Below are 144,179 nucleotides of genomic sequence, written 5' to 3' on the forward strand. Positions count from 1 at the left end.
AGAGCAGGTGGAAATGGCTTACAATGGCTGCAGTGAAGAGGGGTTATACATCAAGAACAACAAGTGCTTCAAATGAGAAAGGAAACATGGGGAAAAGCCAAAATCGTGCTGTTGTTCCCTGCAAACATCTAATGGTCACACCTTCCATAGAAAATACAGTACACAGATTAGCAGATAATGAAAAGAAAGCACCACGTGCTACACCTGCAAGTGCAATAAATAGGTAAGTTCTACAGTAACTACCTTTCTGTTAAGGCTATGTATTGTTCCTATACTTTGTTAGTATTACTTCTTCAGAGTTTGTGAAATATTGAACGTAATCAGTTAGTGGCTGCATCCAACATATTTAAGCCAGTAAAGCTAGCATAACTTTATATGTTTATACTATTCCTAAAATAGCTTCAAATTACCATGCCAAAAAAAAGGATATACCTTAACGCATTTGAAAAAAATTATCTTTTTTATTTTCTAAAAAAGCAACTCCAAACAACAAAAGGGAATAAGTTGGGTGACTGCTATGCTATAAAGTTAAAGAACCCCACACACTGTACCTTTTTTTTTACCCACCTCCAGTCTGAGACAATTCTGACATTTTTCTCATATATGTAAAATATGCATTTTTTTTTTGCTAGAAAAAGACTTAGAACCTCCAAACATTATGTTTTTAAGCACAGGCCCTGGGGAATAAAATGGTTGCTGTTGCAATTTTTTATGTCACACAAAATTTGTGCAGCGATTTACCAAATGCAAATTTTCAGGAAAAAAATATAGTAATACCTTGGATTGCGAGCATAATTCGTTCGAAAAACATGCTTGAAATCCAAAGTTCTCGTATATCAAAGAGAATTTCCTCATAAGAAATAATGGAAACTCAGATAATTCGTTCCATAACCATTTTTTTATATAAAGAAATATTATGGCAATACAAAATACAGAACAGTATGAAGTATATGGCGTATACAGGACATGGCCGGAGGTCCGGGGGCAATATGAGCAGTAGAAAGGTCCCAGTTTTAAAAAAAGTGGAATAACACTCACAATGTTAAAAACAATATCCTGCAATAAGGAGTCTGGTGCTCATCCATGTAAAGCCGCTGGTGTATACAGTAAAGCCGCTGGTGTATACATTACTGTATGTGCCTAGAGGTCCAGGGGCGCTGGTGGCTCCCAGCACTTCCTGGAAAACTCAGAGACACTCGGGAAGTGTTGACACCTCCTGGTGCTCTGAATCCGCTTTACGCCCGCCCCACCCAGCTGGGAGTGTCTCCAAGTTCTCCAGGAAGCGCTGGAAGCCACCAGCGCCCCCCCCCCCCCCCGACCTCTGGCCACATACAGTACTGTATACACCAGCAGCTTTACTGTATATATCAGAGGCTTTACATAGATGAGCACCTGACTCCTTAATGCAGGATATACATTGAGTGTAATTCCACTTTTTTTTTACATTAACCACTTACCGCAAAGTGACGTAGATCTACGTCGGCAGACTTTGCGGTGTTATACCAGGATGATGCCTCTGGCTAGAGGCACCATCCCGGTACCGTGGTTTACAGCTTTTTTCGGCTTTCCCTCAGTAATGACCGATGCGGCTCAGGAGCCGCTCGATCGTTACCCGGGTGAGAGGGAGGGGATGTCCCCCCCTCCCGCCGCCTTCCTTGACTTTGAACGTGGCTCCCGTCCCAGCGGGAGACCCGAGCACCCAGCCGGCGCGTCCGCCGGCTGGATGGAGTCCCGAACAAAGCTGGAAACGGCTTCGATCGGGTCTCCGATGAAGTAACCCGGAGGCGGCGTCCATGACATCACTTCCGGGTTACTCTGCTGCAAATGGCGGCAGATTTAAAAAACGGCTGTATGCAAAAATGCCGTTTTCGGCGTTTTGCATACATGAAAGTGTAGTGGAGGGGTCTAGGGTCAATCTCTCCATAAAGAGTACTTGTCACTGCATATTGGTGTCACAAGGGATGTTTACATTCCTTGTGACAGAAATAAAAGTGATCAGATTTTTTTTTTTAAAAACCTGTAATAAAGTTAAAAAAAAATAAAATAAATAGGAAAAAAAAAATGTAGCCGCCCCCGTCACCGTTTGCTCGCGCACGAAAAAAAACGTATACGGAAGTCGAGCCGCGAATGAAATCGCTGTTCAAACCACACATGTGAGGTATCGCCGCGATCGCCAGAGAGTGAGCAATAATTTAAAAAAAAAAGAGCTACACTCTAACTCTAAACTGGTAACCGTTAAAAAAATTGAAAGCGTCGCCTATTGAGATCTCTATTGACCGTAGTTTGTTGCCATCCCACGGGTGTGCGCAATTTTAAACCGTAACATGTTGGGTATTAATGTACTCGGCGTGACATCATCTTTCACAATATACAAAAGAAATGGGCTAACTTTACTGTTTAGTATTTTTTTTTTTAAAGCGTCGCCTATTGAGATCTCTATTGACCGTAGTTTGTTGCCATTCCACGGGTGTGCGCAATTTTAAACCGTAACATAGTACATAGTACATAGTACATAGTTGGTGAGGTTGAATAAAGACAAAAGTCCATCCAGTTCAACCTGTGTAGATGTGTGTGGCTGTAATCATCTTGCATACCCCTGAATGTTCTGATCCTTGAGATGTACGTCTAAGAGTCTTTTGAAAGCCACCATACTACCCGCAGAAACCACCTCATGTGGTAGAGAATTCCACAATCTTGTAGCCCTAACAGTAAAGAACCCCCCACGTTGCCTGAGGTTAAAACGCTTCTCCTCTAATCGCATTGTATGCCCCCGAGTTCTCATGCAATCCCTTCGACTGAACAGCTTTTTTTCTAAGCCTAGATCCCCATTTAGATATTTAAAAATTGCTATCATGTCCCCCCTCAGGCGTCTCTTCTCCAGGGAGAATAAATCAAGCGATTGCAGACGCTCCTCATAATCAAGGTCCTCCAATCCCCTAATTAGTTTAGTTGCCCTTCTCTGGACTCTCTCCAGCTCCAACACATCCCTTCTGAGGACTGGTGACCAGAACTGGACCGAATACTCCAGATGAGGTCGGACCAGAGTTTTATAAAGTGGAAGGATTATAGTCTTATCTCTGGAATACATCCCTTTCTTTATGCATGCTAATATTCTGCTAGCCTTGGCAGCTGCCGCTTGACATTGCATGCTGTTGCCTAGTCTATCATCAACCAAGACTCCCAGATCCTTCTCCATTTTTGATTCTCCCAAGGGTTCCCCTCCTAACGTGTATTGTGCTTTTATGTTTCTAGTCCCCAAGTGTAAAACCTTACATTTCTCTACGTTAAACCTCATTTGCCATGTCTTTGCCCACTCCGTTATTTTGTCCAGGTCATTCTGTAGGATATCTGCTTCATGCTGTGCTGTTATTGCCCTGCCTAATTTTGTGTCATCTGCAAAAACTGATATTGAACTACTGATCCCGTCCTCAATGCTGTTTATGAATAAATTGAACAAGGTTGGTCCTAGGACTGAGCCTTGGGGGACCCCGCTTACTACCTCAGACCAGTCTGAGTATGCGCTGTTTATTACCACCCTTTGGACACGCCCTTTTAGCCAGTTCCGTATCCAAGAACAAACCCTGCTGTCGATACCTGCAGACCTTAATTTATAAATTAAGCGCTTATGGGGAACTGTATCAAACGCCTTAGCAAAATCTAGGTACACCACATCCACTGGTCTGCCCCTATCTAGCCCACAGCTCACCTCCTCGTAGAATGTTAAGAGATTGGTTTGACAAGAACGCCCATTTGTAAACCCGTGCTGGTTACTACTGATGATGCTGTTGTCCTTAGCAAACTCTACGATATAGTCCCTTATCATCCATGTTGGGTATTAATGTACTCGGCGTGACATCATCTTTCACAATATACAAAATATATGGGCTAACTTTACTGTTTAGTATTTTTTAAATGCAGTGAAATGTGATTTTTCAAAATTTTTGCAAAAAAAATTGCATTTTAAAGACCGCTGCTAGTCTTTGCTAAAAAAAAATATATATAATGTTTGGGGGTTCTAAGTAGTTTTCTAGGAAAAAATACTGATTTTAACTTGTAAACAAAAAGTGTCCGAAATAGGACTGGGGCTTAAGTGGTTAAAACTGTGAAACTGTGATCCTTCTACTGCTTGTCTTGCAAGACAGCGCTCGCATATCAAGTTACAATTTAGAAATAAAATGTTGCTCGTCTTGCAAAATGCTTGTATACCACGTTACTTGCAAACCAAGATATTACTGTACACTTAAATGAATTTTAGTACATACAAACACAATATAATACCATTTTTAGTCAAATATAAAAGATACACTGAGAAAATAGATACCTGACATGTCACATTTTAAAACTGGCACAAGATCAGCTTGATCAGCTGCTTTACAAGTCGGTAATGGCTTGTAAACAAACAAACTGAAATCGGAAGGGACAAAATCCTTGTCGCTTCCTGTTTCTGACAACACAGAAGAGAGGAAGAAACTTCCATTCCCTCTACTTTTCACAACGCAGTCGAGAGGACAGGTCCGAACAGTCCCAGGCTCCCTGGTGGGATGGGAGAGGCTGGGAAAGGGGGGACAGGGACCATCTTCCGCTGCCTGTAAAAGTGATAAGGTGGCTATAGCCATTCAGGTCACTTTTACCTTGTAGGGAATTGCTGCCTCTCAAAAATATGTGGGTCATGGCTGCAGCTGTAACCATGACCCAGATATCTCAGCTCCCCATCTAAGGATCTATGGTACAGCCTAAGAAAAGAGGATACCCAACTATTCGGAGTCCAGGATGAAGGTGCCATCATCCAAGTAGAGAACAAAAAAGCAAAAAAAACCCTAATTGTGTGGGACTATGTTAAAAAGTTTAATTTATTTCAATCGTATAAAAATACACATGTAGCACTACTCCCTTGGGAGCTGCTGGTTACGGGTTCCCCTGGGTTACATGTAGTAACAACATGACAGTTTGACATTTTGCCCAAGTGTTTTAGCTCAGTCAAGAAACAGTGCGGTAGCTTTGGTTTTTGTGTTTTTATTTGGAACTTGGATAGGAGAAGGGAATGAGTGGGATACCTCAACTTTATACACTATACACAATAGGCTGGGATGGCTTAAAAATGCTAAGTAACGCTGAGTAACGCTAGTCACGGCTAGGCCGCTGCTTCACTTTGCCCCAAGCTGTGAAGTATATTCGAAAGAGCTTTCTGAGATAAACTGTATCATGAGGTAAACTGGACTGTACTGCAGAACAACTTCAGGGCCCTTCCTGGCACCCCCTTTGTTCCTATTCTTCAGGGTCAACTACTCTGCACCCTCTTTACTGATACACTCTTTGTGTGAGCTAGCTCCTTGATCCCCTGACTTCTCTGGAGTGGTCCCCTCTCCTAGACAGACCCTTAGGCAAATCTCCTAGTACTCACGATACTGTTTTTCCAAAGATGATTCTGCCAGCAGCTCCACTTGTCAGCACTCTGGATCCTCTGCAGCTCAGCTCCACACCCGGTTCACTAGGCCGACCACCTGAACCACCATCCTCACACCTGCAGGAGGAGAGACAGGCGTCCACCTCCTCCTGGGACTTTGCTCCTGCCAAAAGACACCCTGTCACATGCTCCCCCAGAATTTATAGCCAATCCCAGGATGCATTGCAACAATGTCTACCCACTGAGACAGCCATAAACCCTGGTGTGCTAGTGGTTAGGTTTCCTCCATTGTCCAACAAGCTCCCCTTTTGGATACAGTGGGGAGACTCCCTTAGACCCAATAAATCACACCTGGAAACATGTGACAGGCTAAACTAACAGATCAGTCTCTCCTGATAAGCAGAAAAGAGCCACCAAATGCGTTTTCCTAGAACCTACCTAGAAGGTTGCTACACACATTTCATAATTTCATAGAAACAAGTGATAAACAATTGGACATATATAGATGTATACAATAAAAGTAAAGATGTCTGCTGTGTCAGCGGTGTGCGGGCACCACTGCGGGGCTTCGTTTTAAGGTAAGTATTTCATAATGAGCTAGTATGCTAAGAATACTAGCTCATTATGCCTTTGTCTTACAGGGTTTTTTATTAACTGGGTTTACAACCTCTTTAAGATTTCCCTTCACTGGAACTAAGCAGCCAAGCCCAACCCTAAAAACAACCCCACACCATAATCCCCCCCTCCATGAAATTATTTTTGACCAGTGCACAAATCATGACATTAATGAGTGAGTTTGGGGTGGAGGAACTTGACTGGCTTGCACAGAGTCCTGACCTCAACCTGACAGAACACCTTTGGGATGAATTTGAGTGGACACTGCGAGCCAGGCCTGCTCGTCCACATCAGTGCCTGACCTCAAAAATACGCTTCTGGAAGAATGATCATCCCAGCTCCGGACAATCACAAACTATGCATACTAGCTCATTATGCCTTTGTCCTACACGTTTTTTTTTTTAACTGGGTTTACAGCCTCTTTAAGAGTTCCTTCACTGGAACTAAGCGGCCAAGCCCAACCCCTGAAAAACAAACCCACACCATATTCTCCCCTCCATCACATGATTTGGACCAGTGCACAAAGCAAGGTCCATAAAGACATTGATGAGCGAGTTTGGGGTGGAGGAACTTGACTGCTCTGTACTGACCTCAATCTGATAGAACACCTTTGGGATGAATTTGAGTGGAGACTGTGAGCCAGGCCTTCTCATCCACATCAGTGCCTGACCTCACAAATGCGCTTGTGAAAGAATGGTCAAACATTCTCATAGACACACTCCTAAACCTTGTGGACAGCCTTCCCAGAAGAGTTGAAGCTGTTATAGCTGCAAAGAGTGGGCCAACTCAATATTGAACCCTACGGACTAAGACTGGGATGCCATTAAAGTTCATGTGCGCGTGTGTAAAGGCAGGCGTCCCAATACTTTTGACAATATAATGTATATTCCTTTAGTTTATATCCCAGATATCAACAGTCATCAGAACAGGAAGAAAAAAAAATCTCCAGAACATGGACCCAAACAGCAGTATCACCCTAAAAAACAAGCAAAAAATTGGGGGAGCAAACCCTGAACATGTATATCTAAAGCCGGTGCAGCTATGGACCAAGCAACATGTATATTAAAAAAGAATAGCGCAACCATGCAAAAGAAATGACTATTAAATATGGAGACAATCCATAAATAAAGATGGGGATTTAGTCCCACCATATGGCCATATCGTGCTCAAGCCCACCACTGCGTCAAAGTACCCCATTATCAGTGGGTCCTACACTATCCATAAAAAAGGGGTGAATCCAGCCTCTCCAACCCTTGGAGACAACACTCCTTGCTGGGATAGATGTGCTAATGCACTACAAAGGACTCCTCCTATATCTACTTGATAGTGGACTCTGATAGAGTACAGGTGTGTGTGGGGGGTGGGAAGGGTTGCTCAACCTCAGAAATCTGGTCAGACCGAATACATAATAAACAAGCAAAAAATTGGGGGAGCAAACCCTGAACATGTATATCTAAAGCCGGTGCAGCTATGGACCAAGCAACATGTATATTAAAAAAGAATAGCGCAACCATGCAAAAGAAATGACTATTAAATATGGAGACAATCCATAAATAAAGATGGGGATTTAGTCCCACCATATGGCCATATCGTGTTTTTTTTCCATAAAAAAGGGGTGAATCCAGCCTCTCCAACCCTTGGAGACAACACTCCTTGCTGGGATCTATCCCAGCAAGGAGTGTTGTCTCCAAGGGTAAGAGAGGCTGGATTCACCCCTTTTTTATGGATAGTGTAGGACCCACTGATAATGGGGTACTTTGACGCAGTGGTGGGCTTGAGCACGATATGGCCATATGGTGGGACTAAATCCCCATCTTTATTTATGGATTGTCTCCATATTTAATAGCAGTATCACCCTGACCCCTTTCTTGCTCTATTAAAAATAGAAAAACATTTTAGCTAGACTTATTTTCCAATCGAGTTTGTATTCTAGTGAAGATAGATTGTGGGAAATTCCTAATCATAAATCTGTATGGGTCTGCAACCTTGCATAAACAATAATCTGCACAATACAACTACCTTTCCGTCTCTCTGTGTGAGGCAGTAATAAGCTTGTAGTAGGTGGACTGGTATTCCCACAACACTTAACCACTTAAGCCCCGGAGGATTTGGCTGCTAAAAGACCAGGGGGTATTTTGCGATTAGGCACTGCGTGACTTTAACAGACAATTGCGCGGTCGTGCGACGCTGTACCTAAACGAATTTGACGTCCTTTTTTTCCCACAAACAGAGCTTTCTTTTGGTGGTATTTGATCACCTGTGCGATTTTTTGATCATGCGCTATAAACAAAAAAAGAGCGTCAATTTTGCAAAAATAACAATATTTTTCAAATTTTTTTATATGAAATTCCCCCCCAAAAAATGTAAAAATCAAAATTTTTTAACATTTTCGGCCAATTTGTTTTATGCTACATATGTTTGGTAAAAAAAAAATCGCAAAAAGCGTATTTTTATTGGTTTGCGCAAAAGTTATCGCGTTTACTAACAAAGGGAAAGATTTTTGTCATTTTTGTTGTTTTTTTTTAACGCGTAATGGCGGCGATCTGCGATTTTTTTTGCGGCGGACAGATCGGATCCTTGACTAACATTTTTGACACTTTTGGGGTTACCAGTGACATTTCTACAGTAATCAGTGCTATACATATGCACTGTTACAGTAAAAATACACTGGTAGTGAAGGGGTTAACTTTATTTGAGAGGGAGGGGCTGTGTGTGTCCCTAGGGGCGTGATTCTTACTGTGATTGGCTGTGGCTTGAAGTGTAGGAACAGTGATCAAGGGTCCTACATTGTAGAACCGTGTGATCAGTGTTTCTACACCGGGGAGAATGACAGGTGGCTTGTTTACATAAGCCGTCTGACTTTCTCCCTCTTTCCCACTGGGTCCGCCGGTCACACGCGCGGGGGGTTCAGTGACCGTGCGGGAGCTCCCCAGAGCCTCACAGGCTAGCGACGTAGACCTACGTCGCTCTGCCTGTGAGGGGCTGACTGCCGCAGTAAATATACTGTGAGCAGACGGCAAGCGGTTAATAATGTTTACTGCAGAATGCTATGCCTATTCAGGGCACTGCATCTAGATAGCTCACCCACCTAGAAAGGAATATTCAACTTCCCCATGCTCCCACATCACTTGCAGAGCTTACCTAGGTGGGTGATGTCCCTGCCACACCCATGTGACAGTATTCAGGGGATTGACGACACAGGCCAGAATGCCATCACATGGCATCATAAGCAGTATTTATTCATCTTTCCCACACTCATCTGCCATCCTGACCTTGATATACCCCCTAAAAATACCAATATGTACACACATGGGACATCTGGCCAATCAGAAGACCCCAGCACTGCCATATGGGTGTAGCTTGGTGAGCCCTGTGCAATTTTGACTTTCAACACAGTTCTTTAAATGTCCTGACTTCTCCAGACTCATAAAATCTGAAACTTGCTTGTCTTGTTTCCAAGTCGCTATAAACTCAACAAGAGGTTTACTGGTAATACCGCACTAGTGTAGGGAGAGTGCTTAGGGACTAGTCCACAAAACTCAAGAAGAAACAAATAACTGGCAGATGTCTCCATTTCAAACATTCTGTACCGTCCTGAAAAGGAACCCGTGGGAGGTGACAATTATGTTGCAGAGGGTCTGTGGTCACCTGAAGTCTGACATGTCCTGGCTTATCGTATACCTTCTGTAACATACTGCCTCCCAGCTTCTGAGTGTGCAGTATGTAATATTAGGCAGTTGACAACAATTGCCCCAGGCACTCCAAATGAAGCCTAGTACACACTAGTCGTTTTTTTTCGTTCAACCTAGAGGGCTGAACGAAAAAAAAAAAAAACTGAAGAGCTCAGAAGGAGCCGCTGTACTAACTATCTGATGTTAGTACAGCTATCTCCCCTGCTGAGCTATTGTGTTCTGACAGGGGGCGGCCCTCCAGTCAGAACACACCGGTCGGCTCTCTCAGCCATTGGCTGAGAGCACTGATCGGATTCCGATCGGCAGATCGGCTGAATGGCTGGCTTCTGTCGGACTGGCTGCCATACATACGGGTAAAAGTAGGCAGTTGCTATTGAACTTGCAGATGCCGCCCGACATTCAGCCTATGTGTATGGCCCTTAATGTGTTACACTTGAACAATCAAAAGTTTCAAAAGTTGAAGATCTAATACCTTCCCGAGCTAATGCTGCACAGATATAATCAGTAAAGGTAAACAATCTGATTCCTACAATATGGGATCTTTTTAGCTTTGGTCCACCTACCACCTGGAATTATTGGGTGGAATTACACAATATTGCATAATAAATGAAGGACACAATTAGGGAAAATGTAAAATGATTCCAAAACCAAGATGACACTTTAGGCCTTAGGGGGAGGCTGCAGGTTTCTAAGACAGCAGAATTATGGTCTGCCTATTAAAGCCTCGTACACACGCAACGATTGTTGGCCGACCGATCGGCCGTCTTTTGTCCAGTGTTGTTGTGTTGGTTGAAATGTGCTCTAGACTGCACACAAATTTTCTCGGCCAACAACAACCAACTTCAGAAGTGATGTCATGTGCTGGTTTACTTTCCGTGTGCTTTTTCTTCTCTGAGCATGCCCAGTCTTGCTCATCAGATTTTTGTCTGCCGAAATCTGTACTGACTGATGGAAAATCGGCCGTTCTGTTGACGGCCAACAAAAATTTTTAAGCATGCACACCAGATTTTGTTCGGCCGAAAAGTCGCAGTTGGTTGTCGGAAGCATCATACTAAGAAGCCGACAATCGGCCGATCGGATGTTGGCCGAAAAATTCACGGCCAACAATCAATGCGTGTGTACGAGGCATAAGCTACTGAAAAGTCAGATTTCAATATTCTACCTGTTAAATATTGCACTGTGGCTCTTCTGTTCAAATAAAATGACTCTCACTTTGGCAAATTTCTATTGAAATAAAAGAGTTTGAGGTGCTTAGTCTACTCAAAATCAATATTTATATTTTTGTATATTACAGAGTTAAATCACCTAAAATGTTTTATATCTCTTTGGAACTCTATTGGTAAGATCTCTCTGCTTGAATTCCTGTTTCTGCACACCTGCTGTAGTCATTATGAGAGTTTACCATTCTCTGGGTCGGTGTATCTATTTGATATTGTGGAGATTGCAACACCAAGGTGCTTTAACAGGCAGAGGTAGGTGGAAACACTCAAAACTCCCAGATCAACAGAAGAAAAAAAGAACAGATTTGAAAATGATGGCAGGTGAATCTCACTGTTGGAGTATCCAAAACCTATAAGAAACCAAGTGCTGACATGGGTTACTATGATGGAAGGTAATGCATCATTTTACTGTGATATTTATAGTCTGAAGAATATTTAGATGGGATAAAGAAAAAAGGAGTACCACAAAACAGGATCACAAATAATGCATGAACAGAAGGGAGTAGCAAGTGTTCCAGTTATGATGGAAAATAGGTCGGCATAGATTTAGGTTGGAAAATCTCTGCAACCATCACCACACATTTTTGATACATTTGACTAGTCTATATTGTTTATTCTTCAACACATTTACTACCTGGCCATGGCAGATAAAGCTAAAAATCTGTTGCATCTCATTACAAAAAGTCAGAGTGTTTGGTCCAAATTATCTTGCCCTCTATTATAAAACTGATTCAAGACAAAACATGTTATATCATTTTCTTTATTCCCTCTGTTAATAGACCAAATCACCTTATTTTCATCTCTGTCTACAATTAATTATTAATATGACGTTTAAAGTCCAGTTGAAATATCACAGCTTTTATTACCTCCGATAATGATGTCATGCTTGTGGATCTTCTGCACACGATGCCTAGCAGAGACAAATGATCAGGAAGCATAGCAACAAACATGACACCCCTGAGCTGAGTTTTCATGTTTCTGTGCTAGCAGGCTGAGAGAAGTTCCTGAGGGTACTTCAATAGTGCATGTAGGTCCAATTACTCTTGGATGTGTAAGGGCACCCTGTCTTGCCCAACTGTTACAAAGTCATTGGTTGTGTCAGTTTTTACCATATGTAAGGTTCTATTAGCACTTGGATGTAAACATTCCTAATGAATGTTGATAATTGGCCTCCTAATGGGTAGGAATTGCTAACAGTCCCCTGTTGCCAGCATGGACACTCGACTCCCCCCAATCTTTCTCAGTCCCTCTTCTCTTGCTCTCAACTATATGGCATCTCCCCACTGCTCTACTCTTGTGTTCTTATTTGTTTTTATCAGAAATCTACTCTTTTGCTTTTTATTTCCCCTTCCTTTTTTTCTGATACTTAGGAAGGCTTGAAGATCTACAATATCATATCCCTACTAACCCCAATTTTTCCTCTGCAATGTCCCATGGAGTCATACCCAGTTTTGCTTCTAATGTACTGGCCAAAGTGGCCTTGTACATCAATTGTCTTACTGCCTTTGTTATCCTCGTGACCATTATTTTCCTACTGTACACTTGTACAATCTGCCCTAACACTACTCTTTAATAATGCCCCAAAAAAAATATTTTCCTATTAAAAAAAACTTGCTAATGAAAATCATCAGGAGTTTGATGGAAACCTTTATAGTAATAAAACCCAGCCACTAAGACTACTGAGGCATATCAATTTAGGTGAAATGTTATTCTATATATTTTACAGGTATGAGTTATACCTCTTTTATGGGTTCTACTCTGTATTACATGTTTTTGTCAGTATTGTGGTTAATATAAATAAAATATACTACTTTTATAGCATTAAGACCCCATTTATACCTGCGAACCACGCTAATGTGTGTTTTTTGGGTGTCAGCATAGGGTAGTCCATTCACCCGATTGGGCTGCCCTACATGTGCCAAAGAAGCTTCCGCATGCTGTGAGCTATACGCGTTTTGTCTCAAAACAAAACGCCTGTTTCCTAGCCGTGTTAAAGGTGCCATTAACAATTCATGGCATCTCAAGGGCGACGTGCATTTTTTATATGTTCCTGGAATGTGTAGGTGTGAATGTGGTCTGAGTAATTAATGTTAAATACTGTATTTCATGCATGTTTTTTTTGCACTCGTTACAGGTGCAGATCAGGAGTATTAGCCCTTGAAAGCAATAATTGCCCTCCATGGTTGTTATACAGGAGAGAACAAAAAATGATACCTTCTTCTGCAACCAACAGTGGTGTCTTCACTGCTCCTCAAGGCCCTGTAACTTATCTACAACTCTGCAGACCCATTGTGCCTCGAGTACGAACAGTCCATTCTGAATACAGGACATATAACCCCTATCTTTATAAGCCTAAACTGGGTGAGGAAACAACTAGTCCAAAGGAAGATGCTGCAATGGTGGTTTATGGGGTTCCATTTGGGAAGTCAGTTCCAAGCGAGAAAAGCCTCCAACGGGGTACAGAAAGAGTACACCTTCATGTTTATCTGCCACGTGAACAGCAATCGGGCAGGGAGAGCACAAGGTTGCAGTCTGATGAAGAGGAAGCTTTTTCAAAACTCAATAATCTGAGCCTTCAAGAAGGCAAAAATTCAGAAGTGCTATGAAGATAGTAAAATAAAAAAAAATAGTCCTGTGCAAGTTCAGTTTTTAGTGGAGGGTTGTTTCTCTAGATTGGTGTTCTTTAACATTATTAAATTATATTCCTCTTAATCTGAGTTATTGTTTGCAAAGTATCCTATGCTGTTGGTTAGCTCACTTCAAGTACCCCTTGATGTGAGTCCATCGAATGCCTCTACCCTGTTAGTTGTCTATAATAGCTTTCAAAACACACCCTTATAATTATTAAATAGAAAAAAAAAAATATTAGCCAGATCGTCTTTAAATATGATCTAATAAAATATAAATATGATCTAAAATTTGCAATGCTTTTAAGCTGTTAAACTAAAATTACCCACTGTACCTTCAGAATGAACATTTGGGTACACATTCTGCTGGGTGAGAACCTCTGAATTAGGTATTATGAAACCTTAAAATGTTTAGCACTGGTACCTTGATAAAAAGCTCTGTCATGGTGTCTTTTTGTTTTTTATTAATAATTACTTATAATGCTGTCTGGGCTGCCAAACTGCCAGTTTAAGCCTAGGTTTCTACCCCTCAGCTCAACCCATCAGTCTCCTCTCTCATCACTGATCTACTAACAGACATATCAGCCTGGATGTCTCATCACTTCCTCAAACTGAATCTATCTAAAACCGAGCTCATAATATTTCCTCAATGGAACAACTATCAGTCCTTTCACACGTGCCAGGGTGCTAGGGGTGACCCTGGACTCTGCACTGTCCTTTCAGGCTCACATCCAATACCTGTCCAAATCATGCCACCTTAACCTCCGATACATCGCTAGAATATGGCTCTTTTTAACCAATGACACCACCAAGCTTTTAATTCACGCCCTGGTTATCTCTCGCCTCGACTATTGCAACTCCCTCCTCATTGGATTACCCTTACATAGATTATCCCCCTTCAATCCATAATGAATGCTGCTGCAAGACTTATCCACCTTACCAACCGTTCAGTGTCCTCCACCCCTCTCTGCCAATCCCTTCACTGGCTTCCACTCACCCAACGAATAAAATTAAAAGCGCTAACAATAGTTCACAAAGCCATCCACAACTCTGCCCCCAGCTACATCACTAACCTGATCTCAAAATATCAACCAAGCCGCTCTCTTCAGTTCTCCCAAGACCTCCTGCTCTCTAGCTCCCTTGTCACCTCTTCCCATGCGCACCTCCAGGATTTCTCCAGAGCTTCTACCATTCTTTGGAATTCTCTAACCCAATCTGTCCGACTGTCCCCTAATCTATCCATCTTTAGACGATCCCTGAAAACCCTTCTCTTTAAAGAAGCCTACCTGGCTACTAACTAATAACACTGTTTCACTTGCTCCATCAGCCCACCCCCCACAGCTATTGCCTTTTGTATCAATTGACCCTCCCTTTTAGATTGTAAGCCCTAACGAGCAGGGCCCTCTGATTCCTTTTGTTCCAAATTGTATTGTAACTGTAATGTCTGCCTTCATTTTGTTAAGCGCTGCGCAAACTGTTGGCGCTATATAAATCCTGTATAATAATAATAGGTTCACACTGATGTGGTGCATTTTGAATCCGTTTTGCGGTGCGATTTGAAGGAGCAGAAGCAGTGTGAGTTGATGCCGTTCAGATGCCATTCTGATGCATTTTTCATATGATTTTGAAAAAGCTGAAATATCTGTTCTCTCTCTCTCTTTTTCTCTCTCACACTGATGTGTTCTCTGCAACGCATCAGTGTGAACCAGGGCTAATGAGAGGCTTGCTCAAAAATCTTCTGCAATTCAAACTGCTCAGAGTGTCTGATGTTAACATCCTCCACTGTGCTCCACTGTTATTACAGGACCCAGGAGCTAGCAGAAGAAACCACAGCATAGAGCAGGGAGCCAGGCATCAAACACCCAAAGGTGTGCTGGATGCTAAAACCTTTCAACAGAAAAACTTTTCAACACAGCAGAAATTGGTGGTGCAGTTAGCAAGACAGGTTGCTTGCTGTGCAGAATTGATTAGAAAAACAAGAAAGTAGCTTTAATATTTACTTCCTGCTATGTTTGGATAAATTGCCAGAAAATTGCATTTACTTGGTTAGTTATTTGTAAATTGCTATCATCTCCAAATGAAATGCAACTTAAAAAAATAAATTATGCAAAAACCCTGCTGTATGATAGTGGTTTGTTTTTTATCTTCTTATGATGGAAGTTTATGACAAAATGATATAAAACATTCATTTTCGAGACAGTGTTTGAACAGTCTTGCCAGCTATTCTATGCTGTGCAGTGTCCTTCCATCAGGTTTATACCTCTCTGCACCTACAAGGTCCTTTGGGGTGGGGGGTGCAGAGCACGCTCATCTTCTCCCCTTTCCTGATCTGCCGGGCTGCATGCTTGAATAAGGGTTTGGTATGGATTTTGGGGGGGACCCCACGCCTTTTTTTTTTTTGCGTGAGGGTCCCCTCAAAATCCATACCAGACCCGAAGGGCCTGGTTTGGAACCTGGGGGGGGGGGACCCCCGCGCCGTTTTTTTCCCATTTTGGCATGGAGTTCCCCCTCAAGATCCTCAGAGCACAAATCGACTATGATGCGACTTCTATTCAAATCAATGGGCTTAAAGCTGTATCAAAGATGGCTTATAGGCAACCATTGATTTTGAATAGAGGCAGAAAATAGCTGTTAAAAGCTAACTTGGCTAAACGTGCATTAACGCCCATGGAAAAAGCTACTAAAAGCATGTTTTTACAGCTGCTTTTTCCTGGCGTTGGCAGCGGCTCTGCAGCTCATGCATGAGGCCTAATGGTTCATACAGACTAAAGCAGAGAAAAACAGAAATTTTAATAATTTCTTTCCAAAAGCTTCTTTGAAAAGTGCCTTTGCCAAAGATGGGAATCCCTCGCTTACAAAATCACGCACTCTGGATTTTTGGCAACCAGAGATTCTACACAGTATGCACTACCAGGATAAAAAAACCAAATCTATGCACAAATAAGCTATGTTACCTCTAATTCCAAGCTAATATTGACTTTCAGGGTTGTTCACAACATAATGCGCATCAAGAAGTGCTATATAGCATGCGTTACAGCAACACGTGATAACACACTGTAGATGTGTTGCAGTGCATTGCAATGCAAACTTTATTTGCGCCCCACATATCTACAGTGTTCTACAACACTTGTGTGCAACATTTGTAAATGATAAATTAGCACATAGTGTGTAGACAAAGAAAACTTCAATGCCACAACCCTGGTTACACGGACCACAAAGATTTAATACTGTCACTGCCACTGTCCTGTCATTTAGGAGTTGTCTTTTCCCCCATGCCCTGACCCATAAGCAGAGTGAGGAGCGGGAGGCTGTTTAGTTCTGAGTGGCGAGCAGGAGCTGACTTTTCCCCCCAAACCTTGGCCGCCATCAAAATCAGAGCGAGGAGTGATAGGCTGTTCAGTTCTGAGCGGTGGGACACTGATGTGGGGGGCTGTGATTTAAAGGGGGGCAGAGGACACCTGGGGGGGAGGGGGTGATGTGAAGAGGGGGCAGAGGACACCCTGAGGAGGGTGATGTGAAGTGGGTCAGAGGACACTGATGTGGGCGCTGTGATGTGAAGGTGGGGTAGAGGATACTGACGTGGGGGCTGTGATCTGAAAAGGGGCAGAGGACACCCGGGGGGGGGGTGATGTGAAGGGGGGCATAGGACACTGATGTGGGTGGTGTGATGTGAAGGAGGGGCAGAGGACACTGATGTGGGGGCTGTGACGTGAAGACAAGGCAGAGAACACCACTGTGTGTGTGTGTGTGGAGGTGACATGACGGGGGGCTGAGGACACTGCTGTGAAGTGGAAACTATGATATACAGGGGGGCAGAGGATCTGATGTAAGAATTGTTATTTAAGAGGAGGGGACTGTGAAGTGGAGGTTCTGAGTCATTACATGAATGTGACTTGGACCTTGGTTGGCAAAAAATGTTACTGATTGGACCTCTGTGAATTTTAATTTATTACCCCTGCTTTACAGGTTCCTGACAAAAAAGATTATAAAAGCATATTTTTTTATCTGCAAAAATCGTGCATTTATTTTTATTTTTTGTAAAGGTGAACTTATCCTTTAAAAAATGTATGCTATTGACTTGGGCTCGGGTGTGTTTGAGTTCCCACGTGCCCGATCCCACCAGGAAGCCAACACAGCACTCCTCTAATCACAGGCACTGAGACATTGAATATAGTGTAGTGAATATTGCTGAATAACTGCGTGTGACTAAGGAGTAACTGTGTGCTGAGAAATTAGAGTCAGGAAGCCAGTTAAAAGTTAATCAGACAGAGTTAAATCCCCAATCCCCATTTGGGTGGGTATGATGCCTGGGGGGTGTGGAGATGCTACTCGGTGTACATCTTGTGGCATGTATGCATTCCTCGATCATGCGATCGAGAGGTAATACAGTTGCACACAATGTAAGCACATTGCTTCCCTGGAAGCTCAGGTCCTGAATCTAGGGAAAGCAACTGGCAACACTGAGAAGAATCTCCATACTTAAGGAGAGCTGGGAACGTAGCCGGCAGGCGGGTGGAGATACAAGTGTGCAAGCACCAGAGCAGAGTAGTTGGGAGACAGTTAGGAAGGGTAGAGGGGAAAGAGTCAAGGAGGCCGGTCCTGAGCTGGAACATCCCAATAAATATGCCCTGTTGCATGAGATTGTGGAAACAAGTCAGGGACCAGCATGGCTGGAGCAGAGCGACGCCCCTAACTGCCCAGGGCAAAACTCCTCCAGTGAGGACTGGAGCGAGGGTAAGGAAAGACAGGTTCTGGTGGTAGGGGACTCAATTATTAGAAGGACCGAAAGGGCAACCTGTCAAAAAGACTGTGAGTCCTGAACTGTTTGTTGTTTACCGGGCGCTCAGGTTCGGCACATCATGGATCTGGTAGACAGATTATTGGGTAGGGCTGGGGAGGACCTGGCTGTCATGGTACACATGGGTGCCAATGACAAAGTTAGAGGAAGGTGGAGAGTCCTAAAAAAACGATTTCAGGGACTTAGGAGCTAAATTGAGGAGTAGGACCTCCAAGGTAGTATTCTCAGAAATACTACCTGTACCTCGAGCCACACCAGAGAGGCAGCGGGAGATGGGGGAAGTTAACAAGTGGCTGAGGAGCTGGTGTAGTAAGGAGGGTTTCCTGTTCCTGGAGAACTGGACCAACTTCACTGTCGGCTACCGGCTCTTTAGTAGGGATGGACTGCACCTAAATGGGGAAGGTGCAGCCGTATTGGGAGAGGAGATGGCCAAAAAGTTAGAGGGGCTTTTAAACTGGGTTATGGCGGAAGGGTCAAGATGTAGAATTAGCCAGCAGGAAGCAAGGTTCAGCGGACATTATTGGGGGCATTAGCGGTAGGGTGACCAGAAATCCAAAACCCAAGGTAGGTAGGCTGAAAGAACGAAAATGCAGCCTCATAACATCTAACGAGGATACAGTATGCAACCGGACAAAATTACGAGGTTTGTATACCAATGCTAGAAGTCTGGCCAACAAGATGGGAGAACTGGAGCTGTTAATGTATGAAGAGGATTTTGATTTTGTGGGAATCTCAGAGACTTGGTTTGACAGCTCTCATGATTGGCTGGCAAACATTCAGAGATAGTCCCTTTAGCGTAAAGATAGAGAGGGTAAAAAAGGAGGAGGGGTGTGCCTTTATATCAAGATCAATCTGCAAGTGAATATGAGAGACAATATCACTAATGGAGCTAGGGAGAAGGTGGAATCCCTATGGGTAGAGCTTCAAAGGGGAGGTACTATGGGGATAGTAATATTGGGTGTTTGCTATAGGCCCCCTAACCAGAGGGAGGAGGGGGAGGCGGACCTCCTATCACAGCTTGGAATGGCAGCAAGGATGGGAAATGTTGTTATAATGGGGGACTTCATTTATCTGGATATAAACTGGGCAGAAGGAACCCCGCATTCTTCCAAGGCTCGCCATTTCCTAAATGTTTTGCAGGACAATTTCAAGGGTCAGATGGTGAACGCACAAACAAGAAACAATGCGTTACTAGACCTACTGATTATGAATAATACAGACCTGATTGCGGATGTAGGAATACGGGGAAACTTAGGAAACAGTGAACATAGGTCAATTAGTTTCAGTATAAATCATAGAAATAGGAAACACAAGGGTAATACAAGGACACTGAATTTTAAAAGAGCCAATTTCCCTAAACTGTGCTCTATGCTAGACTCTATTAAATGGGATAAAATCCTAGGAACAAAGAACACAGAGGAAAAATGGGAGTCCTTTAAGAACATACTAAATAAGGGTATTGGCCAGTGCATTCCAATGGGGAATACATTTAAAAGAGCTAAAATAAACCCTGGGTGGATAAACTCCAATGTAAAAATGCATTTAAAAACTAAGAAAATGCCTTCAAAAAAATCATAGCTGAGGGGTAATTGGCAGCATTCCAAAATGACAAAAAATGCAATAAGAAATGTAAGAGAGAAATTAGGGCGGCTAAAATAGAACACGAAAAGCACATAGCGGAAGAGAGTAAAAAAAAAAAAAAACCCAAGAAATTCTTTAAGTATATATAAATACTAAGAAAGTGAGACCAGAACACATTGGCCCCATAATGGACGATGAATCTGGCTACAAAGGACAGAGAGAAGGCGAAGGCGCTAAAAAAATTATTCGCCTCAGTCTTCACAAAGGAATTAGGGGGCTACATTAACCCAGCTTGTTATGTTAAAGTTAATAACATGTCACAGGAAGCACCCTCATGGTTAACAGAAGACAGACTCAGAACTAAACTTGAAAAAGTTAACATAAATAAGTCACCGGGACCAGATGGCTTACACCCGAGGGTCCTTAAAGAACTCAGCCAGGTAATAGCCAGACCATTGTTCCTAATTTTAATGGATAGTCTACTGACAGGAATGGTACCAGCTGATTGGAAAAAAAGCCAACGTGGTACCAATATTTAAAAAAGGGCAGAGATACAGTATAACCCAGGGAACCACAGGCTGGTTAGCCTAACATCAATAGTCTGTAAAATATTGGAGGGGATGATAAGGGATTATATACAAGTCTTTAGTAATGAAAACTGTATCATTAGTAGGAATCAGCATGGATTTAGGAAAAATCGCTTTTGCCAGACCAATCTATTAACCTTCTATGATGAAGTGAGCTGCCATGTAGATAAAGGAAGGCCTGTGAATGTGGTGTATCTGGATTTTGCAAAGGCATTTGATACAGTTCCCCACAAATGCTTACTTTACAAAGTAAGGTACGTAGGTATGGACCATAGAGTGATTACATGGATTAAAAGCTGGCTGCAGGGGCGAGTCCAAAGGGTAGTGATAAATGGGGAGTAATCGGAATGGTCTGGTGTGGAAAGTGGGGTTCCCCAAGGATCTGTCCTGGTAACACTCCTATTTAATTTATTCATAAACGACCTAGAGGATGGGATAAACAGCTCAATCTCCTTATTTGCAGACAAAACTAAATTAGGCAGGGCAATAACTTCTACGCAGGATATGGTAATCTTACAAGAAGACCTGAACAAAATAATGGGAAGTGCATCTACATGGCAAATGAGGTTTAATGTTGAAAAATGTAAGGTAATGCATTTGGGTGCCAGAAATACGAATGCAAGTTACTCACTAGGAGGACAGCCTTTGGGGAAATCTAAGATAAAAAAGGACCTGGGGGACTCCTAGTAGACGACAAGCTCAGCAATGGCATGCGATGTCAGGCTGCTGCAAGCAAAGCCATTAGAATATTGGCATGGATTAAAAAGGGGATTCACGCAAGAGATAAAACGATAATTCCCCCACTCTACAAGACTCTGGTCCAGCCACATCTGGAGTATGCTGTCCAGTTCTGGGCACCAGTCCTCAGGAAGGATGTGCTAGAACGGGAGAGAGTCCAGAGAAGGGCAACTAAAATAATAAAGGGACTGGAGGATGTCAGCTATGGGGAAAGACTACAAGCATTGAACTTATTCTCTCTGCAGAAGAGACGCTTGAGAGGGGATATGATATCAATGTACAAATACTGTTCTGGTGACCCTAGCATAGGGAACAAACTATTCAGTGCAAGGGAATACAAAAGGACTCGTGGGCATTCGCTAAAATTAGAAGAGAAGCGGTTTACCCTTAAAGGGTTCTATAGCGGTAAGGATGTGGAACTCTCTTCCCCAAGCAGTGGTGTCAGCAGGGAGCATCGATAGTTTAAAAAAACTATTAGATGGGCACCTTAACGACCACAACATACAGGGGTATTCAAGGTACTATTGACATAAACACTTATCACACACACTCATCAAAGGGTGAAATGGATGGACTGGTGTCTTTTTTCAGCCTCACTATGTAACATTCCCCGATCTGTACAGCTGCGGATTGGGAAATGTCTCAGTGCCTATGATTAGCCTAGCGGAGTGCAGTGTTGGCTTCCTGGAGGGATCGGGCACATGGGAACTCGAACACGCCCGAGCCCATCTCTACTTATCAGTGTATTACATTCTTGTTTTATTGGGTTTAATGCCTCTTTAAGTGCCGGTTCACACTAGTATGACTTGGTCAGCCTGACAAGTCGTGCACCGTCGCGGTCCATTGTGTGGTACAGGACCGGTTCTAATAGGAGCGACACAAGTCGCTCTGACTTAGAAAAAGGGTCCTGTACTACTTCGGGGCGACCTGGAGCGACTTGCATAGACATTCATTTTATGAAGTCCGTGCAAGTCGTGCCAAAGTCGTGGTGCACGCGACTTCACAGGTCGCCCCCTAAGTCGGATCGCCATAGTGTGAACCGACAGTAAATTAAAAGACTCCATCTGAGGAGAATAAGGAAACAGAAAAGAATGGTCACATATGTTTCTTTTTGAACTTTATACAATATATCAGTTTTGATGGTGAGGTGACAATAGCTGGCTATGACATGATATCACATTGGTGTTAGTGATGGGAAGTTCGACTCTTTGAAGTGAATCGGTTCATTTTGAGTCACTCACTGAAATGAACCGATTCATTGAATCGAATCTTTGGTTCACTTGCTGAGTCTACTGACAAGCAAGTGAACTTAAGCTCCGACTCAACTCTATTCAAATGAGCTGAATCAGAAGAGTGACTCATAGTTTGGCAACTCTCTGGGGATGTTTTCTTTGATTTAACTCCTTCTTGGCTCCTCAGAGCTGTCTCAAGCCTACGGTATGTGTCAGACACAATACACTTTGTCAGATCTGCCAGCATTATCACGTTCAGGACTTCAGGTGACAGCTGTATACATGAAAAGCAGGTTTCTGTGCATGTGAACTGCATTCTAAAGGGACAACATCACAGTTAACATTGCCAGCTATCAGATTTGTCCAGTTTTTACAGCGCATGCACAGGAATAACGATCAGATTTTACTAGTGTGTGGGTACTTCGGCCACAGTAATAAAATCTGATCGTTATTCCTGTGCATGCGCTGTAAAAACTGGAAAAATCTGATAGCTGGCAATGTTAACTGTGATGTTGTCCCTTTAGAATGCAGTTCACATGCACAGAAACCTGCTTTTCATGTATACAGCTGTATGTGCTGGTGATGAACGGTTCTTTAGTGTACTGTGTGCTAACAGAGACCGACTCGTGTTTAGATTCTTTTGACTCACTAAAGCCCCGTACACACGTACCGATTGTCGGCCGTAAATATTCGGCCGACGACCGATTGTAGGCTTGTTAGTATGATGCTTCCGACAGCCGACAGCGCACTTTCGGCCGAAAATAATCTGTCGTGTAGGCATTAAAATTTTTGTTGGCCAACACCAGAACGGCCGATTGTTCGCCAGTCAGTACAGAATTCGGCCGACAATCAGCAGATTTGCAAGACTGGGAATGCTCAGAAAAGAAAAAACACAAGGAAAGTTAACCATCACATGACATCACTTCTGCAGTCGGCTGTTGTTGGCCGACAAAATTCGTGTGCAGTCTTTTGCAGTTTTCAACAGACACGACAGCCCTGGACAAAAGACGGCCGATCGTTCGGCCGACGATCGGTACGTGTGTACGAGGCTTAACTGGTGTACTGAACTACTCAGTGAAATGATTCGACTCTTCCCTCTGAACGGTTCAATACAAGCTTGTTTCTGGCCAGTTATTCAGTGTCAGTGCTGATTGGTTAGAGGGAGGAGCTGAGCTCCTCACTCTACGATCATATTACCATCAGCCCAGAGCAGCTCTCCTTCACTGAATACTGAACTGTTTCATACCGAGTCGTTCAGGAAGAAGAACCTAATCATCCAGTTCACTGAAAAGAATCGATTCAAAAGAACGATTCGTTCATGAACTGGACATCACTATTTCATACCGAGTCGTTCAGGAAGAAGAACCGAGTCATCCAGTTCACTGAAAAGAATCGATTCAAAAGAACGATTCGTTCATCAACTGGACGTCACTAATTGGTGTGAAGTATGTGTGTGGATAGAAGTTGGGTGGAGTGAGAGGAATCCCCATGTCTCCTCCTCCTCCTCTCTGTATGATGTATTGCCTGTTGAAGTCCAGCAGCCTATGTGTTGTGTGAGAGAGAAAGAGAGGGGGCAGCCATGGCTGTTGTGTACACTGGAATAAGAGTTCTCCTGGGCTTCTTCTTTGCCTTCAGCGGACTGATTAAACTGACGGACCAGATCTCAGGCGAGGTCTACCAGCACATGGTAAGTAGTGCCCGGGGTGTGTGGCGGGAACGGGCGTAGCGCACCTGTATGGGAGGCTGTTGTGGTAATAGACCTCTGTGCTGTGTGTATGGATGGCTGTAATGAACGGGGGATGAAAACCAGGCCTGCACTGCTGCTTCATGTGTGCCCCCCTTCCCAGGTCCCCCCTCATACAGCATTACTTTAGGCTGGGCTGTGGTGTCCCTCAGGAGACACTACTTCACCATTGGCGTTCAAATGTCTTCCCCTCCGGTTATTGAGGAAAGGCGGGGAGGCTGTCATACAAGGCAGAGCCCATTGTACAAAACACTATGTGGGCGTCTGCTGCTGCTGCTGCTCAACTTCTGCACACCCTGACCCTTCCTCTTGTTTCCTTATAGAATGTACTTCCCTTTCTTTCTATTTGGAAAGGGTTAGAACTGCCTATGTCCCTCTTAGGGCTTTTATTTGTATCGCCCACAGGGGCTGTCTGGAGGACAGCCTGTTTTAATCCTGTGAATGCTGCAAACACAGTTGCAGGATATCCCTGTTCATTTGAATGGGTTGCACTGGCGAAAGTACTGCACGTGAGAGGGGTATAATGTGCAAACCGTCGTACTGCACGTGAGAGGGGGATAAAGTGCAAACCATCGTACTGCACGTGAGAGGGGTATAATGTGCAAACCGTGGGTGCTATATAAATTCTGTATAATAATGCTGGCCCTATACAAGTCATTTTTTTGACATTCAACCAGTAGGTTGAATGAAAGAGAATAGCTCAGTTTCCCTATCTACACCTGGTTCACACATCAGTGGTTTGAAAGAAGTGCGATTCAGTGGTTCGGGTTGACCTGCGATTCAGCAATGTGGTTTCCAGGGCCGCCTTTAACACAGGGCAAAAGGGGCAGCTGCCCTGGGCCTAATCATTGTTGTGGGTCACAAAGCAGCTGCCCCTTGAGCCTGCACTGCCTGCAAAATAGTTAAGTGGATTTGGGATGGCTCAAGAAAATATTTGCCCAGGGTCCAATCGGTATTAAAGACGGCCCTGGTTTTGAGTTTAAGCCTAGGTGCACACTGAGGCTGGTTTGAAATTGTGAGTTCAGCTAAACTCGCACGATTTCACAGACTTCTGTGCGGGTTCCTGCACAGGGGTCAATAGAATCGCATCCCCCCCCCCCCCCAAATCGCCAAAAGTAGTACAGAAACTACTTTTGGGAATCAGTGCGGTGCTGCTAAGTAGGCATTGCACCGATTCAGACGGTGCCATTGCCGACAATTGGCTCTGATTTGACATGTCAAATCAGACCAATGTGAACATGGGCTCAAAGCTCTCTAATCTCTGTGGTATATCGGATTGCACCACGCCAAACTCGCACAGGACCCTTTTCTCAAATCGCAGTGCGAATCACCCGTGTATATATATATATGAATGCCCTCAATAGTAATACGTTCTTTTTCACTTGCCATGCAAATTCGCACTGTGAAATTGCATCACAAAATTGCACAAGTGTGAACTGGGACTCAGTGTGGATGAGGGAATCCTCCCGCTGAGCTATTGTATTCTGACACTAGGGAGGCTTCCACGCCATCAGAATACTCTGATCAGTGTTGCAGGATATAGCCTGCAGTGCTGATCAGGCAAGGAAAATCTGTACAGAAGTCAATGGGTGGATCGACCTTTTACAACATTACTGCCCATACATAGATCGAAATTTGTCCGCTCCCTGCTGAACTGTCCTAATTTCGATCCATGTTTGCCCAGCTTTATTCTTGCTCTGCTTCACGGTAGGAATGGGCTCGGGCGCGTTCGGGATCCCACCTGCCCGATAGGTTTGCCATCTCATCCCTTTAAAACCAAACACATTTTAAAGCGGAGTTCCACCCAAAAGTGGAAGTTCTGCTTTAAGGACTCCTCACCCCCTTACATGGCACATTTGGCATGTCATTTTTTTTCAGTGGCGGCCTGGGGGGGTACCTAGTTTTGACAGGTACCCAGTTCCCACTTCCGCTCGGAAGTTCTCCTCTCGCCCTCTCTCCCTGCAAACGTCTGGGACATGTCACAGGTCCCGGAAAATTTCCTGGCCATTGAGGAGACGCTGCGTGACTCGCGCATGCGCACTGCGCAACTGGCTGTGATTTTGTAAGCTGTCACAGTCAGGTGCCCACACTTGTGATGCCGGAGAGAACCAGGGGCTTCGGGCGGCCGCATCGCTGGACTGTGGGACAGGTAAGTGTGTGTTTATTAAAGTCAGCAGCTACCCAGGGTCTGGAACACCGATTTAATGACACATTCTGTGGCTGATTAAGGTAGTAATTAAACTCACTTAGTGCCCTATCTGCATTAAATTAGCCTCAGAACCTGTGTAATTATATGTGTCCTGGTTTAAAGGGGTAAGATGGCAACCCTACTGCCCGATCCCACCAGGAAGCCGTCACTGCACACGGCTAATCACAGGCAGAGACATTTCCCAGTCCGCAGCTGCACAAACTTTGAAATGTCTTGCTGCCTGTGATTAGCATTGTGAGTTTCCTGGCAGGATCGGGCAGTTGGGATCCCGAACACACCCGAGCCCATCTCTACTTCACGGCCATGCGAGCAACCCCTTCCAGCTGCTGTGTTCAGTTAAAATAGAAGTAAGCCCTTTTTTGACACTTTTTGTCAGGCAGTGGCGAATATACAAACGTGGCAGTGCAATAAAAAAAAGTCCAAAGTTCCAGCAGTGCCCAACTTCGTTATCTGTTTTGACCTTGCAAACTTTGCCCAGTTTCAGAAGAGATTGTAACAGTATATTACCGCATAACTTTTTTTTTTTTCTTGCGTTCATGACCATGAGCTTCTAATACTAGTGTATGGATGGAAATGATGGAATATATATGATTCTTTTTTTTTTTTTGTCCCACCAGGCAGCATTCTCTGCACTACCTGACCTGTAGAAACATTAGGGAAACGGAGGAAGTCACTCCAAAGTGGAGAACATTCCTTTAAAGCGTTTGTTACCCTAAAAAAAGAGATCCTGTTCCCTTAACCACTTCAATACAGGGCAGTTATGGCACTTTTCCTCTGCAAGTACCGGCTCGGCCCTGCTTGGCCCGATTTGCTTTTCCACTGCTGGTACCGCATGGTACGGTGTTGGAACGGTTCGGTACGGTACGGTATAGGTTTGCTTTTCCACTAAAGTAGTACTAAAGTTAAGTGGGTGGGATAACAACGGGGTGGGTGGGATTCTCTGACCAATCAGGGGCTAGAAGTGACTGCATGCAAAGGATTGTGGGATATGGTACCAGTTATGGTACCTGTTGGAACCACAATTGAGTAGGTACTGTTTTTTCAGAGCCGTACCGTACCGTACCGTTCGGTTCCATGCAGTGGAAAAGCGCCGCCATACCGTACCGACACTATACCATGCGGTACCAGCAGTGGTAAAGCACAAAAGCGTGCTGAACCGTTCGGTTCCATGCAGTGGAAAAGCGCCATTACACCTCCTTCCTGCCCAGGCCAATTTCCAGCTTTTAGCGCTGTCGCATTTTGAATGACAATTGCGCGGTCATGCAACACTGTACCTAAACCAAATTTATATAATTTTGTTTCCCACAAATAGAGCTTTCTTTTAGTGGTATTTGATCACTGCAAGGTTTTTTCTTTTGCTACACAAATAAAAAAAAAAAGACCAAAAAGTTTGTTATAAAATTTTGTAAATAGATTAGTTTTTTTTCCTGCACTAATGAGGCCGCACTGATAGGATGGCACTAATATGCACCACTGATGGGCAATGATAGGCAGCACTGATAGGGGGCAATGGTGGGTGGCACTAATAGATGGCAATGGTGGACAGCAGTGATGGGGAGGGCACTGGCAGGCTCCCTGAGCTCTGATTGCCATCCCTGGTGGCCATGGGTGGGCATCCCTGGTGGCTCTAATGGCAACCCCCCCAAAGGTCTGCACTGGTAATCAATGCTCTGATTACCAGCACAGCAGACCCCCCCCCCCCCATCAGGAGAGCCGCAGATCGGCTCTCCTCTACTCGTGCCTGTCAGGCACGAACTGAGGAAAGCTGATCAACAGTTCTTCCTATTTACTATGTGACCAGCTGTGATTGGACACAGCTGATCACATGGTAAAGAGCCTGCATCAGTAGGCTGTTTTCCAAGATCAGATATGTCAGTGACACACCGCAGCACCGATCGCCGCTCTGCACACCCCCCCCCCCCCCCCGGCTCTAAAAAATGGTACCAGGTTGATGCCTGCAGCTACAGGCATCATCCCGGTACAACCACTTCAGCAAGCATTAGTACAGGTATGTTGGTTTTCGGGAAGTGGTTAAAGAGTAACTCCACTTTTGTTGAGAGAAAAAAAAAAATCCCCTCTGGGTGATCTCTGTACATGGCAGGGATTTAAAAAAAAAACTTTTTGCAGATTCCTACCTTTTTGTTGTTCTGAAGAAATTGCTGTGAATCTGTATGGGTGTGATTTTATAATTATCAATAATCTGCTGCACCTGCAGGTCTCTGAGGAAAGTGGCAGGGTTTGCATCACTTTAGATGTGATTTCCCTTTGAGAGTATCTCATCAAAAATGACTGACATTTTTGTTGCAGGGCATGCCAAAAATCTAATTTGAATCTTAGTGGAGAGTTCTGGAAAATTAGTAAGCCAATCACTCCAGCAGAAAATGACGTTTATGTGGGGTGTGGTCAGTACACCAACTATGTACAGAACAGCTCCAGGTAGCCATATTGCATTGCTTTTTACAGAAAATTACAGAGCTGCAGATTGAAAAGGAAAGGTAATTTTTAATAACATTCAATTACAATATGACTTGTTTTGCAATTGTTTATGCTACATTGTTTTTTTTTTTTTTTTTATTTGCTGATATTTTTTCCAATGAAAGTGGAGTTACCCTTTTAATATACACGCACACATACTAGGATCAATTTGAAAAGCAGCCAGTTAACTTGCCAGAATTCTCTCAGAAAGTGACTGCAACAAGTGTCCTCAACAGATGATTTCCCATTTAATCCTGTTCTAGTGACAGCTCAAAATGTTAGTATGACCCCTCATTTTTAGTGCCAGTGACAATGGTTGCTAGGACAAATACAGAGCAAATCTCCCCAGCAGTAAACACAGACCGCAATAAAACTTCACAAGGTGGTCCTCCTTTCTCTGTGGATATTGTATTTTAAATTTCTACTGACTGTAGGTACTCATGCTTACTTGCTGGTTCTTTTGCCCTCAAGACCTCCTGGCTGTTGATTTCTGGTGACCCCGCTTCCACCCCTCACTCCATTCTCTCCCTTACCTTCAGTCTTACATCCCTTTCCCTTCCCCTCCACCCATCCCTTCAATCCTAGAACCACACCATACCGTAAACTGTAGCTAAAATACCAACCACTTTCGTTTCACTGCAAACCACCATGACCTAACCATTCCTGAACCAGTTAATGGCTTCTGTCTAATTTTTCACACCTCACACCAGCCAAACCAGAGCCCCATCTCGATCCAGCAATGTGCATGAGAGCAGCGCCTCTCCTAGGTCTCTCTTTCCTCGTTGGTTCACACAGCAGCGGGAGCCATTGTCAGTCACAGCCAGCGAGCCAATGATGCGAGAGCAGGGGGACAGGGACAGAGCCGAGCCACTCGTATGTGAATGGACACACAGTGCACAGCTCGGGAGCCCTCATAGCAAAAGGCTTGCTATAGGGGCACTTAACAGCTGGGAATAGCCAGGACTGCCAGCAGGGGATCAAGGCTGCTTCATACAAAACCATTGCACAGAGCAGGTAAGTTATTTAAAAAAAATAAAATTGCTTTTAGAAATACTTTAAAGGATAAGTTCACCTTCCGTAACATGTTACACCCATATTCAGGGTGTAACATGTAACCTATTATGAACGCGATGGTCCCTGACCCCCTGCTCTTGACAGTTAGCAGAGATCTTCTTTCCCCCACTAGCTGTCACAATTAAAAAAAACAAACAAAACACCGGAACCACCTAACCAGAGCCAATGTGCACTGTATTTGTATAGCTATATACTATGAGATGCTTGCCATGTATTCCTTTACAGTTTCTATGACTGGCTTAAAATGGAATGCACATATCAAACACATAAAAAAACACATCTAGATGGAATTTTGATGCATGTCAATTGAAGTCTGTGGACCACAAAATTGCACTGCATCGCACCAAAGTAGCTCAGGACCCGTCCCCAAAATTGCATTAATTTGAACGAGCACCATTGGAAGAAATGTTATTTCCATTGTCATGCGATTCAGTGTGGCCCGAGTCACATTTCTTGACTCTACTATGGGTACTAATTATATATAGGCATACGTAAGGTTAGAGATTTTTTTTTTTTGGTGGGTAATGGTAAGAATTATACTGCAAAAGCAGGGGTGTCCAACGTTTTGACCTTTCTGAGCCACATTGTAAGAAGAGGAATTGTCTTGGGCCACATATAAAATGCACTTACCAGAAGAATATCTGATGAGCAGAAAGTCAGGCAGATCACAAAGTAACAATCACTGATATAATGTACCTATCTTAGTAATAAAACTTCATTTTTTTTTATTAGAATAGTAAAGGAGGGCAATCTAAAACTAGTGCGAGATTTGACATTGTTTTTGATAAACAAACACATCAATATCTGGTATTATGGATGTAGAGGCCATTCTCAATGAATTTCCAAACTGCTCATCAGAGGTTTTGGTTCTAATTCTGCCCTTTGTATGCTTCAACTTGGGAAATAGTTCACAAAAATAGGTACTGCCGAAAACTGATGCCATGAACAAGGCGTGATTGGTAAGAGTAGGATATTTTTCTTTTAGTAAATGGACACTTTCAAATTTTTTTTCGGCCACATGTTTGCCAAGTGTAAACACATTTTTACAAAAAAAAACCGCTAACTCTAACCCTAACATTTAACCCTAGCCCTTAATCCTAACCATAACATGCGACTTTGGACATGGAAAGGTTCCTGCACTACTTTTATGCTTTTATACTTTTAATGTGACTTGAGTGCCAGAGACTTTAAAGTCGCACTCTATGAACATCACTGTCAAACTTTCCTACTAGCTTAAACAACCCCGAAAAACACATACAATGCTTCAAAAACACATGACTTGCCTTATTCTTTGACACTTAAGGTTATTTTTCTGGTTGCAATTATTTCAGCTTTTTTAGTTTTAAAATTGGCTGCTCTTGCCTGTAAGAAAGCATTCCTGGTGCTGCGGTAAACATTTTACAGCCTTCAGCATCCTTTTTACCTAAGATGATCTCTTTGTTCCATCTTGACCATAGCATTGTATTAATCTTCTTCCTGTGTCCTAAGGCTGGGTATACACGGCCTGACTATCAGCTAGTATCGGCTGGTTCAACCAAAACCAGCCGACATTTGGTCAGTGTGTACAGCAGTCTGTCTGACTGAAGCCAGTCTAACAACCAGCTTTTGTTGGAGGAATATGCTGAAAAACCAGAATCTGATCAACTTTGGTGGCCAATGGTGAGCGTGATCAGTGTGTTATGGTCCTCCAATCAGAATACAATAGCACAACAGGGGATAACGTTGTGTGTTAGTACCGCAATTTCTCAATTCATTTTTATTTTATTTTTTGTTCAGCCCACTGGACCAGGCTTAAGCACAAGATGCCAGGGGACAAGGCTTTTCATACCTTGGATGTGGCTCATGCACTCAAGATTTACCTGAAGTCAGTTGCTGCATAATCTTTATTTTTATTTAATACCAAAGGGTACAGAAAAAAGAAAAACATGGAACCCAAACAAAACAAGAGCTAAGGCAGCACAGTAAGAGCCGGTTCACACTGGGGCGACTTGCCTGCCAGGACCCATTCTAATAGGAGCGACACAAGTCACTCCGACTTAGAAAAAGGGTCCTGAGCTACTTTGGGGCGACCTGCATTGACTTCAATGATATGAAGTCCGTGCATGCCGCTCCGAGGTCGCGGTGCGAGCTGCGCACCGCGACTTCACAGGTCGCCCGGCAAAGTCGGGTCGCGCCTGTGTGAACCGGCTCTGAGGGTTGTGGAAAAAGTACACACCCAAAGACTCACAACAGTGCAATCATTTCTGAGACATAACAAACATATAGCAAATGGGGTCTTCAGGTGACACCAATTGTATACAGCGCAAGGGGGATCCAGGCGGTACCCCTAAGGGAACCGCCAACCCAGTTACAATTTAGCCCACCGATAATAGATTAACAGCCCATAGAACAGGACAAGAGAAAGGAAGATAAACAAATGAAATAAGAAAGATAAGGGTGGGAGGAAATGAGGAGTAAAGAAAGAAAAAGAGAGGGAAAAAAAAAAGAAATAGAAAAGAGGAAGCATAAGAATGAACAAGTAATCAAAACATTCAGCACCGTGTCCTAGATTAGCTCTGCCAGTGATATATAGTTGCTGCAATTTGTCAGCCTGGTTCCTTTTTTGTTCTTCCTGAAGGCTAAAGGCTAGGTTCACGTCTATTCGACTGTGGTTTTGCGTTTTTAAACATACAATTTTGCTAGTGGTTTTCATGCATTTTGTGTGTGTTTTTTTTTTTTTTCTCCTCCTTAAACTGTGAATAGCTGGTTGTTCCGGAGTGGGTGGCCACCATGTCCTTAACGGATGAGTCATCAGCTGTCAATGGGTTCCCTGCTGATAGCTGAATGTACAAAAAAAAATATATATATATAATTCAGGCAAAGAAAAAATAAGAAAAAAAAACTGTAGGGTCCCCCCCAAAATCCATACCAGACCCTTATCCGAGCATGCAACCCGGTGGCCCAGGGAAGGGGGGGGGGGAGAGTACTTTGTGGCAGGGGGGCTCTGGGCCTCTTCCCCACAACCCTGGCTGGTTGTTGTGGGGGTCTGCGGGCAGGGGGTTTATCAGAATCTGGAAGCAAGATTACCCCCCAGATCCCAGCCTCCTCCCCCCCCTTAAGAATGTACAGTATGTCACAAAAATGAGTACACCCCTCACATTTTTGTAAATATTTTATTATATCTTTTCATGTGACAACACTGAAGAAATGACACTTTGCTACAATGTAGTGAGTGTACAGCTTGTATAACAGTGTATATTGGCTCTCCCCTCAAAATAACTCAACACGGCTATTAAAGCGGAGTTCCGGCCACAAAATCGACATAATCGATTTTGGGCCATCCGCTTGCTCTTGGTCACCTGAAAAAGAAATGGATAGTTACGATTTTTTTTTTTGTTTACTGTTTACTTGTTATGAAGAAAAATATATTCCCCTTTCTTCCACTTCCTCCCTCTGCGGCCGCCACTTCCTCTTTGCATTGATTCCTGGGAGCTGAACGTCATCGCTCCCAGGAATCAATGCGCCTGCACCGGCCCCGCTCGTCACTTCCGGTGCGGCGCCTCATTCCCTGCTAAACAGCTTCTGGGCATGCCCAGAAGCTGTGGAGGGATGACGCCGGAAGTGACGAGCGGGGCCGGTGCAGGCGCATTCTGGGAGAAGAGGACGCGCTGGCTTCAGCTGCCCACGTCCGAGATGGCAGCGCTGGAGAAGAAATTTTCAAGGTAGGTGCGACCCGGGACAGTACAGAGGCTATCTATTGTGGAATGTACTAGCCCTGACTGTCCCGGGGGTATTTTAGCTAAATTTCACCCCCGTGGCCAGAACTCCGCTTTTAAAGTCTAAACCGCTGGCAACAAAAGTGAGCACACCCTAAGTGAAAATGTCCAAATTGGGCTCACATGTAAAGATATAATAAAATATTTTCAAAAATGTGAGGGGTGTGTACTCACTTTTGTGACATGTACTGTGACAATTTTTTTACTGTGCTGAGTAAATAAAAAAAATTCTGAGCGCAGTGCTCCCCTACCTTTTTATCGCCGCGGACCAGTCAACGTTTGATAATTTTTCTGTGGCCCGCTGGGGGGGGGGGGGACGCAGAGTGCCCACAGCATTGCCCCCAATCAATGCAGAGATGCCAGCGTTCCCCCCCCTGTGAGACCAGTGCACTTACCTGACGGCAGCTTCTCTTCAGTCCCGACTCCCTGCGTCTCCTCCCGTCCATGCACTTACCTCACGGTCACGGCAGCTTCTCTTCAGTTCAGTCCCCGGCTTCCCGAGTCTCCTCAGTCCTACCGGCGCCTCCTCCTCGGCCAATGGCATGGGGTTGGCCTTTCGGCCAATCAGGAAGCGGGAGGACCCGCTCCTTGATTGGCCAGGAGGAGGATCCGTGTGACAATAGCAAATTTTCATTTGCTATTGCCACACAATGGGCGTGCTCTCGGGGCGCATGCTCTGTTCCCTGGTCGCCACGTCTGCGGCTGCGCGATGTGAATCTGTGCTTGCGCGGGACCTTCAATGACACTGCGCACCTTTTAAAGGGAACATTGCACCCAGGTAAATCCAGCATCAATCATGATGAATGCTGCTGTCCCATTAAAAAAAAAAAAATAAAAAGGTCTGACAGTTTTTAAATAACTGCATCAGTTAGCTTATTTCTCAAGCCTACAGTCTAAAAGGAAAAATTGCACCATTCTTGGTGACGGCTCCTTCTACCAATGTTGTTGCTTCCTGGCCTAAATGGAAGAAGTTTGGAACCTCCAGGACTCTTCCTAGAGTGGGGGTCGCCCAGCCAAACTGAGCGATCAGGGGAGAAGGGCCTTAGTCAGGGAAGTAACCAAGAACCCGATGGTCACTCTGACAGAGCTCCAGCATTTCTCTGTGGAGAGAGAAGAACCTTGCAGAAGAACCATCTCTGCAGCACTCCCATCAATCAGGCCGGTATGGTAGAGTGGCCAGACTGAAGCCACTCCTCAGTAAAAGGCACATGACAGCTCGTCTGGAGGAATCTCAGACCATGAGAAACAAAATTCTCTGGTCTGATTAAACAAAGATTGAACTCCTTGGCCTGCATGGCAAGCGTCATGTCTAGAGAATACCAGGCACCTCTCATCACCTGGCCAATACCATCCCTACAGTGAAGCATGGTGGTAGCAGCATCATGCTGTGGAGGAAACTGGAAGACTAGTCAGGATCGAGGGAAAAGAATATTGCAGGAATGTATGGAGACAGCCTTAATCAAAACCTAAATAAATAAAAGTTCAATATAGAAATGAAACAGAGGAGTTTCTAAAGAACTCTTAGTAGCGCAATAAAAGGATAATAAACCTAATGTGAAAAAAGTGTGTAAGAAGTGCTTCAAATGTCCATTGATAAATGATATATCAACACAGTCTCTAATTAGCCACAAGCTGTGAGGGATCCTTCAAAGGTGCTGATAATGGGACCACCTTAGGGTAACACCACCACCAGTGCTGGGATATGGCCAGAAAACTCACTCACCAGAACTCAATGCCTGACCACTCTCATGGACTAGGCAAAGGCAGCAAAGGTTTAAATGAGGATAAGGTCAACTCTCTCCTGGCAATCCCGATACTTGTACGGATACCTCCTCTCATTGGCAATATATGGATAAAGAGATAGAAAGCACTCCCATAGCGTGATACCGTTTATAAAATTTTATTGAAAGAAAACCATAACCATCACACTCACATTCACGTTGATCAAAATAGGCAGAAAGCTGATGGTTCCAGAGTCTGGTGCGTTGTGACCGCTATCCGAAAGCTCCTTCACCCTCAGTATGCAATAGTCTAGTGGACGCCGTATAGCCACGCCCCGACGCGGCGTTTCGTCATTTCCGACTTCCTCACGGGGGCATGGCCATACGGCACGGCAGTCCTATTAAATAGGGAGCTCCGTCACCCGCCCACTTCCGGAAGGACCGGAAGGTGCGCGCGTACCGGAAATAGTCATCGGCTCGTATCCTTCTACACACCGAGAACTGTCAGCAGAGGCAGACCATAAGCGTCCATACTCTCCAATCTATAAAAAAACGGTATCGGTCACATAACATGTACCGATCGCTTCCAACCATATTGAACCTTAATATGGGTATTAATACATAAAACAAAATGCAATATAAAACGTTTTATCTGGGTACTCAATCCCCATGATAAACCATTTCGCAATACACACTATATTTAAAACTGTTAATAACTTTACCAGCAAACAATGTTGCCAGCAAGAAATGAACTCACCCGACCTAATCCCAGTGTGTAGGAGGTCGAGCCAGTATACAAACCCCAGTTCACATCATAATGAAATGTGTCGCTATGGCATATAAATGTGTAGATTAGAGATGTATAGAACTGTTCGCCGGCGAACAGTTCCCGGCGAACTTAGCATGTTCGCGTTCGCCGCTGCCGGCGAACATATGCGATGTTCGGTCCGCCCCCCATAAGACATCATTGAGGCAAACTTTGACCCTGAACTTTACAGTCAGCAGACACATTTCCAGCCAATCAGCGTACCTCCCTCCCACACCCTCCCACCTCCTATAAATAAGCAAGGGCAGCATCCATCTTAGATCATTCTGAAGCAGTGTGTGTAGTGAGAATAGGGAGAGAGCTGCTGCTGCTGCTGCTGCTGCTGTTAAGCTAGGGACAGTTAGTCAGTGTTCCTGGTCTTGCAGTGTTCTTGGTCCACTACTGCTGTAATATCAGCACCCCAAAAAGCCCTTCTAAGGGCTGGTATTTGTGGTTTTTTTTTTTTTATATATATATATATATATATATATATATATACCTAGCGTCCCCAAAAGCCCTTTTAAGGGCTGGTAATTGAGTTGTTTCTTCATATATATATATATCTATATCTATCTAGTGTCCCCAAAAGCCCTTTTAAGGGCTGGTAATTGAGGATTTTTTTATTTTTATATATATACATATATATATATATATATATAGTGTCCCCAAAAGCCCTTTCAAGGGCTGGTAAGGTAATAGATTTTTTTCTTTATATATATATATATATATATATATATATATATATATATATATATCTATTGTACACTGCAGTTGCCTGCCCGCTGTGTGTGAGAGGCCACAGACCTACCACAGACTGTACTGTGTGCACACCACACTCATTTCGGGTGGCACAGGCACAGTACCTGGCATTTTAAAAAATATTTTTTTTTTCTCTGTCATAATTGCAGTGAGTGCTGTGTCAGGTCCACAGAGTGCACTGTACCCACTGCAGTGCACTGCCCACCACTGATATATATACGTTGGCACAGCATCTTGTTGCAATAAATTGAAAAAAAAAATATTTTTTATTATTGCAGTTGCCTGGGCTGCCAGTGACTGTCAGGTCCACAGAGTGTACTGTGCCCACTGCAGTGCCACTGTGTGCCCACCCACCACTGATATATAAGGTGGCACAGCAGCTTGCAAAGTAAAAAAAAAATATATATTTTTTTAAATTGCAGTTGCCTGGGTGCCAGTGACTGCTGTCAGGTCCACAGAGAGTGTACTGTGCCACTGCCCACCCACCACTGATATATAAGGTGGCACAGCAGCTTGCAAAGTAAAAAAAATATATATATTTTTTTAAATTGCAGTTGCCTGGGTGCCAGTGACTGCTGTCAGGTCCACAGAGAGTGTACTGTGCCACTGCCCACCCACCCACCACTGATATATAAGGTGGCACAGCAGCTTGCAAAGTAAAAAATATATATATATTTTTTTAAATTGCAGTTGCCTGGGTGCCAGTGACTGCTGTCAGGTCCACAGAGAGTGTACTGTGCCACTGCCCACCCACCACTGATATATAAGGTGGCACAGCAGCTTGCAAAGTAAAAAAATATATATATATTTTTTAAATTGCAGTTGTCTGGGTGCCAGTGACTGCTGTCAGGTCCACAGAGAGTGTACTGTGCCACTGCCCACCCACCACTGATATATAAGGTGGCACAGCAGCTTGCAAAGTAAAAAAAAATATATATATTTTTTAAATTGCAGTTGCCTGGGTGCCAGTGACTGCTGTCAGGTCCACAGAGAGTGTACTGTGCCACTGCCCACCCACCACTGATATATAAGGTGGCACAGCAGCTTGCACTCATAGTACAACAGTAACAACACATTAAAAAAAAAATGACAGGCAGAGGCAGGCCACCCCGCAAGGGCCGTCGTGGTCGTGGTGCTGTGATTTCCTTAGGCTCTAGAATAATGCCCAGTGTTCAGAGGCCACCACAGCCCCTGAACTCAAAAAATTCTGAGGCCATAGTTGACTGGCTTACACAGGACACCCAATCGTCTACAGCTTCCGCTCGGAACCTTAATGCACCATCCTCCTCCAGCTCAGCTTCGGGCACCTCTCAATTTACCACTCGCCAGCCCGCCGGCACCGCCACCAACACTAGCACCACAGCCGCTTCACTTGATCCGTCAGAGGAGTTATTTTCACATCAGTTTGAAGAAATAAGTGATGCGCAACTATTAGTGCCAGAGGATGTAGATAACGGGGATATGTCTCAGTCAGGCAGCATTATACACATGGACGTACATTGTGATGATGATGATGTTGTACCTGCTGCTGCTGCCTTTGCTGAGTTGTCAAGTGAAGCGGCTGATGATGACGATGTGTCTGTGGATGTCACCTGGGTGCCTGCTCGAAGAGCAGAAGAAGAGGGGGAAAGTTCAGATGGGGAGACAGAGAGGAGGAGGAGACAAATTGGAAGCAGGGGGAGGAGGTCATCGCAAGGAGCTAGTGGCGCAGTCAGACAGCATGTAGATTCGGCACCCGGGGTCAGCCAGACAGCACGCCAATCAACGCAAGCTGTTGCCACCACCAGAATGCCGTCCTTGCAAAGCTCAGCAGTGTGGCATTTTTTTTGTGTCTGCCTCTGATATCAGCGATGCCATTTGTAACCTGTGCCAAAAGAAACTGAGTCGTGGGAAGTCCAACACCCACCTAGGTACAACTGCTTTGCGAAGGCACATGATCTCACATCACAAACGCCTATGGGATCAACACATGAGTAAAAGCAGCACACAAACTGAAAGCCACCATCCTCCTCCTGGTCCAGCATCTTCAGCCACGTCAACCACTGCTGTCCTCCATGCCCCCTATCAACAACCCGCCCCTCCGCCTCTCACCTTCAGCAGTTCCTGCTCGTCACCTGCCCACAGTCAGGTGTCTGTGAAGGAAATGTTTGAGCGCAAAAAGCCAATCTCGCAGAGTCACCCCCTTGCCCGGCGTCTGACAGCTGGCTTGTCGGAACTCTTAGCCCGCCAGCTTTTACCATACAAGCTGGTGGAGTCTGAGGCCTTCAAAAAATTTGTCGCTATTGGGACACCGCAGTGGAAGGTACCCGGCCGAAATTATTTTTCACAAAAGGCAATCCCCAACCTGTACTCTATTGTGGAAAAAGAAATCATGTCACGTCTGGCACACAGTGTTGGGGCAAGGGTCCATCTGACCACTGATAGCTGGTCTGCAAAGCACGGTCAGGGCAGGTATATAACGTACACTGCGCATTGGGTAAACCTGCTGGCGGCTGCCAAGCATGGAATGCGTGGCTCTGCTGCAGAGGAGTTGGTGACACCGCCACGACTTGCAGGCAGGCCTGCTGCCACCTCCTCTACTCCTCCTACTCCATCCTCTATGCTAACCTCCTCGGCTGAGTCCTCTTCTGCTGTTGCGTCTTGCTCCACACCAACTGCACCCCCCCAGCTCCCCAGGGGCTATTCCACATGCCGGATACGACAGTGTCACGCTGTCTTGGGGTTGACTTGCCTGAAAGCAGAGAGTCACACCGGACCAGCACTACTGTCCGCCCTGAATGCACAGGTGGATCAGTGGCTGACCCCGCACCAACTGGAGATCGGCAAAGTGGTGTGTGACAACGGGAGCAATTTGTTGGCGGCATTGAATTTGGGCAAGTTGACACATGTGCCGTGCATGGCACATGTGTTGAATCTGATTGTGCAACGTTTTGTGCAGAAGTACCCAGGCTTACAGGACGTCCTCAAGCAGGCCAGGAAGGTGTGTGGCCATTTCAGGCGTTCCTACACGGCCATGGCGCACTTTGCAGATATTCAGCGGCGAAACAACATGCCAGTGAGGCGCTTGATTTGCGACAGCCCGACACGTTGGAATTCAACACTGCTAATGTTCGACCGCCTGCTCCAACAAGAAAAAGCGGTCAACGAGTATTTGTATGACCGGGGTGCTAGGACAGCCTCTGCGGAGCTGTGTATTTTTTTGCCACGCTACTGGACGCTCATGCGCAATGCCTGTAGGCTCATGCGTCCTTTTGAGGAGGTGACAAACCTAGTGAGTCGCACTGAAGGCACCATCAGCGACATCATCCCATATGTTTTTTTCCTGGAGCGTGCCCTGCGAAGAGTGCTGGATCAGGCCGTAGATGAGCGTGAAGAGGAAGAGGAAGAGTTGTGGTCACCATCACCACCACCAGAAACAGCCTTACCATCGATTGCTGGACCTGCGGCAACACTGGAAGAGGAGTGTGAGGAAGAGGAGTCAGAGGAGGAATGTGGCTTTGAGGAGGAGGAACACCAACCACAGCAGGCATCCCAGGGTGCTCGTTGTCACCTATCTGGTACCCGTGGTGTTGTACGTGGCTGGGGGGAAGAACACACCTTCAATGACATCAGTGAGGACGAGGAATTGGACATGAGTAGCTCGGCATCCAACCTTGTCCAAATGGGGTCTTTCATGCTGTCATGCCTGTTGAGAGACCCTCGTATAAAAAGGCTGAAGGAGAACGACCTGTACTGGGTGGCCACGCTACTAGACCCCCGGTATAAGCAGAAAGTCTGTGACATGTTACCCAATTACCGGCAGTCGCAAAGGATGCAGCAGCTACAAAATAAGTTAAAAACTATGCTCTACACAGCGTATAAGGGTGATGTCACAGCACAACGGGAATCCAACAGGGGAAGAGGTGAAAGTAATCCTCCTCCTACCACCACAACCACGCCGGCAAGGACAGGACGCTTTACAGACGTCTTGTTGATGGAGGACATGCGGAGCTTTTTTAGTCCTATGCATCGCCACAGCCCTTCGGGGTCCACCCTCAGAGAACGACTCGACCGACAGGTAGCAGACTACCTTGCCTTAACTGCAGATATCGACACTCTGAGGAGCGATGAACCCCTTGACTACTGGGTGTGCAGGCTTGACCTGTGGCCTGAGCTATCCCAGTTTGCCATTGAACTTCTGGCCTGCCCCGCTTCAAGTGTGCTGTCAGAAAGGACCTTCAGCGCAGCAGGAGGTATTGTCACTGAGAAGAGAAGTCGCCTAGGTCAAAAAAGTCTTGATTACCTCACGTTTATTAAGATGAATGAGGCATGGATCCCGAAGGGACTGACAGTGGGGGATGCATTTGACTAAAAAAGGCCTGGTGATGACTGATATGCCTTGGCCTAAAAATGGTCCACACGCTGCTGTATATAATCATTCTCTGCATGCCGGATGACTTACGTGACGTCTCCGCCACCAACTACGGTTCAAGCAGCAATGTTTTAGTGCACTTTCTGCCTTAAAACCTCAATTTTTCAGGCCGCTGCTACAGCAGCGGCTGCAACAATACCTGCTTTTTCATGCATGTGTACATGCCTAATTTTTCTGGCCTCTGGTGCTACACTGTGGCTGCAAAAAAACAAAAAACAAAAAAAAAGGCACATACATGTGTCAATTCCCCTTCGTGATCGTTACCTTGTCGTGGTGAAGGGGCTTGCGTATCACAATGAAGCGATCACCTCTAGGATTGTGTTGGCACACCCCAGATGATAAGGTCGTTGCTTCATTGTGTACAGACCAAAAGCGATCCGCAGGATAATTTTTCATAAAAAAAAAACATTCATTTTCTTTCATTCTTTCTGCGGAGCTGGGTATTTTTTGGCCGCGTTACTGAATGCTCATGAACAATGGCTGTAGGCTCATGCGTCCTTTTGCGGAGATGACAACCCTGGTGGTCAGTCGAACCCAAGGCAACATCATCGACCTCATCCCATATGCGTTTTTTCTGGAGCGTGCCCTGCGAAGAGTACTGGATCAGGCTGTAGATGAGCATGAAGAGGAAGAGTTGTGGTCCTCATCACCACCAGAAGCAGCCTTGTCGTTGTCAATTGCTGGACCTGTGGCAACGCAGAGAGAGGAGTCTGAAGAAGAGAAGTCAGAGGAGGAAGGTGGCTTTGAGGAGGTGGAATACCAGCCACAGCAGGCGTCCCAGGGGGCTTGTTCTCACCTTTCGGGGACCCTTGGTGTTGTATGTGGCTGGGTGGAGGAAGAGACCTTCAATGATGTCAGTGAGGACAAGGAACGGGACATGGCTAGCTTGGTATCCAACCTTGTGCAAATTGGGAGTTTGCGGTTGTGCAAATGGACTGACTGACTGTTAAACGGGGAGTTTGGTCTGTCAGAGTTTGGTCTGTCACTGTGAAGCGGGCAACGGGCGTAACCCTTACACTACTTGACCGATAAAACATCATACCTGATCGTATTCACACACTGGATGTTTTAGTGCTGGTTTACACTGCCGCTACCACTAAAGTAGCGTCGCTTCCAGTGCGACTTTGGCGCGACTTAGCGCGACTTTGGCGCGACCTCATCGCGAGGTGACTTTTTATTTGGCCAATCACAATATCATGTTTTGTTACCGTCACCTAATTTCCTTTTCCTGTTTTTTGTTTTACATATTTCCCCATGTGTGCAGTGTTGTCTGTGTCATAGCTCAACTGATAGGCATGTTTGCCTTGGCATATCATATTTCAGCTTGCCAGAAAGAAAAAAAGACAGCTGGAAAGACACTGCATTAGTTTTCTACTAAAAATCATAAGAAAAATGCTGTTTTTTTTGGGTTGTGGACATACTACAGAGCTGAAACTTGACAGGTACACTTTTTAGACCCCCCAGACACTAAATACAAAAAATGACATGCCTGCCTAAAAAAATGCCCGATAAATGCCTGCAAGAGAAAAAGACAGCCGCAGAGAAGCCGTATTCCTGAAAATATAAGAAAAATGCTGTTTTTTAGGGGTTCTGGACATGCTACAGATCTGAAACTTGACAGGTACACTTTTGTGACCCCCCAGACACTAAATACAAAAAATGACATGCCTGCCTAAAAAAATGCCCGATAAATGCCTGCAAGAGAAAAAGACAGCCGCAGAGAAGCCGTATTCCTGAAAATATAAGAAAAATGCTGTTTTTTAGGGGTTCTGGACATGCTACAGATCTGAAACTTGACAGGTACACTTTTGTGACCCCCCAGACACTAAATACAAAAAATGACATGCCTGCCTAAAAAAATGCCCGATAAATGCCTGCAAGAGAAAAAGACAGCCGCAGAGAAGCCGTATTCCTGAAAATATAAGAAAAATGCTGTTTTTTAGGGGTTCTGGACATGCTACAGAGCTGAAACTTGACAGGTACACTTTTGTGACCCCCCAGACACTAAATACAAAAAATGACATGCCTGCCTAAAAAAATGCCCGATAAATGCCTGCAAGAGAAAAAGCCAGCCGCAGAGAAGCCGTATTCCTGAAAATATAAGAAAAATGCTGTTTTTTAGGGGTTCTGGACATGCTACAGAGCTGAAACTTGACAGGTACACTTTTGTGACCCCCCAGACACTAAATACAAAAAATGACATGCCTGCCTAAAAAAATGCCCGATAAATGCCTGCAAGAGAAAAAGCCAGCCGCAGAGAAGGCGTATTCCTGAAAATATAAGAAAAATGCTGTTTTTTAGGGGTTCTGGACATGCTACAGAGCTGAAACTTGACAGGTACACTTTTGTGACCCCCCAGACACTAAATACAAAAAATGACATGCCTGCCTATAAAAATGCCCGATAAATGCCTGCAAGAGAAAAAGCCAGCCGCAGAGAAGCCGTATTCCTGAAAATATAAGAAAAATGCTGTTTTTTAGGGGTTCTGGACATGCTACAGAGCTGAAACTTGACAGGTACACTTTTGTGACCCCCCAGACACTAAATACAAAAAATGACATGCCTGCCTAAAAAAATGCCCGATAAATGCCTGCAAGAGAAAAAGCCAGCCGCAGAGAAGCCGTATTCCTGAAAATATAAGAAAAATGCTGTTTTTTAGGGGTTCTGGACATGCTACAGAGCTGAAACTTGACAGGTACACTTTTGTGACCCCCCAGACACTAAATACAAAAAATGACATGCCTGCCTAAAAAAATGCCCGATAAATGCCTGCAAGAGAAAAAGCCAGCCGCAGAGAAGCCATATTCCTGAAAATATAAGAAAAATGCTGTTTTTTAGGGGTTCTGGACATGCTACAGAGCTGAAACTTCACAGGTACACTTTTTAGACCCCCCAGATGCTAAATCCAAAGAAATTTTTTATTTTTATTTTTTTTTAATTTTTCCAATAATTGGCTCTCTATCAAAAAATTATAATTTTTAAGAACTTTTTTTTGCGTGATCCCTCTCCGGCATGCCACAGTCCAGGTGTTAGTCCCCTTGAAACAACTTTTCCATCACTATTGTGGCCAGAAAGAGTCCCTGTGTGTTTTAAAATTCGCCTGCCTATTGAAGTCTATGGCGGTTCGCCCGGTTCGCCGGTTCGCGAACATTCGCCGATGTTCGCGTTCGCCGTTCGCGAACCGCGAATTTTAGGTTCGCGACATCACTAGTGTAGATAGGGACAAAATTGTATAGATCAGGACAAAATAGTAGGAATCAAATTGAAAATAACAAATATGCATATAAAAATAATAATGATACACCAATATATGCCTACTTCAAATAAATATAAAGATGTGCCTTAAGTAAAATAATAAAATACAATACTAAAACCCACTAAAAACCAATGGGTACCTGGAGCCCAGACGCATATATATAAATCTATTAAAAAATCAACACATATATGTCTTGTTGTGCGTTTTGGTATAAAATATGACTATTTTTAATTTATTACTAAAAGGCGATGTCTGAACTATCAATAGACATATGACGCAGTGCCTCCAGCCGATTACGGCAAATAATTTAATATCTAAAAAAAAAAACCCAATTAATTTTGTTCAGACACTCATAGTATACCATGCAATTTTCCCAAGTTCTTTTTTTTATATCAGTTAATTTCTTTTTAAAAGCATATACCAATCTTAGTGAAACAGTCTACAGTAGGGAATATATATATAAGAATATTTATTCGCAAGACATATTTTCACCATAAATGATCATACTTGAGTGACACAAAGAGATAACCTTACATAAAATACCAACTTAAAACGATAAATGCAATGTGATATTTAGCTAAACGATGAAAGTAAAATAAAGCAAGATTATGTTTTTCCCAGGTGTAGTATGAACCATAAATTAATATTCTATATAATCAGACCACAATAGTCTGCGAATCACATGGCCGAAAGTCATTCCACTGCAGATGAAGTGAGAATAAGCCATGCAAAACGGAAGACGTAAAATCGCAAATAATGCGCTTAATCTGATATTAAAAATGTTATAAAAACAAAAATCATCTCTTTAGAGAAAAATCTACATATGGTTTATACGGCTGGGATTGTACTTTCGTTACCCTTTAAATACGAAAAGTAAAACATTTAAGGAAGTACATAAACAATATTGAATAATAATCAAATAACAGCAAGGCATAATTACCATATTTAAAATGGCCGCTTAGCTTAGAATAGTAGTTACCAGGTTCCTTTAAGATGGCTGCATTTCCAAGATGGTGGCCAATTAGGGAGGAGCTTCTTTTGGCGTCCCTCAAAGGTTCAGATACAGGGTGGACCAAGATGGCGTCTGTGTAGATGAGTCTATGCATGGCTGTTAGTAGTGTGTATGTTGTAAGTGTGATGTGTCTTGTGTCTTGTGTGTGTTTGTTGTGTTGTCTCCTCTATTACATCTCTGATTCCTTTTTATTTTGTGTTGAACAAAAGGGCAGTAAAAATTATCATAAGCCAAACCCAGTGGGATGAACATTATTCCTATTGGTTGGAACATCTTATTCATTAACTGGTGATGTCATAGGGTGACACCTCTTGGTTAACCAGTATATTAAAATTAATTAAAGATTTCTCCATTTAAGACTATTATAAAAAACATAAATGTAATCATGCTCTCATCTATGACGTCCATTTAATCCACCAGGTATCTGAATAAAGATTAATCTGGATACCACCATTCTCATATTTAATATCTCTTATGTAATATATATATATTGGATTTTACTCTTTAACCCAAGACTTCAATTAGTAGCAGTAAGAATTATATCGAAAAATATACGGTTATATATATATTGATACACAACAGCTTGTATATGTAACTTGTCCTATACATGGTTACTTCTGATCAGAATATTATCCATTTAGGCATTATTATGTTAACAACAGTACATTCATGATATGGGGACTGGATTATAAAATATGGGCGAAATTTCTGACCCTTTGACACTACTATATGATAGAATATAATGTACTTCTCAGTAGGAGGTTGTCATAACATCATAGTTCCATAACACCTTTTGTATATGATGGGGCAAAGATATCAATTTATGATTTTCTGAAATTAATTTTGAGATTTGCAGTTCTCATCAATCTAAGTGACAATGTTTATGTGACTCCGTGTAGATTTCAACAACTTTATCCCCCTGTTTGTGTTTAGGTAAATAAATGACAGATTCTAGTCTTTGTCCAAACAGTTTTGTTTGTCTTCTCAGGGTGGAAACAATAGTTTACTTGCATGGTAGATGGTTGAACACAGGTGTTATCCTGAAATTGAGTTTCGCCCATTGTGTGAGTCATGGCCTGAACATAAAGTTTTACGACCTCTCTGGTTTTTCGTGTTTCAAGACCAGGGGAAGGATGTCTTATGTAAACCTTTTCCCCCAAAGGCCGATCCACCTGTGATAAGCGATTTATTTATCTGTCTTTCTGAGTATTGTATTTAAAAGTTTGTCAAACACATTTTCCTTTCGGGGCAGATGACACAGCTTCTCATCTCAAAGTTCAGGCAAACAAAACCATGTCAAACAATGGACGCAATGTGTGTTTCAAACTGAAAGAGTTTTGACTCAATATGTAGCAAGGTCAATGGAGGCCTCAAAGTTCACAATTCTTGACCTGTAATAATAAAAATGTATTTCTATTTCGCACTGAAAGTTTAACAAATCCCCCCTCTTGGAAAAATTGTGAAAATTGCCGTAGCCGTTTGAAACATTTTTCCAAGGCAGAACTTTTGAAGAAATAGGGCTTAAATCGGACTTTGACAGCTTTGTAGATAGGTATGGAATAGTTGAATGGGGTGTAGACACCTGCAAGTAGGTGTAGTGACTTCAGTAAACAAGCATGGTGACTCCGAGTGAGGTGTGGATCCAAGGGTTATCATCTGTTGGCCAGTGGAATGTGGATTTCTCCGGGCACTTTTGCCTTTGGCTGTCTTGACGGGTTCGTCTTGGTAGACTGGCCATCAGGGGTTTCCCGGGGTCCTTCACACTGTACCCCCCTTTTGGGTGTCTCAGACACATCAGACTCTCGGTTTCCTGCTTACTTCCTGGATCTCTTAGTCCTATAAAGGAAAATGGATTCCATGAGAAAATGATACACACAGTTTTCAGCCATAACTTTTAGTTGGAATTTCAATGTGAGGTTGGTATCCTGAGCTTCCTCAGAGTCCTCCTTTTATTCCATCGTGTGATCAGCCTTTTATCTGACCACCATGGACGGTGAGACTATATATGCAACCTTTCCCAGGGGAGACTGACTTCTGGGGCTCATTAACATGGGGACGTATTCATCACCATGGATACCACACATTGAACAATTGAACAGTGATATACTATTTTGTTAGAATTTACCTTCTACTTGGGAGGAAAAAAAAATATAATATCCCCCCTTTGGGGCATCAATGCAATTCATGGTAGGCAACAAAACTACCTGACATTGAGGATTCTTCTTGGTTACCGTAATACCACCTTTAACCTCTTGACTTCATTACGTCATTAGGGTTTGATCCTCCTTGTATCACCGCCATTGGCGATTTTTCGAAATGTGCCCGCTTTGAGCGACCTGTTTGAGTCAGAGGGATGAAGTGACCACTGAAAAATAGGAGAGTAGTTATTATCTAACAACCAAGATCCCCCTGGCAGGGATTTTCAGGATCCTCAATACTGTGACCTGGGGATAAAATGGTGTTAGAACCTCTGTCTCCTATGCATCCATTCAGTGTGTCCCTCTGATCCCTTGCTATTTGGGCATTTAAGGATTTTGTGGCCTTTGGCTGGCCACAAGATTTGTTCCTAAAGAGGAATTATTTTAGTTCGGGCTACAGTGCCCTGAGTGAACCAAGTGATCATCCGATCCACCTTGGCATCTACTCTGCTGAAAAATCTTTTCAGAAATAGAATTATTGGCTTTTTTTTTTTTTTTTTTTATTTGGCTCCGCTTCCTGCGGTGCCTATGTCTCTCGGGTACAGACAGATGGGACAGATCCCCATCAGAACCATTTGCTCGGTTCTGGCGGGGTCTGGGTCTTAATGTCTTGTTCATCTTCCCGAGGATTTTGGGGAGCCCTAAGATGGGGCAAATCCCTATTTATTTGTGGGGTCCCCCTCTCTTGTTGAGGATTTTTGGCATAGCGAGGATTTCCATTCTCAAGGGTGAATTGGGCTCTTTGGGGATACTCCCTGGAGATTCTTTTAACCCTTGGGCCCTGTCCCCTTGGAAGGAAATCCTAAAATGGCCTCTGTTCCCCCCTCCTTGTTTGTGGGGTGTCCGGTGTCCTCCTTGAGGTATCCGGTATAAAATCTTGCTCCTTTTTATTTATTTATTTATTTATTTATTTATTTTTTTTAGTGTTAAGGTTGAGGAGAAAGGTGTGTTTCTGCCACAATTTTGGTGACAGGCTTACGCCTTTCTTTGTATTCACTGGTCTGTTGGATGGAGTGCAAATTGTCGCTCTCTTTTGCCACCCATTCCAGTGAACACCCCAACTTGTAGTCCCTGGCCAAACTTATTTTTATGTACCTGGCCGATGCCTCAAAGCACAGGGTTTTAAATTCTGGATAGTTGTACTCAGGCTCCTCCATTGAAGGGTGTTAGGCACTTTTGAGTACAGTACAGCAAAAATTTAGTGGGCTTTGGTGCTGTGTACATTTTAAATTATATATAGCAGCTCTAGCAGCGTTAAGGATTTTTTTTTTTTTTTATGTGTGGGCCGACTTTTAAATTACATCCTTGAGGCACAACACAGAAAGGCTGTTTTCATAGGCCTCAAAATGATTAGTAATATCTAAGGACCCTGTCTTAATAAAAATCGGGACAGTACTCTTTTTAAAACAAACTTTTTAAATTCTAGAGGTGTATGGTATCTTTTTAGGGGTGCTAGTCTTTTTGCGGTGACCCGATATGACTCATACCTAGTTATGTATGGCTGCCCAATTTCTGCCCTCCTATCTTAGGAATATGGCTGGGGTAGGACGTGGACTCTTTGCCTAACTCTCCCCCCCTTGTCTGGGTCTTAACCATCAGACTGGGAGTCATATCTGGGTCTAATTAATTACTTCATTTTATTTATAATGCAGGACTGATAAGCAGTACCCTTTTGTATGGCCACCATAACCTTTTTGAACTTTCCTATTTATTTATTTATGAATTCCTGTCCTTACTGGAACTGTTACATTTTTATTTTTATTTATTTATTTATAAATTTTCCACTGCTGGTTACTCGGCAACTTAATTTTCAACTACTGATTACTCTGCAACTTCCACTAATAAAAAAAACACATTTCCTTGCTCAAAACTTCCTACTTCTTGCATTAATCGTTTACATTGCTCTTTCAAATGGTTGCTTATATTACAGCTTTCTGAATACAACTTCTGCCACAGTTCTACTTTTTCCTACAGTTTCGTGCTACATTCTCTTAACCTATGTGTCCCAATAGAGGTCACTTTCACCTGCTCAAGGAGGTTCCTTATCTCACTTCTTATTATTTGGAGTGGAGATTAGAACTTTACTAAATTCCTTTTTGCTGAGCCTTATGGTGCAGTTCCTCACAGAGATACAGTAAGATTGGCCATGATTCTAAAAGTATGTGATCACGCTTCCTGACGTCTTTGGGGTTAGAGAAGCTTTTGGTAAGTTCATACATCAGGTTTTCCCCTACCCACGTCTGGTGCCCATTTTTGGCCCGACTTTTTCTGAGGATTTTGGTATGACTCCAACTAGCCTATACATATACCACCATTTTAGACTCAGAGAGGTGTCTCTACATATTCTAGATCTGTGCCGAATCTACTGGGGCTGTGGGATTAACATCTAGCCAGAGTTGGCAGCGTGAACCTTACCTTATGTAGACATTTTAGGGCATTACTATCAATATTCATAATTAAATAATTAAAAAAAAAATTATTAAAAAAAAAAAAAAAAAAAAAAATTCTCTCTTTTTTTTTTTTTGCAAAGTTATTAATTATGTCACCATGATCAAAATTATGATTAGCATATGTAAGAAATTAATGATATCTCAGCAGTGCAACTCCATTTAATATGTTGTGCGTTTTGGTATAAAATATGACTATTTTTAATTTATTACTAAAAGGCGATGTCTGAACTATCAATAGACATATGACGCAGTGCCTCCAGCCGATTACGGCAAATAATTTAATATCTAAAAAAAAAAACCCAATTAATTTTGTTCAGACACTCATAGTATACCATGCAATTTTCCCAAGTTCTTTTTTTTATATCAGTTAATTTCTTTTTAAAAGCATATACCAATCTTAGTGAAACAGTCTACAGTAGGGAATATATATATAAGAATATTTATTCGCAAGACATATTTTCACCATAAATGATCATACTTGAGTGACACAAAGAGATAACCTTACATAAAATACCAACTTAAAACGATAAATGCAATGTGATATTTAGCTAAACGATGAAAGTAAAATAAAGCAAGATTATGTTTTTCCCAGGTGTAGTATGAACCATAAATTAATATTCTATATAATCAGACCACAATAGTCTGCGAATCACATGGCCGAAAGTCATTCCACTGCAGATGAAGTGAGAATAAGCCATGCAAAACGGAAGACGTAAAATCGCAAATAATGCGCTTAATCTGATATTAAAAATGTTATAAAAACAAAAATCATCTCTTTAGAGAAAAATCTACATATGGTTTATACGGCTGGGATTGTACTTTCGTTACCCTTTAAATACGAAAAGTAAAACATTTAAGGAAGTACATAAACAATATTGAATAATAATCAAATAACAGCAAGGCATAATTACCATATTTAAAATGGCCGCTTAGCTTAGAATAGTAGTTACCAGGTTCCTTTAAGATGGCTGCATTTCCAAGATGGTGGCCAATTAGGGAGGAGCTTCTTTTGGCGTCCCTCAAAGGTTCAGATACAGGGTGGACCAAGATGGCGTCTGTGTAGATGAGTCTATGCATGGCTGTTAGTAGTGTGTATGTTGTAAGTGTGATGTGTCTTGTGTCTTGTGTGTGTTTGTTGTGTTGTCTCCTCTATTACATCTCTGATTCCTTTTTATTTTGTGTTGAACAAAAGGGCAGTAAAAATTATCATAAGCCAAACCCAGTGGGATGAACATTATTCCTATTGGTTGGAACATCTTATTCATTAACTGGTGATGTCATAGGGTGACACCTCTTGGTTAACCAGTATATTAAAATTAATTAAAGATTTCTCCATTTAAGACTATTATAAAAAACATAAATGTAATCATGCTCTCATCTATGACGTCCATTTAATCCACCAGGTATCTGAATAAAGATTAATCTGGATACCACCATTCTCATATTTAATATCTCTTATGTAATATATATATATTGGATTTTACTCTTTAACCCAAGACTTCAATTAGTAGCAGTAAGAATTATATCGAAAAATATACGGTTATATATATATTGATACACAACAGCTTGTATATGTAACTTGTCCTATACATGGTTACTTCTGATCAGAATATTATCCATTTAGGCATTATTATGTTAACAACAGTACATTCATGATATGGGGACTGGATTATAAAATATGGGCGAAATTTCTGACCCTTTGACACTACTATATGATAGAATATAATGTACTTCTCAGTAGGAGGTTGTCATAACATCATAGTTCCATAACACCTTTTGTATATGATGGGGCAAAGATATCAATTTATGATTTTCTGAAATTAATTTTGAGATTTGCAGTTCTCATCAATCTAAGTGACAATGTTTATGTGACTCCGTGTAGATTTCAACAACTTTATCCCCCTGTTTGTGTTTAGGTAAATAAATGACAGATTCTAGTCTTTGTCCAAACAGTTTTGTTTGTCTTCTCAGGGTGGAAACAATAGTTTACTTGCATGGTAGATGGTTGAACACAGGTGTTATCCTGAAATTGAGTTTCGCCCATTGTGTGAGTCATGGCCTGAACATAAAGTTTTACGACCTCTCTGGTTTTTCGTGTTTCAAGACCAGGGGAAGGATGTCTTATGTAAACCTTTTCCCCCAAAGGCCGATCCACCTGTGATAAGCGATTTATTTATCTGTCTTTCTGAGTATTGTATTTAAAAGTTTGTCAAACACATTTTCCTTTCGGGGCAGATGACACAGCTTCTCATCTCAAAGTTCAGGCAAACAAAACCATGTCAAACAATGGACGCAATGTGTGTTTCAAACTGAAAGAGTTTTGACTCAATATGTAGCAAGGTCAATGGAGGCCTCAAAGTTCACAATTCTTGACCTGTAATAATAAAAATGTATTTCTATTTCGCACTGAAAGTTTAACAGTCTAAAAGGAGAAATGTATATAAAAACAGCATACTAAAAACGCACATGAATAGAAATTAAGAGCATACACTATATATATATATATATATATATATATATATATATATATATATATATATATAAAAAAATATATATATAAATATATATAAAAGCACATAATAATAGTGTAAAACTAGGTGAGTATAAATTCTTAAGAGCTTTTATAAAAGAAGGGGGAATGGATCTCAATTTAAGAATCACTGATAAAACAGTTGAGATCCAATTCAATGTTTAACCCTTTTGGATCCAAAGCTTGAGTTAAAAAGATCCACTTTGTTTCCCGTTTAGAAAGCTCTCTCACCCAATTAGCACCTCTCCACGATGGAGTAACTCTTTCGATCCCCCAGAAGTGCAAGCTCCTAGGGTCTCTTTGGTGAAACTGTCTGAAATGTGCAGATACATTGTGTTCCTTGACACCTTTTAAAATATTTGTGATATGCTCACCTACTCGTTTTTTTAAAGTGCGTTTCGTGCGTCCAATATATATCATATTGCAAGGGCACATCAATGCATATACTACATGAGTAGTATTGCAGGTGATCAAGTTTTTAATTTTAAATTCTTTATTAATGGCTGGGACCCTAAATTGATTTCTTTTCTTTGGATTCGTGCGGGCAGTGTAACAAGCTCTACACCTGCCACATGCAACAAAACCCGTCCTACCAGGGAAAAAGGACACATTTGGTGGATCCAAAATTCTTTTCACCACCTGATTCCCAAAATTAGGTGCCCTCCTATAAATAAATGAGGGTTCCTCCGGTAGTACTCTCCCCAATGTTTTATCCATCGTCAAAACATGCCAGTGTTTCTTGAAGATGGATTCAACATGGCGATAGTCACTTGAGAAATTAGATAGAAAGCTCCATTCATGTGTGTTATTATTTGTTATCCGAGCCATCATATCTCCACGGTCAAGTAAAGAATCCCTTGAGGTGGCTAGAACATTCTGGATTTCCTTATCCAGAACTTCCTCCCTATAGCCTTTGTCTATAAATTTTTCTTTAATGACATCAGCTTGAATGAGGTAGTCATTGTCAAATGTGCAATTCCGCCTTATACGCATGAGCTGACCTCTCGGGATATTTTTGAGCCATGTAGGGTGGTGCCCACTTTGAATAGCTAGATAACTGTTCCTATCAGTTTCTTTAAAATATACTTTCGTAGTAAAACCAAGGCCATTTCTCTGTATCCATACGTCTAAAAAGTGAACCTCCTTAGTACTCCAAGTAAAATCAAGCTTAATATTATTAAAATTATTGTTAAGATGGCGCATAAAATCAGATAAAGAAGCTTCAGAACCTTCCCAAATAAAGATAATATCGTCAATAAATCTACGATAAAATCTCAGAGAAGGTCTGGCCATATTAAAAACAAATTTGTCCTCCCACTCAGCCATGAACAAATTCGCTAAACTGGGCGCGAATTTCGCGCCCATGGCAACTCCTGTCTTCTGACTGTAAAATTTATTTTGAAACCAAAAATAATTATGGCCGAGACAGAAGTCCAGTGCCTTACGTATAAAAACTTTTTGGTCATAAGGCACTTCGTCTCTCCTACTCATCGCCCAATTCAAGGCGAGTAGAGCATCATCGTGTTGGATGATGGTGTAGAGGGACGACACGTCCGCCGTTACCAAGAAGGTAGATAAAGGCTATAGGGAGGAAGTTCTGGATAAGGAAATCCAGAATGTTCTAGCCACCTCAAGGGATTCTTTACTTGACCGTGGAGATATGATGGCTCGGATAACAAATAATAACACACATGAATGGAGCTTTCTATCTAATTTCTCAAGTGACTATCGCCATGTTGAATCCATCTTCAAGAAACACTGGCATGTTTTGACGATGGATAAAACATTGGGGAGAGTACTACCGGAGGAACCCTCATTTATTTATAGGAGGGCACCTAATTTTGGGAATCAGGTGGTGAAAAGAATTTTGGATCCACCAAATGTGTCCTTTTTCCCTGGTAGGACGGGTTTTGTTGCATGTGGCAGGTGTAGAGCTTGTTACACTGCCCGCACGAATCCAAAGAAAAGAAATCAATTTAGGGTCCCAGCCATTAATAAAGAATTTAAAATTAAAAACTTGATCACCTGCAATACTACTCATGTAGTATATGCATTGATGTGCCCTTGCAATATGATGTATATTGGACGCACGAAACGCACTTTAAAAAAACGAGTAGGTGAGCATATCACAAATATTTTAAAAGGTGTCAAGGAACACAATGTATCTGCACATTTCAGACAGTTTCACCAAAGAGACCCTAGGAGCTTGCACTTCTGGGGGATCGAAAGAGTTACTCCATCGTGGAGAGGTGCTAATTGGGTGAGAGAGCTTTCTAAACGGGAAACAAAGTGGATCTTTTTAACTCAAGCTTTGGATCCAAAAGGGTTAAACATTGAATTGGATCTCAACTGTTTTATCAGTGATTCTTAAATTGAGATCCATTCCCCCTTCTTTTATAAAAGCTCTTAAGAATTTATACTCACCTAGTTTTACACTATTATTATGTGCTTTTATATATATTTATATATATATTTTTTTATATATATATATAGTGTATGCTCTTAATTTCTATTCATGTGCGTTTTTAGTATGCTGTTTTTATATACATTTCTCCTTTTAGACATATATGTGTTGATTTTTTAATAGATTTATATATATGCGTCTGGGCTCCAGGTACCCATTGTTTTTTAGTGGGTTTTAGTATTGTATTTTATTATTTTACTTAAGGCACATCTTTATATTTATTTGAAGTAGGCATATATTGGTGTATCATTATTAATTTTATATGCATATTTGTTATTTTCAATTTGATTCCTACTATTTTGTCCTGATCTATACAATTTTGTCCCTATCTACACATTTATATGCCATAGCGACACATTTCATTATGATGTGAACTGGGGTTTGTATACTGGCTCGACCTCCTACACACTGGGATTAGGTCGGGTGAGTTCATTTCCTGCTGGCAACATTGTTTGCTGGTAAAGTTATTAACAGTTTTAAATATAGTGTGTATTGCGAAATGGTTTATCATGGGGATTGAGTACCCAGATAAAACGTTTTATATTGCATTTTGTTTTATGTATTAATACCCATATTAAGGTTCAATATGGTTGGAAGCGATCGGTACATGTTATGTGACCGATACCGTTTTTTTATAGATTGGAGAGTATGGACGCTTATGGTCTGCCTCTGCTGACAGTTCTCGGTGTGTAGAAGGATACGAGCCGATGACTATTTCCGGTACGCGCGCACCTTCCGGTCCTTCCGGAAGTGGGCGGGTGACGGAGCTCCCTATTTAATAGGACTGCCGTGCCGTATGGCCATGCCCCCGTGAGGAAGTCGGAAATGACGAAACGCCGCGTCGGGGCGTGGCTATACGGCGTCCACTAGACTATTGCATACTGAGGGTGAAGGAGCTTTCGGATAGCGGTCACAACGCACCAGACTCTGGAACCATCAGCTTTCTGCCTATTTTGATCAACGTGAATGTGAGTGTGATGGTTATGGTTTTCTTTCAATAAAATTTTATAAACGGTATCACGCTATGGGAGTGCTTTCTATCTCTTTATCCATATATTGCCAATGAGAGGAGGTATCCGTACAAGTATCGGGATTGCCAGGAGAGAGTTGACCTTATCCTCATTTAAACCTTTGCTGCCTTTGCCTAGTCCATGAGAGTGGTCAGGCATTGAGTTCTGGTGAGTGAGTTTTCTGGCCATATCCCAGCACTGGTGGTGGTGTTACCCTAAGGTGGTCCCATTATCAGCACCTTTGAAGGATCCCTCACAGCTTGTGGCTAATTAGAGACTGTGTTGATATATCATTTATCAATGGACATTTGAAGCACTTCTTACACACTTTTTTCATATTAGGTTTATTATCCTTTTATTGCGCTACTAAGAGTTCTTTAGAAACTCCTCTGTTTCATTTCTATATTGAACTTTTATTTATTTATATTTTACACTTGAAGTAGCAGCAACTTTGTTTTATTGTATTTTATCTACATCCGGTCAGCGCAGAGGATCACATTCATCCATTTTGGAGTTTTTATTTTGTGGTATTTATTGACTTAATCAAAACCTGCTCCAGAGTGCTCTAGACCTCAGACTGGGGCGAAGGTTCATCTTCCAACAGGACGACCCTAAGCACACAGTCATCCAGTAGCCACTCTTGGCTGTTATCTTGGCTGTGAATGTCCTTGAGTGGCGCAGCCAGAGCCCAGACTTGAACCCAATTGAACATCTCTGGAGAGATCTGAAAATGGCTGTGCGCTGACACTCCCCATCCAACCTGATGGAGCTTGAGAGGTCCTAAAAAAAAAAAGAAGAATGGGAGAAACTGCCCAAAAATAGGTGTGCCAAGCTTGTAGCATCATACTCAAAAAGACAACAACGTATTGGGCAAAAGCTGTGAATACTTTTATGTACATATGATTTATTTATTTATTTTCGTTTTTTAGTTTTAATACATTTGCAAAGATTTTAAAGGAACTTCTTTCACGTTGTCATTATGTGGTATTTTTTTGAATTTTGAGGAAAATTAATGAATTTAATCAATTTTTGAATAAGGCTGTAACATAACAAAATGTGGAAAAAGTGAAGCACTGTGCATACTTTCCGGATGAACTGTAAATCTCCCTAAAATCTTTCACATGAATAGCTGGGCATGGCAAAAATAGATGTTTTTTATTACGCTTGTAATCTGCCAAAAAAGAAGCTCATGTACTTTTTTTTTTTTTTTTGTACTTTTTTGAGCTTCAAGCATTTTGTTTCAGGAGACAAAATGCTCAGATGTGAACAAGGGCCATTGAAATGAATTGTATTTTGCTTGTTGGGCGTTTTGAGACATCAGAGATGAGCGTTTTTAAGATCTGAAAAACGCTCAGGTGGAAATAGGGGGTCTCAGTGATTGTGTGTATGTGTGTGTAGATTATTCTTTAAAATATTGCTTTGCAATATAGTTAGCAGCTGTAGGAGTAAAGGGGCACTACATCCAAAACGAATATGTTTTAGATAGATGCAGGGCAATTAAATCACCCGCAAAATATATTTCCCTTGCTAACAAAATTACCAAGTTCTTGCTTCCCATAGTCCCAGTCTCCTCATCTACCTTACAGTCACACTGCTTCTGCTGCTAGAGGTTTGGAATAAAGTGCAACTCGGTTTTGGGTGCACTTGTCCCTAAAGTGCAATACCTGGCATAACTTTTTTTTTGATTGGCTATGAAAGCTAGTTTAGATAAAATGGGTTTTAGATTGAAACTTGCACATTGTATGATGTAAAGTATTCTGTGCTTTACTGTAACAATGTGTTAGTGGTCAATCAAACTTGTTTATGGTAATCTAACATCTAATTCATATTTTACAGTACCATTAACTTTTTGTTTGGTTAGCATTCTTCACAGTAACCATGTTTCCTCAAGAATGTTGGCTTACAGCTCTATCTAGTGGCCACTTTGTTTATGGACAGCATCCTCTCTGTGAATGATATTTTGATTTTATAGTATACATGTTCAAAGTTCAGTTCTGACAAAGTAACCAACGCTCTCACCATCCCACCCACTCTTAACCAATTGTTGAAGTAATACAAAACAATCTAAAAGCCCTAAATATGCATTCACATATGTGACGGTTTCCAAGTCTTCTTTTCCTCACCGTGGAGAGGGCCCACGTGGCTCCTGTGTAAATGGGCAGGGTCCTCTTAGGCTCTAGAAGACTGCATCAACATTGATCAGGCACATCAAACTGGTCTTTCATGGGCTGCACAGGAAAAGCGGTACTCCCCAGAGGTAATAGAGCCAAGGACTGTGGCAGAAATTATCTCTACACATCTGAATACTGCAACTTTTCTACATTACTTTGCAAATTTGAACAAGCTCAGTCAGGTTACAAAGTTATGAGTGGACATCCTTTTTCAAGTCCACCCACAAATATTCTGTTTGATACAGCTGTGGACGCTGCCATTCCATGATATTAACCTTGTTTTTAAGCCATTTTTGTGCAACTTTGGCTTTCTGCTTTATTTATTGTCTTGTTGAAAGACAGATCCTTTCCCAGGTTTTTAGAGACTGCGTTAGGTTTTTATCCAGAGTTTACTTTTATTTTGTTACAATATTTCTTTCCGTATCATCATAAGCTTTCCAGGGCCTGCTGCAAAAAGCATCCCTACAAGTGTGATGCTGATATCACCATGCTTCACAGTAGGGGTGGGGTTTCTGATGAGGTGCAGTATTTGTCTTGAACTGAGCATGGTTGCCTAAAAGCTTGTTTTGTTATTTTCAGAGTCTATTATATGCTAACCTTATTTCAGCTGAATTCAGAGTCTCCGGTGTGCCTTCTGGCATAGTGTAAGTGAGATGGGCAGTGAATGTATGTTAAGTTACTTTCATTTAGCTGCTCTCCCATAAAGCGGCATCTAATAAAGCATCAGTGAAAACTGATCAGTTGTATGCGTATTCTTGACTTGTGCTTTACCTACTTTCCAATCGCCTAACTGTAAATATACGTTATGTTTTTGACATTCTGTACCAAGGTTATGGGAGCAAGCTAGCAAGACCACTTTTTTCTCTATCGTTCATTGACTGACGCAGTTCTCTAAACCATATCAGTAGGGTTATGCTGCCCCCTACAGGAGTTGGACACTAGGCAGAAAAAAAGTTCTGGCTATGCCTATGGGCAGTCCCGGAGAGTACACCCTCTCTCTTCCTGCATAGGATGTCAGTTTTAACCTGCCTAGTCAGGAGTAAGGACCTAGTTCCTTACTGGGATCTTTGGTCCTGGCATAAAAGTATTTTTTTATGTAGATTTTTTTTTAGCTAGCCTTTTTCTCCGGAATTTTTTCCCGTGAGATCTTCAAGCAACTATGCCGGGCTGGGCGACGGGCTGGATAATCTAGATCCAGTGGTCACCCCAGTCTGGCCAGCGAGCGCTTGCAAGCCTTAGCTTCGCGCTGGGTCGGCCGCGACATAGTCCCACTGGACGGGGACTGGCCCAGTGAGTTAAACGTCTCGCCAGGACGCACACGACAGGATCTAGGCTTATGTCGCAGAGTTCCTATTTGGCCGACAGCCCCCCCACTTCGGTGGCGTGGGGTCCTGTCAGGAGATAGCGCCCGCCTATGTTCCTGGTATGGCGAGTAAAGGTTCCCCTCCCTGGCGGATTTTGGGGTGGATGCGGGCCCCCTCCCTGGGATGGTCAGACCCTTACACTCCTTGGTTTCCTTCTGCCCTGTTGTGACCCCCCCCCTCCCTTCACGTGGGGGACTGTTTGGGCCTACCTGGGGCTAGGACCTCGTTTGCTGGCCGCATTGGGGGGCCGGGGAGTGCGCCGTCTGATTGTGCGGGGGCCTCGGTGAGGTTCCTGCAGCAGGCTGGTGTTAGATGGGCTGGCGTGGGTCCCCCTGTGGGTTCTGGTTATCGCGTTCCTGCGTGGGGCCGCCATTTTCCTGTAGCCTCATCTACTTCTATGGCAGCGGCCATTTTGCGGTGGATTTTTTGCTATGAAGGCCGGTGAGTGTGCCTGTAGGCATTCTTTTGGTGGGAGGAGCCCCTCCCTTCACCCCGGGCAGCTTCCTGGCTCACTTCCTTTCATTGAGCCACCGCTGAGACCTTCTTAATCAGATTGCTTATCTGGGGACAGTGGTTACTGAGGGTGGTCTTGCTCTCTCCCTCTGTGTTCAACTGTTACTTCGGACCTGCCTGCAAGTTCTGGGGCTGTTGGTGTTGTCTTTCGAGACGGTCCTTTTTGCTTAATCCCTCTCGAGGATCCCCCAAAAGGCAATCCTCGATTGGGACTAGAATCCAAACTCTCTGGACTTTTGGATCCGGCTGTGCTGGGTGACTAGGGAGTCTTGATCTGAGAATCCTTCCTCCCATTTTTACTGGACAATTGTCACCGCGGATGCAAGCCTGCCTGGGTGGGGGGGGGGGGGAAGTCCTCAGCAGGTTCTCTGCTTCGGGAGTATGGTCCCTGGAGGATCCAGGTTACCGATCATTGTCCAGGAGCTGAGAGTGATCCGTCTTTGCCTAGTTCACTGGATCGGGGACCTGCAGCTGTCCAGTGCACATTCCATTGACTACGCCACAACCGTGGCTTATGTCATTCACCTAGGGGGCACCTAGGGTGTCCTTGCAGCCTTGGAACTGACAGGCATTCTTCGTTGGGCAGAGTGCCTTATTCAGCTCTCTCTGTTCCCTTTCCAGGCGTGAAATATTGGCAGGCGGATTGCCTCAGTCGACAGGCCTTGGATGCAGGGGAATGGTGCCTTCATCCGGAGGTTTTCCAGCGGTTGTGCCTTCATTGGGGCACTACAGACGTGGACCTGCTGGCGTCGCGTCTACTGGATAGTGCAGAGGTTTGTGGCCCGCTCCCGGGCATTGTGCATTGTGCTCGAGTGCATTGTTGGCACCATGGGTTTTGTCATAGGTAAGAACATTCGCTCAGTTCAACGTGAACAATGATGAGAGGTTTAGCATGGTCACCTGGGCAAGGCTGACGCCGGCATGGTCGTGTGAAAGTGATCACGGATGGGCCAAGGTCAGGATCAGCAGCTGTCTGCCTTTCCTCCTCTCCCGTTGCTGCCAAGAATTATTTGCAGGATCAAGGCGGTAGGGATTCCGGTCATTCTTGTGGCTCCGAACTAGCTTGGTACGCCGACCTGGTCAGGCTAGCCGCAGACGCTTCTTGGAGACTTCCTCTCAGGGAGGATTTATTGTCTCCAGGGCCATTCTTCCATCCATCTTTACGGTCGCTGGCTTGGCTGTTGAAAGCCAGGTATTGAAGGACAGAGGATTGTCTGCTTCAGTTATTCCCACCCTGCTTGAAGCGTGGGAAGCGACTTCTAGGATGATTTTTTTTCACCATACGAGAAAGGCGTAAATTGCGTGGTGTGAGTCTCTTTGGGCTCCTCCTCGCTCTTACTCGGTGGCCCGGATCTTGGCTTCCTTCAATGGGGAGTTGATCAAAAAATGGCCTTGAGTACTGTTAAGGGTCAGGTTTTGGCTTTGGCAATTTTCTTCCAAAGGCCGTTGGCCGCCCGTTTCCTGGTGCGTGTCTTCTTCCAGGGGGTGCGACACTTGTTACTTCGGTGCAACCTCCTTCACCAACTGGGGTCCTTGATTTGGTGCAGTCGGTTCTTCAAGAACCTCCTTTTGCATGTATTTGAGGGTATCCCCTGCCTACCTTATTACAGAAGGTGGCCTTCTTGGTTGCTGTCACTCTGCGCTCAGGGTGTCGGCACTGGCGACATTGTCCTGTCGTTCTCCCTATATGTTGGTTCATGGAGACAAGTGGTACTTCGTCCGGATCCCTCCTTCCCTCAGAAGGTGTTCACTTGAACGAGGACATTGTATTACCATCTTCTGTCCTAATCCCTCACATCCTAAGGAATGTGCATTGCATACTCTGGATAGAGTTTGGGCACTCAAGGTGTACTTGGCAACTGAGTATTTTTCGTAAGTCAGGCTCGTTCTCTGTACTTAGGGAGGGCCCATGAACAGGACTGCCTGCAACTGCTGCGACTATTTCCATATGGATTGGACAGACGGTGGTGCAGGCTTATTCAATTAAAGGTCAGGTCCTACCTTTCCCTGTTTCAGCACGTTCTACTCAGGCGACTAGTGCTTCCTGGGCTTTTCGCCTGGCAGGCATCTGTGCTCCAAGTTGCAAGATGGCTACCTGGTAGTCTGTTCCACCTTATAAAAATTAGGTAAAGGTGTGATGTGCTGGCATCTGCAGATGCTTCTTTTGGCCGCAAAGTTTTGCTGGCTGCTCTCTGGAGGGCTTTTGACTTTCCTTGAGGGTGTTAACTGTTCGTTTCAGGTGGGCCTCATCTTTTGTTCTGCTGGGTCCTATGTTGCCTGGTTGGCTATGTTTAACCTTGGGGACTTGTTCTTTTTGCTGTTCCCACCCCTAATTTTATGGCACTGCTTTGGGACGTCCCTACTGATATGGATCAGAGAACTGCGTCCGTCAATGAACGATAAAGAAAACTGGGTTTTTGACTTAACCTAAAATCCTTTTCTCTTAAAGCGGTTGTAAACCCAAAGTTCAAAAAAAAAAAAAAAAAAACAACCTGCAAGACAAAGGCATAATGAGCTAGTATGCATCGCATACTAGCTCATTATGTATTACTTACCTTAGAACGAAGCCCCGACACGGACCCCCGGACATCGCTGCGGGCGCTGCCATGATCCCTCGCCGTCTCTTCCGGGTTCGGCGGCTCCGGCGCGGTGATTGGCTGGAAGAGACGGCTCCGGCGCGATGATTGGCCGGAGCCGCGATGACGTCACTCCCGCGCGTGCGCGCGGGAGTGATTTTCCGGCAAGCTCCCGGCAAATAGATTGAAGGTCCCTCCGGACCTTCAGAGCGCATGCGCCGCTCGCGCGAGCGGCTGCATGCACTGTAAATATCTCCTAAACCATGCAGGTTTAGGAGATATTATTTGTACCTACAGGTAAGCCTTATTATAGGCTTACCTGTAGGTAAAAGAGTAAAAAAGCGGGATACTACCGCTTTAAGTTCATTGACAGACGCAGTACCCGCCCCTCTATTTTGAGTTGGGTTGGTGTTACTTTTCTGACACTGCTTTTGATACAAAACTGACATCCTCTGCAGGAAGAGAGAGTGTGTACCCTCCGGGACTGCCCATAGGCGTAGCCAGAACTTTTTTCTGCCTAGTGTCTTACTCCTTTAGGGGGCAGTATAACCCTACTGATATGAATCAGAGAACTGCATCCATCAATGAACTTAAGAGAAAAGGATTTTACGGTAAGTCAAAAATCCAGTTTTATCTGACATGGATTCGCACATAGTAAAAATTATCCTGGGGTTATGGCAGCTAGCTGCTGCCATAACACTGGTAAAGAATGTCAAACTAATGATGGATTTTTTACTATGGGCCAGTAAGCAAGTGGTTAAAAGGACTAAATGTCGAGGTCATTCTGTTCACCTCTGTGTACACATTGTTAATGTTTAAGTCTCCCATGAATTCCATTTGTGTTGGACAGGCGTAATACGACCTTGGCCTTTAGTAATTTAGAATGACCAACAATGTGTAATTGTTGTCGTAGAATGACTGACTGTATATTCTGCACAGACTTTTTTGTTGCCAGAATGATCCTATGTAAGTTGTATATGGTCTTGAGCATGAGGCCTAAATGTATTACAGTTTATGCAATCAGTTGTTTTTGTGTTTCATCATTGTAATTATTTTAAATTGCTTTTCATTGATCTGTTTTCATTGTGACAATAAAGAATACCTCCCTGTTGATCAGTGTGTCAAAAAAATAATTTAATCCACTGTTGTTCAGTGTTGCTAGACATGAAAACTTCCAGTGATTAAAATATTTTTTATTGAAATTTTTATTTCTTTTTGAAATAAAAAAGACAGAGATGAAAATTGACAGGAGCGAGTAAAGTGGGAAAGAGAGCGAGTGTCCCAGAAATCCACATCTTTTGTTGCAGACAGCCCCAGTGAGATAAACTTTAACTCCCTAACATCTGAACATAGGTTTGCAACTTTGGCATGTGTTGGAAAATTGTACATATCACCACTACCAAAAGTTATACTTCTAATGTTTGTTGTGATGCCATATTTAGCATCTGTATATTTGTTGTCTGTACTCATAGTAGGGCCAAGAAACAATAGTGTGTGTGTGTTTGTTTGTTTTTTTTAATCTTTTTTAACCACTTAAGCCCCGGAAGATTTTACCCCCTTCCTGACCAGGGGGTATTTTGCGATTCGGCACTGCGTGACTTTAACGGACAATTGCGCGGTCGTGCGACGCTGTATCTAAACGAATTTGGCGTCCTTTTTTCCCCACAAACAGAGCTTTCTTTTGGTGGTATTTGATCACCTGTGCGATTTTTTTTTTTTTTTTTTTGCGGTACTGCGACATTGGGGCGGACAGATCGGACCCTTGACTAACATTTTTGACACTTTTGGGGTTACCAGTGACATTTCTACAGTAATCAGTGCTATACATATGCACTGTTACTGTAAAAATACATTGGCAGTGAAGGGGTTAACTTTTTTGAAAGGGAGGGGCTATGTGTGTCCCTAGGGGCGTGCTTTCTACTGTGATTGGCTGTGGCTTCAGATGTATGAAGAGTGATCAACGGTTCTACATAGTAGAACCGTATGATCATCCTTCATACACAAGGGAGAATGACAGGCAGCTTGTTTACACAAGCCGCCTGACTTTCTCCCTCTCCCCCACCGATTGCAGAGTGACCGGCGGACATCGGGTCCGCCGGTCACACGCGCGGGGGGGGGGGTCCGTGACCACGCGGGAGCGCGCCTCCAAGGGGCGCGCGCTCGATCCCTAGACCCTCACAAGCTAGTGACGTAGCCCTACGTCACTTTGCCTGTGAGGGGCTGACTGCCGACGTAGATCGGCGTTAGGCAGTCGGCAAGTGGTTAATTAATCCTACCTAAAACATACTATGGGCTCTTTCACACGGGTGGTCCGATCAGATCCGCCTGTCAGTTTTTTAGGCGGATCTGATCGGATGCCCTATGGAACAGCGGATGTCAGCGGTGACATGTCATCTGACAACCGCTGTCATCCGCATCCGATCCTGTCCGTGAAATCCGGACGGATGGAAACCCTATTTTCCATCCGTCCTGGGGATCGAATGGGATCGGATGAGAGCGGACAGGTCCCGATTCCCCATAGAGAGCAGCGGGGGCTGTGACACCTCCCTCTCCGCACTGCAAGCGGAGACGGAGCTGTCATCCGCCCACTCGCGGATCGATCCCTGCTGAGCAGCACGGATCCGCCTACGGAGGCGGACCGTGTGAAAGAGCCCTATCCCTGACCTTGATACTGACTCTGACCCCTTACATAGCTCAAACTCTGATCACACTGTTACAGCGATAAAGTGATCGGGAGCTGATCCTGCCAGCTCCTGATCATTAGTATGACACCAGGAGCTGTCAGCAATAGCTCAGTCTTCATGCTGGAAGTGTACAATAAAGCAGGCTTCCAGCACAAATGCTCCAAGGCACTACTCAGTGTACACCTTCCTGAAGAAATGGGTGTATAAGTGGGTGCTGCTGTGACTTACGGCTGGAACTGAAGAGAATGTCACCAGCACACCATGGATCTCCAGAGTGGGTCCAAAGCTTTATTCAGCAATCACATAGCTACAGCAGAAGCAACATTTTTGAGCCTTGCAGGACCCTTTCATCAGGCTTTTGAAGAGTGAGAAAATGTCCTCCGCACACCATGGATCTCAAGAGTGGGTACAAAACTTTATTCGGCAATAACAATGTTATAGCAGAAGCAACCCTTCGAAGCCTCGCAGGACCCCTTCATCAGACATGCAACATCACATCCCTTATGAAGGGGGTCCTGTGAGGCTCTGAAACGTTGCTTCTGCTTTAACAATGTGATCGTTGAATAAAGCTTGTAATGGTGTGCTGGTAATGTTATTTCGCTCCAAAACAAATGCTGGTGGGCATATATTCGGACATGAGAAGGTCCATCTCCTTAACACTGCATATGTTACGCCATTGACGGGTTAAGGAGAGATTCTAGAGGAACCCAATGCTTTGGCTCTTCATTGATTATCTGCAATGGAAGACCTATACGAAGATATACCCTAGAAATCTGTTGGCCTCAGCATGCCTGTTTGTATAATTGGGTCCCAATATAACTCATCCTTCAGGTCTGGTAAATTAGGGGGTGTCCTTTAGAACCTGAAGATTTGAGAGCCTCATAATCTGTGCTTCTGTCAGCAGCTGGCTTTGGACCTCTGTTCACCTCCTGTATTGAGTGAAGCTTGCTGTAGGATCTGTAGCATGTCAGGTCTATATATGAGCAGATCAACAATTCATTAAAATGTACCCTCTATACAACTGATTCCTGTAATAATACATGACTCTTTTAAAGTGGTAAATTGCAACTTTTGAAACTGCTTGAAAAATCTCTACTGAATTTAAGACTTTCAGCAACTTTCATCTTGATCTATATGAAATCTTAACATCATCATTTCACATTAGTAATTGAACATTTTGTGCAAAAGATTAATAAAAGTATTAAAAGAACTGGAGAGTTTTTCTTCTGAGTGTAAAGAAAACTCCCTTGGGTGGTAATTACAAAGCTCTTACAGAGAATAGCGTACAACTGCACATATGCTTGGCTGACAAAAAATAATCATTAAGATCTGGTTTGTCAAATACATCTATGCAGTTTTACTTCTACTCTTTAAAATAAATGATGTACTAGCTACCAAGAGTTGCTACTTCCTTTTCAGGTACCTGCCATTTTGATAAAGCAGTATTTCTCCACTTTATTAATTGATGTCTGGGTGTGCACTAGGTACACCCTTGTATTAGTTTATTTCAAGTATCCCTTAGGATGTGTGCATTTGTGTATGTCCCCTTTGTCCCGGTTCACACTGTAGCGATGACAGACATCGCATGTGATTCGGAGCACACTGCTCTGAAAATCACATGTCTGTGCAATGCGAATTCAGACATACAGATTGTATGGCTGAATTTGCATCAGATTCGGTCAGAACACGCACAGGACCCTTTTTTTGGGTCTGCAGAAGAATCGGATCGCATGATGGTTCACACCTATGTGATCCGATTCATCTCTGAACTGACTGTTTGCACAGCGATATGCGAACTGATCTGGGGGTGTCGTTAACTTTGTATTGACACCCCCAGCGATTCGCATATGGCAGTGTGAACTTTCTACGATTTAAATGCGATGCTGGAACCTGCAGTGGATTCACAGTGTTCTTGCATCGCTTATCTCGCATCGCTTATATGTGAACCGGCACTTAGTGCATCCAACTATTTTTCTAAACAATCCCGTGTGGTTTGATAATGGTAAAATACTTAAAATACTTACTATCTAAATATTATTATTTTATTCTCTAAAATGTCGAAACTGTGATTCTAAATTTTAAAAGGCTTTAATACCTAATGAACCTGTTAGAAGTGGCCCTTGGGGCACACATACCACTAGCTGAGAACCTGTTGGATAAAGCACAGAGAAGAGATGGCTTCTTGCCTATCTCTCCCATCTCATATGTATGTAATGAAACCGATTAGCTAAGCAAAAATGTGATACAGTAACAGAGCTCTGCCTGCCAGGGACATGTAAAAATAAACCTATCCATGTTCACAAAATCTTGATTATCTGGATGTTCTACTTAACAGATTTTGATTGTTTTGACTGTTTGTTCCCTTTGGCCAAAATTCTACATTCTTGTTGCTGAAGGGAATTAGGAGCAGTACAGATAAAAGGGGGAACTGCAGAACAAGTTCCACAGATACTCATCGGCAGTCATTTTAACAAGCGTGTGTGTGAAGAGTGTGCCCGGTTTGCGATGCTAGTGTGTGCAGGGCATCACAGAGATCGGATGGTGTTTGCAAATGGTCATCATTGCTCAGTTTACCAGCCACATCATTCAATATGTGACACTTGCTGAAGGCATGCTGATTGGTAGCAGCTGTCATTTGACGTCCCCAACATTTTGGGTCAGGTCAACAGACGTGCCACTGGCTGTCTAAATAGGCACCTTGATGGAAAGATACAAGTGCCTGGTACACACCATTTACCACTGACTGATGCTTACAATGATCACCTATTTATTTATATAAAACTTTTATTTGTAAAAGAAAAAAATAAGTTGCTACTTAGAAAAGTGTTAGCTAGAGTTTACCTTCAGTTTTTAGCTAGAGTTTACCTTCAGTTTTTTAGTGTATCTTAATCTGCTAGTACATCTAACACTACCCTCCGCCTAGACTGACAATGCTACTGTTCAGAAGTGCCCCCTGTGCTTCTTCATCCAGAGTGGGGGCACTCTAATACAGGAGGTGTGTTACTGGCCATAGTCACCAGGCAAAAACAGCCTAAGGCCCCTTTCACGCATAGGAGTCCGTTGGCAGACTCCGTTTTTCTCAGTGGGGGCTCTGTGTGCGGAGACAGAGCTGTCAGGTCCCCACTGTTCTCTATGGGGGAATCGGATGGGAATGGACCGTCTGTCCGTTCTCATACGATCCGACCCGCTGGAGGGATGGAAAATAGGGTTTCCATCCATCCAGATTTGACAGATCGGATGTCAGCGGACATGTCTCCGCTGACATCCGATGCCCCATAGAGATGCATGGGGCATTCGTATAGATCCACCTGAAAAACGGACAGGCGGATCTGAACGGCCAGCCTGTGTGAAAGGGTCCTAAAAAAAAAATCCTAATGCAGGCACCACATCTAAAGATTGGTAGGCTTCAATATATTACACTTTTTGTTTTGGGCTTAATACCATTTTCAAGGCATGTCTCTGATAACTGAGTCTGTCACAGTTGCAATTGTGCTTGTGTCAGATTTCAACCTATTATATATGCAACTCCTTGGCAACTGCATTTCTAAATCGAGGCTATGATGGCACTTTCCTTACCAGATAGGAAGGTTCCACTTTGTTAAATGAGGTAAAGGGTTGTGCTGGCCTCAATTATGTGCAAGTAAAAACTCTGTTTTCACCGCACATGATTTTATTTTATTATTTTTTTTTTTTTTTTTTTTGCAGGGGGAAAAAAAGCAAACCATGCAGGGTACCACACAGTGCACTTCAGAGGTCATATGTTCACTGTGGCTTGCTGGTGTGAATTGTGGGCCCTAAGATGATTGCAAATGCACTTTGCAAGTGAACTGTACTCCTTTGGTAAAGTTCACATCCTGTGTAGCCGCGTGTCTTGTGACATGCAGGAAAGAAGTCCCTGCACTATTTTTGAAATCGTAGCCCGCACCGGAATCTTGGTTCCCAGTATGGTTGCTATTTCCAGTGCAGGCGGCTTGCCATTAAGATTAATGGCACCTGCCCGCGGGTCCTGCATTTCAGTGCGGGTGGTTGCGGCTGCCGGTATTTGTGTGAGTTCAGCAGCGGCACCACCCACACAGGGGGGGGGGGGGGGGGAGTTAAAAAATTACTACACACACTACTGCCACATGTTTGTTCGTGACTCCTTGATAGGTGTGTTGTAAGCTGTCCTTACCCATGCAGTCAGGAAAAGCGAACAACGTGGGTAACTTGTACCATTTACGGCATTGATAATTTTTTTGATCTGCCTTTATATAACATTTGACGTGGAGTTATTACATTTTATTATTGAGTCATATTTTTTTTTCTTCTTCTTTGCTTCTCTTTTCTGTCTGCAGAAATCACAGTTTGTCCAGTTTTCAGATGTCTTCCCTCTGAAGGACTTTGGGTTCAAGCCAGATCCATATCAGTACCTGCAGGCAGTGGGATGGGTGGAACTGGTAGCTGGAATACTGTTGGCTGTCGGTCCTCAGATTCTGCAAGAAATCAGCAACTTTGTCCTTTGTGTAATCATGATTGGTGAGCTATCCAGTTTTTCTTTTCATATCTTGTCATTTGCTTACATTGCTTTTTTACCTCACAATAGTTTAAAGTTATGGTAAAGCTTTAAATATTTTTTATTAAAGAATATGCATGTCATATTTGCCTGCTCTGTGCAGTGTTTTTGCACAGAGCATCTCTGATTGTCCTCTTCTTGGATCCCCCGATCTTCCCCCCTGTCCTGAGTGCCCACCATAAAAAGCTGCTTCCTATGGGGGCACTCGTGCGTGATTGGTCCTGAGCCTGGCTGTTTGCTCCTATTCAGACACACAGCCTGGCTCGATCCAGCTCTCCACTCTCTGCTAACATATTTTGATTTAGAGCAACTGGAGCCAATGGTTCCAATCACTCTCAGCCAAGCCTGACAGTGGGGAGAGGGGACAAGAACTGCTGCAGGCATGCACAGCACTGGATGGAGATTAAACTCAGGTGAGTATTTAGGAGGGGCTGGGGAGTGGAGCTAATATTTAAAAGGTTTTTCTTTCCTTCATTGATGGACACAGCTCCATATCTTCTTTGACCCTTGGGTTATGCTGCTCTCCTTAGGAGTAGGACACTAGGCGGAAAAGATTTTAAATGAGTTTGACTACGCCCATAGGGCAGTCCTAGGGGGTATACTCCCACTTCTTGCTTTAGATCTTCCGTTTTTTTTTTTTTTCTGCCTAGTCAAGAGTAAGGACCTAGCTCCCTGCTGGGATCGTTGGTCCTAGCATTTTTTCCTTTTAAACTTAATTTTATTTCCTTTTTGTTTACTTTCTACAATCAAGTCTGTTCCAGTGAGAACTACAATCAACTGCCGGTCTGTGTGATGCACTGGATATCCTAGATCCTTACGGTCTCCCCAGCCAGAGCATACAGACTGCAGCTACGCGCTAGGTCGGCCGCGACAGCCCCTCGCGAGGACACACACTACCTGGTCACGGCCTGTGTTGCAGCGTACCTCTGGCCCACAGCACCCCCATTCTAACATGGGGGGGTGATCTGCCCGGAGTGGTTCCAAGGTGTGATGACTAGTGTCCCCCCTCTCCCTTAGTGGCTCCTCTGGGTGTGTACGTGGGCCCCTCTCTGGGATGCTCAGACCACCGAGTTCCCTTCTATGCCCCCAGCCCCTCTAAACAGTCATTGTGGGCCTCCGGACCCGTAGGTCCATGATTTGTTCGGCTACAAGATTGAGTTTTCGATCTTCTACTCCAGTGCGGTTCTCTCCTTCCAGCCTGCGTTTATCCCCAGATGGCCTGCGAGGTCTCTTAGGGGTGGTGCAAATCTTGCTACTACAAGGGGTGATTGTTCGGGTGTCAGAATCGGAGCGTTTGTATCCTGGCTTTTATTTCAAACATGTTTGCAGGTCCTAGGAAGGAAAGTGTGGTACGTCCAATCTTGGATCTCAAGTTCTGAACCGTTTTTGTGCAGGTACAGATTTTTGAATGGAGTCTATTCGTATGGTAGTCTATCGATATTAAGAGGCTTACCATCATATTTCATTATATGTCATCCGCGCTTCCTCCGCTTGCCCTGGGCAAGGAGCTTTGTCATGAGGTATCACCTCAGCCCCTCGGGATTTCACGAGTGTTGGCCCCGTTGTTGGCATTGTGTCAGCAGGGAATTGGGGTACTGGATGATCATCTTCAATGAGCAGAGTCTCCGACTGTTCTGACGGACAACTGGGAGATTTCTGTGCAGACTGTGTAGGAGTTTGGTTGGAAATGTAATTTTCAGTTATCGGCCTTGGTTCCATCCACCTAGTTGGACTATCTGGGTCTGTTCTGGACTCTGCCTCAGCCAGGGTGTTCAGGGGGTCTGGCCTCTGGAAGAATCCAGGCTACTGATCGATATACTGGACATCTCATCTGAGGTTTTTCATTAGTGGTGTCTCTGGTGCGGAATTCCCGAATTGGTCTTGCTGGCCTCTCGTCCCCACAGGAAGGTCTTTGTGTCATGGTCTTACCTTCTTGCTGTTCTCCTTCGTTTGACATGTGCTGGCGGCCATCTTGGTTTCTGGGTTTCTTGTAGCCTCCCACCCTGCGGCTCCTCCTTCCCACTGGGAGGAGCTGGATACCTAGCTCATATATATAGGAGGTCTGTGGCTTCAGTTCCCTGCTTGGTCCTCCTGTGTTCACATGCTACTAAGACTGCTGCTACTTCTGGTTCCTGTTCCTGGCTTCGTCTGACTACCCTGCTGGTACCTGATCCTGGCTTCGTCTGACTACCCTGCTGGTTCCTGATCCTGGCTTCGTCTGACTACCCTGCTGGTTCCTCACCCCTGGCTTCGCAAAGACTCTGCATCGGTTTCGCCATCCGTTTGGACTTTTGCTTTATAGCTTGTTTTTCAATAAAGCTTTCTTATTTTCACTTATCTGTTGTTGTACGTCTGGTTCATGGTTCCGTGACACTTTGGGTTTGTGACAGGGTCTTGGGATCCTCTGGCCGCCACCACGGACGCACTGGTGGCTCCTTTGGGGCCTGTGTCATCTGAAATACAGCTTTCCTCTTCTGAAACTTCTGCCAAGACTCCTGCGTAGGCTCGTGGCAGAAGGGATTACGACCATCCTAGTGGCTCCAGACTGGCTTTGCCGGTCTTGGTACGCAGATCAGTTGTGGTTGGTCGTCGATGTTCCTTGGTAACTTCCTCTTAGAGGTGATCTTTTGGCTCAAGGGCCAATCTTCCATTTTGCTTTATAGTCGCTGGCTTTAACGGCTTGGCTGTTGAAGCTAGGTGCTGCAGGCTAGAGGGTTGTCTGAATCAGTAATTTCCCACGCTGCTGCAAGCTAGTAAATCTACTTTTAGGTAGTTTTACCATTGCCTTTGAGGAACATACTTTGCGGATGTGAATCCCCTAGGGCTCACTCCCGCTCCTTGCCAGTGATCAGAGTTGGTTTCCTCCAACGAGGTGTTGAGCACCACCTGGCCTCGGATACCATTGAGGGCCAGGTTTTGGCTATTTTCGGTTTGATTTCTTCGTCCTTTGGTCACGCTTTCTGTGGTGCGCACCTTTGTTCAGGGGGTTCGCAACTTGGCTCCCACATTACGGTCCCTGTTGCCCTCGTGGGATCTCAACTTGGTGCTGTCAGTTTTCAGTAACCGCCGTTGGAAAATATGTTTGCAGGCGGCCCGCTGGTCATCCGTGCACACTTTTACAACATTTTTCAGGTTAGATGTTGGCATCTTTTGATGCCACATTTGGCCACAAGATTTTGAAGGCTGCTGTTGGAGAGGATTAGTCCTCTTTGAGGGTGTACATTTTTTTGCCAGGTGAGCTCAAGTTGTTTCTTTGTTGAGCTCCTGTTTTACCTGCTTGGCTACGTTAGCCTTTCGGAAGTATGTTTATTGCTGTGTTCTTCCCACCCCTCACACTGCTTTGGAACATCCCAAGGGTCAAAGAAAATATGGTGCTATGTCCGTCAATGAACGAAAGAAAAAAAATGGATTTTTGTTTTACCGTAAAATCCTTTTCTCTGATGATCATTGACGGACATAGCACCCGCCCCTCAAATTGGGGTTTATGGTCTTCTGACATTGCTTGTTACAAAACTAAAAAGTTAGAGCAGGAAGTTGGAGTATATCCCCTGGGACTGCCCCATGGGCATAGTCAAACTCTTAACTATTTTCTGCCTAGTGTCCTACTCGTAAGGAGAGCAGCATAACCCAAGGGTCAAAGAAGATATGGAGCTGTGTCCGCCAATGACCATCAGAGGAAAGGATTTTACGGTAAAACAAAAAAACTGTTTTTTCCTAAATGCAGAGAATGCATTAAGGTAAAAAAAAAAACTATTACCTTTACAATCACTTGAAACCGCTATGCCTCCGTTTTTTTTGTTTTGAGTGGAATTCGGAGGCTTTCATCTTGCATCAAGATTTTTGCTGCTGTCTGAAAACCCATTCAGGATATCTACTCCAAGCTACACCCATCACATTGAACAGATTATTTATTCAAATATAAAGAAGTGTAGTGCTACCCCTTTAACATAACATCACATCATCTTCAAAACTGTATTAATCAAAATAAAATGTCCGTGTATAATATGGTTTAACAGGGCTTGACAAATTTGTTTTGCATCTAGGAGCCAGCTAAAACTTTTAAGCAATGCAGCGGAAGGCATGTGGACCATGCCTAGTAGAACACAGGCCCAAGGCAGGAAGGCAGCATTGTAGCCTGTCCATCACCTGGCTAAAATATGAATGTAAAGGCTAGTACACACTGTCAGTTTTTTTTTCGTTTTAACCCAGCTCAGGTCGGAGCCGCTGTACTAACAATCCGATATTAAACATGGGCTGAATGACGGAAAGTTTTTATTGACCCGGCTGATCATGCCTGGCATTTAGCCTGTGTACTAGGCTTGATGATGGTGTAATGGGCAGTGGCTCACTAGGAAAGGACTGTGCAGCAAGGTGGGGGCATTAGGAGATCCAGTGACTCATGCCACTTTAGGCTCTTTTCACATGGGTGCCTCCGCTAAGCGGAATCGGCGTGCTCAATGGAGGATCTCTCCTCTGAACCCAGCTGAGCAGGTGGATGACAGGTCCCTGTCTGCTCCACTATGCAGAGTGGACAAGGACACAGCCCCACTCCCTCTATGGGGAAATCGGATGGAAATGGACCGTCTGTCTGTTTCCATCTTATGTCTGATCCGCTGACATCTGCTGCTCCAGAAGAGGCTGGAGGGTTCAATCAGGTCCACCTGAAAAACTGACAGATGGACCTGATCAGGCAGCCCATGTGGGGCCTTCGGCTGTGTAGCAGCTGTGGTATAGCAGGGGAAAAATTAAAAAAAGAATAAAAATGTTTTTAATAAAAAAATAAATAAAAAAAAAAGGCCCGCAACACCTTCTACCTCTTCCCAGCTGTGGGGCAGTAAGAGCAGGCAGGGGAAGCCACCAGGACCGTCAGTGACTGCTTGTCATAGCCCCAGCTTCCAGAAGAGGGTGCCAGTTCCCCTTCCAGTGTGGGCAATGTAAGGGCAATTCCCTCTGTTAACCGAGTGAGCCCTGCATCTTGCTCCAGCAAGCCGCAAAGGCGCGGCATCTTAGTCTGTGCACCTGCAGGGTAGAGCCGCATGGGGACAAGATACTTGCTTCAGTCTAGCCCTGGTGCCAGGCCACTATTTCTAGGCACCAGTGTGACCTCGCGTCTGGGATTTATCGAGTCCTGCAGAATAATAAGATCATAAATAGCTTTTGTCCCTTTTTAAATAAGATCCTTTGTGTTCTAGCTCCTTTTTTAATGTTTCCACAACAAGAGGTGCCTGGTCAATTTTTAAATGCTCTCCCTTCTTTCCATGCAGAACCTCCATCTTCCTCCGCTCCACCAGGATATGTTACACCATCACTATAAAAGAAAAGGTTATATAGTGTTTTATCATCCAAATTATTAATTGGTGCCCTTACACGTATATGTGGGTCAGAAAATAGGGCAAGAGCACAACTGGTGAAAGGGTGTAAGCACAGAAGGGGGATAAGTGAATATAGTGTGCACTTACAAAAAGTAGTAAAGAGGACTTTCAAGAAAATTTTGAAGAGCACATAAGAGAATGTGTAATATAAGCATTTCATTTTGATTAATATAACCGCGACACAGATGATATGTTATGTTAAAGGGGCAGCACTATGGCTTTCTTTCAACAATGGCTTTCTTCTTGACACTCTTCTATAAAGGCCAGATTTGTGGAGTGCATATGGGCATCTTGGGTTCCTTACTCTGATTAATGCTCTCCTCTCCCAGGCCTGTCAGTTTAGGTCAGGGGTCCTCAAACTTTTTAAACAGGGGGCCAGTTCACTGTCCCACGGACACTGTTGGGGGCCGGACTATAGTTTGAAAAAAATATGAACGAATTCCTATGCACATGTTTTATTTGTAGTGCACAAAAAACAGGAAAAACAATACAATATTTAAAACCATGGCCTAACTAATGTGCAAGCAGTGCCATGGGGATTTCACACCCCGGACCGGTAAAGCCATGACCCGATGTCCCACAGCGGGTGATCGCAGGACTCCGGGGTCAGTGGGACTGGGGGGGGGGGGGGGTTGTAAGATCACCTAACAGATTTTCAGTAAAGTTGAACTTACACTTACCTGTGGACATGGTACAGGGGGGAGATGGTTAGAGGCTGTGGACATGGTACAGGGGGGAGATGGTTAGAGGCTGTGGACATGGTACAGGGGGGAGATGGTTAGAGGCTGTGGACATGGTACAGGGGGGAGATGGTTAGAGGCTGTGGACATGGTACAGGGGGGAGATGGTTAGAGGCTGTGGACATGGTACAGGGGGGAGATGGTTAGAGGCTGTGGACATGGTACAGGGGGGAGATGGTTAGAGGCTGTGGACATGGTACAGGGGGGAGATGGTTAGAGGCTGTGGACATGGTACAGGGGGGAGATGGTTAGAGGCTGTGGACATGGTACAGGGGGGAGATGGTTAGAGGCTGTGGACATGGTACAGGGGGGAGATGGTTAGAGGCTGCGGACATGGTACAGGGGGGAGATGGTTAGAGGCTGTGGACATGGTACAGGGGGGAGATGGTTAGAGGCTGTGGACATGGTACAGGGGGGGAGATGGTTAGAGGCTGTGGACATGGTACAGGGGGGAGATGGTTAGAGGCTGTGGACATGGTACAGGGGGGAGATGGTTAGAGGCTGTGGACATGGTACAGGGGTTGTCAGAGGCTGCGGACATAGTACAGGGAGGAGATGTCTGAGGCTGTGGACATGGTACAGGGGGGAGATGTCTGACGTTGCGGACATGGGACAGGGGGGAGATGTCTGAGGCTGCGGACATGGGACAGGGGGGAGATGTCTGAGGCTGCGGACATGGTACAGGGGGAAGATGTCTGAGGCTGCGGACATGGTACAGGGGGGAGATGTCTGAGGCTGCGGACATGATACAGGGGGAGATGGTTAGAGGCTGTGGACATGGTACAGGGGGGAGATGTCTTGAGGCTGCAGACATGGTACAGGGGAGAGATGTCTGAGCCTGCGGGCATGGTACAGGGGGAGATGGTCAGAGGCTGTGGACATGGTACAGGGGGGAGATTTTTAGAGGCTGTGGACATGGTACAGGGGTTGTCAGAGGCTGCGGACATGGTACAGGGGGAGATGGTTAGAGGCTGTGGACATGGTACAGGGGGGAGATGGTCAGAGGCTGCGGACATGGGACAGGGGGGAGATGTCTGACGTTGTGGACATGGTACAGGGGGGAGATGTCTGAGGCTGTGGACATGGTACAGGGGGGAGATGTCTGAGGCTGCGGACATGGTACAGGGGGAAGATGTCTGAGGCTGCGGACATGGTAAAGGGGGAGATGGTTAGAGGCTGTGGACATGGTACAGGGGGGAGATGTCTTGAGGCTGCAGACATGGTACAGGGGGGAGATGTCTGAGCCTGCGGGCATGGTACAGGGGGAGATGGTCAGAGGCTGCGGACATGGTACAGGGGGGAGATGGTTAGAGGCTGTGGACATGGTACAGGGGGGAGATTTTTAGAGGCTGTGGACATGGTACAGGGGTTGTCAGAGGCTGCGGACATGGTACAGGGGGAGATGGTTAGAGGCTGTGGACATGGTACAGGGGGGAGATGGTCAGAGGCTGCGGACATGGGACAGGGGGGAGATGTCTGACGTTGTGGACATGGTACAGGGGGGAGATGTCTGAGGCTGCGGACATGGTACAGGGGGGAGATGTCTGAGGCTGCGGACATGGTACAGGGGGGAGATGTCTGAGGCTGCGGACATGGTACAGGGGGAGATGGTTAGAGGCTGTGGACATGGTACAGGGGGGAGATGTCTTGAGGCTGCAGACATGGTACAGGGGGGAGATGTCTGAGCCTGCGGGCATGGTACAGGGGGAGATGGTCAGAGGCTGCGGACATGGTACAGGGGGGAGATGGTTAGAGGCTGTGGACATGGTACAGGGGGGAGATTTTTAGAGGCTTTGGACATGGTACAGGGGTTGTCAGAGGCTGCGGACATGGTACAGGGGGAGATGGTTAGAGGCTGTGGACATGGTACAGGGGGGAGATGGTCAGAGGCTGCGGACATGGGACAGGGGGGAGATGTCTGACGTTGCAGACATGGTACAGGGGGGAGATGTCTGAGGCTGCGGACATGGTACAGGGGGGAGATGTCTGAGGCTGCGGACATGGTACAGGGGGGAGATGTCTGAGGCTGCGGACATGGTACAGGGGGGAGATGTCTGAGGCTGCGGACATGGTACAGGGGGGAGATGTCTGAGGCTGCGGACATGGTACAGGGGGAGATGGTTAGAGGCTGTGGACATGGTACAGGGGGGAGATGTCTTGAGGCTGCAGACATGGTACAGGGGGAGATGGTCAGAGGCTGCGGACATGGTACAGGGGGGGAGATGGTTAGAGGCTGTGGACATGGTACAGGGGGGAGATTTTTAGAGGCTGTGGACATGGTACAGGGGTTGTCAGAGGCTGCGGACATGGTACAGGGGGGAGATGGTCAGAGGCTGCGGACATGGGACAGGGGGGAGATGTCTGAGGTTGCGGACATGGTACAGGGGGGAGATGTCTGAGGTTGCGGGCATGGTACAGGGGGGAGATGTCTGAGGTTGCGGGCATGGTACAGGGGGGAGATGTCTGAGGCTACGGGCATGGTACAGGGGGGAGATGGTTAGAGGCTGTGGACATGGTACAGGGGGGAGATGGTTAGAGGCTGTGGACATGGTACAGGGGTTGTCAGAAGCTGTGGACATGGTACAGGGGGGAGATGTCAGAGGCTGCGGACATGGTACAGGGGGGGAGATGTCTTGAGGCTGCGGACATGGTACAGGGGGGAGATGTCTTGAGCCTGCGGGCATGCTACAGGGGGAGATGGTCAGAGGCTGCGGACATGGTACAGGGGGAGATGCTCAGAGGCTGCGGACATGGTACAGGGGGAGATGGTCAGAGGCTGCGGACTTGGTACAGGGGGAGGTGGTCAGAGGCTGTGGAGGGGTCTTACCTGGCCGTGATGAGAGGCACGTGCCACTGCTGGGCCACTGCAGTTCTTTACTTTAGATTTAAAAATGGCGCCCCGCCGACGCCATTACGTCACTGCTGACAGCGAGGAGGCGGGACCGATTACTTGCCGAGAGGAGACAGGACGGAGAGGAGGCGGGGCGGAGGCGGGACAAAGTGCTTAGCTGGGAGGAGAGGGGACGGAGAGAAGACATCCTCGGGTCTGAGAGGAGGCGGGGCGGAGGCGGTACGAACTGCTTAGCTGGGAGGAGGTGGGACGGAGGTCGAGCATAATTGTAATAATGCAGAGCTGGCTGATTAAATTTTTTCTCTACCTCCGTTCCGTCTCCTTGCAGCTAAGCAATCCGTCCTGCCTCCTCTCAGACCCGAGGATGTCTTCTCTCCGTCCCGCCTCCTCTCAGCTCCTCTCAGCACTCGCAAAAAAAAAAGCAGAGAGCGGCCATTTCGATTACAGGTTAGGCAGCCTCGGCGGGCCGGGTTCCGGACCCTGGCGGGCCGTATGCGGCCCTGCGGGCCGTAGTTTGAGGACCCCTGGTTTAGGTGGACGGCCATTTCTTGGTAGGTTTGCAGTTGTCATACTCTTTCCATTTTCGGCTAATGGCTTGAACAGTGCTCTGTGAGATGTTTAAAGCTTGGGATATTTTTTTTTTTTTATAACCTTGCTTTAAACTTCTCCACAACTTTATCCCTGACTTGGCTGGTCTGTTCCTTGGCCTTCGTGATGCTGTTTGTTCACTAAGACTGGGTTCACACTTGAGTGATCAGACATTGCATGTGATTTGCACCGCATTGCTTTGCAGATCACATGCAATGACTGTGCAATGCGAATTCAGCCATACAAACTGTGTGACTGAAATCACATCACATTTGAACCAAAATGGTGCAGGACCCCTTTTTTTTTTTTTTGCCTGCGCTGGGTTTGGGTGTTCACACCTATGCAATCTGATTTATGCACCCTTTCACAGTTTGCACTGCGATCTGATCTGGGGGTGTCATTAACTTTACATTGACACCCGCATTGGTTCGCAGATGACTGTGTGAACCGCCGGTGGTTCAGGTGCGATGCAGGAACCTGCGCAAGAATCTCGCTGGTTCCCACATCGCATATGCGTGAACCCAGGCTAAAGTGGGGTACACACTAGTAGAAAATCTGCCGAAAATTCCCGTCCGAGGTAAAATTGTCCGGTTTTCGCCTAGTGTGTACACAACTTTCAGCAGCCGATGCCGACATTTTCAACGAAAAAAAAACGGAGGGACAATCACCAAAATTTTTTTCGTCCGTCCCCAGTTGACCGATTTTCGTTTAATGTGTATGCAGTACGTCTGTGAAAAATCGGATACGAAAGACTGCGCATGATCTGAAGTTGCTGACAACCTGGAAGTCTAGGAACAAATGTGCCAAAAAAAAAGAAAAATCGGACGAGAAATTTTGTGAACATTTATGCACTGTCAAGTAAAAACGGTTATGAACGCTGAGAAGACAGAGAAAAATCGGAGGATATTTCGTCCGTTTTTCGTCAAGTGTGTACGGCCCTTAAGGTTCTCTAACAAATCTAGGAGGGCATCACAGAACAGCTGTATTTATGCTGAACCCAGGTGGACTCTATTTACTAATTAGGTGACTTCTGAAGGCAATTGGTTCCACTAGATTTTAGTTAGGGGTATCAGAGTAAAGGGGGCTGAATACAAATGCACGCCACACTTTTCAGATATTTATTTGTAAAAATAAAATTTGAAAACCATTTCCTTCCATTTCACAATTATGTGCCACTTTGTGTTAGTCTATCACATGAAATCCCAATAAAATACATTTACGTTTTTGGTTGTAACATGACAAATTGTGGAAAATTTCAAGGGGTTTTAAATACTTTTTAAAGGCACTGTAAGTGTTGGCAGCTGCGAGTTGTTGGATGGTTATTTAATTTGCACATTTCACAGATAGCAGCGCAAAGGGATTTGTATTTATTTTTACATTGAACAGACAAACATAATTTTTTGTGGATTCCAGAGAAAAATCCTTTAGAGCTGTGTTTGCCAAACTAGCCCTTAGGGGCTGCTATTAGGTTATGTTTTCCAGATCTCTTCACGGAAATAAAGAAGGAAAATAAAAATGTGTTTTTATGACTGATTTGCACAGTTGTGCAAATGGTTTGGGGAAACTACAAACAGTAGTTTCCACAGTATTTGCTGCAGTACTCTGTATTCAGGGAAGGGTGATGCAAATTAACATAATTATTCGGGGTGCTAATACCACCCTAATATACACAGTATGTGCAATGGCCCTCCACGGCTACTAACACAGGCTGAAAAGACAAGATCTCACTGCTCAAGGTGGTGTAATTGCCTGATGACTCACACCCGTGCATGCCCCGGCTCGACTCCGTGAAAACTTGATAAAGGAAAAGGAATTGGAAGCACTCCAGGTTGAGTCAAAATCCAGATTTATTGACTGGACATCCAAATATGACAATCGTGACAAGGTAGACGCGTTTCACACACTGTGTGCTTAATCATTGAGTGAAACGCGTCTACCTTGTCACGATTGTCATATTTGGATGTCCAGTCAATAAATCTGGATTTTGACTCAACCTGGAGTGCTGCCAATTTATTTTCCTTTACTAACACAGGCTGTTGGGTTATCTATTGCATTGGGCTGAAAAATTTAGGCTGGTTACTATAGCCGCAATTATTTCAGGGTAGGACAAGGTCTCCTGACCTGAAGTCCTGAAACCCTGCTCTGTTCTGCCCATTTCAGAGGAATCGAAATGGTGAGCTTGCACGCTAAAAGAAGCTGTAGTTCTCTTGCGTCCTCTGACGGTCGCCACCCACTCATACAGTCTTCACCAATAGGTATTGACCTCTTTATAGGAGCAAGCTAGGCATAAGACTTGTTAGAAACAAAGCAATTTACATAGACCCACCTGTAGGGGGCTGTCCCACTGGTCCAATACCCCCCTGCTATCAGTATTCCCAACTCAGTTTGTCTTCTGCCTAGTTAGGAGTAAGATAGGCTATCCCTGTGCTGGGGCTACAGTCTCAGCCTTTCTTCTGTTTTATTACTTTTATTTTCTGCTAAGTGTTTCCTTTGCACTACTAGCTTTTTTTTTTTTTGTTTCTGCCCTTAGTTAGTCGGATCTTCGGAAGACTACAGCGTTTGCGGAGCTGGGAATTGGACTGGTTGTCCTGGTGTCCCAGGACAGAGAACCTTATGGAATCCCAGCCCTCCATCGAGCGTTTAGCAGGCTATGAGTATGCCCTGGCCTCGCAAACGACCTGTCCCTGTCCTCAGGGACAAAAGCCCGCGAGGTGGCCACCTCGCTAGGACGCCTCAACCGCGGTACTTTGCGTTGCTAGAGTCCTGTTTTGGCTGACAGCACCCCCGCCACCTGGGGTGGGAGGCTTCCCATCGCAGAGAGGCGCCCACCCCATCATGGTACGGTGAGTACATTCTGTGTGGGGCCTCTGTCTGGGGATGACAGTCTACTGGTGTCTGTGCTCTCCACTCATGTCTGTGTGTCTGGGGCTTGCATTCCTCCTGGTCCCTGTGGGGGCTCTACTGCGTCCAGGACGCTCTGTGGGGGGTTGTTGAGGTCCCTAAGCCCTGTTGCAATATTAGTGTGTTTTTTACTGGGGTACAGACATGTGTGGGCGGTCCGCAGCGGTGAAAAACCGCGGGCCGCCATTTTGGGTATGGGTGGCTGCTCTGGCTTCACTATGGGCACTTCAGCAGCCATTTTCTGTAGTAGTGTATCGCGCCCTTCGGCCGCCATCTTGTGTATGGCGGTTCGTTTTTATTCATGTGTTCGGCGGCCATTTTCCCGGAGCCTCCACTTGATTCCTATGGACGGCCATTTTTCTTTAGTCTGAGTCCTGTTTAACCTCTAGCGGTGTGACATCACTTCCTTTCCTCATGCAGAGAGATCGTCAGCAAGCGTGGTAACACTCCTGGGGGTCTTTTATTGTTGTTTTTTGGGGATATCTCCTGGCTATCAGTTTTATTCCTACCTGTGGGGTATTTCAGTCTAGTCCCTGTTGCGGTGCATTGCGACTTAAAGGGCCAGCACCATAAAAGCTTTTATGGAGTCCCAGGACAGCAAATTCCCCCCCGCTTTGGTGGATGATTCAGGTAGTCTGAATCATCTGCGATTACTGCTGCACTTGCGACTTTAGCGTCCAAGGTGGATCTATTGATGTCTGAACGGGATTCTAGAAAAAGGCTTAGGCTTTCTCTCTCCTCTGATTCAGTGTAATATGGTTGCCATAGACAGTGTACCCCCTGAAGGGTCTCAGTCCTCTCACTCGGATGGGGAGGCGGGGGATGAGGAGGGGGATGATTCCCCCCCCTGGCACGGCCAGAGAACGCGCTGCTATGTCTGTGCTTATTACCGCTGTTAAAGATGCACTACATTTAGAGGATGAGCCCAACCCACCGGGTAAGCAGTCTTCCTTTGGGACCCGTAGAACCCAGAAGGCGGCACAGGTGTTTCCTTGTCCCGCTGAGTTTCACAAAACGGTGAACGAGCAATGGCGCAATTTGAAGCACAATTTTGTGGTACCAAAATGGTTTCAGCTCCGTTAACCCTTTGCGTCTCCTACGGATTTGCGCTGGTCCGTGGCCCCTAAAGTGGATCACACGGTGTCTAGATTGAACAAGGCCACTCTTATGCCCACGGAGGATTCTCCAGTGTTCAGGGACCCTTCGGATAGGCGGATGGAATCTCTTGCTCGCCACTCCTATATGGTGGCGGGTTCCTTGATGAAACCTATTTTCGCCTCAGTGATGGTCTCTCAGGCTGTGGTAGATTGGACCAAGGTGCTCAGACGCACCCTTGTGGCTGACTCTGCCCCTCCTACTACTTTGGAGATGGTGGACCAGATTATTCAGGCTGTCCTGTACCTTTGTGACGTGGTCTTGGATGAGGCCCCTTTAGCCGCACTACTGTCTGCTGTCGCGGTGATAACCTGTCGTTTGGTGTGGCTGAAAAGCTGGTCGGCTGACCAGACTTCCAGGAAGGCGGTGTCTGACATCCCTTATGCGGGGAATCGCCTTTTTGGGGACTCCCTGAATGAATTGGTAAAAGGGGTCACTGGGGGCAAGAGCACTCTGCTGCCCCAGAATCCCAAGAGTAAGTTTTTCAGCGGTAAGCGGGGCCCTTCCTTTAAACCAAATCAGAGGTCCTTTCGTGCCTTCAAGGCACAGGACAAGGGCAAACCCTTCAAAGGCCATGGCGGCCAAAGGAAGCCCTGGGCGGGCAAGTCAAAAGCCGCCCAAGCTGGCGCGGAGGCCCAGTCCGCCTCGACCTGAAGGGACGCCCTCGCATGTTCCAGGGGTGGGGGGACGTCTGTGCGGTTTTCTCTAACCTTGGCTGCTCCGGATTCCGGACAGGTGAGTTCAGGAAATCATTCGATCAGGTTAAAAGATCGAATTCCTTTCGCGGCCAGCGGACAGGTTCTTTCCCTCAAATCTTCATTTGACCCCAGATCGTTTGCAAGATCTTCATCGGACGGTTCAGGATCTTCTTGCCCAGGGAGTAATTTACCCGGTGCCACATCGGGACAGATTTCGGGGGTTTTACTCAAATCTGTTCACTGTGCCCAGAAAGGAGGGCAAGGTACGTCCAATTCTGGACTTGAAAGCTCTGAACCGCTTTGTGCGGGTTAAAAAATTCTGCATGGAATCCCTCCGTTCAGGGGTAGCCTCCCTGAGCCCGGGGGATTTCCTGGCTTCCATCGACCTCAAGGATGCGTATTTACACATCCCCATCTTCGAGGGTCATCAGAGGTACCTACGATTCGCTATTGCGGAGGAACACTATCAGTTTGTGGCGTTACCTTTCGGTCTCGCTTCGGCTCCAATGGTGTTTACCAAAGTGTTGGCTCCTGTTCTAGCCCAGGTACGGGCGCAGGAAGTTGCGATCTTGGGATATCTGGACGATCTCCTGTTAAGGTCGAGTGCCAGTCAGAGCCTGTTATGCGATCTGTCAACTACGGTTCAGACGCTCCAGGAGTTCGGGTGGACCATCAACGTTCAGAAGTCGACTGTCTCCTTCTGTTCGCCTCCCTTACTTGGGGATGGTCCTGGATTCCGCCCAAGCAAAAGTTTTTCTGCCGGAGGACAAGCTCCGGACTCTGCAGAACGAGGTCAGGTCCCTCAGGGACAACGAATCCTCATCACTCAGGACCTGCATGCGGTCTCTGGGATTGATGGTGTCAGCCTTCGAGGCGATACTGTTTGCACAGTTCCACACACAATCTCTCCAAGCGGAGATCCTAGACAGGTGGGACAGGCTTCCTCAATCCTTGGAAAAGAGGATATCTTTGAGTCGCCAAGCCAGAGAGGATCTTCTGTGGTGGCTCCAGTCTCCGGCTATGACAGAGGGGAAGTCCTTCCGGCCGTTGTTGTGGACGGTGATCACCACGGACGCCAGCCTATCGGGCTGGGGTGGTGTTCTGGGCACTCTGTCTGCCCAGGGCACTTGGTCGGGGGAGGAATCCTCCCTGCTGATTAAACATCTTGGAACTGCGAGTGATCAGACTGTGCTTGCTCCGTTGGTCGGATCATCTTCGGGGCCGCCCTGTGCGGGTGCAGGCTGACAACGCCACTGCGATGGCTTACATCAATCACCAAGGGGGCACCAGGAGTGCCCGGGCGGCCCAGGAAGTGACCAAGATTCTGTCTTTGGCCGAGACACACGTCCCGGCGATTTCGGCAGTTCACATTCCGGGTGTGGAGAATTGGCAGGCTGATATCTGAGCTGCCAGACCCTGGACCAAGGGGAATGGTCCCTACACCCAGAGGTGTTTCAGATGTTGTGTGCTCGATGGGGATCCCCGGATCTTCTGTGGTGGCTTCAGTCTCCGGCCGTAGCGGAGGGGAAGTCCTTCCGGCCGTTGCTGTGGACGGTGATTACCACGGATGCCAGCCTGTCGGGCTGTGGTGGCGTTCTGGGCACCCTGTCTGCCCAGGGCACTTGGTCAGTGGAGGAATCCTCCCTGCCGATAAACATCTTGGAATTGAGAGCGATCAGGCTGTGCCTGCTTCATTGGTCGGATCGTCTTCGGGGCCGCCCTGTACGGGTGCAGACGGACAATGCCACTGTGGTGGCTTACATCAATCACCAAGAATTCTGCCTTGGGCCGAGACACATGTCCCGGCGATTTCGGCAGTTCACATTCCGGGTGTGGAGAATTGGCAGGCCGATTATCTGAGCTGCCAGACCCTGGACCAGGGGGAATGGTCCCTGCACCCGGAGGTGTTTTGAATGCTGTGTGCGAGATGGGGATCCCCAGATGTGTATCTGTTCGCATCCCGGGTAAACAACAAGGTGGGAAGGTTTGTGGCAAGAACACGCGATCCTCTGGCAGACGCCTCGGATGCGCTGGTGGTGCCTTGGCATCAGTATCGTCTGATATATGCCTTTCCCCCGATTCAGTTGTTGTCCAGGTTCCTTCGCAGGTTGGTCTCGGAACCGAAGTCGGTGATTCTGGTGGCCCCGGACTGGCCGCGCCGGTCTTGGTACGTGGACATCATACAACTGGTCGTCGAGCCTCCCTGGCGGCTCCCGTTATCTGCTGTCTCAGGGGTCGATCTTCCATCCTGCTTTACGGTCGCTGGCTTTAACGGCATGGCTGTTGAAAGCCAGGTCCTGAGAGATTGGGGTCTCTCGTCGGCGGTCATTCCTACCCTGCTTAAGGCTAGGAAGGCCTCGTCTGGTAAGATCTATTAACGTACCTGGAAGGCTTATTTTGCCTGGTGTGAATCCAGGGGCATCCATCCTCGCTCCTTTTCGGTGGCAAGGGTGTTGGCCTTCCTACAAACTGGTGTGGACCAGCGTCTTGCACTGACCACGATTAAGGGTCAGTTGTCTGCACTGGCAATCCTTTTCCAGCGCCCCTTGGCGTCAAACTCTTTGGTACGCACCTTTATTCAAGGGGTGCGTCATTTGGCTCCTCCTAGGAGAGATCCTTTACCTCCTTGGGACTTGAATTTGGTCCTGTCCATTTTGCAACGTCCTCCCTTTGGGAGCATCCGGGAGATTCCTCTGCCTGTGCTGTCTCAGAAGGTTGCCTTCCTGGTGGTGATCACATCTGCCCGCAGAGTGTCAGAGTTGGCGGCCCTGTCATGCCGCTCCCCTTACCTGGTTGTTCATAGGGATAAGGTGGTCTTGCGACCTAACCAAGCTTTCCTTCCTAAGGTGCTTTCAGATTTTCACCTGAATGAGGATATTGTCTTGCCTTTGCTGTGTGCGAATCCTAAGCATCCTAAGGAGTTTGCCTTGCATTCCTTGGATGCAGTCCATGCAATCAGGGTGTACCTGTCATCTACTGAATCCTTCAGAAAGTCGGATTCCCTTTTTGTCCTTCCAGAGGGACCTCGGAAGGGTATGGCTGCGTTTGCGGCAACCATTTCAAAATGGATCAGGCAGACGATTGTAAAGGCCTATTCTATTAGGGAGCGGGTGCCACCCTTCCCTGTCAAGGCGCACTCTACCAGAGCGGTGAGTGCGTCATGAGCTTTGCAACATCAGGCTTTGGTGGCCCAGGTGCAGTGGCGTAGCGTGGGGGGTGCTGCCGGTGCGGGCCGCCCCGGGCGCAATGTTCAGGGGGGCGCAGTCACGGCGGCTGTGCTGTCCCTGAAATCTCAGTTACGGACATCCTTTCACGGAGAAGATTCAGAGTCTATAGCTGCTCCGCCCCTTCACTGCCTTCTCAGCCTATGGGATCACAGTGTACACGCCCCCTTCCCCAGCGCGCCTTGTTTGATAACGGAGCAGGAGATGTGGACAGCTGGAGAAGAGAGGAGAGGACGGGCTGCAGGCTCATAGAATAAGGTGAGCTGGGGAAGATAAACCAAATGTTTTCTTGTCAGTACTTACCCTGCTGAGGAGGGGGGAGGGGAGAGGCTGTGTTTCCTCTTGCAGGGCTCCTCCTGTCTCTGAGGCTGATCGATAGATTTCATGTGAGGAGCAGTGCACTGCTTCTGGAGGAAGGACATGCCCTAATCTTCTCCCCCAATCTCTGCTACACCTCCCTACTCATTACCTGCCCACCCCCTCCTGTTCTACATTACCACATCCAATGTCTGTGAGCTGCTGGAGCACTACAAGTACCAGCATGCCAGGAAATGGGGGCAGCAGCAGTGTGTTCAATGAGGCTGATATTTAGATGGTGTGTGTATACTTTATATATACTGTGTATATACTGTGTGTATGTGTATACTGTATATATACTGTGTGTATACTTTGTGTATACTGTATATATACTGTGTGTATGTGTATACTGTGTGTATAGTGTATGTATACTGTGTGTATAGTGTATGTGTATACTGTGTGTATAGTGTATGTGTATACTGTGTGTATAGTGTATGTATAGTGTATGTGTATACTGGTGTATATACTGTGTATATAGTGTGTGTATAGTGTGTGTATAGTGTGTGTATAGTGTATGTGTATACTGTATGTATACTGTGTGTATAGTGTGTGTATTGTGTGTATAGTGTATGTGTATACTGTATGTATACTGTGTGTATAGTGTATGTGTATACTGTGTGTATACTGTGTGTATAGTGTATGTGTATACTGTGTGTATAGTGTATGTGTATACTGTGTGTATAGTGTATGTGTATACTGTGTGTATAGTGTATGTGTATACTGTATGTATACTGTGTGTATAGTGTATGTGTATACTGTGTGTATACTGTGTGTATAGTGTATGTGTATACTGTATGTATACTGTGTGTATAGTGTATGTGTATACTGTGTGTATACTGTGTGTATAGTGTATGTGTATACTGTGTGTATACTGTGTGTATAGTGTATGTGTATACTGTGTGTATAGTGTATGTGTATACTGTGTGTATACTGTGTGTATACTGTGTGTATAGTGTATGTGTATACTGTGTGTATACTGTGTGTATAGTGTATGTGTATACTGTGTGTATACTGTGTGTATACTGTGTGTATACTGTGTGTATAGTGTATGTGTATACTGTGTGTATACTGTGTGTATAGTGTATGTGTATACTGTATGTATACTGTGTGTATAGTGTATTGACTGCGGGTGACGTCAGACTCTCCTCCCTCCCTTCCGCATGCGTTACGTCCCTCGGGGCGGGACTTCCACAGGTGGGGGGGGGGCGCAAATTACATGCCTTGCCCCGGGCGCTGACAACCCACGCTACGCCACTGCCCAGGTGTGCAAGGCAGCGACTTGGTCGTCTCTGCTCACTTTTTCCAAATTCTACAAACTTGATGTTTTGGCATCAGCAGATGCCTCCTTTGGCCGCAAAGTTCTGTGTGCGGCAGTGCCTTGAGGGGGCCATGGCATTGGCCGGTCTCTGTCTGTTGGGGTGTTTTCCCCCTTGTTTATTTGCTTTCCTGGGTGGTTTGCTCCAGTTGAGCTTTTCTGTTACCCAGAGTTTTTACCTTTTCTGTTCAGATAAGGTTCCTTTCTCTGACCTGGGTGCTGCGTTGCCTTTGTGACGGTTGCGCTTCCCACCCCTCATGTCTACACTGCTTTGGGACATCCCATTGGTGAAGACTGTATGAGTGGGCGGCGACTGTCAGAGGACTTAAGAGAAAACTGAATTTTTGTAAAATCTTACCGTAAAATTCCTTTTCTCTTTCGGGGTTCATTTGGACTTAAACTGCTTGCTACCAAACTGAGTTGGGAATGCTGATAGCAGGGGGGTATTGGACCAGTGGGACAGCACCCTACAGGTGTGTCTATGTAAATTGCTTTGTTTCTAACAAGTCTTATGCCTAGCTTGCTCCTATGGATAAGAGGTCAATACCCATTGGTGAAGAATGTATGAGTGGGTGGCGACTGTCAGAGGACTCAGAGAAAGGAATTTTACGGTAAGATTTTACAAAAATTTAGTTTTTCCATGAATACACATTTTCTCTATCAATACATTTTTATTGAAACGTTTTAAAAAATACAATGTGCGACCGCAATCAGATATATAGATAGAAACATAATATTGATGACTTGCAAATCCATGATTACACATTTCTCCATCGTTCATTGACGGACGCAGTCTCTGATCTTCATATCAGTGATGTTATTCTGCCCCCTACAGGAGTAGGACAATAGGCAGAAAAAGTGTTCTGGCTACGCCTATAGGTAGTCCCAGGGGGTATACCCTCTCTCCCTGCTATAGGATGTCAGTTTTTTTTTTTTTTAAGAACATTTTATTGAAGTTCAACTCTGTACAACAAAATCAACAAATTAACCAGTACCATGAGACCATATACATAGTTACAATGTATGATCGGTCACAATACATGTTACAATGTGATAGGTCACAATACAATCTGATCAATTAGTGAGGAACTCCTTGTGAAACAACAATGGTTGTAAAAGGATAGAAACGTGCTAGTATACGTGATACCATTTAACATACTTTAGGGGGAGGGAGAGAAAGGCAGGATAGGAGGTCGAGGATTCAGAAAGGGGAAAAGGGTAGGGATAGCGGGGTGGAGGGGGGAGGGGAAGGAAGAGGGAAGAGAGGTAAGGTGGGGGGGTGAGAGGGGGGGGAACCAAGGGGCGGAAGATGTAGGTAGCGGGTAAGGAGGGATACATTGGCAATAGGGAACGTACTACAAGGCGTCGTCATGTGAAGCACCAGATATCGCTATTTCAACTACCTCTTGAGGAATTTAAGTCATCGGCTAATAATGTTATACAACTATTGTACACAAGTAGATAATTTACATTGACACTTTCATCCAGCCAGGGCTACTATAGGATGTCAGTTTTAATCTACCTAGTCATGAGTAAGGACCTAGTTCCTTGCTGGGATGTCTGGTCCTGGCAAGTTTTTCTCTAGATAGTTTTTTCTAGTTCACTTTTTCTCCGGATTTTTTTCCTGTGAGATCTACAAGCAACTAAGCCGGATCTGGGCGATCGGCTGTATATATAGATCCAGTGGTCACCCCAGCCGGCCAGCGTGCACGCGCTCAGACCCGAGCTCTGTGCTAGGTCGGCCACTGCATAGTCCCATCAGACAGGGACTGGCCCTGTGAGTTAACCGTCTCGCCAGGTCGCATACAACCGGGTCTAGGCCCGAGTCGCAGCGTTCCTATTTGCCGACAGCCCCCGCCCCACTTCGGCGGAGCGGGGTTCTGTCAGGAGATGGCGCCCGCCTGTTCCCGTTATGGTTAGTAAATGTTCCCCCCCCCTCTTCCCCTGGCGGATTTTAGGGTGGATGCGGGCCCCTCCCTAGGACGGTTGGACCCTCACAACCCCGGATTCCCCTCGGTCCTGTCACGCGCCCCCCCACCTACCTCCCCCCCCCACTACTGGGGCGATGGGACGTTTGTAACTACTCCCGGGGGCTGGGACCGAGCTTCAGGCCGACGGTTGGGGCGGGGGGGGGGGGGGGGTGCGCCGCCGGCAACGGATGTACGATTACGTGGGGGGGGGGTTTACCTGTCCAGAAGGCTGGGGGGGTCCCCTTTAGGGCCGCCATTTTCTTTTAGCCCATGTGCTCTGCAAGATTTTGTGGGCATTTTGCGGTGGATTTCTATTGAAAATAACTGGCAACCATGTTCTGGGAGTCCCTAGAGGCGTTTTCTATGGTGGTGGAGCCCCTCCCTGTACCCTAGTACTCAGATCTTTCTCTGATGACCAAGATCGCTGCAGACACGTGCTGTGCAGATGTTCTGGGCCTTCCTGGTGCATCTTTGGTGCAGGGTGGTGAGTCTGGGCTCTCTCTCTTTCTGCTGGGGGTCTTCAGTTCACTCTGCCTGACCTCTTGGGGGCGCTGTAGCGCGATGGGACGTTCTTAAAAACTTTTTGCTGACGGGTTCCCCTGGTGCAACAAGGAACATGTGTCCCCACCTGACCCCCTCAAGGAGGCCGCAGGGCCCTCCAGATCCCAGCTATCCATAGATGCACTTTTGGCAGTCCCGGAATTCTTTGTGTCCCGAGTGGAGGTGGCCTTTAAAGGGCGAGGTGCCAAAAAATGCCCTCTGCCTACCGCTGCCTCATCTAATGTGTCAGATTCTGAATCTGATTCAGCCACCGCAGACATGGGTCTACTACCTTGCGCCTTGTCTCCTCTGATAGTGAGGATGACATCTCTACCTCCGCCACCGTGAAAGAAAAGGCGCTGATGGGCGCACTGGTTGTATGTGTGTGTGAGACCCTAAAAATGGAGGACGCATCTGCGACTGCGAATGAGGCGCAGGGTTACTGTTTGGCACTCTCAAGCCACCCAGAGCGGCAAATGTTATTCCCTTTCCCGCGTATTTTGATAACCTGCTCAAAAAAGAACAGGAGCGCCCAAAGCGTTCCCCTGGGGTGCCTAAGCGGATTGCTAGACGCTACCCCCTTGAGGAGTCCCTTATAAAAAAGTGGACTGTGCCACCTACGGTGGGCCCTCCGGTCTCAAGACTGAATAAAGCTACCATGATCCCAGTGGAGGATTCCCCGTCCTTTAAGGATCCAGGCCGATAGAAAGGCGGAGTCTGTGGCCCGCAATATGTACTCCCTGGCAGTGTCTGCACTAAGACCCGTGTTTACGGTTGCCCTTGTCTCGCAAACATTGACTGAATGGGCTAAGTTGCTACGCCGTGAAACGGCTCCTCCCTGCCTTTGCGGATCAGTTGGACCATTTGGACCTGGTCGTCTGTTCACACTTTCACAAAGTTTTACAAGGTGGATGTGCCTCTTTTGGCCGCAAAGTTTTGCAGGCTGCCATTTAAGGGTGTTTTAGTCTCCCTTGAGGGTGTTTAGTGTTTTTTCAGGTGGGTCTCATCTTGTTCTGATGAGTCCTATGTTGCCTGGTTGGCTATGGTTTAGCCTTGGGGAAATATTTTTCTGCTGTTCCCACCCCTCATTTTTATGGCACTGCTTTGGGACGTCCCTACTGATATGAAGATCAGAGACTGCGTCCGTCAATGAACGATAGAGAAAATCGGACTTTTGTCTTACCGTAAAATCCTTTTCTCTGAAGTTCATTAATGGACACAGTACCCGCCCCTGTATTTGAGTTGGGTTGGTATTATTGTTTTCTGTTGCTGCTTTGATACAAAACTGACATCCTATAGCAGGGAGAGAGGGTATACCCCCGGGACTGCCCATAGGCCATATCCAGAACTTTTTTTCTGCCTACTGTCCTACTCCTGTAGGGGGCAGCATAACCCTACTGATTTGTCCGTCAATGAACTTCAGAGAAAAGGATTTTACGGTAAGCCAAAAATCCAATTTTAAAGACTGTAGAAGTTTTTTTATTTTTTGACCACTTGTCGACCAGCTGCCGCACAGTTACAGTGGCAGGTCAGCTCTACTACGTTGTTTGGCTTTATTAGTACATTTGTTTTGTGCAATAGCCAGTGCCCCTCCTGAAGACTCCTGGGATGTAAGACATCATTCGCCTAGCCCTGAAAACCAGGAAGTAACTTAGGGCTCTTTCACACGGAGCGGACCGCATTGCGATCCGCTCCAGTGCTTTTTTTCACGGAGTGGATGACACTTGTGTCATCCGCTCCGTATGTCCGCATATCATTCCATCCGTTTGCGGATGATATGCGGACATAATGTATGTCTATGGGCATTGCGGATGTCAGCGGATGACACCGCTGACATCCGATTTTGCTTCCTTTCCGTTTTTTCAACGGAACAAAAATGGGGTTCTGTTACGTTCCAAAAAAACGGAACAGAACTGAAAGGAAGAAAATCGGATGTCAGCGGATGGTCATCCGCTGACATCCGCAATGCCATTGACATACATTATGTCCGTAAATCATCCGCAAAAAAATAGGATGATTTTCGGACATACGGAGCGCCCGTGTGAAAGGGCCCTTAAGAAATGTAAAAAAAAAAAAAAAACCCTTCCTATCTATTTACTAATACTAGCAGCATAAGGGTGAAAAATAGTCAATGGTATATGAGGATGTGCAGTTCGCTTTAAATACAGATCATAATGGGGCACCACTTTTAATAGGGGCTGCTAGCATGTTCCACTCAGACTTGTTGAAAACCTGGTAGCAGTATGTTTAAAGTGACTGCAAGTTTTCCCTTTGGGGTTTATAAAAGCTTGCTTGATTCAGTGCTCTTATTAAAGCTAAACCCACATGTGCAAGGCTTTGGAACAGTATACAGTATACCCATGTACAAAAAAAAAAAAAAAAAAAAAGATCCTTTCTAGCTTTGTCCGCAATGACTGAAAAACCAATGAACTTTGCAGATAGTCGCTAGTAAGCAATTAAGATGTTTCTGATGATTACAAGTTGTCAATGAACACAGAACTATTCCAAAATCAAAAAAATATAGGTGCTAGTGTGCTGCAATTTATTCCCTTTTTTATACAGAAAGGAGGAGACTTGGTGCATCTGCAACACATGCATTGCATTCGTTCTTTGAATGGACTAAAGAACTGTATTTTATGTATATGTGAGCGCGTTTATGTGGTTTGTCCCTGCTTGGTTGTCAGGGTTGCACAAATAATGCTTACTCTTCAATCCACACCAACGGTTATCTTAAAAATGTAAATCTGCAGAGTATTCAGAATGCTAGTTAAATAATTTAAAGTATTGCGGCCTGAACCAGCCTGTGAGCTTTCACCTGGATAATAAATATTGCATCATATGTAACACGTTCCATGTTTCCTGCTGCAGAAGTTTTCATATCTTGCTTTTTTCATTTATATTCATCACAGTAGGGGGAGCCAGTGAATAGTCAGCAGCATAGTAATCTGCAGAGCTAATGGCTTTACAAGTTCTTTACCGTCATCCAGCTGTAGCAGCATCGGATTGGTGATATTCTTTACTGGCCATACTTTTATCGTATGTGTTTCCACTGGATACTCTTGTGATGAGGTGGTTGACTAAAAACATGAAATTTATATGACCTTTCTGTTTTTATCTTTACCTAGATTTTCTATACTAAGTGCTGCAACTGAGACCAGATCATGTATTTTGAGTACTTGGAATACTGGAATTTAGTCCCCTAAATCTACCTTTTTTAAAGTATTAACCCTTCATGACTGCGTGTTTCATGCTTTTCAACACTTTGACTATCCTCTAGGAAAAACGTTTCCCCAGACTGTTATTTTAGTTATGTATGGCTATATGTTGTTACTAATGAACTTAATGAGTGGGCCTATCCATACAATGCAAGTGTTAAATGCTTGTCAGTGTGTGGAGTACCCAGAAAAAGGACTTTTACTTACCTGATGCCCTGTTCCTTCAGGTTTCCTTCAATTTTAAAAAACAGGCCCCAGCAGCCTCTTCTCCCTCACTCTGAGGCACTGTAAGACTAGGGTCACCCTGTATATATGTTTCTGACCATGACTGTAAAAGACCATGTCAAATTTTTAAATTTGGCTCTAAATCTCAACCATTTCGAGCTAAAGCCTCGTACACACGCGTCGAAAATCGGCAGAGAATTTTCGTCCGACCGATCTGCCGATTTTCGGCTTGTTAGTCTGATGCTCCCGACAACCGACTCCGACTTTTTGGCCGAAAAAAATCTGGTGTGCAGGCTATAAAATCTTTGGTGTGCAGGGTATAAAAAACATGGCCGATTTTCGTGCAGTCAGTACAGATTTCGACAGGGAAAAATCTAATGAGCAAGACTGGGCATGCTCAGAGAAGAAAGAACACAAAGAAAGCAAACCAACACATGACATCACTTCTGAAGTAGAACACATTCATGTGCAGTCTAGGCACATTCCTACCAACAAAACACCACTCTGGACCAAAGACGGACGATCGGTCGGCCGATATTCGTTGTGTGTGTACTAGGCTTTAGTCTCAGGTGGAAGACCAGGTGTTACTTCAGACCACAGGCTACTGCCACTTCCTATTAATAGTGATCCGAGTAATGTGCATCAAAAAACAAAACTATATCATACTCTTCCTTTTTAAATTTTCATAACCATGCAAATATTCAGAAACTGAAAACCATCCAGTTAACAGCCATATTAGAAGTGCATATGATTGTCCCAATCTTGTGTTTAAAGTGTGAAAAGTAAAATCCATCCAAATGTCTCAAGACAAAACATGTGAGAATAGCAATACACAGAAGAAGCTTCTCAATAATATCCATCTTCTGTCCCAGGGAGTAGTTTTGCTAGTGCTCCCACAAGACAGGTTCAAATTATTTTATTCAAATCTGTTTACTGTACCAAAGCCCAAGTAGGGTATTTATCCTATTATGAACTTAAATTCTCCTTAACCACTTGCCGACCGCCGCAAGTACATATACTGCGGCGGTCAGCCCCTCAAAGGCAAAGTGACGTATGGGTACGTCACTAGCCTGTAAGGCTCTAGGGAGCGATTGCGCGCCCCCGGATGCGCGCTCCCGCTCGGTCACGGACCCGATGTCCGCCGGGCACTCGCGATCGTCCATTAGAGCGGGAGAAAGGCAGGCGGCTAATGTAAACAAGCCGCCTGTCATTCTCCCCTGTGTAAGAATAGTGATCATACGGTTCTACTATGTAGGACCGTTGATCACTGTTCCTACACCTCAAGCCACAGCCAATCACAGTTAGAAGTATGCCCCTAGGGACACACTTAACCCCTCCCTCTCAAAAAAAGTTAACTCCTTCACTGCGAGTGTCATTTTACAGTAACAGTGCATATGTATAGCACTGATTACTGTAGTAATGTCACTGGTAACCCCAAAAGTGTCAAAAATGTCAGTCAAGGGTCCGATCTGTCTGCCGCAATGTCGCAGTCCCGCAAAAAAAATAGCAGATCGCCGCCAATACGTGTTAAAAAAAAAAACAACAAAAATGACAAAAATCTTACCCTTAGTAAACGCAATAACTTTTGCGCAAACCAATCAAAATACGCTTTTTTTTTTTTTTTACCAAAAATATGTAGCATAAAACAAATTGGCCGAAAATGTTAAAAAATTTAGATTTTTACATTTTTTTGGGGGAATTTCATATAAAAAAATGTGAAAAATATTGTTGTTTTTGCAAAATTGACGCTCTTTTTTTGTTTATAGCGCATGATCAAAAAATCGCACAGGTGATCAAATACCACCAAAAGAAAGCTCTGTTTGTGGGAAAAAAAGGGCGTCAAATTAGTTTAGCTACAGCGTCGCACGACCGCGCAATTGTCTGTTAAAATCACGCAGTGCCGAATTGCAAAATAGGCCCTGGTCAGGAAGGGGGTAAAATCTTCCGGGGCTTAAGTGGTTAACAAATGCCTTTAAATTGCAAAATCTGCAAATTGCCATCTATCCATTTCCTCAGCACTCTCTGCACTTTGCAGTGGCAGACTATCACTTGCATTGTGTTGCACTGCCGCTTGGCCTACCTCCTTCTCCCAGAATATTCACAGAATTCTTAGAATATCTTCTTGCCCTTCTTAGAACTCAGGGTGTCCCGAACCTTCTCTTTTAGGACTCCTCTCCCTTCCAGCAGTCGACAAATGTCCACAGGACAATTCAGATGCTCCAGGCTTCTCTTCGCCTGGAATACTTCAAGTCTGTAACGTTTGCCCAATTTCATTCAAGACTTCTCCAACACAACATCTTGTTGATTTGGAACTAGCATTATCCTTCTCTTGTCCTTCTCATGTGGCTGTCCAGCCAAACAAGGAATTCCTTAACATGGTGGATCTCCATCCCAGCTTTAGCAATAGGGTCTTTCTTTCCTTATCACTGAAGATTGATAGCAAATGCTAGTCTTTTAAGCTGGGAAGGAGTGTCCGGTCCATTGCGGTCCAGGGAATATGGTCACCTGTGTAAGCCAAGCTCCCCATCAAACTCCTGGTAAGCCAAGCTCGGACCAGTTTGGATAGCTCTGCAATACTTGACCCTCATACTGTGAGGACACCTAATCAGGGTGCAATGTACATAATTTATCAAGGAGGCACCAGGAATCCTGCAACCATGAAGTAAGCAAACCAGATAATCTCATGGACAAGAATCTCACTGTCTAACTACCTGTGCAGTCCACATTTTTTAAGTGAACAACTAGAAAATGGAATACCTCTACAGATTCTGCCCTTCACCTAGACATTTTCAATCTGATATATCAGAAGTGGGGGACTCAGAATGTAGAAATCCTAGCCTCCAGATTCAAGAACAAACTACCCCTATTTGCAGCCTGGACTAAGGATCCTCTAGCACTGCCCTTGCATACCTTGATAAATCTCTGGTCTCAGTTCAGGCTAATGGACGCCTTGTCTGCTTTTCATTGCACTGAACTGGCCCATAAGAACCTGGGGGTGTATTGTCCGAAAAGTTCTGCCACTACGTGAATCTTCTAGTATTTACAATCCTCTAAAAGTCTGCCATTCACCACACAGGAAATGCACTTATCAGAGGTGCATGCCTATGGTATGATAGATTAGGCAGACACAGCTCTTATATAAGCCCAGTAAAGATGGTGTTTACCCAGATTGACATAAAGATACCAGAAAAAACTTGCATAGTGTAATACCATCCACATAATTTTATTGAATACCACTAAAATATACTCACATTTGATTAATTATTAGCAGACATATTACAAACACTTGAAGTCTCATGCAGGCTCGGGAAAGGGTGGGAGTGATCTATACCGGCTGCTCAAACCTTCGCCACTCTCCCAGCTACACTTACTGCATGGACACAATCCGGAACTGCTGCTAGCCTCATGCTCCACCCCTACACGTTTTGTCATCAGCTACTTTATCAAGGGGGATGTCTGACACTGGAAATGCTGCTCTGTAATACCCACTTCTGATCTCTATGGTGATGGATCCTCAAAGCTAACAAAATGCAGCATCCCCTGGCAGAAGGCAGGGCACGAAATATCCACAAGAGTGTCTTTATCCACCGCTAGTAAATATTAACATTGAAAAAAATTTGACTGGCAATTAAAAGGTTATTATGTTTTTAATCACTTAAACCACCAGAAAATTTTACCCCTTTCATGATCAGGGCATGTGTTGCTATTAAGCTCTTCTTTTTGTGGTATTTAATCACCACTGGGTTTTTTTCGTTTTTTTTTTTTCCGCTGTATAAACAAAAAAAAAAAAAAAAAAAAATTTTGAAAGGAATATTATAAAATTTTGCAAACAAATCTTTCTTGATTAATTTAGGCCAAAATTTATTCTGCTAAACTGGTAATTATAATCCAAATTGGTGTATATTATTTAGTGTGTGAAAGTTAGTCTACAAACTAATATATGTATGTGTGTGTGTGTGTATTTGAAAATTAATCAGTCCTAATGTACTGACTGCCTACCTCATGTCTTAAGGCCCTAAATTGCCAGGACAGTACAAATACCTACCAAATGACAAATTTTTGGAAAGTAGAAATAAAATTTATTTTTATGTTTTTTTTTTACATACTATCATGACTGGCTGTATTGTTTACATTGTAATTATGTGATCGTTCTGACCAATTATAGCATTCACATGATACCCTGGCTCACAGCGGCCGGGTGCTGAGCCCCAGGGGGTGTACCAGTCCACATGTTCACTGTACCAGTACATCATCGTGCCTGCAGCTACCACCCACTCGCCGTAAAAGTACTTTGAGTGGGTCGACAATTGGTTAAGGCTTAGTTTTTTCTTTTTCAATGTTAATATTTACAAGCAGTGTATAAAGACACGCTTGTGTATGTTTTGTGTCTGCATTTTGTCTTAAGCTGGGAGATGTTGCAGTTTGTTGGCTTTGGGGATCCATCCCCACAGGGATCGGGCTTGGGTATATTAGATCATGCATATAAAATAATATCCCACAATTGCAAACAAATTTACTAATCTAGTATCCATAAAAAACCTCTGCAATAGAAAAAGTCCACCCACGGGTGAAGTGCTGATTGGCTATCACACTTGATCACTGTACACAGCCTCTTACCAGAGATATCAGGCCTCTTATAAAGGTCGTAAACATGAGGCCTATCCAGGGTAACGTTTAGATGACCCCCCCCCCCTCAGGCATGCATCCCAAATCCTCAAAACATCATAAGAGAGGAAAAGGACAGACTCCTAGGGCATTGCTGACATACAGCTGTATTATAGAAGGCACCAGTTGGGTACTTGCATGAAAACAAAAAACAAAACACAGCATGAATCAGTCAAGTGTTTTTTTGCCAGAAAGTGTGATGGTGTCAGGTACTCAGATTCCGCCCAACGTGTTTCATCACTAGAGAATGTCTTCGGGCCAGGGTATTCTTGTTGTAGCTCGTGAAAGACTCAACTTGAAATTCCTGATGATTTCAGACCCTTCCATTTGGCATCCAGGGTCATTAAAACAGGGTCATTTAAACACTGGGAGAGATTATACAACTAACTTTTTTTAGCTTTTTAGGCATTTACAACTTCACCGTGCATTTCTGTCACCATTTGGAACATGTGATTTGGGTATTTGAACAATTTCTGCCCCCCCCCCCCCCTAAAAATTAAAAGTCAGCAGCTACACATACTGTATCTGCTGACTTTTAAAATTAGGACACTTAGTTGATCTGTGAGTACTGATGTCCATTTTTTTTTTTTTTACTGGATGTTTTTTTAGCAGAAAGTAAAAAATATATATATTTTTTTTCAAAATTGTCGGCCTTTTTTTGTTTTATAGCGCAAAAAAATAAAAGCCTCAGATGTGATCAAAATACCACCAAAAGAAACTCTGTTTGTGGTATTTGGGTACAGCGTTGCACGACCATGCAATTGTCAGTTAAAGTAATGCAGTGCCACATTGCAAAAAATGGCCTGGTCATGGAGGGGGTAAATCATCTGGAGGTCAGAGGACTTTGTCCTGCCGGGTATCCTCAAGTGGGAGGGGGAGCTCAATCGGATTTTCTCTGATTCCCAAAGACGCAACATAGTCCGATTTTCCCTGAAATCTTCCATTTGCACGCGCATCCAAGAGTCCAACTACAAAATTCTTACCCATTGGTACTACTCCCCTGCTAGGCTCAGCCGTATCTTCTCGGAAGCATCTGATAGGTGTTGGCGGTGTCAGTTGGATAAGGGGACTATTTCCCATATTTTCTGGAGCTGTCCTATCCTACAAGACTTTTGGACTGAGGTTCGCCGCATCTCCCAATTGATGACGGAAAGAGCCATCCCTGACGACCTGGCATTCTTCTTGCTCCATTGCTCGGGCATGGACCCGAAATGATATAAACGCTCTGTGTTGCGATACCTTCTGGATGCGGCAAAATCATGCATAAGTCTATGCTGGAATAGCTCGACCCCCCCGACGGTTTCCCTCTGGTTACGGAGGGTGAAATGGATTCATGATCTGGAGGACTTGGTGCTCACCGCACGTGGTAGAAAAGCGCAATACACTAAAATGTGGGCTTGCTGGAATGCGTTTATACTTTCTGATGTAGGCTGGGCTTTGAGTGAATCCCCCCTGCAGTAGTAGACCTGCTCGGCGCCGGGGTCACCCGTGCGGGATGTACTTTCACACACACCCCTCTTTTTGTCAACCCCCCCTTTTTCCTTTTTCTTCTCTACATACCTTTCCTTACTGGCTTACTTGCTATCTCCACACTTGGCGTTTTCTATACGCCTACCCTCTTTTCCTTTCCATGACCCCCCTTTCCCCTTCTATCCGTTCTGTGCTCTTTTACCCCCCCCTTAAGCCACCGTTATTATATTGACCGAATGGCCTTCGGCCACGCATGTGTTCCCTGCTTTGCTTTAGCGTACCCGTATACCGGGCTGACCTTAGTTGTCACCTGATCTGTTGTTCAGAAGGCCACCCAGATTTCGGTCATACTTTTAATGTGTGAAATGCATGCATGCACAATGTTTTTCTTGTTTACCATGATGTTGAGACTGTCTCTTGCACTTTCTGGTGATCTTGTCGGTTACCCTGTTTTACTTTTATTTGCCTGTGTTTCACTGCACTTTATACTTTGTTTATGTTTCCTAAAATAAAGAATTTGAAAAAAAAAATCATCTGGAGGTCAAGTGGTTAATTTTGAAGCAGCTACAAAATGACTTTTATTACTCCAGCAGTTTTTAGATTACTCATGGAGTGACTGATTTATTGTGTCCTTTGGAGCTAGCTGCAGAATTACTAGGCTTTAGTAGCTACTCATGGTATGCCTTGCAGTTGCTGATAATGGCACACCCATGATTCACAGCTGCCTAGATAGCTGTAGACAGCTACAGAAGCAGCTCTGTAGCCAGTCAGAGAACGTGAGCTTTGAAATTTGTAGCTACTACACATTTCTGCTATAAATTTGCTTGTGTGACATGAGACCTAAACTATGGCAAGAAAATTGTGTGGGCACATTCTCAAATATGTACCAAGGACAGCAGGTTATTCAACCAATTAAACTCTATCTGTAACTGAAATATTACTTTTTAAAGCAAATCTAATTTTAACAATAAGATAATTGGTAGACCATATAGTGTTTGAGTCTTTCTAGACCTATCGTAAACTAGAGTACTACTAATGTAATTGTATTTTGTAGATTGCCTGCTAACAGTTATGGCCTGATATTATTTTAAAGCTTTAGGTCTTAGTGAGAAAGGGCATTCAACTTGCTGTAATTTCTGGTGGGCATTTTCGGATTTGATACGGTGTCTACATTAGGTTTCTTTTTCCAAGCTAAGAACATTTTCAACTAGAAAATGTACAATTTCCTGGGAAATTGTGTGTGAAGTTTTTTTGCCGCCACTCCGCCATTCATTCCTATGGGGAAAATTTTGGCAAATGTTGCCACAAAAACGACTAAATTTCGCAAACCATTCAGCGAAACCTTCCAAAAAGTAATAGCAACGTGATCGGGAACGATTCGCTCATTTTTGTATATTGTTTATGTAGTGTAAAAATTGCGGGAGGAGTTAGGGTGCCAAATTTTCCCATAGGCTTTCACTATAATAAGAATAATATATATGCAAAAGAATAGTGAGTGTATTTGCCATAGGCAAGAACACTTAACAAAGGACTGTAAGATGCAATATATACAATTTTTGTTCTTGGGTTTCATTGAAAGGTTTGCCTTCTAACATGCCAATCCGGAATGTTAAGTGTCAGTTAAAAAAAGAGAGGTATTTAAAGGTGACTGTATGACACGGTGTTGGGTGAAATTTGTTTTAGGACATTTCTAAGCTGCCTGGTAGGTTTAATCTTCTGCAGATTTTCTATTAGGAATTTGACACAGATAAAATAGGTACCAGCATTTTTCAAATTTTTTAAAAAAATATTGAAACAAGTGGATGATTTCTAAAGAACACTTTAAACAAGGACATACACAATTGTATATACAATGTGTTGACCAATGACATGGATTTTAAGAGCAGCCAATTTTGTTAAATAGCTACTATGCTTACTGTCCTGCCTTTCTTTCATACTTCTTTATATCCCCTCACAAACACACACTTTCCTATGCAGGTGTCTTAATACTAATGTGTGATCTTTTTTATTTTCATTCCAGGTGCCATCTACACCCTTACAGTACTTAAGGAACCAATTGCCATGTGTACTCCAGCTGCGGTCTGCCTGGGGCTTCTCTTGTTGCTGAACATTCGTGGGCAGGGCAAGAGATCCAAGTCGAAGTCTGCATAAAAAGACTTGGAAGTCAATCTGTCCCCCATGGGACCAATCTATGTATATTTTTTTTTTTTTTAGTATAAACATCATGATAACATTGTGAGTGCTGTTAAGATACTTAAAAGGAATCTGTCAGGGTGGAAATTTGAAAGCTGGTATTGTTGTGTTTTTTTTTGCAAGCTCTAGGCTTTCAGGCTTTCATCTTCATCTTTTTTTGCTATTTGTTGAGTCTTCAGTCACCAAATGAAACACCGATGGGGATACAAGAAGTCCTGGATTTCCAGTGTCTGCTTGTTTTTAAGGTCCGTGGTTCACTAAATAGTAAACAAAAAAAAAAAAAAGGATATGATGGCCTTGAAGTATGCACACTCAAAAATTCAGCATTTGCAGCACCCCGGTTATTTCCTGACAGGTCTTCTTTTATTTCTACAGTGAATTACTCTCTTATTGTCTCCACAAAAGTGTTTTATCCACCCACTGTTGATCTACTATTTGTCAATATTTGGAGTTCATGGATATCAGTAATACAACTTTTCCTAGGATTTTACACTGGGTTTAAACTAAAATTGCTGTCTGTTTTATGTTATGGACAGGTATCAATCTGATAATAAAACCATATTTTTGAACAAAGTCTACTTTTGTACCTCTTCTTTTTTTTTTTTTTTTTTGTGATACATTTTTGTGATGTTTTATGAAGCTATGTACGTGCTTAGCAACCACCTACTGCTATTTATAACCTGTAGTGTGAAGCCAAACTTCAGGCAAACCTCTTTTTTTTTTTTTTTTTTTTTTTAAACAGTTAGGTTTTATTGAGTGAAAAGCAAAAATAGTACAAAACAAAAGCATTTCAGTACCTCTAGGAGAGAGGGACGAATAAATGTTGAACAGGCACATTTTCAAGTGGTACAATGAAAAACAGTTTTGTAGTGTAAACCATTCAAGAACAAGGTAACAAAAATAGCAAATTCAAATAAATTACATTTAGCGATGAAGATGGCAAAATGCAAAACAAGGAAACTATATAAGTCCTCGGTCTGAATGAAAGGAATAGAGAAGACCTCGACCAGTACCACGTGACCATCGAAGTCATAATGTCAAAACTGGTTCCATTAAGTTAACTTAAGTAAAATAAAGTGAGCAGTAGAAGATGCTAATATCGAGTAAAGTGTATGAATGAGAGGGGGGGGGGGGGGGAAGGGCGAGAAAGGAAGAGGAAAAAGTAGAGAGTGGATTGAGGAGGGAATATAAGGGTAGAATGTGGAAGTTGAAGGGAAAGGCAGGCAAACCTCTTAACACCCAGTTGAAATGCATACTTCAACCATTTTACCTGGAAAAAGGTTTGTAATTTTGTTCAGTTGTAGTTTGTCAGGCACCATAGCCAGGTCCTGCTGTCCCTGCACCTGCTTTGCAGATTACACTGCATTTGAATATTGTAGCTTGGTCTAGGACCCAACCCTAGCCTGTAACTGGCAGTGAAGGAGCAACAACAATCTCCTCTTCTCACATGGATTAGTGTGAAATGAACAGCACTGTGTGATGCAGCAGGGCCTGACTGGCTACAGATGCAACCAATCTCGGTGTCAGTCTGAGTCCTCATGTAGAAGGGATAACAGAATACAGATATCGTGATTGATTCAGGTACTTGTCAGCTGTATAAATGCATAAAAATACATTCACCGGCCACTTTATTGGCTACACTTTGCTGGTACCTGTGTTGGACCCCCCTTTTGCCTTCAGAACTGCCCTAATTCTTCATGGCATAGATTCAACAAGGTGCTGGAAATATTCCTCAGAGATTTGCTGCAGATTTGTCTGCTGCACATCCATGATACAATTCTTCCGTTCCACCACATCCCAAAGATGCTCTATCGGATTGAGATCTGGTGACTGGAGACCATTGAAGTACGGTGAACTCACTGTCATGTTCAAGAAAGTGGTGAGATAATTTGAGCTTTGTGACATGGTGCATTATCCTGCTGGAAGGAGCCATCAGAAGATGGGTACACTGTAGTCCTAAAGAGATGGACATGGTCAGCAACAATACTCATGTAGGCCGTGGTGTTTAAACGATGCTTAATTGGTACGAAGGGGCCCAAAGTGAAAGAAAATGTAAGTAAATATCCCCCATACCATTACACCACCAACCTGAACTGTTGATAGAAGGCAGGATGGATCCATGTTGTTTACGTCAACATCTGACCCTACTGTCTGAATGTCACAGCTGAAAAAGACTCCTCAGACCCAGCAACATTTTTCCAATCTTCTGTCGTCCAAGTTTGGCCAGCCTGTGCAAATTGTAGCCTCCGTTTCCTGTTCTTAGTGGACAGGAGTGGCACCTGGTGTGGTCTTCTGCTGCTGTAGCCCATCTGCATCAAGTTTCGATGTGTTGGGCATTCAGAGATGATATTCTGCATACCTTGGTTGTAACGAGTGGTTATTTGAGTTACTGTTGCCTTTCTATCATCTCGAGCCAGTCTGCCCATTCTCCTCTGACATCAACAAGGCATTTTCATCCACACAACTGCCGCTCACTCAATATTTTCTGTTTTTTGGACCATTCTCTGTAAGCCCTAGAGATGGTTGTGCGTGAAAATCCCAGTAGATCAGCAATTTTTTACTCAGACCCCCTTAATGACCAGGCCATTTTTTGCAATACGGCATGCGTTGCTTTAACAATTACGCAGTTGTGTACCCAAATAAAATTGATGTCCTTTTTTTCCCCCACAAATGGAGCTTTCTTTTGGTGGTATTTGATCACCCCTGCTTTTTTTTTTTTTGCTCTATAAACAAAGTGACAATTCTGAAAAAAAAATGCTTTGGTTCACTGACACAGCTCCATGTCTTCTAAACCATTGGGCTTTATGCTGCTCTCTCTAGGAGTAGGACTAGGCAGAAACTTTTTTGGTTATGCCCCTGAGGCAGTCCCAGAGGATATACCATCACTTCCTGCTATAGGACATCAGTTTTTTTTCTGCCTAGTCAGAAGTAAGAACCTAGCTCTCTGCCGGGGTCTGCAGTCCTGGCACTTTCTTTTTTTCAATTTAATTTTTTACATTTTTTTTATTATTTTTGTTACTGTGTGAACTACAATCAACTTGTTCCTGTGTGAACTACAGTCAACAGCCGGACTGGACGATGCACTGGATATTCTAGACCTTTATGGTCTTCTCAGTCTGGCCTGCGAGTGTGACCTAATTATTAGTCCCTCGCTAGGTTGGCTGCGACATAGCCCCACTGGACGGGGGCTGGACGGTGAGTGAAACACCTTGCGAGGTGGCATAGCCCTGGTCACGATCAGAGTCACAGCGCACCTCAGGCCGCAGCACCCCCATTCCAAGATGGTGCGGTGGGCTCCTGGAAATAGTGCCCGCCTGGTGCCATGGTTTGCCCCCCCCTACTTTCTTACCGAATTACTGGGGTGGTTGCGGGCCCCCCCTAGGGACGGTAGCCCCCCCCCCTGTGTCCTCCCCCTCATGTTGTTTTTTTCCCCACTCTCCACAGCGGGGTTCCTCCTGCGTAGGTTGCCCTCACCTGCCCCCTGTCCCCCCCCCCTTAGCCCCTCATTGGGGGCACGGATGCATTTGGGTAGGGGGGCTTGTCTGGTGTTGGGCCAGAGTGTGGTGAGCGGGGGCCGACAGTGGGTGCCCATACCTGGGTGCTTCGGGGGTGGGGTCCCTGGGGGGTCCCCCTCTGGTGTCTTTTTCCCTGGGGTCCATGTTTTTGGTTTCCCCATAGAGCATGGGTGTCCAACCTTTTGGCTTCTCTGGGCCACATTGAGTGTAGAGAGTAAAGGTATATAAGTAATAAAATGCCGCCGCGCCCTGTCGCCCCCCCCCCCCCCCGCACTAATTTAACACATCTAGAGGATGTTAAAATGAAATGGAATCAGTAAACAGATGTTTGTCTTCTGAGAGATATTAAAGGAACACTCTAACCACCATGACCACTTCAGTGATTTGAAGTGGTCATGGTGGTAGGGACCAGAAACACTGCACATGCTGGGATATTTACAATTATGCGCTGAGGGCTAGTTGCACCCCTAGCACATATGGCTTAGGCAGCCAGAAAATGTCATGTCCTTATTCATATTCAACAAGGACATGACATATTATGACAAAACACAACTTGTTATTAAAAAACATATTGCAACAATTTACACCCGCTAATGCACGTACCTTTTCTACTTATTTTGCAGATTGCTGGCGGTGACTGCTGGTGGGTACTGATGGAGGAAGCAGCGGCTGCAGTAGAGAGCAGAGCTACTGCTTCCTGTATGGCTCCTGTCACAGGTGGAGTGCATTTCATATCACTCCGCCTGTGACAAAGCCGGAACTATACAGGAAGCAGCGGCTCTGTCACTGAATGCAGACATCCTAAGTCTCCTGCGGCAGCCGGGAGATCGCGCGGCATTTGCAGCCTAGTGCGTGCCCATCCAATGCAGCTTCACCAGTGCGTGCCCATCCAATGCAGCCTGATCAGTGCCCATCTAATGCAGCCTCACCAGTGCATGCCCATCCAATGCAGCCTGATCAGTGCCCATCTAATGCAGCCTCACCAGTGCATGCCCATCCAATGCAGCCTGATTAGTGCCCATCCAATGCAGCTCCACCAGTGCGTGCACATCCAATGCAGCCTGATCAGTGCCCATCCAATGCAGTCTCACAAGTGCATGCCCATCCAATGCAGCCTAATCAGTGCCCGTCCAATGCAGCCTCACAAGTGCATGCCCATCCAATGTAGCCTGATCAGCGCCCATCCAATGCAGCCTCACCAGTGCATGCCCATCCAATGCAGCCTGATCATTGTCCATCCAATGCAGCCTCACCAGTGCATGCCCATGCAATGCAGCCTAATCAGTGTCCATCCAATGTAGCCTCACCAGTGCATGCCCATACAATGCAGTCTGCAATGAAGAGAGAGGAGAGCCACTGGATTACACAGAGCAGGGATCTCCCACTTACCCGGCAACCACTGTCATACGAAGTCCTGCCTCCTGGACCGGGTCCTATGATAGACGTCACCAATGTGCTGTGACAGCGGCCGCCGGGTTAGCAGGAGATCCCGGCTCTGTAATCCGGCGGCCCTTCCCCTCTCCCCTCTGAGGCAGCCTTTGCCTACAGTTAGTTCGAAGCCGCTGTGGCTGTGCCCCTGACTCGCCTTTTTTCCTCTCCAGCAAAAAAAATAAAATTGTCAGTGGGCAGTGGGCCGCATTGCCCACGGTTCCGGGCCGCAGGTTGGACATATCTGCCATAGAGAATAACGGTGGCCATTTTCTTGTAGTCTGAGAGCGGTGATGTGCTGCGTGGGCCTCTAGTGTCAGTGTTGGAACTTCCTCTTCCTTTTCCATTGTAGTGTTTGAGACTGTTTTGCGCTCTCCAGCTTTGGGTGGTGAGTCTCGGGTATACAATCCTTCCTCTGCTATATACAGCGCCGCGGGTGTGCCGATTCTTGTGGTGCTCCAGCGGTGCGTGGGGAGGGTCCCACTGTTTTTCTGAAAAAAAAAAAAAAAAAACACAGCGTGGCCTAGCTCAACCCTTTGTTGCCAATGGAGCCTTCGGAGCGTGTATCACCACCGTGTAGACCCACTCCTGGAAGCTACAGGATCCTCTGGGTCTGAGTCTGCCCTGGCGGCCATGACGGCAGCCCTGCAGTCACTTGTATCCAAAGTAGATATGGCCCTGCAAAGGAAGCCTAGCAAAAAGCGCCCCCCGCCTTCACCTATATCCTCTGCCTTCTCAGAGTCTGAGATGGATTTGGCCACCGTGGATGAGAGTCAGCCCACCGGGTCTGTGTCCACACATGCTGAGGGCTCTAATAGTGAGGATGAGTCCTCCACCGCAGCCGTGCATGAAAAGCGCTAGTGGAGGCCCTAATTGTGTCAGTGTGGGAAACTTTAAAGTTGGAAGACTCAGTGGATGCTGAGTCGGCGACGCTGGTGCAGTTTGGCACCCACAAATCTTCCAAGGTGTCTAAGGTGTTCCCGTTCCCTGCCTATTGTGACAAGATTGTCGCTAGTCAGTGGGGTTCCCTTAAACGCATGGTTAGAATACCTAAGCATTTCGCTAAGAGATATATCCCTTTGAGGAGTCTGTCCTAAAGAAACTTACGGTTCCACCGTCTGTGGATTCTCAGGTTTCCAGGCTAAATAAGGCCACACTTTTGATGGTGGAGGACTCTCCATCCTTTAAGGATCCTGTGGACAAGAGCACTGAGGCTCTGGTCTGTTACCTTTTCACCGTGGCTGGTTCAATTTTGAGACCCATGTTTGCCATCACCTTGGTATCTCAGATCTTAACGGAATGGGCAAAGATTTTACGGCAGGATCTGGAAGGGAGTTCACACCCTCCTGAGCTGGCGGAACAGTTGATCCAGGGGTTACAGTACATTTGTAATGCATCTTTTGATGCAGCCCCCTTGGCCGGCAGGATATCTGTGACAGCAGTGATTCTTGGCCGCACGATATGCTTGAAGTACTGGTTAGCCGACCAGGCTTTTAAAAAGGTGCTGACTTATCTACCCTTTGTAGGTGACCGTTTGTTCGGGGCCTCTATGGAAGAGATCATTAAGGGTGTTACAGGAGGTAAGAGTACATTATATCTGCAGGTTGCTAGGGGCAGGGAACGAAGTCGTAAACGTGGTCCTTTCTTCTCAGGTCACAAGCGGCCCTTTCGTCCGTCGGGTTCGCAGGAAAAGGGTTCAAGATGCACCTGTAACTTTGCGGGAGGCTCCAAGAGACTCTGAAATGGTAAGTCCAAAGCGGGCACTTCTAGTTCCGCAGACAAGCCTTCACCAACCTGAAGGGGCGCCCTCACTCGCATCTGGGGTGGGGGGGATGTCTTAGCCTTTTCCGGATCCGTGCACCTTACTCATTCAGGACAGATGGGTCCACGAGTTCATTCGATTCAGTTACAAGATAGAGTTTCATTCCTTGCCTCTGGCAAGGTTCTTTCTTTCCAACGTGCACCTGTCTCACGAGCGGCTACAGGGCCTCTAAGGGGCAGTGCAGGACCTGTTAGCACAAGGAGTTATTGTGCCAGTTCCAAAGTCGAAACGTTTCCAAGAATTTTATTCAAATCTGTTTGCAGTTCCCATGAAGGAAGGCAAGGTTCGTCCGATCTTGGATCTCAAGGCTCTGAACCACTTTGTGTAGGTTCAGAAATTTCAGATGGAGTCCATTAGCACAGTCGTAGCTTCCCTTCATCAAGAGGATCTTTTGGATTCTATCGATCTCAAGGACGCTTACCTTTATATTCCAATATACCGTATATACTCGAGTATAAGTCGACCCGAATATAAGCCGAGGCCCCTAATTTTACCACAAAGAAGTGGGAAAACCTATTGACTTGAGTATAAGCCTAGGGTGGGAAATGCAGCAGCTACCGGACCAACTGGACCACCACGAGACACAAAACCGGGGCTGCGGGCATGGTACAGGAGATGGCGCAGGTCATGGTATAGGCATGGCACAGGTCATGGTACAGGCATGGCACAGATGATGGTATAGGCATGGCACAGGTCATGATACAGGCATGGCACAGGAGATTGTATAGGCATGACTCAGGTGATGGTATAGGCATAGCACAGGTGATGGTACAGGCATGGCACAGTAGGTACAGGCATGGCACAGGAGATGCAGTGCTGCGGGCATGGTACAGGAGAATGTCCTGTACCCTGCCGCAGCACTGCATGAGGAAATGCAGGGGCTGCGGAGGAGTCTCACTTACCTGTCGGTGAGGCGCCTTTGATTTAAAAATTGCGCCGCCCGGCGCCAATACGTCACCGTAAATGCGGCGCCGATGCTCGGGAAAGCCCTACACATTCGGCTATTACCGGGCATTTGGCGCATGACGATGACACGACGGTGCCGGGCGGCGCCATTTTTAAGAAGACAGTGACTCGAGTATAAGCCGAGGGGGGCTTTTTCAGCATAAAAAAACATGCTGAAAAACTCGGCTTATACTCGAGTATATACGGTATGTCGAGCATCAGCGTTTTCTTCGTTTTGCTGTGGGCAAGGAGCATTATCAATTTGTGGCGTTACCTTTTTGGTCTCGTCTCAGCTCCTCGGGTGTTCTCAAAGGTTTTGGCCACAGTTCTGGCCTTGCTAAGGGGATCGCGGTACTGGGTTACCTGGACGTTCTGCTTCTGCGTGCAGAGTCTTCCTCGGCTCTAGAAGCCGACTTGGACATTACTGTGCAAACTCTACAGGACGCTAAATTTTCAGAAATCAGCACTGACTCCGTCCATTAAGCTGGACTGCTTGGGTCTGACGCTGGACTCAGCGTCCGTCCGGGTGTTTCCTCCTCAGGCAAAACCTCTGAAGCTACAGGATGCGGTTCGGCTCCTGTTGTCCAACCATCGGTCATCGCTCAGGACTTGCATGCAAGTGCTGGGTCTGATAGTTTCTATCTTCGAGGCGTTTGCGCAGTTCCATACTAGACCTCTGCAAAGGGAGATTCTGTCCAAATGGAACAAGAATCCACTGTCTTTGGACAATTTGATCCGGTTGAGTCGGGGTTCGAGGGAGTCTCTGCTGTGGTGGCTCCGCTCCCCTACCCTTCGTCTGGAAAAATCCTTTCTTCCCCTGTATTGGACTGTTATCACCATGGATGCCAGTCGGTCCGTATGGGGAGGTGTCTTGGGAGTGTAATCGGCCCAAACAGTTCAGGCTGCCGATCAACATCCTGGAGATTCGGGCGATCAGACTTTGTCTGTCTCCATGGACGGTTTATCTATAGGGATGCCCTGTGCAGATACAATCAGACAATGCTATGGCTGTGGCATATGTCAATCATCAAGGGGGCACAAAGAGTGCCTTGGCGGCCCGGGAAGTGGCCGGTATCTTGAGGTGGGCAGAACTATATGTTCCGGCCCTCTCTGCTGTACACATTCCGGGGGTAGAGAATTGGCAAGCAGACTATCTCAGTCGGCAGACGTTGGAGCAGGGAGAATGGTCTCTTAACACGGCACCATAAACGGCCAGTTTTTCACTTTGGCCATATTTTTCCAAAGGTCATTGGTGGCAAAGTCCATGCTTTACACTTTTGTGCAGGGAGTTCGCCATCTGGCTCTGCCGGTGAGATCCCTGGTGCCTCCGTGGGATCTCAATTTGGTACTGTCAGTGCTTCAAAAGCCTTCCTTTGAAAATATTCTAGAACTTCCTCTGCTCAATTTGTCGCAGAAGATGGCCTTCTTAGTCGCTATTACTTCCGCATGTAGGGTGTCAGAGTTGGTTGCATTGTCCTGTCGGTAACCGTACCTGGTGATTCATAGGGACAAAGTAGGGTTACGACCCTGTCAGGCATTCCTTCCTAAGGTTGTCTCGGGGTTTCATTTGAATGAAGATATTGTGTTACCATCCTCATGTCCTAAGCCAAAACATCCTAAGGACATTGCTTTGCATTCCTTGGATGTGGTCAGGATGATTCGTGTGTACCTGGCAGTGACTAAACCGATTCGTAAATCAGATTCTTTGTTCTTATGGATGGACCTTGTAAGGGGCAGGCTGCATCTGCCATGACCATTTCCAAGTGGATCAGGCAGACAGTGGTGCAGGCCTATTCCATTAAGGGTCAGGTTCCTTCTTTCCCTGTTAAAGCACATTCTACAGGGGCGCTTATTGCTTCCTGGGCCTTCCGTCATCAGGCGTCAGTGGTTCAGGTGTGCAAGGCGGCTACGTGGTCCCCTGTACACACATTTACGAAGTTTTATAAGGTGGATGTACTTGCATATTCGGATGCAACGTTTGGCCGCAAAGTTTTGCAGGCTTTGGTTGGAAAGGCTTCTGCTTCTTGAGGGTGTCATTTTTTTTCCTGGTGGTGAGCTCCAGTTATTAGTTGAGCTCCTGTTTTTCCTGGTTGGCTATGTTTAGCCTTGTTGGGAAATATACATATTGCGTGTTTTCCCACCCCTCATATTGATACTGCATCAGGACATCCCAATGGTCTAAAAGGCATGGAGCTGTGTCTGTCAGGGAACAAAAGAGAAAACTGGATTTTTGTCTTACCGTAAAATCCTTTTCTCTGAGGTTCACTGACGGCCACAGCGCCCGCCGTTCTGTTGGGTTGAGTTATGTGTTCTTCTGACACTGCTTGTTACAAACTGATGTCCTAAAGCAGGAAGTGACGGTATACCCTCTGGGACAGCCCAGGTTTCCGCCTTATGCTACTCTTAGAGAGAGCAGCATAAAGCCCAGTGGTCTAGAAGACACGGAGCCGTGTCCATCAGTGAACCTCAGAGAAAAGGATTTTATGGTAAGACAAAAATCCAGTTTTTTTTAACTTTCTGCTAGAAAACATTCCCAAAAAAAAAATATAAACTATTTTTTTCCATCATTTTATGCCACTGCGCCATTGCGGCGGACAGATCGGACACTTAACTGACACTTGACACTTTTGGGGGGACAAGTGACATTACTATAGTAATCCCTGATAAAACATTGCTCTATTATGGTACTAATGACACTGGCAGGTAGGGGTTAACATCAGGGGCGATCAAATGGTTAAGTGTGTTCCTAGGGGGTGCTTTCTAACTGTGTAGGGGATGGACCCACTGGATGAACACACAGACCTGTTTTCATCATTGACATAACAGCAGTCTGCCGTGTTTACATCGGCAGACCGCTGTTCTGTCTCAATGGGGAGCGATCGCGGGTGCCCGGTGGACCCTGTGGCCAATCAGCACTTGCCCCGACTAGCTGTCTCACGAAGCGATGTACAGGTATGTAGTTTTGCGTGACAGAACCGATCTGCCGCAGTAATCACCTTTCTCCTCTCACCTTCCAGGGCAGCAACACAGGGGAGTTGAGAGGCTCCACCCTACAGGAAACACAATCAGTTCACAGCTGTTAAAAGGCCCCACCCTTGTCCCTCAGTATTGATTGTTTCTCCCACAACGAAACGTTTGTTTTTTTTTTCTCTGACCAGAAGACGTAGAGAGTCGTATGGAACCCTTGGGAGGCAGGTTTAGAAATGCCGACGAGGGCTGCACTTTACCTGCACACCTTGAGCTTCTCACAGGTTGCCTCTTGATGTGGCACAGGCGGTTCGGACACAGTGTGGTGGTCCCTCTGCCTTGGTGCTCTGCTCAGCAGCTCTGGTCTCCTCCTGTCCTCCCCTGCATACAGTGGGCGCCATGTGAAGGGCCGCCCACATAACATCAGCAGCGTTGAGGGGATAACTGTGCGCTCCAAGCCTCATCCTGAAACTGGAACTTCCGGTCTGAACAGGGAAAAGACGGCGCTTGCACAGCGTGACCGGGAAGAGGAAGTAAAGCGTGGAGGAGACGCCGGACCCATGTGGCAGCGGAAGGGTAACTGGCTCTTCAGCTACCAAGAGCCAGAGGGCTTCTAAGAGTGTGAAGCCTGTCTGGATCCACCTAATGGAGAAGGAGGATTGAAAGATGGCACAGGTGGCTGCGGGCAAGAGGAAGCCATGGCCTGGTAAATGCCTTTTCTGAGGGGATTTCAGAAAATGGCAGATGCCCTAAGAGGCACAGCAGAAGAGGAGAAAGACTGCTAGCCCCCCCCCCCCCTTTGAAAAAGTTTGGATCCCAGAAGGTGCATGTATGCTGCTGCAGTGTGAAGCACACAGCCCAACTTTGCAGCTCCCCAGTTGGGACAGCATCTTTGAAGGGGGTGATTTTGTCTGCTATCCTCCTCATGTGACCTTGAGGATAGAAAAGCAAACCCGGTGGCTGTGTTAAAGGGGAAAGACAACAGTGGTGAGTACTTCCCTTTGCCTTGGGAGCTTAGAAGCAGAATCCCTAATAGCAGCCAGGTGGTTTCTGGGCTTTGAGATGGTACTCCGTCCCTTAATACAGGGTGCTACTATCCTTTCCCTTAGGCCTGGAAACAAATAACCCAGAAGCTTCAGCTAGACCAATGTCCACAGCTTCCTTTTAACTCAGGAGATGCTGTGGTTATTGCAACATTAAGTTGCCAGTCTCTCACTATTAACCTTATTGTACATCAATTAGGGTAAATCTAGCGAAGTGGTGAGACCTGTTATACACGAGTCTCTTACTAGCTATTTCTGCCACTGAACAAGTTCGATATTCCTAAAGGGGTTAATTGAAAGAGATGTAAAGTGGTCTGCAGGAACCTGGAGATTCCATGAGTAATACCACAGTTTTTTCCTTGGTCAGCAATGCACACCAGACAATCTGAATATATTAGGCCAGCTGCTATGAATCTGACATGTAGCTCCAAGATGGTTCATTTACAGTTTTGTTTTTTTTTTTTTGCTCTTAAAAGCCTGCCTCCTAATTTTTCTCCATATGGTGGAGAGGCACAGTGAGGGGTACCCTTGGAAACATTTTCTCCTTATGGGGTTGCTTGCTATGTGTAACATCTTAACAAGCTCCTACCTATTTCCTCCTTACACTGCTGTTAGATTTGTTGGTGTGTAAGAGTTAATTGGGACCTCTTGTGGTTTGGGATACAGCCCACCCTTTGGATGAACTAGAAGCATAATGTTATCCTGCAACCCTTGATTAATGGTTTCTTGGTGCAAACCTGTATTTAATGTTTGCTTGTTAGGCCCTACATGTGTAAAATTGCCTCCAGGCTAAGATTGTGTCCACCTCTTCCTGAGGCTGACTTAATTGATCTCTAGGTCGGTGCTCATTAAGACCTTAGAATTAGATGCTGGGAGACTTGGACTCACTCCTACCTGTGTGTGGGCTAACTACTCCTTTCTCATACTAATGCAGTGGTAGGGAAACAGCTACTACTACTGTGGTGTATGCACCCAACTTAGACCTCCATTATTTGGAACTACCCTAGTTCTCCTCTGGTGGATGAAGTTTGACTGTGCCTTTGTTGAGCATCAGAAATACACAACATTGAAGTTTATTTTGTGTCTTTTCGGTTTAATTTGGTTAAATGACTTATTGCTTATTAGAAATACACAACATTAAAGGTTGTGGTGGTCTTTCGATTATACCTTATTTTTCTGTACATTAGAAATGCACAACATTGAAGTTTGTTGGTTACATTTCTGTTGGTTGTATGGCTGTACTGAGGCTGCTAAATAAGAAATGCACAACATGCAAAAGGTTTCTACTCACATGTCTGTTCTATGACTACCCTGTTACTAATCAAAAATGCACATCATTTAAATTGTTAGTAACATTTCTGTTGGTTATATGGCTGTACCCTGTTGCTAATCAAAAATTCACAACATTAAAGGTTGCTAGTGACATTTCTGTTATGACTACCCTGTTACTAATCAAAATACACAACATTTGAATTTTGTTAGTAACATTTCTGTTATATGGCTGTACCCTGTTGCTAATCAGTAATGCACAACATTAAAGGTTGCTAGTGATCTTTCTGTTGGTTATATGATGACACCCTGTTGCTATTAAAAAAAAAAAAATGCACAAAATTGTAAATTTTGTTAGCGACATTTCTGTTGGTCATATGACTGTACCCTGTTGCTAATCAGATATGCATAACATTTGCGTTGGCAGTGTCTTTTTGTTATGCTTGTACCTTGTTTCTAATCAGAAATGCACAACATTGAAGTTTGTATCTTTTCTGTTAATTTTGGTTATATGACTGTATTCCAAATATCTTCCATAAATGTAAAGTGCCTGAGTAGCCCATATAAGAGTCAGATGGCCTGAAGGGAGGTGGAACGACTTAGGTGTGATGTAGTCTGCTTCCAGGAGGCACACTTTGCCTCACTTAAACCGCCTATCTTCAAATACAAGAACTTTCCACATGTTTTTTGTGTCAATGGTCCATCTAAAAAAAGAGGAATAGCAATTGCTATTAAAAACTCTATCCAATTAACACAAGTAGAAACCCACCTAGATGCTGCTGTTAGGTTCATTATAATATGTGAGATCAATGGATTTAAATATACATTACTTAATTTATACCTTCCAAAGCAACTGTCTTGCCTAAAGAAAATTTGGAAAAAAGTAACTTCTTCTATGGCCAAGGCCATATCATTCTTGGCGGCGATTTTAACACAGTACCAGACACAGAGCTGGACCACTCAAGTAACACCATCGACTTGTTTTTAGTAGATACATTTTTACTACAAAAGATTACTAAATCAGATATTCATTGTATTACATGGTCTGATCACGCATCGGTTTCCATCCAATGTGGGGGAGATCAGCTGTGGAACCAGGGCAAATAGATGGCACAACGATATCCCTACGATATCGCAACCAGAAAATAAGAAACTAATATTGTCTGCTCTTAAGGAGTTTTTTTTAAATCAATGCTCCTACTGCCAGCGATCCCTTCACACTGTGGAATACACACAAAGTGCATGTAAGGGGTCTTCTTGTTCAATTAACTGCAAAAGTCAAAAAGCAATGAGCAGAGCAGCTCAAGGACCTGTTATTACTCATAAAACGTCTTGAAAGCATCAACACACTACTACTCAATCTACTCATGAGCAATTGTTCCTTGCCAGACAAGACTTACGGGTGCTTCTAATATCACAACACTCTAATCGTCTCAGTTCACTAAAGTCCCAAACGTATCGTTATGGCAATAAGGCAGGGAGATTACTGGCAACCCAACTGAAAGAAAAAAATCATTAAACAAAAAAATCCTATATATACTTCATTCCAAAACTGGCAACAAGGTCATTAACCCAAAGGAGATAGCCGATGCTTTCAGTGAATATGATGAAACCTTGTACAATTTAAAAAACGATTCGGGTACCCAACAGCCCTCTGAAACAACCATCTCTGAATTTCTAGGATCGATACAAAAAGCCATACTAGCCGTGTATTCATCCCCATCAGCATTTATATACATGGAGGGTATGTTCTCTAAAAATTTTAGGATAACTAATGGGACTAGGCGGGGATGCCCCCTGTCACCGCTTATCTTCGCCCTAGTTATGAAACTGCCGAAACAATAAGGTCTAACCAAAACATCAAGGGCATTTCCTCACAAGGTCATCAACACTAGAAATGTCCTTGTGGTTCGCCCGGCGGTCGGTTCACGGCAAATTTTGCTTGTTGGCTACCCGCCAAATTTTCTGACACATGGCGTCGTTCACCGCGGCCATATTTGTTTACATTGGGGAGAACTTTGACCCATGACACAGCCGTCAGGTGGAACGGGACAGCCAATTGAAACATTCCAGAACATGGACAGTCCCCCTACCCTATAAATAGACCTGACCAGGCAGCCATTTCACATTCCGCTTTCTGCCAGTGTAGGGAGAGGTGCTGTGAAGATCCACAAAAGCCCTTTTCAGGGCTGGTATTTTGGTATAGGCCTTCTACAGTCTCTTTTCAGGTTAGGGACAGGTATCCAGTGGTTGCTTTAGGGGCAGTTAGAGATCGGCTGCAGTCACAATTCGCTCTGTCAATGTCCACAAAAGTCCTATTGAGGGCTGGTATTTCGGTATAGGTCTAGTATCTTTAGAGCTTAGGGGAAGGTATCCTGTGGTTGCCGTAGGGGCAGTTAGAGATCGGCTGCAGTCACACAGAAATTTCTTTGTCAATGTCCACAAAAGCCATTTAAAATGCTCCAATGTCGTTTTTGGGTCTATTACAGTCTCTTTAACATTAGGGCCAGGTATCCTGTGGTTGCTTTAGGGGCAGTTAGATATCGGCTGCAGTCGCACAGAAATCGCTTTGTCATTGTCCTCAAAATTCATTTAAAATGCTCCAATGTCGTTTTAGGGTATATTACAGTCTCTAACATTAGGGCCAGGTATCCTGTGGTTGCTTTAGGGACAGTTAGATATCAACTGCAGTCGCACAGAAATCGCTTTGTCAATGTCCACAAAAGTCATTTAAAATGCTCCAATGTCGTTTTAGGGTATATTGCAGTCTCTTTAACATTAGGGCCAGGTATCCTGTGGTTGCTTTAGAGACAGTTAGATATCGGCTGCAGTCGCACAGAAATCGCTTTGTCAATGTCCACAAAAGTCATGTAAAGGGCTGCAAATTTTTTGGTATTGCTGTGCAGTGCACTAAAAAGGGGGGGGGGAGGGGGGTAATCCACAGTATAATATACTTTGTAGAAAGCATATTATAGTGGATTAGTACTATTATTGTGCACTGTGCAGCATTGTGACAGGTGTGGTCGTGAGACTGAGCGTTTCTGCAGCAACACTACACACAGTGACAAAAGCACTTATAATGTATTATAACTGGTGTGATAGACCAATTTCCCCCCCCCCCATGCCACATATTGAAGTGGGGTGTTATCTGAGTAAACTTTTTCAAGTGTATTTGTGTCATGCAACAATATTGTCTAGTTTGCCGAGTGAAGTCTGGTACACACTGCGCCAAACTCACTGGCCAATTTTTTGAACTGGTGTGCTACACCAATGTTGCATATTGAAGTGGGGTGTTATTTAACAGTATAATTTTCTAAGAGTGTATTTTAGTCCTGCAAACATTTGGCCTCTTTTGCTGTGTTAACTCTGCTACACACAGTGACAACAGATACTGGCCAATTATTTGTAGAACTGGTGTAATAAACCTGTGCGCCCCCCCCAATGCCACATATTGAAGTGGGGTGTTCTCTGAGTAAACCTTTTCAAATGTATTTGTGTCATGCAACAATATTGCCTAGTTTGCTGAGTGAAGTCTGGTACACACAGCACCTAACTCACTGGCCAATTTTTTGAACTGGTGTGCTACACCAATGCTCCCCCCCAATGCCACATATTGAAGTGGGGTGTTATTTAACAATATAAATTTCTAAGAGTGTATTTTAGTCCTGCAAACATTTGGCCTCTTTTGCTGTGTTAACTCTGCTACACACAGTGACAACAGTTACTGGCCAATTATTTGTAGAACTGTACCTCTAGCCATCATATACTACGTTCAACCCATGTGAGCTCATGTTGGCGGCCTAAACAGCCCGCCACCAACTTGTGTATACTGTGAACGCCTACTGTACCTCTAGCCATCATATACTACGTTCTTTAATGTCAGTTCAACCCATGTGAGCTCATGTTTGCAGCCTAAACAGCCCGCCGCCAACTTGTGTATACTGTGAACGCCTACTGTACCTCTAGCCATCATATACTATGTTCTTTACTGTCAGTTCAACCCATGTGAGCTCGTGTTTGCGGCCTAAACAGCCCGCCACCAACTTGTGTATACTGTGAACGCCTACTATACCTCTAGCCATCATATACTACGTTCTTTGCTGTCAGTTCAACCCATGTGAGCTCATGTTTGCGGCCTAAACAGGCCGCCACCAACTTGTGTATACTGCGAACGCCTACTGTACCTGTAGCAATCATATACTACGTTCTTTACTGTCAGTTCAACCCATGTGAGCTCATGTTTGCTGCCTAAACAGCCCGCCACCAACTTGTGTATACTGCGAACGCCTACTGTACCCCTAGCCATCATATACTACGTTCTTTGCTGTCAGTTCAACCCATGTGAGCTCATGTTTGCGGCCTAAACAGCCCGCCACCAACTTGTGTATACTGTGAACGCCTACTATACCTCTAGCCATCATATACTACATTCTTTGCTGTCAGTTCAACCCATGTGAGCTCATGTTTGCAGCCTAAACAGGCCGCCACCAACTTGTGTATACTGTGAACACCTACTATACCTCTAGCCATCATATACTACGTTCTTTACTGTCAGTTCAACCCATGTGAGCTCATGTTTGCGGTCTAAACAGCCCGCCACCAACTTGTGTATACTGTGAACACCTACTATACCTCTAGCCATCATATACTACGTTCTTTACTGTCAGTTCAACCCATGTGAGCTCATGTTTGCGGTCTAAACAGCCCGCCACCAACTTGTGTATACTGTGAACGCCTACTATACCTCTAGCCATCATATACTACGTTCTTTACTGTCAGTTCAACCCATGTGAGCTCATGTTTGCAACCTAAACAGCCCGCCACCAACTTGTGTATACTGTGAACGCCTACTGTACCTCTAGCCATCATATACTATGTTCTTTACTGTCAGTTCAACCCATGTGAGCTCGTGTTTGCGGCCTAAACAGCCCGCCACCAACTTGTGTATACTGTGAACGCCTACTATACCTCTAGCCATCATATACTACGTTCTTTGCTGTCAGTTCAACCCATGTGAGCTCATGTTTGCGGCCTAAACAGGCCGCCACCAACTTGTGTATACTGTGAATGCCTACTGTACCTCTAGCCATCATATACTACGTTCTTTGCTGTCAGTTCAACCCATGTGTCATGATTACTGGGTCAGGCTCAGAGTCCAGTCGCAGGAAGCAGCAGCACAACCATGGTCAACAAGCAGGGTCTGGTACACAAGCAGTGAAGGGCAAAATGGCAGCAGGCAGAGGCGTAGTCCTGGAACGTAGCTGGAGGTCGGTACACAAGTGGAAGATTCAGGAGGATGAAGCACACAAAGCTAGATCTTGGCAAAAGCACAATAATCTGGCATCAGGAAGTTTCCAGATCAGGCTTAAATAGGAAGTACAAAGGAGTGGCCAAAGGTTCAGAGTTCACAGGAGGCTGGGCAAGGAACTAGGCAGGAAACTGGACAAGGTCTAGGTCACCACATAGATCTAGTATGCATAGATATCAGCTGCTGGATAGCTCAGCAAGAAGAAGAACTGTCAGAAGCAACTGAGGACCTGGGTTCGAATCTGGGCCCTGACAGTATGCCCCTCCTTCTAGGATGACCACAGGGTGTCTCAGGACCAGGCTTAAGTGGAAACCTTTGATGGAACTCCCGAACCAGTCTAGGAGCATGACATGCTCAGCAGGTTCCCAAGAATTTTCTTCAGGTCCGTATCCTTCCCATTTCACCAGGTACTGCAACTTGTTCCTGTGGATCCTGGTGTCAATTATTCCTTCTACAATAAATTCCTCTTCACCCTCAACAACCACAGGCAGGGGAGGAGGAAGGACTCTCCCAGGGAAGGAATTTTCATGGAAAGGTTTAAGTAAAGAAACATGAAAAACAGGATGGACTCTCATACTGTCAGGAAGTTTCAAGCGGAAAGTAACTGCATTAACTTGTGCCAGGATTTGAAAAGGTCCTATATACTTTGGCCCCAACTTAACAGATGGTACCTGAGTCCTGAGATTCTTTGTGGATAACCAGACCTTGTCTCCAACATGGAAAGACGGTATTTCTCTTCGACGTCTATCAGATGCTTTCTTGTAAGCCTCCTGTGCCACCTTCAATGTTTCAAGCAATTTTCTTTGAGTTTCCTGTAAAAGAGATAACCTCTCATTAACAGCAGGAATTGGTGTAGCAATAGGGAGGTCAGGAATGCAAACTGGATGGTACCCTGTATTCACATAAAAAGGACTAAGAGATGTGGAGCTGTGCTTAGAATTATTGTAGGAAAATTCTGCTGTTGGCAGATAATCTACCCAATCATCCTGCAAATAGCTAACAAAACAGCGAAGATATTGTTCCAAAGTCTGATTTGTTCTTTCTGTTTGGCCATTGGATTGAGGATGAAATGCAGAGGAAAGATTGACTGTGACACCCAGGGACATGCAGAAACTTCTCCAGAATTTGGAAGTAAATTGAACCCCCCTATCTGAGACCACATCATCCGGGATCCCATGTAGTTTAAATACTTCCCGGATCATTAATTCAGCAGTTAGTTCCGCATTGGGTACCCCCTTAGTTGGGATGAAGTGAGCCATCTTGGTGAAGCGGTCTACCACTACCAAGATGGTGGTCATTTCCTTCGAAGGAGGGAGTTCAACCACAAAATCCATAGAGATTGATCCCCAAGGCCGTGATGGAATTGGAAGAGGTTGAAGCAGTCCGACAGGGGAAGATCGGGGTGTCTTATGACGTGCACAAGTTGGACAAGAAGCAACATAGTTCTTAACATCTTTCTTGTAACTAGGCCACCAGAATGAACAAGACAACAGTTCAGCAGTTTTAAAGGCCCCAAAATGTCCTGCAAGCTTAGAGTCATGAACCAGTCTGAGGACTTCTAGTCGCGCACTTTGAGGGACATAGAGGCAATGGTTCTGAATCCAAAAGCCATTCCTGAAGGTGAGACTCAGGTCCTTGGGTGGATGTGTAAAGAGGGGATCAGAAAAGTAGCCATCTTTAAGCAAGGTCGAAAATTCTTTGGGATTAGTGGCTCCTAAAAAGTTCTTTTGAGAAAGAATGGTGCAGTCAGAGTTGCTTTCTTGAGGGGATTCAGACAAACTCCGTGACAGGGCATCAGCCTTGCCATTTCTTGAGCCAGGTCTATAAGAAACAATGAAATTAAACCTGGAGAAGAATAAAGACCAGCGTGCTTGTCGGGAGGACAGTCTCTTTACAGAACGGATGAACTCTAAGTTCCGATGATCGGTAAGAACAGTCACTAAATGCTCAGCCCCTTCCAACAGATGCCTCCATTCAGAGAAAGCTTCCTTTATTGCCAGCAGTTCTTTATTACCAATGTCATAGTTCCTTTCAGCAGAGGACATCAACCGGGAAAAGTAAGCACAGGGATGAAGCTGCATCTTTTCACCTGTACGTTGAGAAAGGATAGTTTCAACAGCAGAATCTGAGGCATCAACTTCTACAACAAAGGGCAGTTCAGGGTCAGGATGTACTAGAATTGGTGCAGAGGTAAAGAGTGTCTTTAGTTTACAGAAAGCAGCTTGTGCCTCTGGTCCCCATGTGAAGGGACATCCCTTCTTGGATAACTGGGTAATTGGTGCAACCACCTTGGAAAAGTCCCTTATAAACTTTCTGTAAAAGTTGGCAAATCCCAGAAATCGTTGAATTTCTTTAACATTCCTAGGGGCAGGCCACTCCACCACTGCTTTAATCTTATCAGGGTCCACGCTCAACCCTTCAGGGGAGATTATGTACCCCAGGAACTGAATCTTGGTCTGTTCAAATTTGCATTTCTCCAATTTGATGTACAGCCGATTCTTCCTCAGGCGGTCGAAAATAATGGATACGTGTTTGCGATGTCCTGTAGAGAATCTGAAAAGATAAGAATATCATCTAAATAAGCAATCACAAATTGATCCAATAGATCTCGCAGCACATCATTTATAAAGTGTTGAAAGGTTGCTGGAGCATTGCAAAGACCGAAAGGCATGACCAAAGACTCAAAATGTCCATATCTGGTTCTGAATGCAGTCTTCCATTCATCACCCTTACGAATGCGAATGAGGTTATATACACCCCGTACATCCAATTTAGTAAAGATCTTTGCAGAACAAAGTCTTTCCAAAAGCTCGGGGATTAGTGGAAGGGGATAGCGATTTTTGATAGTGATTTTATTTAATTTCCTATAATCAACACATGGTCTCAATGTCTTATCCTTCTTCTCAACAAAGAAGAGACCTGCCCCAGCAGGAGAGGTTGAGTGTCTTATGAACCCCTTTTCCAGGTTTTCATCCAACCACTCCCTTAACACCTTTAATTCAGGTTCAGACATAGAATAGAGGCAGCCAAAAGGAATCTCTGCCCCAGGTAAAAGTTCAATAGGACAGTCATAAGGGCGATGTGGGGGTAGCTGATCAGCATTCTTCTTATCACACACATCATGAAATTCCCTGTATTGAGGTGGCAGGCCTTCATATCCAGGGACCATGTGTTCCTCTACCCGGAGATTCTCGATATGGGAGGAATCAGGTTGACAATGTCCTTGTCAGGGAACTAGCCGCATGAATACGCACGCACGTATTGCAAACGCACGTCCGCTAGGGCGAAGACGTGTGCGTGCTGGCCCACAAAGTGGATGTCCAATCCCAGCACCCTCTGGCCTTTAAAAGGATATCTGTGGCACATGAACATTGCTGACTGGTCTTCAGCTTCCTGTTTCCTGTTTCCTGCTTCCTGTGTTTGTTGCTGCTTCTGATCACCTGTTGACAACCCGGCTTGTTCTTGGATTCCTCTTGTCTCGCTCCCAGCTCTGACCTCGGATTGTTCACGGATCTTCTCTTGTCATCTGCCCTGTGTATGACCCCGGCTTGCCTAACCACGACTCTGCTATCTGATCTGCTGACCTCTGGCTTACTGACCTCTGCTTCTGTCCCCGACTACGCCTTTGGCTGTGCCTTGTCTGCTGTGATCTGCCTTGGTGCTCACCTGCTGTACCCAGCCTGCAGAACCTGCTTCCAGTACTTACCTGTTGATCCTGCCAGCTGCACTCTCCATTACAAACTACTTCCAGCCGTGTGCAGTCTGCAACTACCACAGCACTCCTGGGTCCTAGTGCTCACCTCCTCTGGTGTTCACCTGCAGAGATATATTCCTACCATCAACCCTCATCTGGGGCACAGCTGGCAATCCCTGCTACTTTGGGCTTCGTGCTTCCTGTTACCACCTTCAGGGACACCAAGCACTCAGCCGCAAGGAGAGCCCTCTCGGCATTTCGGCTTCAGGACCAGGTACGTGACAGTACCAGTCAGCCATAAAATGTCTGAAGCCGACAGAGGTGCGTCTCCGCTAGAGGCTTTGTGCCAACAAGTTACAGCCCTCACACAAGCCGTACAGAATTTACAAGAAGGCTATATGCAACTAGAAGGTCGCCTGCACAGCATACCCTCTACGTCCTTTTCTGCTTGCCAGAATACCGCACATGAGGTCTCTGCTCCAGCCTCTGCTGTTTTTGAACGCACCGCTGTCATACCCACAGTAGTGGTACCTCCACCTGAACCAAGGGTCCCCATACCCGAACGTTTCTCTGGGGACCGAAGAAAATTCAGAGCGTTTAAAAATGCTTGTCAGTTATACCTAGCTCTGCAGCCACGGACTTTCTCCCTTGAAACTGTCAAAGTCGGTTTCATCATCTCCTTGCTGACAGAAGAACCTCAATCCTGGGCCCATCATCTTATGGAACAAAGTAACCCAGTCCTAGACTCAGTTTCAGCCTTTTTTGAAGCCATGGCACAGCTGTATGATGACCCCCAGCGAATGGCTTCGGCCGAAGCGGCCCTGCACACACTCCAGCAAGGGAATCGGCCTGTAGAGGACTATACGGTTGAATTCCGCAAATGGTCAGCAGATACAGACTGGAATGAAGCCGCACTCAAGTACCAGTTCCGGCTTGGTCTGTCCGAGGCGCTCAAAGATGAACTGGCCCGGGTGGAAGCTCCCACTACCCTTGAACGCCTTATACAGTTGGCTATACAGCTTGACCGCCGATTACGGGAGCGGCGCTTTGAACGGACTCAATCTTACAAACCTCCAGTAACCACCACTACACCCATGCAATTCGGCCTGTTGCGGCCTTCCCTGACCCCTGAAGAGAGGATCCGCCGGCGGCAAGCCAACCTTTGTCTATACTGTGGCGGTACGGGACATTTCATTCGAAACTGCCCTGTGAGACCCAGTAAGTTCCTGTCCTCTCGTCCCACATATGCCTCGGTCGCTGGATCCTCCCCCGCTCATATCATCTTGCCTGTCTCACTGCAAGTGGCAGAAGGGGAAGTCAAATTCCGAGCCATTGTTGATTCAGGCGCCTGCAGTTGTTTTCTGGATCTTACATTAGCTAAGAAATTACAGATTCCACTTAGACCTAAAAGACTGAGTCTTACTGTTCACCTGGCAGACGGCACCATTCCCAAGTCGGGGCCCATTACCCAAGAGACTGAACCAATTCTAACGATTACTGACTCTGGACATCAAGAGTTCCTATGTTTCGATGTCCTCTACTCCCCCTTGTTTCCGGTAATACTCGGCCTTCCCTGGTTGAGGGCCCATAATCCCAAGATTGACTGGTCTAAAGGGGAGATCATGTTCCCTTCAGCCTACTGCCAGCAGCATTGTTTCGCTCCTGAACCATTGGACTCTCCCAGCTGCCTGACCGTTCAGGCAGTCTCAGATATCGGTCAGTATGTGCCTACTAGCTATCATGACTTCCTGGATGTGTTCGATAAGAAGAAAGCTGATGTGTTGCCACCTCATCGCTCTTATGACTGTCCTATTGAACTTCTTCCAGGTGCAGAAATTCCTTTTGGTCGGATTTTTCCATTATCAGAAATAGAGCTGGAGGCTCTACGACTCTACATAAACGAGAATCTGGAAAAGGGATTTATCCGTCCATCCTCTTCCCCTGCAGGAGCAGGAATCTTCTTTGTTCAAAAGAAGGATCATACACTCAGACCTTGTGTAGATTACAGGGAATTGAATAAAATTACGGTCAAGAACCGCTACCCGCTACCTCTCATACCAGAACTGTTTCAACGATTTCGAGCTGCTCGAGTTTTCACTAAACTGGATCTACGAGGTGCATACAATTTAGTCCGAATTAGAGAAGGCGACGAGTGGAAAACGGCCTTCCGAACCCGTTTCGGACATTTTGAATACCTTGTGATGCCTTTTGGACTTTGCAATGCCCCAGCCACTTTCCAACACCTTGTAAATGACATCTTTAGAGAATTTCTGGATTACTTCCTTATAGTCTATCTTGATGATATTCTCATTTTCTCTGCATCTCTTGAATTGCATCGTGTGCACGTAAAGAAAGTCTTGTCTACCCTCAGGAAACATGGACTCTACGCCAAGGCAGAGAAATGCGAATTTGAGAGACAAACCATCCAGTTCCTAGGATTGATCATATCCACTGATGGTATCGCTATGGACCCCCAAAAGGTGTCTTCCATCCTGGAATGGCCTGCCCCAGTGGATAAAAAAGGAATCCAAAGATTTGTGGGGTTCGCCAACTTTTACAGGAGATTTATTAAAGGGTTCTCATCCATTATTGCTCCCATTACCCAGCTCACACGTCAACATTCCCGATTTCAGTGGTCCCAGGAAGCCCAGGCGGCCTTCAATAAACTGAAAGCTCTTTTCACCTCCGCTCCAATACTTCGGCACCCAGACCCTGCTCTGCCTTATGTCTTGGAGGTTGATGCCTCCGAGGTCGCCACTGGGGCAATCTTGTCACAACGTATGGGGCCTAAAGCCTTGCTCCATCCGGTAGCTTTTTTTTCTCGGAAGCTGAGTCAAGCAGAAAGGAATTATGATGTCGGTGATCGGGAGCTACTGGCTATCAAAACAGCCTTAGAAGAATGGCGATATCTTTTGGAAGGAGCTGCCCATCCAGTGATGATATTTACAGATCACAAGAATCTGGAATATCTTAGGACTGCTAAACGCCTTAGGCCTCGGCAAGCACGGTGGGCTTTGTTCTTCTCCCGATTTAATTTTCATATCACCTACAGGCCAGGGTCAAAAAACGGCAAGGCCGATGCACTTTCACGAATGTTTCCAGAGACCCCTGAAATAGCCTCCTCCAGTACCATCCTTTCACCACAAAACTTTTTGTTGTTGCAACCTGATTTAAAATCAGCCATCCAGCAAGCTTCCACTCAGTGTCCGGAGTCTGAAGTTCGTTCCTTGAAAAAACAAGACAATTTTTTCTGGCAAAATAACAAGATCTTCGTTCCACAAGAAGCAAGGACCCTAGTCCTGAAGGCATGTCATGACCATCAATTAGCGGGTCATTTCGGGGTACACAAGACCATTGAGCTCATTCAACGATCTTTTTGGTGGCCAGGCCTGAGTCAGGACTGTAAGGATTATGTTGGCTCCTGTACTACTTGCCTTCGTAATAAGGGAAGTAACACCAGAGCCTGGGGCCTGCTAAGGCCGTTACCAATTCCTGATTTGCCCTGGAAGATGTTGTCAATGGACTTTATAGTGGACCTGCCTCCGGCTGAGGGATTTACATCCATCTTTGTAGTCATTGATCGATTATCTAAGATGTCGCATTTTGTGCCTATGGTGGGCACACCTTCAGCCACAGACACGGCTCAGGCTTTTATTAAAGAAGTAGTGAGACTTCACGGCTTGCCCAAAAGCATTGTATCAGACAGAGGTGTGCAATTTACCTCCAAATTCTGGAGAACCCTTTGCAAAGCTTTAAATATTGATGTCTGCTTGTCCTCAGCCTACCACCCACAAAGCAATGGTCAGACAGAGAGGACCAACCAGACCTTAGAGCAGTATCTTCGGTGTTTCTCCACCTTTTCACAGGACAACTGGGTATCTCTGCTCCCCTGTGCTGAATTTGCCTACAATAACTCAGTGCACGCGGCCACCAACCAAACCCCATTCTGGGCTAACTATGGCTTTCATCCATGCTTTTTTCCAGATTCTCTGCCAGAAACTGATGTGCCCGCAGTACAAGATAGATTAACCTCCATCTTTACGAATTACCAGACCCTGCAGGAGGCAATACAAAAGGCCCAGGATGACTATAAAAGGAATTATGATAAGAAGAGAAGGGAGAACCCGGCCTTCAAGGTTGGTGACAGAGTGTGGCTGTCTACGGCCAACCTAAAACTCCCCTGTCCTTCTCGTAAGCTGGGACCAAGGTTCATCGGACCTTTCGGAATTAAAAGAATCATCAATCCTGTGGCTTTCGAACTTTCTCTTCCGCAATCTTACAAAATTCACCCAGTCTTCCATGTGTCTCTTCTTAAACCTGCTGTTCCGGATCGTTTCCCAGGAAGGGAGAACCCACCGCCACCTCCAATTACTATTGGCGAGGAAATTGAATTTGAGGTGGAAGCAATACTGGATTGCAGAAAGCGAGGAAGACATATTCAGTATCTTGTTAAGTGGAAGGGATATCCACCTGAAGAAAATTCATGGGAGCCTGAGGTAAATATTCATGCCCCCAGGTTACTGCAAGAATTCTTCAACAGAAACCCTGAGAAGGTGTCACGTTTGGGCATCCGGAGGCTGCCCATAAGGGGGGGGCACTGTCAGGGAACTAGCCGCATGAATACGCACGCACGTATTGCAAACGCACGTCCGCTAGGGCGAAGACGTGTGCGTGCTGGCCCACAAAGTGGATGTCCAATCCCAGCACCCTCTGGCCTTTAAAAGGATATCTGTGGCACATGAACATTGCTGACTGGTCTTCAGCTTCCTGTTTCCTGTTTCCTGCTTCCTGTGTTTGTTGCTGCTTCTGATCACCTGTTGACAACCCGGCTTGTTCTTGGATTCCTCTTGTCTCGCTCCCAGCTCTGACCTCGGATTGTTCACGGATCTTCTCTTGTCATCTGCCCTGTGTATGACCCCGGCTTGCCTAACCACGACTCTGCTATCTGATCTGCTGACCTCTGGCTTACTGACCTCTGCTTCTGTCCCCGACTACGCCTTTGGCTGTGCCTTGTCTGCTGTGATCTGCCTTGGTGCTCACCTGCTGTACCCAGCCTGCAGAACCTGCTTCCAGTACTTACCTGTTGATCCTGCCAGCTGCACTCTCCATTACAAACTACTTCCAGCCGTGTGCAGTCTGCAACTACCACAGCACTCCTGGGTCCTAGTGCTCACCTCCTCTGGTGTTCACCTGCAGAGATATATTCCTACCATCAACCCTCATCTGGGGCACAGCTGGCAATCCCTGCTACTTTGGGCTTCGTGCTTCCTGTTACCACCTTCAGGGACACCAAGCACTCAGCCGCAAGGAGAGCCCTCTCGGCATTTCGGCTTCAGGACCAGGTACGTGACAGTCCTTTACAGTACTCTGAGGCAAAAGTTAAAACACGTGTTTCCCAATTGACAGAGGGGTTATGAATCGAGAACCAGGGGATACCTAGAATGATAGGAAACTTTGGTGATGAAATCAACTGAAAACATATGGTCTCCTGGTGATCAGGCTCAAAAAACAGACTAAGAGGAGCAGTCTCATGGGTAACTGGCCCGGAGGATAGAGGGGAACCATCAACAGTCTCCATATCTACATGTAAGGATTTATTCCTTAATTCAATATCATGGTCTTGAGCAAATCCAATGTCCATAAAATTTCCCCCCACTCCAGAGTCCAACATGGCAGAGCAGGAAATGTCATTAGCCCCATCAGAGAGTCGAATGGGAATTATAAAGTGAGTGGGCGGAGCTTGTATAGGATTGCTTTCTTCAAGTATTGGAGAAACTGAGCGATGGAACTAATTTGTTCAATGTCTTTAACATCATTTGCAGCAACTGTTCTCCTTAGCTTATTTGGACAGTTAATAGCATAATGTCCAGAGTTCCCACAATAAAGGCATAAATTTTCATTCCGACGTCTTTCCTTTTCCTAAATAGTGATACCCCTTCTAACGGAATCAATCTGCATAGGTTCAGGGTTACTGGAATCATGAAAAACCTGAGAACTCTTCCGAGGAGGTTGACTAAAAGAAAAACGCATACCCTCAGTATTTCCCAGTATTCCCAGTCTTTCTTTTCTCCTTTCAGAGAGTCTCTGGTCAATACGGATGCACAATTGGATAAAGTTCTCCAGATCATCAGGGGTATCACCTCTAGCCAGTTCATCCTTTATTTGCTCAGAAAGCCCCTGACGAAATTGGCTTCTTTGTGCTGCTGGATTCCAGGTTGTATCTGCGATCCAGCGCCTGAATTCAGTAGTGTATTCAGCCACGGAGCGTCGTCCTTGACGCAAATTATGCAGTTTGGCCTCAGCAGTAGCACATCGATTTGGATCGTCAAAAACTTGGTCCATAGCTTTAGTAAAGGTGTGGAGGTTATTTAAAATTATGTCATCCTTTTCCACATAGGGAGAGGCCCAAGATAAAGCTTCCTCTGTCAGGAGATTGATAATAAACAGTACCTTCTTTTTTTCAGGAAAAAAATGCAGCAGGCTGCATTTGAAAATAAATGCGACACTGATTAAGGAATCCTCTGTAAAGCCTTTCGGTCTCCATTGAATTTTTGTGGAAGAGGCATTCGAACACTGGGCCCAGGACTTGCGTCATTTAGGGAACTAAGATCCAACACCTGTTTCTCTAAGTCCTGAATTGCCTCTTGTTGATCTTTCACCACATTTTGCAGTTCTTTAAATTTTGCCTGATAAGTGACACCAAACTCTTGTAATTCAGAAATTTGCTGAGTGACAGTGGCAAGGGTAGCTGCTACTGCGGACTCAATTGTGGCCAGATTATTCTGTCACGATTACTGGGTCAGGCTCATAGTCCAGTCGCAGGAAGCAGCAGCACAACCGTGGTCAACAAGCAGGGTCTGGTACACAAGCAGTGAAGGGCAAAATGGCAGCAGGCAGAGGCGTAGTCCTGGAACGTAGCTGGAGGTCGGTACACAAGTGGAAGATTCAGGAGGATGAAGCACACAAAGCTAGATCTTGTCAAAAGCACAATAATCTGGCATCAGGAAGTTTCCAGATCAGGCTTAAATAGGAAGTACAAAGGAGTGGCCAAAGGTTCAGAGTTCACAGGAGGCTGGGCAAGGAACTAGGCAGGAAACTGGACAAGGTCTAGGTCACCACATAGATCTAGTATGCATAAATATCAGCTGCTGGATAGCTCAGCAAGAAGAAGCACTGTCAGAAGCAACTGAGGACCTGGGTTCGAATCTGGGCCCTGACACCATGTGAGCTCATGTTTGTGGCCTAAACAGCCCACCACCAACTTTTGTATACTGTGAACGCCTACTGTACCTCTAGCCATCATATACTACGTTCTTTGCTGTCATGTGAGCTCATGTTTGCGGCCTAAACAGCCCGCCACCTACTTGTGTATACTGTGAAAGCCTACTGTACCTCTAGCAATCATATACTACGTTCTTTACTGTCAGTTCAACCCATGTGAGCTCATTTTTGCGGCCTATAGAGGCCGCCACCTACTTCTGTATACTGTGAACGCCTACTGTACCTCTAGCCATCATATACTATGTTCTGTACTGTCAGTTCAACCCATGTGAGCTCATGTTTGCGGCCTAAACAGCCCGCCACCAACTTGTGTATACTGTGAACGCCTACTATACCTCTAGCCATCATATACTACGTTCTTTACTGTCAGTTCAACCCATGTGAGCTCATGTTTGCGGCCTAAACAGCCCGCCACCAACTTGTGTATACTGCGAACGCCTACTGTACCTCTAGCCATCATATACTACGTTCTTTGCTGTCAGTTCAACCCATGTGAGCTCATGTTTGCGGCCTAAACAGCCCGCCACCAACTTGTGTATACTGTGAAAGCCTACTGTACCTCTAGCAATCATATACTACGTTCTTTACTGTCAGTTCAACCCACGTGAGCTCATTTTTGCGGCCTAAACAGCCCGCCACCAACTTGTGTATACTGTGAAAGCCTACTGTACCTCTAGCAATCATATACTACGTTCTTTACTGTCAGTTCAACCCATGTGAGCTCATGTTTGCGGCCTAAACAGCCCGCCACCAACTTGTGTATACTGTGAACGCCTACTGTACCTCTAGCCATCATATACTACGTTCTTTGTCAGTTCAACCCATGTGAGCTCATGTTTGCGGCCTAAACAGCCCGCTACCAACTTGTGTATACTGTGAACTCCTACTGTACCTCTAGCCATCATATACTACGTTCTTTGCTGTCAGTTCAACCCATGTGAGCTCATGTTTGCGGCCTAAACATGCCGCCACTAACTTGTGTATACTGTACCTCTAGCCATCATATACTATGTTCTTTGCTGTCAGTTCAACCCATGTGAGCTCATGTTTGCGGCCTATAGAGGCCGCCACCTACTTGTGTATACTGTGAACGCCTACTATACCTCTAGCCATCATATACTACATTCTTTGCTGTCAGTTCAACCCATGTGAGCTCATGTTTGCAGCCTAAACAGGCCGCCACCAACTTGTGTATACTGTGAACGCCTACTGTACCTCTAGCCATCATATACTATGTTCTGTACTGTCAGTTCAACCCATGTGAGCTCATGTTTGCGGCCTAAACAGCCCGCTACCAACTTCTGTATACTGTGAACGCCTACTGTACCGCTAGCCATCATATACTACGTTCTTTGCTGTCAGTTCAACCCATGTGAGCTCATGTTTGCGGCCTAAACATGCCGCCACCAACTTGTGTATACTGTGAACGCCTACTGTACCTCTAGCCATCATATACTACCTTCTTTACTGTCAGTTCAACCCATGTGAGCTAATTTTTGCGGCCTAAACAGCCCGCCACCTACTTCTGTATACTGTGAACGCCTACTGTACCTCTAGCCATCATATACTATGTTCTGTACTGTCAGTTCAACCCATGTGAGCTCATGTTTGCGGCCTAAACAGGCCGCCACCAACTTGTGTATACTGTGAACGCCTACTGTACCTCTAGCCATCATATACTACGTTCTTTACTGTCAGTTCAACCCACGTGAGCTCATGTTTGCGGCCTAAGCAGCCCGCCACCAACTTGTGTATACTGTAAACGCCTACTGTACCTCTAGCCATCATATACTACGTTCTTTGCTGTCAGCTCAACCCATGTGAGCTAATTTTTGGAGCCTATCTGAGTATACTTTTACAAGTGTATTTGTGTCCTGCAACAATATTGAAGTCTGATACACACAGTGCCAAACTCACTGGCCAATTTTTTGAACAACTGGTGTGATAAACCAGTGGCCCCCCAATACCACATATTGACGTGGGGTGTAATCTGAGTATACTTTTACAAGTGTATTTGTGTCCTGCAACAATATTGCCTCTTTTGCTGAGTTAAGTCTGGTACACACAGTGACAAACTCACTGGCCAATTTTTTGAACAACTGGTGTGATAGATCAGTGGCCCCCCAATAGCACATATTGAAGCAGGGTGTTATTTAACAGTATACTTTTCTAAGATTGTATTTTAGTCCTGCAAAAATTTGGCCTCTTTTGCTGTGTTAACTGTGCTACACACATTGACAACAGATACTGGCCAATTATTTGTAGAACTGGTGTGATAAACCTGTGGCCCCCCAATACCAAAGATTGAAGCGGGGTGTTATCTACACAGACACATGGGCTAGCAAACACGGGCAGGGAAGGTATATCACTTTTACTGCCCACTGGGTGAACCTTCTGACGGCCATTAAGCATGCAACCCATGGCACCCGTGTAGATTTAGTTGTACCGCCACAGATTGTAAGCAGGCCTGCCTCTTCTTCTCCTCCTCCTCTATCCTCCCTCTCCTCCTCGGCTGACTCCTCCTCTTCCGCTGCTACCGTCTCTTCTCCTGCGCCGCCTAAGATCCCCAGAACCTATTCCACATGCCAGGTGAGATGTTGCCATGCTGTGCTGTTTCTGTTGTGCCTGGAAGCCAAGAGCCACACTGGTCCTGCACTCCTTTCAGCTTTGCATTCACAGGCAGATCAGTGGCTGACACCGCTGAATTTGTCAGTTGGTAAAGTGGTGTGCGACAACGGTACCAATCTGCTGAGCGTGCTGAAACAGGGCAAAATAACACACGTGCCATGCATGGCACATGTCCTGAACTTGGTGGTGCAGCAATTCTTTGCCAAATACCCTGGGGTCCAGGACATCTTGCGGCAGGCCAGGAAAATCTCGGGCCATTTCCGAAGATCTTACACAGCCATGGCTCACCTTGCTGAGATTTAGCGGCAACACAACTTGCCCCTGAGGCGTCTTATTTGTGACTGCCTGACGCGATGGAACTCAATGTTGCATATGCTCGATAGGCTGCTCCAGCAGAAACGTGCAGTTAATGACTACTTGTACGAACTCGGAGGCAGGACAGGTTCTGGGGAGCTTGGGTTTTTTTCACCTCGCCAGTGGCTGCTCATGCGGGACGCATGCAGACTTCTGCGGCCATTCGATGAGATCACCAAACTGGTCAGTCACGGCCAGGGCACCATAAGTGACATCATACCTTACGCCTTCTTTCTGGAGCGTGCATTGCGTCGTGTCATTGATCAAGCCATCAAGGAGCAGGAAGATCAGGAAGTCGCAATGTTGAATGAATTCCCAGGGGGTGCTACGCCATTTGATACAAATCAACATCAGGAGTCTGAAGAGGAGTCAGAGGAGGAGGATGGTGCTGGGGGGGGGTGAGGAGGAGCCAGAAGAGCATGCTTTAAACCTTTCTGGGATCCCTTGTGTTATCCGTGGATGGGGGGGGGAGGAGAACGAGGACGACATTATCCTGGATGATGAGCTGGAAGCAGGCCACTATACCGCTTCCAGTTTAGTGGGAATGGGGGCCTACTTGCTGCAGTGTTTTAAGGGGGACCCCCATATAAAACACATAAAGGCCAAGGACCAGTAGTGGGTGGCAACGTACTTAGACCCCTGGTACAAACACAAAATGGCGGAAATGTTGCCACAATCACAGAGGGCGGTCAGAATGCAGCACTTCCAGGCCTTGCTGCATTCTGCTTTTCCGTGCGTTGGCAGAGGAATTTCCAGTCACAGAGAGACAGTTGCGGGTAGCAATCCAACAGCGCCTGCAAAAAGAGGGCGGTTGGAAGATGTCTTGGTCACTTCAGATATGAGATCCTTCTTTCAGCCGAACCATCGACAGCTGTACTCCGGATCCAGCATGAGGGAACGCCTAGACCGACAGGTGTCCGACTACATCGAGTTAACGGCCGATGTGGACGCTCTGAGGAGTGATGAACCCCTGGACTACTGGGTGGGCAGGCTTGACCTCTGGCCAGAGCTTGCACAATTTGCAATGGAAATATTGGCTTGCCCCCCATCCAGTGTCCTGTCCGAAAGGACGTTCAGCGCAGCAGGGGGGATCGTGACCAATAAGCGCACTCGCCTAGCTCATGACAGTGTAGACAACCTCGCATTTATAAAAATTAAAAAGGCATGGATCTCTAAAGGAATTCAACACATGTGACCAGTAGACCAGGTTTCATCGAAATTCCTCCACCCACAACAATTCCTGGTCCTTGGCTTCGCTACATACAGCGGCATAAAAGGCATTTCATGTCCATTGAATGGCAAATTTTTGGGACCTTTCAGGGCCAACAATTATTTTTTCTGTGAATGCCTAATGTACCTCCAGCCGCCAAGTACTAAGTTCTTTGCTGTCAGTTCAAACCATGTGAGCTAATTTTTGGAGCCTATACAGGCCGACACTTACGGTTCTCTGTATTGTGAACGCCTACCATACCTCTAGCCATCAAAAACAAAGTTTTTTGCTGTCAGTTCAAACCATGTGAGCTAATTTTTGCAGCCTATACAGGCGGACACTTACTTCTGTATACTGTGTGAATGCCTAATGTACCTTCAGCCACAGAATACTACGTACTTAGCTGTCAGGTAAACCCATGTGGGCTAATGTTTGGGGCCTGGAATGGGCGACACTTACTTCTCTATCCTGTGAATGCCTAATGTACCTTTCAGCCACAGAATGCTACATTCTTAGCTGTCAGGTAAACCCATGTGGGCTATTTTTTGGTGCCTTTTATGGCCGACACTTCTGTTACCTGTGAATGCCTAATGTACCTTCAGCCACAGAATACTACGTTCTTAGCTGTCAGGTTAATGCATGTGGGCTAATTTTTGGGGCCTGGAATGGCCGACACTTACTTCTTTATCCTGTGAATGCCTAATTTTTCAGACTGGAAATAAAAAACAATGGGTCTGTAAAGGTTCCGCCAAATTGTGGAATGGATGCGGACCCATTTTACAGATGTGTGAATAGACCCAATATGTATTATACAATGTATTTACTGGCTGCTCTCAGTTCTGGCTGATTTATGAAAAAAAAAATATATTTTTTTTGCTGTAAAAAAAAAAAAATACAAATTTAGGGCAACTTTTTCAATTGCAATACTTCTGTTATGACATTATCCATGTGCTGGGACTATTTGTGCACAGCTAGTACGTCTTTTGTGGCTTAAAGTCAATGGGGCCCACCGCATACTCGCGGTTCGCGGACTTTTGAGAAAATTTGCGGCTGGCATTCGCGAACCACCCTGGCCGATGTTCGTCCATCACTAATCAACACACTATATCATTATTTGCAGACGATGTTATACTAAAGCTGGATACACACTATCCAACTTTTGTGGTTAGATTTCCTTCAGATTTACCTTTTCTATGTAGTGCAAGGGCCTGCCAGATTGCATACAAATTGAAAGTGTTTAGGTTTGACCTCATATTATATGGTTTTGGTAAGTCTAAAGGAAAAAGTCTTCAGAAAATCTTATAGTGTGTATGGCCCATTACACTAACTGACCCAGCACGCTCCCAGACAGCAGCCCATGAAACACTGCTTTTTGGTAAAATAGCTAACTACAAGGTCAATACTACCAAATCTAATATCATGGGCATAGCCATTGACCAACAATTAAAAACCTATCTCCAAAATAACCTGCCATACCCATGGTTGTAAGGATCTTTAGATTATCTGGGGATTAAACTAACCTCCCCATTGTCAAACATATATCAATCTAACTATATCCCACTTATGTCACACATACAGCAAGAGATGTCTAAAATCAAAAACTATTACCTTTCTTGGTCCAGTCGGTTAGCAGCATACAAAATGTTACTGCTACTGGAGTTATTCTATCTATTCAAAGCACTCCCAGTCCTTCTGCCCTCCAAATGCTTCAGTCTTATGCAACAACAAATGTCCCACTTCATCTGGGCAGGTAAAAAAGCAAGATTCTCATCCCAGATGCAGGCAAAACATAAACTAGTAGGTGGCAAGGGAATCCTGGTACTAAAGGACTACCACATGGCAGCAATACTGGACCAACTTAAAAGTTGGTTTCAATGGCCCCACATCAAACCATGGAGCCAGCTAGAGTTTGTTTGGATGCACCATAAATTTGCCTAATCTCTACTCGTGGCATCAGAATTAACTCCAATAAACAAACTATCTGACCATCCCACCATTCAGGCGGCTTTACAGCCGTGGAATCACCTGAAGTTGGTGGGAAGCAATAGACCCATAAATCAAAACATCCCCATCCCATTGGAAACCCTCAAATGGGTAATCTCCAAAATTTTCATTGCTTTTTGGGCAGAGAAAGGTATTTTTTGCACCTTAGGGACCTTTTTGAGAGAAACCAAATAATACAGTTGACAAATATAAAATCCCACTAAAAGATGCTTTAACTTACAACCAGATATCCTCTTTTTGTAGGGGCATAAAATAAACCCACATAACTGTGAACAATGAAATCTGGGACTTCTATCACTACAATACCACCAAGATGAGAGGTATCTCACTAATATACACTAAACTCAACTCTAAAAAGACATTCGTTAAAACAACACCCTCGCTTACATCGGAGGCTGAACTGGGTAAAACATTTTCTGACCTTCAGTGGCAAAAAGCAATCCAAAATAACTATCGATTCACCCGATGCTGTAACTATTAGGAGCTATCACAAAAACTCATGTCGATGGCATTTTACCCCATACATAGTTGCGAAATTCTCTGATACTTAATCCAACCTTTGCTGGAGGGGATGCAGACAGGTGGGCACCTATCCCACATGGTCTGGGACTGCCTACACCTCCGCAGTGGGCAGAGATATCCAAATGAATTTCCTGAATTACTGGAATATTTATTAAACCGAACATCGAACAAGCTATCCTTAGTATCAACATCTCTTTATTTCCACTGCTGACTAGGTCTATAACCATCCACTAACTTTCTGCAGTACGATCAGTGATAATGTGTAAATGGAAAACAAACAAAATACCAAGTGCACGAGAAATTCTAAAACAAATCAACATCATAGCTGAATATGAAAAAATCATAGCTTATAGAGATGGCACAGTATCTAAATATGAATCTAATTGGTTCCTCTGGAAATAGTTTTATACAACTTTCTAACTATTTGGATGGGCGTCCGTGTTACCTTTACCTTCATCAAGCTTTGATTCTATATAAATTGAATTTGAACACATGAATGTTTTAATATTCTATATACAGAATCAAAGCCGGTAGTTAATATGAATTAAATACAAATTACTGTTTACATTGCAACTTACTATGCAAAATGCAGTTGACATAAAAAAGCAAAACTGGGGGTGGTGGGCTGCTCGGGGACACAGTTTGCTTCCCACCCGGGGTGTCTAGGGGGAGTGAACTGCACCATACCACAACACAAGTGTTATACTAACAATGCATGTAATGTTCTAGTTGGCCTATGACTTTTGGTTGTCTTTGTACCCTTCTAACAACCCTTTGTTCTATGCCATAATAAACATCAAGTGTACAACTGTTTAGTTACTCATTTTTAATATATCTTTTTGAGAAAATCAATAAAAACATTTTTGAAATAAAGAAAATTCAGTCCCTTACATTCAGGCATACCAGAGGCATTCTCCCTGCTTGAAAACCGGTAGGGTTGTAGGACACTGGAAGAAGGTTATAAAATCTCCTCCTTTTTTTTAAGAACCTTGTTCATCGGAGTATTATGGCCTTAAGATGCAGTATCAGAACTTATCTGACCCGTATACCCAACTTCATAGGTTTACAGTTCTATATGTATCCTTCATATCACCCTCTTAGCAGAACTGGTTGTAGTAAGCCAATGTGAGTGTTCTGCTACTGCTTTGAACTTATCATGAAGTAGGGATCTGCCTAATGTATTCCTCATCAGTACCAAAAGGCATCAAATGGTGTTGAAGTGGATTATGGTTTCAGAAATCAGGTAGGACACCTGATCTCTACGGAATGGTTAAAAACATTTTTACCAAGCTCCTTTCTGCTTATTTTATTGCATTTGCGTGCAGGTGTATAGAGAGTTTTGGGTATATAGAGCATTTTCACAACTGACATGCCAACATTGATGTGAAGGAAGTCATAGGTTTTGGTGTATTTTGGGTACATACTTGTCCAGCTTTGTGAGTCCAAGGAATAACCTTGCCTTTATCAATTTCCCTTAAGGGGGCTTCCCTTTACTCATCACTATGAAAAAGAAATAAATTATATTTGAAAGGGGACCTGCAAGGTTTGTCTGTCAGGGAGCCTCTATTAAAATCTCCTGAACAGAGTACTGTTTAACCCAGATGCTCTTTGTTCATCAAAGTAGGGTTCTTATTTCACAGAGCAAGTGTTGGATTAGTCCATTTAGTGGTCTAAGAAGTGGTACAGATATGATAGGCCAGGATTGCTAGATGGTTGAGACAGTCAATCTTGCTAACCTACCGATTTCACAGGTTTTCTGATTCCATCTTTAAGATCCCACTCCACATGGATCCTGCATCCGAAGCAGAGACATCACAGGAGCAAACCTGCTGATCAGCCTCTTAATCCAGCTAAGATATCTTCATCAGTCCTAATGGAGAGGAGATAAAACACGCTGGAAAGCCTTGCATTTTGGCAGGAAGATCTTGCAGACAGTGGTCCCATCCCAAGGTAGGCCTGCGGTTACTTGATTTATCCTCTCATATGCTGCCATCCTGGAAGTTGAGAGGAGAAAACTGACAGTTAGACTTACCGGTAAAGGTGTTTCTACGAACCTTCCAGGACGGCAGGCCTACTTCCCACCCAGTTAAGGGTGAGGAAAGAATGTAACAATAGGTGGTGAGTACCTAAGTGAATGTATACCCCTTGTGGACTGGTTGGGAGAATTACTTTTTTACAACTGAGGGACAAGGGGAAGGGTGGGGCCTTTTAAACAGCTGTGAACTGATTGTGTTTCCTGTAGGGTGGAGCCTCTCATGTCTCATGTGTTGCCATCCTGAAAGGTTCGTAGAAACACTGTTACTGGTAAGTCTAACCGTCGGCTTTCTTCCCCATTCTGATGCTCGGTTTGAACTTCAGAAAGTCGTGCGCTCACCACGTCTTCATGCCTAAATGTATTGAGTTGCTGCAATTAACGTTACCAAGCAATTGAGCAGGTGTAGCTAATGAAGTGGCCGGTGAGTGTATATGTAATTATTTTTTTAGTAGATTAAATGTGGGCTTTTAAATCTGCCTGCAGTTCAGCTTTAAAAATAATTCCAGGCAAATCGTGAAGGCATTCACTGAGCTATTAATGCTGTACACTGAAACCGTACTTGGAACGCTTAATCAATTTAACTTAATCTGTGTTATTTATAAACACCTGCAGAAGAAAACCCTATACAGCTCCCTTATATTTATTTGAGATATTTTTATATCCCAAACAATTTATGCAGCTCTTTACTAATAGTGTACATTTACATCAGTCTGGGCCATAAAAGAGCTTATAATCTAAGGTCCCAACTCATATTCATACACACACTAGGCACAATTTAGACAGGACCCAATTAATCTACCAGCATGCTTTTGGAGTGTGGGAGGCAACCCATGCAGGCACAGAGAGAACATGCAAACTCCATGTAGGTAGTGTCATTGTTGAGATTCGCCACTAAGCCACTGTACATACTGTATGTTCTTTTCGCTCTGCTTCTGGAATACTGACCACATTTAAAACTTCCCACAGAGTCTTGAATTTCATTGGTGGCTGAGAGAATTTCTTCGTACTGGTACTTTATCTGTCATACTTTCCATGAGTGAGACAGAAAGGATGGTGTCCCAACATCTCCAAAGTAGACTATAGGGAGTGGGGAAAACTGGTGCCATACAGCAAAGTCTGCATGAAGAACTGAGCTAAGCAGCTGATTGTTTATTCTCCATGTATGCATCTAAAAGTTATATTTCAAGTTTTGACTAGAGCAGGAGTCTTCAAACTATGGCCCTCCAGTTGTTCAGGAACTACAATTCCCATCATGCCTAGTCATGTCTGTGAATGTCAGAGTTTTACAATGCCTCATGGGATGTGTAGTTCCACAACAGCTGGAGGGCCGTAGTTTGAGGATCACTGGACTAGAGTGTACCTTTTTAACCTTTTGACCTCTGAAAGATTTACTCCCCTTCATGACCAGACCATTTTTTGCGATACAGCACTGTTAATTTAACTGACAATTGTGTGGTCATGTGACCCTGTACCCAAATAAAATATTTGTTCTTCTTTTTTTTTCTTGCAAATAATTTTCTTTTGGTGGTATTTGATCACCTCTGCGGTTTTTAGTTTTTGCGCTATAAACAAAAAAAGACTGACAGTTTAAAAAAAAAAAAAAAAATTTCTTACTTTCTGCTATAAAACATACCCAATAAAAAAAAATTGAAAAAAAAAATCAAATTTCTTCATCAATTTAGGTAAGCCAATTTATAATCCTCTTTTTTTTTTTTGTAAAAATCCCAATAAGCATATATTGATTGGATTACACAAAAACTATTGTGTCTACAAACTGAGATTTTTTTACTAGTAATGGTGGCAATCAGCAACTTATAGCGGGACTGCGATATTGCATCAGAAAAATCGGACTCCGACACTTTTCACACTTTTTGGGGACCAGTGACCCTAATATAGTGATCAGTGCTAAAAAAAATATGCAGTGTCACTGTACCAATGACACTGGCTGCAAAGGGGTTAACATCAGGGGAGTTCAAAGGGTTAACTGCCTGTGCTTTCTCAATGTGGGGGAGGTGCTTGAAATATGGGAAGGCATTGATCCATGTTCCTGATTTGCAGGAACACAGGATCAATACCTTCCCTACTGACAGAACAGCAGTCTTCCTTGCTTACATACGCAGAACGCCATTCTGCCTGTGCACTGTACAATCAGCAGGTGCCAGTGGACGTCGAGGCTGCTGTAACTGCCGCTGGGCTCCAGGTGTGTGTGATCACAGTGAGAGCAGGGCGGCGTGCATGCGAGGTACAGTATAGCTGTGGTGGGTGGTCGGGAAGTGGTTATTACGCAACTCTATAAAGCCATGCTGACATACAGGTAAGTGTCAGTTTAAAATTACACTGCATAGCCAAAATTGTGGAACTAAATGTAAAAACCTAAAATTGCAAACAGGCAGGCATTTTATTGCAGAATAGACATGCATTATCTCTTCTGCAATAAAGTACACTTGC

At 44.9% G+C, this 144,179-nt stretch overlaps 1 protein-coding gene across 1 annotated transcript; it reads left to right on the plus strand.

Moving 5' to 3' along the window:
• Positions 1-24,004: 24,004 nt before the first annotated feature.
• On the plus strand, positions 24,005-103,720 carry TMEM35B (transmembrane protein 35B). The gene is made up of 3 exons (XM_082246908.1): positions 24,005-24,181; positions 70,010-70,190; positions 103,534-103,720. The coding sequence occupies exons 1-3, from the start codon at positions 24,074-24,076 to the stop codon at positions 103,662-103,664; spliced, it is 420 nt and encodes a 139-aa protein (XP_082103034.1). The 5' UTR covers positions 24,005-24,073; the 3' UTR covers positions 103,665-103,720.
• The last annotated feature ends 40,459 nt before the right edge of the window (positions 103,721-144,179 follow it).

This window comes from Pelophylax lessonae (genome assembly GCF_965119305.1).
Source record: "Pelophylax lessonae genome assembly, chromosome: 2".
NCBI classification, from domain to species: domain Eukaryota; kingdom Metazoa; phylum Chordata; class Amphibia; order Anura; family Ranidae; genus Pelophylax; species Pelophylax lessonae.

Coding starts and splice junctions, on each gene's coding strand:
- TMEM35B (XM_082246908.1), top strand. CDS start 24,074: ATGGCTGTTGTGTACACTGGAATAAGAGTTCTCCTGGGCTTCTTCTTT. Junction 24,182..70,009: donor GCGAGGTCTACCAGCACATG/GTAAGTAGTGCC, acceptor TTCTGTCTGCAG/AAATCACAGTTTGTCCAGTT. Junction 70,191..103,533: donor CCTTTGTGTAATCATGATTG/GTGAGCTATCCA, acceptor TTTTCATTCCAG/GTGCCATCTACACCCTTACA.